Source organism: Triturus cristatus, chromosome 7 (assembly GCF_964204655.1).
Source record: "Triturus cristatus chromosome 7, aTriCri1.1, whole genome shotgun sequence".
NCBI lineage: Eukaryota > Metazoa > Chordata > Amphibia > Caudata > Salamandridae > Triturus > Triturus cristatus.
The window spans coordinates 1570554109-1570676421 of record NC_140590.1 but is presented as its reverse complement, the minus strand read 5'-3'; the positions used below and the strand labels follow the sequence as shown (position 1 = coordinate 1570676421).

The following is a 122313-nucleotide window of genomic DNA, read 5'->3' as shown; positions in this document are numbered from 1 at the left end:
TGAAACGAATGTTCGGGAGACTTCAGATTTATGATGGGTGTCGGATAAGTTCTGTTATTATCTGGACATATCGAATGAATCGGATCAGTAAAACATCTAGTATTATTGCAGGACCTTCCTCTACCTACATAGGCTATGGTATCTGACTGTCTTACGGGATCCCCTGATTCGGGCACCTCGTTTTGTTCAAACTCGTCTGTCTCCAATCTCTCTTCATGTATACGTTCTATTTCTTTCCTTATTTTTCGACACATGGCTACTATACTTCCTTGTTTATCATGTCTTCCGTCTGATATATTCTGACTCCATCTCGTAAGAGTTTGCATTATTTCCGGGTCCACCCCCGGTCGGTCTTGATTTCTGATCACACAATTTACGAGAAAACGTAGCAATTCCCCCTGTATCTCCACTTTCTGATATTCCATAGCTCTGTTAATGCATTCAGGATCTCTCCCTGTTTGGACAAAATGATATATGTTATCCAGGTGCATAGCCATTCCTGGTAACTTCCCTAAAAACCCTGCAGCTCTTCTGATACGTAATGATGCCATGACCATTTCATCCTCTTTGCCGGGCACCGGGTCATATCTACAATCTACTAAAAGGTCCTTAAGCATGCGAGTATTTATAAGTTTGGGCGTACGTGTATGTACTGGTTCTTGAAAAGTAAGTTTACTTATTCGGGGTGGCGTAGAATAAATGCTAGTAGCACCTCCGATAGCCCCATCTGGGGTACTGGGCGCGAAAGGATTCGTTGAACGTGCTACAGCAACTACAGGTGTGGACACAACTGTAGAATCGGCTGCGGAGACAGATGCGGAAACAGATGTGCTTGCCGAAGCTTGTGTCGGAGTTTGTTGTTGCACAGAGACAGATACCTGATCTTGACGTTGAGCCCCCCCAGCAGACGGTCTATGTGGTGCGGGGTTAGCATACTCGGGAGCTGCGTCATCTAAATACGAGGAAAGAAAAACATCTTCTGCGGTTCTGGGATGTCCTTTAGGATGTACTTTTATTGGAAACAATGGGGGTGGCAAGTCTTTTGGTATCTCCGTAGTAGCCTTAGGTAATCCTTCGGCCAGAAGGGGATACATACCTTTCATAAGGGCATTTCTTTGCCTATCGGTTTGCTCTGCTTTTACTCGTGTACCCTCTTCAATCAATAAACTTTCTCGGACTTTATTTGCACTTTCTTTGCTTCTCTCTTCCTGTCTTAACGCCTTTTCGGTACGTCTATGTGATTCTTTACGCCATAACTCAACAGCGTCTTTCTGTGACTGTCTAGCTTTCCTCTTCCACAACTCTTCTTCTACTTTCATAATACATTCTGCATCCCAGGTCCCAGCTACGGGCCATCTCTGACTTTCTGGTAATTCTTTGGTGTAGTTCACCCATAAATCAAGAAATAATATGGCATCTAAGCCATGTTTGTGATACATGAAGTGCCCTGGAGTGTCCCTAGGAGGAATAGGAACTGCTTCTTCAAGTACCCCTTTTTTCGTAGTGATCTGTCTTAACTTCGAAAAGAGCGGCATATTGACAACTGATCTGATACTTGAACTTGAACACACTTAGTACAAAAAGTACAACAATGAACAATCATTCATACCACAATATGCAAGACGTTTAACACTTTAAACCTTAAACTTTAAACACATTTTTTTTTTTTTTTTTTAACCTTAAAAATGACCAACAATGATGATCGTCTGCATAACTAATCACCAAGCAGAATTCTTGACAATAACTAGATACTTCGGAATACTTGATATACTGCTAAACAGTACATATACACTGCTGAAACAGTGCAGACCGGATTTGTGTACCCAAATCCGTCTTGACCGGCACAACCTAAGTGCACGTCAGAACGCCTCCCCAGCAATGGTACTCACCGGGTAGCTCGGAACGGAAGGCCTCGAAATGGGACTGGACTGGACTCGACACTGCGGACATCGAACTCTCTGGACGTCGGGACTTCGAAATCTGGTGGGCCTCTGTATACCTCGGATCTTGCTCTCTCTGCTAGGCTCTGGTCGGGATACTTCGCACTTCTCACCGCCTCGTCTGGGTTGATCGCAGCCTCAGTCGCCCCCGCTTGACCGGAGGGAGCTACAGGAAATCCTGCTGGTACGCGTTATGGTCCGTCCAGCTGTGGCAGGAGACCGGGCCTGCAACGCACCACCGGCGCGTGAGATGAGAAAGTGTCCCTGTTCGGGCGCCAATCATGTGGTAAATATTTTATTACCGGGACTGAATTTAATACGGAATCTAAATAAAACAGCTCAGTGAAATAAGAGGCAGAATCCGTGGTATAAGAGGTTTCTGAATGGGCTTTATTCAAAATGGCCGACTCGAGTCGCGGCCTTCATGTTCCGTCACCACGGGGGTTCAGGAAGTGAAGTACAATATTTTATTGACAGTCAGTCATTTTTATAGAATGTACATTACAATGAAACAAATGCAGAAGGCGTAACAATTGATAAGAAAAGTGACAATTTACATGCGTAACCAAAAATGGGCGTAATGAGGAGTAAAAAGAAACATAATTGGTTATAAGGTCATATGATGTCATATATAGGTGGATCTATAAGATAATACTTGGCATAGATGCGCGCGCAGCTGCATGACGTGTGATTGACGTGCAGCTAGGGGGTGACGGGGACTTGACATTTAGCTCTACATGTGGAGACAAGAAGTCTGGGGGGTCACGTCAACCTAATCCCAAATCATATCTAACATCCTATGTTTAAAGAACTATGTTATCCACAAAGGAAGGACTCTCGGACAGAATCTATTCTATACTGACTGTGTGTGCGTGTACAAGCGTCTAAGTGTCTATATGAGGTGCAAGAGGCAGAAACTTTCCATGGTAACGGGGCTATGAATTACTTGCATGAGGACAGAGAGGCCGGCCCCTTTGCTCGGTAGCTGAAGGAAATGTTTACCTAAACTACTAGACAGGAATGCATCGGCTGAGGAGCGAAGTAGATAATTCGAAGGTGAAATACGGTTTCTTGGCAGGCAGGCGAAACCGGCCGAGGCAGGCACCGTTAGCCGCACAGGGAGTAGGACAAAGTTCATGGATACAGATGCGAGCTCAAGCTGAAGCTGTCAGAGGCAGAGAACAAGGAAAGGCTTGATGGCAGAATCAGGGCCTACTCGCCTGAACTGCAAAATGGAGTAACTGAGCCATATAAAGTCGGTGGCCTTTCATACTTAGGAATCGAATATCCAGCCCATTCATGGCGGATCTGACAGAGGACATGTTGACGGTGGACGCACATGTGTTTGCGTCTTAGAAACTGGAACTGGAGGGAACATACATGTACTTGTAACATGCACATAGAACCGTTGGGGTCCAAGATAGGGGACATAACTGATCATGAAAATCCATATTTCCACAGCACCATAAGTGGCAATAGATCTCGATTTAGCCAGGTGGATTTTAATCATTTCTGGAAGGGGCTTACTGCCCTGTTTTTTTTAAAAACGGATAATAGCGGCTGTGCTCTTGCCCATACAGTCTGCCCTATTCTGTACCATCAGCTTCCAAGACTGTTTTAAATCGAAGACCACCCCTAAGTAGTTAAAAAGCTTTTGACCTGTTCTATATTCCCCAATCGAGATAAAAACTCAGTGGTTTCTTTTTAGCAACCCCATGGCCAAAATAAAGGTCTTAGTTTTATTTACTTGGAGGTCCAAGTCGAACATAAAGGCTGTGTAGTCAGCAATAAGATTTTAAAGTGCTATTGGTGTTCTAGCTAACAATATTCGCTTCACCTTCTTATAATAGAATAAGAAGGGGGATGGTTTGAGCTTTGATGGATGTCTTTCAATGTTTTAACTAGAGCTTTGTTCAGATTATTAGTATAGAGGGCAAATAGAAAAGGGGCCAGAACACATCCCGGTCTGACCCACCTTTCCAATACTCCCAAATGCAAAAATACCGGTCGCAAAGGGGCAGATTCTGCTAATCTGCCCATTTGCGACCGGATTTTCGGATGATGCATGGGGCCCATTATTTCTACTGATTATTACTGCAAAGGTCCCCAGGAAGCAATCTACTGCTAGAGACGCCTTTGATGGTTTCTGTAAGTGTGCAGTATTTTCAAAGTCCTCAGAGAATTATGGGATCAGATCCAGGAAAATTATGAATTTATTCAACTTTGTCAAGAATAAAAAGATGTTTGTATTGCCTTTACTGCACATATTTTTACCTTCATGTTTGGAACAATGGACATTTGTGTATTTGGGGGTTTTGTGGAGCAAATTAGATATCTTCAATAGGATTCCGCATACAATGCAAAGAAATTATGCATGTGACAATGTACAATATTAAAATATTCCACTGAGTATTATAGAAGATTCACTCCTTGTTAACATGACAGTTACTTTTACTTTCAACGGAAATAGTAAGGGTCAAATGCATGCACCGCTTTACTTTATTCAGGATGTTCAAATCTCCTGATTGTTTTTTTAGTGTGACACTGGATGGCCACCAGTCTGGCCCTCAAACTGTTTTACTTGTGTGCAAATCTTTCACATCGCCTGTAAAGACATATTCATCTAAAGGAACTGCAGTTATGTATTACTTTGTAGTCTGATATTCCAATTTCTCTCATGTATTCTGGCCTTGCTTAAGGTTCCAACCATCAACAGTGTCCTACTGTTGTTGTCTTGACCCAGCACACACGCTTTCATTTTCTGAAATGTTTATGATGGTGTTTATATCCAGAGTGGTGTATGTGTCTCATAGTGGAAGAACACCCCTGGCATTTGTGGTGTCAAATGTGGGTTTCCAGATTTTTCCAGTGCAATACGGGATTATGTGAATTTATGTCCTGGCCACAGCGTTGTGTCACCTGACTCCTATATTTCATTCAACCTGAGGAATGAACTAGGCTAAAGCCTGACCGGCCTCACATCTTGATTGCCCAAGATCTGTGGATAGGGAAAAGGGTGCATCAGTGTTTTGAGCAGATCCACAGGTGCCTGTGATCTGAAGCTAAAATAGTAAGGAACATATCGCAAAGAATTATAGAGGTATTCTATTTTGTCACCATGCTGGTACAGGGAGACAGATGAGCTGCAGATAACACTGTCATATATCTATTCCAGTCTATAATGTACAATGCTATTTTCCTGATTTTATCCTATAGGTTACAGTAGAGGATCTATGCTGCTAACATTAACAGACTGGTTATTTAACCTTTGTTTTTTTCCACCTGGTGAATAGGAAAGATAGAGATGGTTGAGGGATCTTCTGCTCCTGAAGAAAGTCCACAGATATACACTATAGGAAGCGCTGAAACATGTACACCTACTTATGATAGCGAGGAAGGTATCCAAATAAGCATCACTTAACTCCCTCTTTTATTTGTGGGGTGGGGTGGGCTGATTTTCATGTGGAGAAGCACACGATGGAGACAGTAACACTGCTTGTGGGATTTGCCAGGGAAAGCCCACTAGGGATCAAGAAACACAGAGCACAGGGGCTGTGATGCTTGCATGGAAAAAGCACTCAACATAGAGTGCAACGCAGACTGTTGAGTATTTTGTGGGGGAGATGCACAAGCGGGAGAGAGCAACATTGGGAGTGAGGAGTACATTAGAGAAAGAGCAACATGTAGCACAGGGGCATTGGTTTTGGCAGGAGGAAAAGCACACAGGAAAACACATGTGCTTCCTTGCAGTGGTTAACCAGAAAGTAAAAAGGGGTTTCCTAAAAGTGAGCAATGGGCCGATAGGAGGCAACCAAGCAAAAGCATTGTAAAGCGTCAATACTATGGGGAAGGGAAAAACACAAGATGGACAAGTAGGGGCCAAGAAAGCCACTAGTTAGATGCAAGCAAATAGAAGTGAAAATAAAACCAACAAATTGCGAGCATTAGGAAGGGTAAAATCCCGCAATAGGTCTTTCACAACCAGACAGCTTGCATTGCATTGCCTTGTAGGCAAGATCTAATGAGAAGTCGTTTTCCACTGACCCCGCTCGATATTAGCATTTTCAGGAAATTGTGTGCTATTGAAAGACATAGGCTTCTTTTGTTGCATCAATGCCTTTGACTGGATGAGGTCTCCCACATTATGATCATAAGAAAAAAATACAAACATCCTTAAGCTTGTAGTGCTGATCAAGCCTATGTTAGGGGCATGTGATCCAGTTACTGCAACAGTCAGATTGATGGAGTCTATCCTGACCTCCAGAAGGTGAGAAGTGGTCTGTCCTAGGAGTCACTGGAAACTAGTGAAGCACTCACCATGTACAGTGAAAGGTTTGATATTTTGTTGCAGCTGTTGCGGGACTCCAGTGAAATTCAAAAACTTCCTCCACCAATTCCTTTGACCGATATTGACATCACAGCACATCCCGCAAACAGCAGGACTCTTCCTCCTGCTTTGTCAGCACAGACCTTGGCAACCAAGGTGAAAATAATCGTCACCACACCAATCCCCATGGGTGCAAAATGGCTAAAGAATCACGCTGGAATCCCACAAAGCTAAATATTGTTGATGCATAGTAGTAAAGGGCTTTGGGTTGGTCTGTTAGCTTCTGAAAGAGGACTAAACCAAGGTCAACCAAACTTATCCTCTTCTTGTTGTCCCTGGAGCAAAGGAGACCAATTGATGAATATTGGCGCTCACAATTGAGTTCATGGTTAGGTTCCTCAGTTTCTTCAGTGTTCTCTAATGGGAAAATTCCCTTATGGGTTTTTTGGTGCTGCGTTTTTTATTTTGGGGGGATGAGATGGGAGGAAAAGAATACTGAACAGCTGAACAGGGTTTGCTACAATAGACAATCCAAGCATATTTCCAGCCCTCCTTTACATCCCATAAAATATAATTTCAAGACGTACGTATAAGATATCACTCGCCAAAATCCCAGTCTCATAAAGTGACCCCAGCATGCCTTGTTGATGAGGACCCACCGTCTCAGAGATAGAGATCAGCATGACTGGCATGAGATGGATATAGTAAACCCCAAGACGACGCGCCCTTCACAAGCCATTCAAATAATCCTAACAGAATTAAAATTAGGCTTCTGACCAAAGGTACCACTTTGCTTGTCAGTATTGAGGTTCTACTAACAGGATAGTGATTAATGATAATTCCTTCCAAACCGCGTGCAAAGAGAATGCCTAATACTAAGCCATGGTTTAAGATCTTTTCTGGGAACAACTGGAGGTAGATATTTATCTAAAGCTGACTCCGGGGTCGTATGTTGATCACAACCCAGCATAAAAAGATGGCCCCAAAGATCAAATACATGACCCTAGACAACAGATAATAAAAGATGATTCTTCCAAAAATACTTCCCAGACAAGATCCAGTTTTCAAAGCGTTTACGAGGATGTTTTTTAGAAACATCCGGTGAGAAGCGTTTATCTGAAGCCAACTCACGGCTAATGCAGCGCACACAGTCAAGATTCCCAGCATGAACCCAACTATAAAATCCACCACAGCGGACAACAGATGATAAAAGATGATTTTTCCAAATAGGCATATCACGACACCTTCAAATGCAAAAGCAGGTCCGAGGATCTCTTCTACGAACCACCGGAAGTAGTAGTTTTTCTGACTGAAGGCGTCTAAAATGATCGTACAGATGAAGACAAGGAACAGATGCTTGACCACGTACAAAAAGCGTCCCACACCTGGCCCTAAAAAACAATTTGAAAAGCAGTGTAGGTTTCAAAATTAATTTTGTAATAGCTTTAAAAATCATCAACTGTCATCAGAATTACAAGCTAATATTTGACATTTGTTCATTTACATTTTTCCATAGTCCCCACATCACTTCTTTTGATTGTTTTTATGAGGAGGAAATGCAGAAAAGATGAGTCGGAGAGCAAATTCATTAAAGGGGCCATCCAATGAAAAGAAAAGAAAGCTTGTCCTCTTACCCATGACACATGAACAATCATCAACATTAGAGCTCTGCAAAATCCCTTTAATAATGCCTGGGTGTTCTGTGGGGACTATTGTGAAATAATACACTAGGTTATGAGTTTAGGGTTAGTAATCTGAGAGGAACAGGTAGGTTTTTATGACCTTCTGAACTTTATAAAGTTGCTTTTGCCATAAGACTACAAGAAGCTACAGGCAGGGTGGTTCAAAAGCTTTAAGCCTGGCTGGGGCAGGGATCTTCCTCCCATCCACATATATCTTATATGAGCTGGGGATAGCAGGTTTTAGGAGGGTGAATCTATTGGTCTGGTCCGTAGAAAGGTTAGGAGCTTCCCAGAGCAGGGGTGTTTAACATAAGCCGAGAAGGTCAGGACCCTTGCCAGAGTTTCTGGAAATCCCTATATATATATATATATATATATAAAAACCGCAACATTCTATTTTGAATAACTTTGGCGCCGGTCGACGAATCCTCGCGAAATTTTCAAAATAGGTGGGGCGCTACGCTACGCTCCTACCCTGAAAGTCTCGGGGGGATTCGTCAAGCGGGGGCTGAGATAAAAGGGGGGTCCCAAAACGCATTTTTCCCATGCATTTTTCCATAGGACCTTTAGACACAGCTACAGCCCGAACGGCTGAACAGAGTTCCTTGAAATTTGGCAGAGAGGTAGTCTACAGGTCAAGGAAGTGCCTTTTGTAGGTTTGGTGTAAATCTGTTCAGTAGATTCTGAGAAAATAGCCTTTAAATCAATATATATATCTGAGCCAGCTTACGGTGCGCTTACGGTGCGCTTACCGTACGCGTACGGTGACGTGCGCGAGCGCGATTCTGATTGGCTGTTAGATCTTAGTAAACATTCGAATCGGTCGAAACCAGGAAGCGGCGGCCGCCATTTTCTCTCTCGGACTCTGAGGGGGGGATGAAAAACAAAGAGAATAAACATGTAAAGGGACTGTTTAGACAGCTCCCAACCACCTCAGCTTGCTAAATGTGTCCCCACAGAACCCCCAAGGCCAAAAATTCATTTTTATTTTTTTACGAAAATTCGCCGATTATGCTTACCGTAGGCGTACGGTCACAAAATTAATAAAAAAAAAAATTATCCACACTCTCCCCACCCCGTGTGCAAATGGTGCAACGAAGCGCATAATATGTCCACCACGTGCGCACGGTGCGCGAAGCGCATCGAGCGTAAATGGCCCATCCACGGCACTAACTGCGTAAAGTGGGCGCGCGGTGCACGCGTGCTCACTGTGCGCGCACGGTGCGCGAAGCGCACCGTTCGCGCACGGAACGAACTGCGTTAAGTGGGCGCGCACGCCACGAATGGCGTAAAGTAACTTAGCATTTAAAAAACCGTACAAATTCACTGAAAAAACCATAGGTTTCACACACGTTATAGTTAGGAATTAGCATTTAAAAAACCTTGCAAATTCACTGAAAAAACCATAGGTTACACACATGTTATAGTTAGCTGGACATTTTACTGATAAAAAACCAATGAAATTCCCCCGTTATAGTTAGTGCAGGCAACTATAACTCACGCGACCGCAATCCTCTGCTGATGACATATGTGTCTTTATGAAAAAAAAATATTTGTAATATATGTATAGCTAAAATTTAATGGAAGAAGACATAGGCAAATAAGTGTCTAAATACAATATTAGCATCAGCAGAGGATTGCGGTCGCGTGAGTTATAGTTGCCTGCACTAACTATAACGGGGGAATTTCATTGGTTTTTTATCAGTAAAATGTCCAGCTAACTATAACATGTGTGAAACCTATGGTTTTTTCAGTGAATTTGCAAGGTTTTTTAAATGCTAATTTCTAACTATAACGTGTGTGAAACCTATGGTTTTTTCAGTGAATATATATATATATATATATATATATATATATATATATGTATATATACATATATTCACTGAAAACACCATAGGTTTCAGGGGCGATATAGTTAGCTGGACTTTTCACTCGTACAAAACCATAGAAATTCCCCCGCTATAGTTAGTTCAGCTAACTATAACTCGCGCGCCCACAATGCACTGCTGATGACGTCACATATTACATCACTCATGACATGGTCAGTGACATCACTCATGACATCACTGATGACATCTCAAATGACATCACTGATGACATCATCCAGTGAATGTGTGTTTTTCTGAAAATTACATATGTTTTATATATGTATATCTCAAGGTCGATGGAAGAATAAATGGGAATATAAATGTCTACATGGATGATTTGTTTTTGAAAAATTGATTGTATTACTGACTGATTAAGTGTATCTTAGTGAGTAATGTTTAAATATGTAAATATCTGTATCAGTCTCTCACTTTTGTATAAGTGGCTGCATGGGTTGGTGAGTAGCTACATGAGTGTCTATATAGGTTATTAGTTGATTTTTTGAGTATCAGTATGAGTGTCTGATGTCTGTATGGTTCGGTGGGGGGTATTACGTAGTGCGGTGGTGTGCGTATAACTGAATATGCAGGTAAACGGATGTTTGATTCTTTATTTGCATGAGTGACTACGTGTGTGAGTAACTTTATGGATGAGTGGCGTTGTGTAACAGAATGTATAGGTGTATGAATACATATGATGAGTGAGTGCATGTATGAGTGACTGTATAGGACTGTTGGTGAATGAGTGGATGTGTATGTGGATCTTACAATTACTGAATAGGTTGTTGTAACTGGTATTGGTATGTCCATTGTTTTGAAAATTTTAATTTCTATTTTTGAATGTGTGTATGAAAGGTTATATTAGGGTGAGAGGAGGTCTGCCACTCTATCACAAGGATGATGTCATCAGTGATGTCATGAGTGATGTCACTGACCATGTCATGAGTGATGTAATATGTGACGTCATCAGCAGTGCATTGCGCGCGCGCGAGTTATAGTTAGCTGAACTAACTATAACGGGGGAATTTCTATGGTTTTGTACGAGTGAAAAGTCCATCTAACTATATCGCCCCTGAAACCTATGGTTTTTTCAGTGAATTTCAAAGGTTTTTTAAATGCTAATTTCTAACTATGCCTACAGAGATAGGACATGTGAAGAAAGAAGGAAAAACGCACAGAAAGAAAAAAAAGAAATGCAGAAAGAAGCAACAGAAGTCCTCAAAGACGAAGAAAAGTGCAGGAAGAAATATAACGTGCAGAAAGAACAAACAGAAGAGCAGAAAGAAGCCTTGTTGCAAAATCATCCTGTACCCTCAACTTTTTCAGACGGATACTGGTGGTAACTGAGTCTGCCTAAGCAGTCCTAGAGCCAGTGCTATGTGCTAGAAAGGAATCCAGGCCGGAGCATGATACATAGGCGGTGTCCTTTCCGCCGAGAGTGCACCACCCCTGAAGGACTGGGGGCCACCGGGGATGACATTCAGCATCTTCGATATGTGGAATGACTGGCAAAGGATGAGGATGCGTTCCCTGACTGAGGCTCATCTGTGAGTTTTAAACATTCAGCAGAATATTGCACGTACCTTACCTGAACTGCAACTCCCAGCATTAAATGCGCAGTCTTATGCAAAGCAGCCCATAGGGGGCGCGCAATAAAAGGAAATGCTGAGCAGCAATGAGGTGGTGTGCGTGGTTCTTCTCTGCACTACAAGCCTTTGATAAAGAGATAAACTTGAAACGCGTCAGGCTAGAGTTTTGTGGAGCTGTGAAAGGTATCAGAAAGGAAACGCTTCCATACCTGTAAGGCGGGCTGTGCTTGGGGCCCGTGTCAGCATTCAAGTGCCTCTTGCTAGAAAGGAATCCAGGCCGGAGCATGATGCATAGGCGGTGTCCTTCCCGCCGAGAGTGCACCACCCCTGAAGGACTGGGGACCACCGGGGATGACATTCAGCATCTTCGATATGTGGAATGACTGGCAAAGGATGAGGATGCGTTCCCTGACTGAGGCTCATCTGTGAGTTTTAAACATTCAGCAGAATATTGCACGTACCTTACCTGAACTGCAACTCCCAGCATTAAATGCGCAGTCTTATGCAAAGCAGCCCATAGGGGGCGCGCAATAACAGGAAATGCTGAGCAGCAATGAGGTGGTGTGCGTGGTTCTTCTCTGCACTACAAGCCTTTGATAAAGAGATAAACTCGAAACGCGTCAGGCTAGAGTTTTGTGGAGCTGTGAAAGGTATCAGAAAGGAAACGCTTCCATACCTGTAAGGCGGGCTGTGCTTGGGGCCCGTGTCAGCATTCGAGTGCCTCTTGCTAGAAAGGAATCCAGGCCGGAGCATGATACATAGGCGGTGTCCTTGCCGCTGAGAGTGCACCACCCCTGAAGGACAGGGGGCCACCGGGGATGATATTCAGCATCTTCGATATGTGGAATGACTGGCAAATGATGAGGATGCGTTCCCTGACTGAGGCTCATCTGTGAGTTTTAAACATTCAGCAGAATATTGCACGTACCTTACCTGAACTGCAACTCCCAGCATTAAATGCGTAGTCTTATGCAAAGCAGCCCATAGGGGGCGCGCAATAAAAGGAAATGCTGAGCAGCAATGAGGTGGTGTGCGTGGTTCTTCTCTGCACTACAAGCCTTTGATAAAGAGATAAACTCGAAACGCGTCAGGCTAGAGTTTTGTGGAGCTGTGAAAGGTATCAGAAAGGAAACACTTCCATACCTGTAAGGCGGGCTGTGCTTGGGGCCCGTGTCAGCATTCGAGTGCCTCTTGCTAGAAAGGAATCCAGGCCGGAGCATGATGCATAGGCGGTGTCCTTCCCGCCGAGAGTGCACCACCCCTGAAGGACTGGGGACCACCGGGGATGACATTCAGCATCTTCGATATGTGGAATGACTGGCAAAGGATGAGGATGCGTTCCCTGACTGAGGCTCATCTGTGAGTTTTAAATATTCAGCAGAATATTGCACGTACCTTACCTGAACTGCAACTCCCAGCATTAAATGCGCAGTCTTATGCAAAGCAGCCCATAGGGGGCGCGCAATAACAGGAAATGCTGAGCAGCAATGAGGTGGTGTGCGTGGTTCTTCTCTGCAATGCAAGCATTTGATAAAGAGATAAACTCGAAACGCGTCAGGCTAGAGTTTTGTGGAGCTGTGAAAGGTATCAGAAAGGAAACGCTTCCATACCTGTAAGGCGGGCTGTGCTTGGGGCCCGTGTCAGCATTCGAGTGCCTCTTGCTAGAAAGGAATCCAGGCCGGAGCATGATACATAGGCGGTGTCCTTGCCGCCAAGAGTGCACTACCCCTGAAGGACTGGGGGCCACCGGGGATGACATTCAGCATCTTCGATATGTGGAATGACTGGCAAAGGATGAGGATGCGTTCCCTGACTGAGGCTCATCTGTGAGTTTTAAACATTTAGCAGAATATTGCACGTACCTTACCTGAACTGCAACTCCCAGTATTAAATGCGCAGTCTTATGCAAAGCAGCCCATAGGGGGCGCGCAATAAAAGGAAATGCTGAGCAGCAATGAGGTGGTGTGAGTGGTTCTTCTCTGCACTACAAGCCTTTGATAAAGAGATAAACTCGAAACACGTCAGGCTAGAGTTTTGTGGAGCTGTGAAAGGTATCAGAAAGGAAACGCTTCCATACCTGTAAGGCGGGCTGTGCTTGGGGCCCGTGTCAGCATTCGAGTGCCTCTTGCTAGAAAGGAATCCAGACCGGAGCATGATACATAGGCGGTGTCCTTGCCGCTGAGAGTGCACCACCCCTGAAGGACAGGGGGCCACTGGGGATGACATTCAGCATCTTCGATATGTGGAATGGCTGGCAAAGGATGAGGATGCGTTCCCTGACTGAGGCTCATTCGTGAGTTTTAAACATTCAGCAGAATATTGCACGTACCTTACCTGAACTGCAACTCCCAGCATTAAATGCGCAGTCTTATGCAAAGCAGCCTATAGGGGGCGCGCAATTAAAGGAAATGCTGAGCAGCTTGAGGTGGTGTGCGTGGTTCTTCTCTGCACTACAAGCCTTTGATAAAGAGATAAACTCGAAACGCGTCAGGCTAGAGTTTTGTGGAGCTGTGAAAGGTATCAGAAAGGAAACGCTTCCATACCTGTAAGGCGGGCTGTGCTTGGGGCCCGTGTCAGCATTCGAGTGCCATTTGCTAGAAAGGAATCCAGGCCGGAGCATGATACATAGGCGGTGTCCTTCCCGCCGAGAGTGCACCACCCCTGAAGGACTGGGGGCCACCGGGGATGACATTCAGCATCTTCGATATGTGAAATGACTGGCAAAGGATGAGGATGCGTTCCCTGACTGAGGCTCATCTGTGAGTTTTAAACATTCAGCAGAATATTGCACGTACCTTACCTGAACTGCAACTCCCAGTATTAAATGCGCAGTCTTATGCAAAGCAGCCCATAGGGGGCGCGCAATAAAAGGAAATGCTGATCAGCAATGAGGTGGTGTGCGTGGTTCTTCTCTGCACTACAAGCCTTTGATAAAGAGTTAAACTCGAAACGCGTCAGGCTAGAGTTTTGTGGAGCTGTGAAAGGTATCAGAAAGGAAACGCTTCCATACCTGTAAGGCGGGCTGTGCTTGGGGCCCGTGTCAGCATTCGAGTGCCTCTTGCTAGAAAGGAATCCAGGCCGGAGCATGATATATATATATATATATATATATATATATATATATATATATATATATAGCACTGAAAGCTTGGGTGGATGCCAGGGAGGCCCCGGCATCCACCCAAGCTTTCAGTGCTTTCTGTAAATCCTCTTTGGTGTTGAGACCGGTGGTAGCGATTTTAAGTTCTTTGCAGAATTGCTTTAGTTCTTTGTGCGTGTATTCTTCTAGTTGTTCCACCTGGAACACCCTGTTGGCGTTGGTTTCTGCGGGGATCATGACGTTTCCTTCTGCCATCTTTGTCGGTAGTGCGTCCGTCGTTCACGGTACGATCTTCAGGTGATGGGCCCGAATCCCGTCGCTTGCCATCAATGTTAGACGGCGACCTCAGAGGAGCCCGGAAAGGGGGTCCTGGCTACCCTGAGATCCACCCTCAAGTATCGTAGCCGGGCACTGGCGGGAGACTCCTCAGGAGGAGGAATCCCGTATCGAGGATCGTACTTCTGGCACCACACCACACAGAAACACCACACCGTGCGTTCTTAGGAATCACTCTTTATCAAACAGGTTAGCACTGCAAATATGTACAGGGGGAGCGCGGGCTCAATGAGTCTCGGACGGGATAGGGGGTAGCGGGACAGTCTCTGGTAAAAGGTTCAAGGCGAGGACGTACCCGGCACACAGCTCACAATCCTCGAGCTGGGGGGTAGGCTTGTTGTTGTTGGGGTCCGGCGGGACCAGTGGAGTCGGTGGAAGCCGCGAGTCACTCAGCGGGCTCAGGTACAGTTCGGAGGTCTTACGATCTTCAGGGAGCCGTGAGTCACTCAGCAGGGCTCAAGTACAAGTTCGGAGGTCTTACGATCTTCGGGGAGCCGCGAGTCACTCAGCAGGGCTCAGGTACAAGTTCGGAGGTCTTACGATCTTCAGGGAGCCGCGAGTCACTCAGCAGGGCTCAGGTGGTTCTAAGTTTCAGGAGCCGCGACCGCGTCAGCAGGCTCTCGTTGTTCCAGCGTCGAATCTGCCGGACAGTCTCAGAGCACCCCTTGTTATAGGTCGACCCCTCTTTGATGTCCGGAGTCTGTGCAGGCAGGGGTCTTGTCACCTGGGGGTCGCTTGTCGGGGTTTCCTGCCATTGTCTTTTGATCCTTTCAGGGCCGGGTCGGGAGGAGTCCCAGACACCCAGCAGGCGTGGAGCCAGCTCTCAGGGAGGCCGGAGGGCCGATCGAAACTCATCGTCCCAGGGGAGTTCAGAGGTGCGATAGAACTGCTCCTCCCTCTCTCATCCCCTGGCAAGCGGGGTGTCCTCCAGCCGGAGTGGCGCCTGAGTGGGCACGCGGGCCCGGGGTGGCCGAAGGGGGAGAGGCCATGGACGAGGATGTCCGGGTCGGGTGCGTGTGTTCTGGTGAAAAGGATCGGCTAGGCCGTGGGCTCGGGGCTGCAGGTACCAGGTTAGGTGGTGCGGGGACAAGTAGAGCCATGCTACGAGGCCGGGTCCAACACGCGTCCCCCCCAGCTGAAAGCCGGAGAGAACTGCCCATCATCTTGGGGGGTTCTCTTCGCTGAGGCGGAAGAACCGGGAGAGGCCGTCAGCGTTGGCGTGGTCCGTACCAGGGCGATGTTCTACGGTGAAATCCATCCCCTGGAGGGAGATTGACCACCGCAGTAGCTTGGGGTTTTCTCCTCGCATCTGCATGAGCCATCGCAAGGGCCGATGGTCGGTTTGGACTCTGAAATGGGTGCCGAACAGGTAGGGGCGTAGTTTCTTGAGTGCCCAGACCACGGCAAAGGCTTCGCGCTCAATGGTGCTCCATCTCTGTTCTCTGGGCAACAGCCGCCGGCTGAGGAAGGCGATGGGCTGGTCTAGGCTTTGGTCATTCACCTGGGACAGGACGGCCCCAATGCCATGCTCGGAGGCATCGGTTTGGACCACAAACTCCTTGGAGTAGTCGGGAGCCTGGAGGACGGGGGCAGTACACATGGCCTTCTTTAGGGCATCGAACGCCTCCTGGCAGGCAGTCGTCCACTGCACCCTCTTTGGCTGTTTTTTGGATGTGAGTTCTGTGAGAGGGCCGACAAGACTGCCATACCCCCGGATTAATCTTCGGTAGTAGCCAGTGAGGCCCAGAAAGGCTCGGACCTCCGTTTGGGTGGTGGGGGGTTCCCAGGCCAAAATGGCGTCGATCTTCGGCTGTAGAGGGGCGACCTGGCCACTCCCGACCTGGTGCCCCAGGTAGACTACTGATCCTTGCCCAATTTGGCACTTGCTGGCTTTTACTGTGAGGCCTGCCTGGCGCAGGGCGGTTAGCACCCTCCGGAGGTGCTGGAGGTGCTCACTCCATTCGGAACTGAAAACGGCGATGTCGTCTAGATAGGCCGCGCTGAACTGTTCCAGCCCGGCCAGGACTCTATTCACCAGTCGCTGGAAGGTGGCCGGGGCATTTTTCATTCCGAAAGGCATTACGCGGAAGCGGTAATGCCCATCTGGGGTAGAGAAGGCGGACCGCTCCTTGGCTCCCTCGGTGAGCGCAATCTGCCAGTATCCGCAGGTGAGGTCGAATGTGCTGAGGAACCGGGCTGCCCCGAGTCGGTCAATGAGCTCGTCGGCCCGTGGAATGGGGTGGGCATCGGCTCGGGTGATGTCATTGAGCCCCCGGTAGTCCACACAGAATCGGAGCTCGGGGGCGACACCGGGGGCCGCTGCCTTCGGGACCAGGACCACGGGGCTGGCCCAGGGACTGTCAGATGGCTCGATTACCCCCATGGTCAACATCTTCGAGACTTCAGCTTGAATGCAGGACCGGACCCGGTCAGGGACCCGGTATGCTCGGTGTCGCACCGGCGGGCTGTCCCCGGTGTCCACGTCATGGACACACCAGTCGGTGACTCGGGGGATCAGGGAGAAGAGGTCGGCAAATTGTCCTAGGAGCTGGCGGCAGTCCTCTTGTTGCTGGGCAGTGAGAGCTGGGGAGAGGTTCACTCCTTCCACGGAGCCACCCTGCTCCTTGACACACAGGAGGTCCGGGAGGGGATCGGACTCATCTTCGGCCCCGTCATCGGTGGCCAGCAGGAGGCTCAGTTCTGTCCGCACGAAGTGAGGCTTGAGGCGGTTCACGTGAAGGACCCGAAGGGGATCCCGAGGCGACTGGACGTCCACCAAGTATGTGACTTGACTCTTCCGCTCAATCACTTTGTAGGGCCCGGTCCACCTGTCCTGGAGGGCGCCTGGCTTCACGGGGGCCATGACCCATACTTGTTGGCCCGGCTGGAACTCGACCAGAGTGGCATTCTGGTCGTACCAGCGCTTCATCTCTTCTTGGCTTGCCTCAAGGTTGGCCTCGGCCAGTGCTCGGAACTTCCTGGTCTGGTTCCGGAGGGTCAGAACATATTGGAACACATCTCGTGGGGTGGTCTGGGGTGCCGCCTCCCACCCTTCCTTAACCAAACTGAGGGGACCTCGGACGGGGTGTCCATAGAGCAACTCAAACGGGCTGAACCCTAGGGACTTCTGGGGGACTTCTCGGTAAGTGAACAAGAGGCAGGGGAGCAGGACGTCCCACTTACGCCGGAGGGGCTCTTCTAGGCCCGTGATCATCCCTTTCAGAGTTCTGTTAAACCTCTCTACTAGGCCGTTCCCTTGGGGATGGTACGGGGTGGTGAACTTATAGGACACTCCACATTGTTGCCACAGGGACGTCATGTACTTCGAGATAAAATTAGTGCCGCGATCGCTCACGACCTCGCGGGGAAAACCTACCCGGGAAAAGATCCCCATCAGGGCCCGGCCCACCACGGGGGCCGTGACGGTGCGTAGAGGGATAGCCTCAGGGTATCGGGTGGTGTGATCCACTAGGACCAGGATGAAACGGTGACCTTGGGAGGTGGGGGGGTCCAGGGGCCCCACGATGTCGATCCCGACTCGTTCGAAGGGGGTACTGACGACCGGGAAGGGTTGGAGGGGAGCCTTGCGCTTCCACCCACTATTCCCACTAGCTTGGCACGTGGGACAGGACTTGCAGTGGGCTTCTACAGCTGCTCTCATTCTAGGCCAGTAAAAATGGGTCACGAGACGGCTGTAGGTCTTGTCTTGACCCAGGTGGCCGGCGAGGGGGACGTCGTGGGCTAAGCCCAGGAGGAAGTCTCGGAAGCGGAGGGGTACCACCAGCACCCGTCCGGATCCCAGCTCCACCGACTTCTGCTCACTGTACAAAATGTTATTTTCCCAATAAATTCGGTGCGTTCCAGTTTGGTCGCCTGCGGCTTGGCCCTCGGCCTGGCGCCGCAGTCTGACCAGGGAGGGACAAGTGGCTTGCTCCCGGCAAAATTCCTCCCGGGTGGGCCCGCCCTCGTGGCGCCATGGGGCCAATTCGGGTAGATCGCCTAACTCGGGTACTGGGGCGGTGTCGGACGGCGAGGGTTCGTCGCTGGCGACTGGCCCTTCCGATGGGGGGACGGGAGGACCCTCGGGGGTCACTGTTCTGACTTCCTTGGTCGGGGCGTCTTCGACTTCTTCCAGGGGGGGAAGTCGAGCTGACATAGATCGGGTGGTGGCGCACACCCACTCGGGGAGCCCCATCATTCCTAGGTGGGCCTTGCGCTCGAGGTGCTTCCAGGGAGAACTCTCCAGGTCGTTCCCTAAGAGGCAGTCGACCGGCTGGGAGGTTCTTACGGCAACCCTCAGTTTACCTGTCACCCCACCCCACTCAAACGGCACCAGGGCTACCTGACACATACTCTCTCTATTATCGGCGGAAATTACCGGGCAAAAGACGTTGGGGAGGATCTGCTCCTCGGGGACTAAGTGCCTGAGGACACCGGTGATGCTGGCCCCGGTGTCCCGCAGGGCCTCTATTTGGTGGCCATTGATCTTGACGAGCTGCCCGTATTTCTTCGTGTTGGAGGGCAGGAGGCTACCAGGGACCATCTCTCTATCTCCCAGGGATACTAGGGCCATAGCTGCGGGTTCCCACTCCCCGGTTTCCTCAACCTCCTCCCCCAGAGCTATGTTGGCTATCTGTCTTGCAGGGGTGATTTGGGTGGCCATGGGGCACTCTGGGTCATTGGCGTAGTGCCCGGGCTTCTGGCAACGAAAGCAAGTGACTGTTACCCGGTGTCCCCGTCTCCCGGGGGTCCCGTTACTGGTGGGGGGGGCGCTGGAAAAGGTGGAGGTTGGGTCTTCGGGGGGCTAGGCTGGGACTCTCGCTGCCCTCCCTGGTTCCCTCCTCCTCTCTGGCGGGGTGGTCCCTGACTGGCTCGGGGGTATTCTCCTACCATGCCCCGGGGGACCCGGGTGTTGGTCCAGCGGTCTGCTTCCACCGCCAGCTTCCTGGGATCGGTGAGTTTGCTGTCAAGCAGATGCTGGCGTAGTTCCACAAAGCAGTTCGCAGCCAGGTGTTCCCACAACATGAGGTGGGTGAGTTCCTCAAGGGTGGTGACTTTGCTGCCCTTGATCCACCCATCGAAGGCCTGACTGAAAAAGTTTACATATTCCACCCAGGTGGTGCCCGGGATTTTCCTGCAGTCCCGGAATCGCTGACGGTACATCTCGGGGGTGAGACCGTACCTTGTGAGTAGAGCCTCTTTCATGTGGCTGTAGGAGGTCTGCAGAGAGAGGGGTAGGTCGAGCAGGGTGTCTCTTCCTTCGCTCAGAAACCGTCCCCAAAACCCCGCCCCCCAGTCCTTCTGCGGGACCCGATGGGAGGTCATGGCGACCTCGTAGGCCCTGAACCATTGTTGAATGTCATCGTTTTTATAATATTCTTTGACCACGTCCTTGGGGATGTGGACCTTGTGCTCCGCTGGGGAGGCCGCCTCTCGGTTTCCCGGGGGCCTCCCTTCCTCGCTTCTGGCCATGAGCTCGATTTCCTTCAAGCTGCGTTCGTGCTCTAGTTGGAGCTTCCTTCCTTCGTGTTCCCGTTGAAGCTTCTTCTCTTCTAGCTCGCCTTGCACGTGCATTTGCTCTACTGCTAGCTTTTTTTCCGCTAACTTTAATTCGCCTTCGATTTTGAGTTTGGCTAACTCGAGTTCGTGATTGCGGCTTCTCTCTCTGTCCGCGAGTTCTTCCGGGGATAGGCCCCCGTCTGGTACGATGCCTCGCACCTGATTGCTGCTGCTTCCGCCTTGGGGGGGTTCGGCTTCGTCGGGGCGCTCCCCCGTGCCTTCCGGGCGGGAGGCCCCGGCATCCACCCAAGCTTTCAGTGCTTTCTGTAAATCCTCTTTGGTGTTGAGACCGGTGGTAGCGATTTTAAGTTCTTTGCAGAATTGCTTTAGTTCTTTGTGCGTGTATTCTTCTAGTTGTTCCACCTGGAACACCCTGTTGGCGTTGGTTTCTGCGGGGATCATGACGTTTCCTTCTGCCATCTTTGTCGGTAGTGCGTCCGTCGTTCACGGTACGATCTTCAGGTGATGGGCCCGAATCCCGTCGCTTGCCATCAATGTTAGACGGCGACCTCAGAGGAGCCCGGAAAGGGGGTCCTGGCTACCCTGAGATCCACCCTCAAGTATCGTAGCCGGGCACTGGCGGGAGACTCCTCAGGAGGAGGAATCCCGTATCGAGGATCGTACTTCTGGCACCACACGACACAGAAACACCACACCGTGCGTTCTTAGGAATCACTCTTTATCAAACAGGTTAGCACTGCAAATATGTACAGGGGGAGCGCGGGCTCAATGAGTCTCGGACGGGATAGGGGGTAGCGGGAGAGTCTCTGGTAAAAGGTTCAAGGCGAGGACGTACCTGGCACACAGCTCACAATCCTCGAGCTGGGGGGTAGGCTTGTTGTTGTTGGGGTCCGGCGGGACCAGTGGAGTCGGTGGAAGCCGCGAGTCACTCAGCGGGCTCAGGTACAGTTCGGAGGTCTTACGATCTTCAGGGAGCCTTGAGTCACTCAGCAGGGCTCAAGTACAAGTTCGGAGGTCTTACGATCTTCAGGGAGCCGCGAGTCACTCAGCAGGGCTCAGGTACAAGTTCGGAGGTCTTACGATCTTCAGGGAGCCGCGAGTAACTCAGCAGGGCTCAGGTGGTTCTAAGTTTCAGGAGCCTCGACCGCGTCAGCAGGCTCTCGTTGTTCCAGCGTCGAATCTGCCGGACAGTCTCAGAGCACCCCTTGTTATAGGTCGACCCCTCTTTGATGTCCGGAGTCTGTGCAGGCAGGGGTCTTGTCACCTGGGGGTCGCTTGTCGGGGTTTCCTGCCATTGTCTTTTGATCCTTTCAGGGCCGGGTCGGGAGGAGTCCCAGACACCCAGCAGGCGTGGAGCCAGCTCTCAGGGAGGCCGGAGGGCCGATCGAAACTCATCGTCCCAGGGGAGTTCAGAGGTGCGATAGAACTGCTCCTCCCTCTCTCATCCCCTGGCAAGCGGGGTGTCCTCCAGCCGGAGTGGCGCCGCTAGGCCCGGGTCGCGCTGGGGCCGGGCGGCCATCTTGGTGCATGAGTGGGCACGCGGGCCCGGGGTGGCCGAAGGGGGAGAGGCCATGGACGAGGATGTCCGGGTCGGGTGCGTGTGTTCTGGTGAAAAGGATCAGCTAGGCCGTGGGCTCGGGGCTGCAGGTACCAGGTTAGGTGGTGCGGGGACAAGTAGAGCCATGCTACGAGGCCGGGTCCAACAATCAGTAACCTTCTCTACATCTGATACAGATCCACGCAACAGAGCACTATTCAACTCATTTAACTTTAGTGCTGGACTTTTAGCAAAATACAATCTTCTCACAAACTTTCTCATTTCAGTATGATGTACTGCCAGCATCCTAAAATGGTGAAAAACACTTTGACAAACTTTCCTAGAAAGACAAGCCAGAGAATGTCCTTGCAAACCAGTATTCTTTCTCACTCTGCATGGATCTAGTCTTTGAAGCACCTTAATCTTCTGTTTAACACTTTTTTTACTATATTCTCTTAGAAAGTCACGTAATTTATCAATAGATTCTTGTCGTACAGTACAAATACTACTACAATTCCAAGTGTACACTGGGGCTTTAGGACGTTTCCCCATAACCTCATCAGCTAAAGCTTCTTCCTCATTTCTTGGACCCATTTTCTCCTTTTCCATTACACAACCATCTTTAACTTCATAACTTCGACCACTGGTGTCAACTGCATGCAGCAAACTATTACTTTGAAGATAACTCTCTTCATTAAAAAATGGTTCAGTACTTGAACTATGATTCCATTCTCCTAAGAACACATTAGAAAAGTTATTTTTTTCACTACTCTTTTCCTTTTGCTTTTCGACTTCATTACATTGACTATTTTATCTAATGTACGGATCCTGTTCAAAATTAAAATGAATAGTTTTCTTTTTAATTCCAAAGCCTTTGCAACAATTGATTCAATATGTTTCTTTTTCTTATAAAATATTGCTTTCTTCCTATATTTTTTCACATCCTTTAGCAAATTGAACACCACTCTTCTCTGAAACATTTTTTTATGAATGTTTTGAAATTCAGTTTTTCTTTTTAAGTCATTCTTTCTTGCTTCTGATTGTACATTAGCATTTACTAGTTTCTTTCTATTGTGTTGTTGTTTTCTTCTCAAAACACTATTTGCAGTGGATATACTTTCTACATTTTTTCTATGTTTGAGGATATTTTTAAAAAAATCCTTAGTCTGCTTACCAGAAGACTTTTTCTTTTTTCCAACATGAGGTTCTTCAACTAATTTCTGTTGTCCAGTTGTCTTCAAATATAGATGTTTTTGCTGTTCTTTTCTCTTTCTTGATTTTATAGGCATGTTTATTTCTGTGTTGTTCAGCAATACCTAAAGGAAACTAAAAAATACCTTTATGTAATTTAAATATATTACTATATTTTTTTTGAGCTTTTCAAATCCTATTATATGAGCTTCCCCTTTCCTACGAGTGCAAGTCTTACAGAACAAGAGCAACAGAAATTAAATCTCTGACAACAATTCCTGTGTGCACACAGACTCATGGTGTGATTCTAGGCAGAAAACGATATTTGATTGGCAATTTCAAAGAACATTTACTACTGTGGTGGAGCAAGTGATAATTACTGTAACAGCCTGACACATTTTCCTTATACTTTAGAGAGGCAGAAAAGAGCATATGTCCTAACAGCTACTTGAGGCAATGAGCATGTGGAACCTGGGTGAGTGATTAGACTAGAGCAAAGGAAATGAGCCTTGGTGATGTTGAATGTGTTAGCGTTACACACTGTTATCTGAAATACCACACAGTGCTGAATAGTAAGCATGGGAGTGCAGGAGAAGCAGCTGCCTGTGTGCTAAGAGTGTGTTTCTGGAGACTGTGTATTGTCAGGTGCAAGAGAGATCTGCATGGACGCTTCCACAACTGCATGAAGACTGCAGAGATGTATGTAAGATCACCTGTGGTAAGGCTAAATTGGAGTTTTGAACATGTAGGAACTACCTCACCCATTGCAGGAGTGGAAGGAAAATCTACCCTGTTGTTTTCAAATGTGTTAGCATTTGCCTGTCATCTGTGAGATGGTGATGTGTGCTGTATGCTAACCATCACAGTTCAAGAAAACAAGCTGCCCCTTTCCTACGAGTGCAAGTCTTACAGAACAAGAGCAACACAAATTAAATCTCTGACAACAACTCCTGTGTGCACACAGACTCATGGTGTGATTCTAGGCAGAAAACGATATTTGATTGGCAATTTCAAAGCACATTTACTACTGTGGTAGAGCAAGTGATAATTACTGTAACAGCCTGACACATTTTCCTTATACTTTAGAGAGGCAGAAAAGAGCCCATGTCCTAACAGCTACTTGAGACCATGAGCATGTGGAACCTGGGTGAGTGATTAGACTAGAGCAAAGGAAATGAGCCTTGGTGATGTTGAATGTGTTAGCGTTACACAGTTATCTGAAATACCACACAGTGCTGAATAGTAAGCATGGGAGTGCAGGAGAAGCAGCTGCCTGTGTGCTAAGAGTGTGTTTCTGGAGACTGTGTATTGTCAGGTGCAAGAGAGATCTGCATGGATGCTTGCACAACTGCATGAAGACTGCAGAGATGTATGTAAGATCACCTGTGGTAAGGGTTAATTGGAGTTTTGAACATGTAGGAACTACTTCACCCATTGCAGGAGTGGAAGGAAAATCTACCCTGTTGTTTTCAAATGTGTTAGCATTTGCCTCTCATCTGTGAGATGGTGATGTGTGCTGTATGCTAACCATCACAGTTCAAGAAAACAAGCTGCCCCTTTCCTATGAGTGCAAGTCTTACAGAACAAGAGCAACACAAATTAAACCTCTGACAATTCTTGTGTGCACACAGACTCATGGTGTGATTCTAGGCAGAAAATGATATTTGATTGGCAATTTCAAAGCACATTTACTACTGTGGTAGAGCAAGTGATAATTACTGTAACAGCCTGACACATTTTCCTTATAGTTTAGAGAGGCAGACAAGACCACATGTCCTAACAGCTACTTGAGACCATGAGCATGTGGAACCTGGATGAGTGATTAGACTAGAGCAAAGGAAATGAGCCTTGGTGATGTTGAATGTGTTAGCGTTACACACTGCTATCTGAAATACCACACAGTGCTGAATAGTAAGCATGGGAGTGCAGGAGAAGCAGCTGCCTGTGTGAGTGTGTTTCTGGAGACTGTGTATTGTCAGGTGCAAGAGAGATCTGCATGGACGCTTACACAACTGCATGAAGACTGCAGAGATGTATGTAAGATCACTTGTGGTAAGGGTTAATTGGAGTTTTGAACATGTAGGAACTACCTCACCCATTGCAGGAGTGGAAGGAAAATCTACCCTGTTGTTTTCAAATGTGTTAGCATTTGTCTCTCATCTGTGAGATAGTGATTTGTGCTGAATGCTAACCATCACAGTTCAAGAAAACAAGCTGCCCCTTTCCTACGAGTGCAAGTCTCACACAGACTCATGGTGGGATTCTAGGCACAAAACAGTATTCCTGGGTGATACCAGTACACCTTAACTTATGGTGAAGACATAATCCATAATATCTTACAAGTTCAAGACAGTTAAATATCTTCCAAAACATAAAATGTAAAACACTACTTTAAAAGAAGAAACAAATTTCTATTATTTATATCAAAATACACCACATACATCCCCTCTCAAATTCATAACTCACCTTTAAAAGTAGTTAGTTGAGAAAGAATTGTGCCACACACACAGCAGATTATCAGAGCCAGAATCTCTGAGCTGTACTCCTCTCACCAAAACCACTCAATGGCAAAATTTCCCTCTCTTTTTTCACACATATACATGTTAACTTCAAATCACATTGCTTCCCACATTTTTTTAAATGGAAACACACATTTCTATTGGTTGCAAATTTCAACCCTTTTCCAAATGATTCCTACCCCCAACATGACTTCTGCCTGCTACCATAGCAACAGATCATGGGACACTGGTGTGAGCAAAGAGGTCAGACGTTCAGCACACAATGTTTCTAATCCAAAGAGCAAGAGTGCTTGACTTTTCAAACCTAACAGCATATCCAAAGTAATCTTCTGTGGGAACACATTTTTCTGAACCAATACAAAACATGCTTTTAAAAATTTAAACATACAGCCTAGTTTTTAGTGTTGAATGGTCTGAAACAGCCAATGAGCTCTTTTTATTAAAAAAAAGTATGTAAGCCTCCATTTTACAACTATCTTTCTTTTCATATTGCCATTCTACTGAAAGACACCTTCTGAGTGCATCCAGATCTCCTTGAAAGATGTTCACAGTGTGGATTGTAGGTCATAGCTATGTCTACTGGAGTGAAAAGTATGCAGAAAAAAGAGGTATTGTGAAAGACCTTGCTTTGCCAAATGTAGACATTAAATGGATTGGTCAGAGAGGGTTAAAGTGGCACCAATTATTGCCTTTGGTGAAATCCTTTCTACATCTCCCACAGCCTGACCTTATAATTGTGCACTGTGGTGGAAATGACCTAGGCACTTTAACTGGGGTAGGTCTGGAAATGCTTGTTAAGGACACCTTTGTGCAATTGATGTCACTTTTTCCACAAACTACCTTTGTATATTCTAATATATGCCAAAGGCAAAAGGGGAACTGGTCCAACCAATATTGTCCGCAGTTTGAGAAAGCAAAAAAGCACGTCAATAAGTCTGTTTCTGCTTTCCTCAGAGACTATGGTATGGGTTCTATATACCAAAACAACTTGCGTTACAACATGCAAGGCATTTATAGAGGAGACGGTGTTCATTTCACAGATGAAGGGAACAGAGTTTTCCTCTTGAACTTTAGACTCTGCATCGGTACTTACTTGTAGGTACAAAAAAACACTCAATGAACACAACAGCTCTTTTTAGAGCCAACCAACATCTAAACACTTAAACTTTTATGGTCCCCCTGAGAAGGCCTAGGGGGTCAGGGACTCTCTAGGGGCGTTATAGTTAGGAATCGGCATTTAGAAAACCTTAGAAATTCACTGAAAAAACCATAGGTTTCAGGGGCGTTATAGTTAGCTGGACTTTTTACTCGTACAAAACCCTAGAAATTCCCCTGTTCTAGTTAGTTCAGCTAACTATAACTCGCTCCCGTGCAATGCACTGCTGATGACATCACATATTACATCACTCATGACATGGTCAGTGACATCACTGATGACATCACTGATGACATCTCAAATGACATCACTGATGACATCACTGATAACATCATCCAGTGAATGTGTGTTTTTCTTAAAAGTTTAAATATGTTTTATACATTTATAGTGAAAGGCCTATGGAAGAATGAGTGGGTGTATAAGTGTGTGAATGGGTGATTTTCTAGGTGCGTAACTGACTCTATAAGTGAGTCATTAAATGTATCTTACTGCAGACTAGTGACTAAACTGTGTGAATGTCTGTATGCGTCTGTGTGTTGTTGTATATGTGGCTGCATGGTTTTGTGAATAGCTATATGAGTGTCTATATGGGTTATTGATTGGTTGTCTAAGTATCTGTACGGGTGCCTGAGTGTTTGTGTGGGTAGGGTGTGTGTGACTCTGTGCATAGATGTGTGAGTGGGTGATTCTATGGTGCATGGTTTTAAGAGTGCAACTGTGATGGACTGTATGGTTGGATGAGTGTATGTATGAGTGTGTTAGTGATTGAATGTATATCTCAGTTGTACATGTGTCAGTAACTACATATGTGAAAGGCAGTATATATGTATGTAAGACTATATAAGTGGGTATATGTGAGAGTGTGTGATTGTGAGACCGCCTGTATTGATGAGTGTGTGCTTGTATTAGTAATTGTATAAGAGTGTCAGAATTTGTTAGTATTTTTATGAGTAAGTGAACTTGAGTGTGTTTAACTGTATAGGTGAGTAAATTGGACTGTGTTTGATTGTTTGCACAACTAACTAGGTGTGTCAGTACCTCAATGGAGGATTGGCGGTGTGTGAGTGTCTATATAGGTGTATAAATGCATATGATAGTCCTGTACGGAGTGACTGTAAGTATGAGTGACTGTACAGGTGAATGAGTGGAGGTGTATGTAGACCTAAGAGTCAATGAGTAGGTATGTAGTTATTGGTATTGGAGTATCAATGGTTTTGAGAATGGCCGTCTGAAATTTTGAGTCGGTGTATTAAAGGTTATATTAGGGTGTGAGAAGATGCACTAATTTATCACATGGATGACGTTATCAGTGATGTCATCAGTGATGTCATTTGAGATGTCATCAGTGATGTCATCAGTGATGTCACTGACCATGTCATGAGTGATGTAATATGTGACGTCATCAGCAGTGCATTGCGGGGTCGCGAGTTATAGTTAGCTGAACTAACTATAACAGGGGAATTTCTAGGGTTTTGTACGAGTGAAAAGTCCAGCTAACTATAACGCCCCTGAAACCTATGTTTTTTTCAGTGAATTTCTAAGGTTTTTTAAATGCCGATTCCTAAGTATAACGCCCCTGAAACCTTTGTTTTTTTCCGTGAATTTTAAAGGTTTTTTAAATGCCAATTCCTAACTATAACGTGCATGAAACCTATGGTTTTTTCAGTGAATTTCAAAGGTTTTTTAAATGCTAATTCCTATCTATAACTTATCTCTGAAGATATCATGTTTAATGATTTTGATTGGATTTCTATATTTTTCAAATTCAGTGTGTCAATTTCATTAATTATCTTTTTTTAAATACTTTTTTATCACCATTTTTTAAACTTATTTTTTCAATTAATTCTTTTAAAAATTTAAAAATATTATTTGAACTTAATGGGTTTTTCAAACATATTTTTTACATTTTACAAAATATTTTTTTTAACTATATGTTCAAAACTGTATTTTATATATTTTCTTCAATGTTTGTGGATCCGCGGACCCTATGCGCACCGTTCTTGATCCCTACGCGATAGCATCCGTGCATGGTATGCATTGGGTACGTGGTTAGTGCGCAATTCCAATGCGACCGGTACGCGACTCCCAGCCTATACGTGACACGTTCGATGTACGTAACGCGACGTTTACACGCTTCCGCGATGCGTCATCTGCGTCTATGATGCAGTGGGTGCACGGATCCCGCGAAGTATTTAACATTTAAAAAACACATATGTATGTATTTCAAGTGAATATTAATTGAAGACAAACTCTTAACTAGTCTTAAAACTAATATATTTTTACATCTAATTCTATAATCTTTTTTTATTCAATTTCGCGGATGGGCGCAGGGTGCGTGCTGCGTACGCGCAGGGTGCACGGATTAGGCCTGGGCGGTAAATTCCATTCCGCTCGCGGAATTTGCGGAATTTGGGTAATTTCGCGTTCCGCGGAGAACGCGAAATTGCCCAAAATTCTGCTTTCCGCAACTTCGCGAAATTTTTTGCTTGTTCGCGTTCTCAAAATGCGTGTTCGCGAGATATTTCTCCCCGAGCACGCAAACAGCGATTGTGAACAGGAAAAAAGCATCGCGAACAAGCAATTCCGCGTGTCCGCGGAATTCTGCATGTTCGCTGAGATTTTTTACCGTTTCACGGAGATTTGCGTAACGCGATTACGCAAATTCCGCCCACCTCTAGCGCGGATCCCATGTGACCTGCAAAAAAAGAGATTTGATTGGTTCATTACACTTCCTCTTCTAACTATTGAAAGACCCCACCCATTTCAATCATTCTTCTTTGACCTTCTTTGGAGCACCATCTCTTTGGAGAGAAGAATATTTTTTAGACTAAGTTCACACTTAGCTCTAACTTTTTTCAACCAAAAATGGCTTCAGGGCAGCGGGCATCACCTGCATCACCTCATACTTCTGAGGATGAATTTTTGCTGAGGCACCACCCAAAGAACGTTTTTCTTCAGTGGTGTGGACATTTTTTACTTTTCCCGAGGGGCAGAATAAGACCAATGCCACCTTGGTCACGTGCAAGATTTGGAAAAGAGTCCTGTCGCGAGGGGATCCTAACAAGAAATACTCTTGCGGCACGGCAAGTATGATGAAGCACATGAGGACCCTTCATCCAAACAATCTTGCACGAGAAGAGTGCCGACGGATGAGAAACACTCCTGCTCCTGCGCCATCCACCTCATCGCAGCCGAGCACATCAAGAGTGCATCCATCAGCCCGAACCTTGGACATTCGTCCTCAAATTCAATTTTTAAAAGTGCTCTGCGACTTTGTGCTATGGTGAGCAGTCGATCGATCTGATCTGCCGCCGCCAAGAAAGTCACATTTGCTCGTTTTTTTAAAAAAATTTTATTGTTCCCTGAAGTTCATTATTTGGTTTCTCCTGTTTTTTTTTTTGTTTTTTTTGCAGAAAAACCAAAAAAAATTAAAAAGTGTTCAGAAAACCCACAAAAAATTAGGAAAGAAGAAAGAAGAAAAAAAAAGTTCTTGTAAGAACTAACTTTCCTGGTTTAAAAAAAGAGCTAAATTTCTTTGTTAGTGTTAGTTTAGATGAATGTATGTGTAGTACGTAATTGACTGAATGAATGCATTAGTAGCGTATGGTGAATGTATAAGTGCAGAAGTATGAGGAAGTGCTGCAGAATCACACAGTAACCTCTTTAACTGCAGTGTGCTGTAGTACTTCCGAAGCACAGGGATGCAACATATGTACATAAATATGTTGCAAATCTATGCTTCTGTCTGCACGGCTGCTTAAACTGCAGCCATGTAGTGAGACAGGCACCCTTGCACCGTAGTGCAAGGATATCTGTGTCATGTGCTGTTTGTTTTTCTGCAGGAAGACACACCTTCCTGCACAAAAACAACGAGAAAATGTATTTTTCTCCTTCAATGTATGCTGAACATTTCAGCATGCATTGAAGATATAAACATGTGGAGAAATGAAAACAATTCTCCTTGTTGTGCTTTCCTACACCAATTTTAGAATGGGGCACCATTCACACACATATCGAGATTTATGATTTCTGGTAAATCTAGACATGTGTCTTGTTCTATGAGTATTCAGTGCAATCATGCACAACAACACTTATAGAACACCCTATCAACGCAAAGTGGTCTGCATGATGAGGTTGTATTTACATGGAGTATAAAAAGTGCACAGAGTGCCTTTTCCTCTCTTTGTAAATATGAAACAGTATCTTACACAATAACTATGTTACAAAAAGTGACATATTTCCGTTTTTAAAATTCCTTGCGAATGATAAAAGTAAGCACAGAGTTTTGTCTGCAAAGATGTTCAAAGAAGAATGATTGAAATAATTGCGGTCTTTCAATAGCTAAAATAGGAAATAATATGAACCCCTCAAATCTCTTTTTTTGCAGGTCACATGATATCTGATTATGGTCAGATTTCAAATCTACATAGGTATAAACAGAGTGTTTTAGAAATATGTTTCCACTTTGTAGCTTCTTGCAGACCTTCTCATTCTGCATATTGAGACTTAGTTAAACTTACCTTCACAATAATAGGAATAAAAAATGGTACACATTTTTTTCACTTTTTCATTCAAATCTAAATTCTTAAAAATTGATTATTTTAAAATTTGGATCTGTGAAAGAACAGAAAAAAAAATTATAACATGTAATAATACATTTTTTACAACACAACATAGGTGCCGATTCCGATCCTGGAAAAACCGGGTACGAACCCTGGGTCGGAGCATTTTCTTCGTCCGACTCGTACCCGGGAAAAAAACCCTACAAACTTGCAAGTACGATTCGTACGGAAACACCATTTCCGTACGAGTCGGAAAAAACACCGACCGACAGAAAAATACATACGAATGAGATCCGGACGTGATGTCCGGACAGAGGAAGGCTTGTTTTTACGTACCAGCAAGTACGATTCGTACCCACAGCAGTCCGGACGGCAATATTTTTACGGCACCCAAAAAGTGCCGGAAAAGCTTAGTACGCCGCGATGCCAGCGGAATAGGGGGCCCGGTACGCACCGTACCCCCCCAGCCCCCGTATGTACGCCCCGAACACCCCCCCAGCCCCGTATGTACGCGCCGAACCCCCAGCCCCCCCGCGGAAGTACGCGCCGAACCCCCACCTGTGTAAGTACGGACCGTACCCCCACCCGTGTAAGTACGGACCGTACCCCCAGCCCCCCCGTGTATGTATGGACCATACCCCCAGCCCCCCGTGTAAGTACGGACTGTACCCCCAGCCCCCCGTGTATGTACGGACCGTACCCCCAGCCCCCTGTGTAAGTACGGACCGTACCCCCCGTGTATGTACGGACCATACCCCTAGCCCCCCGTGTAAGTACAGACCGTACCCCCACCCGTGTATGTACAGACCGTATCCCCACCCTTGTATGCACGGAGCGGACCCCCAGCCCCCCGTGTAAGTACGGACCGTACCCCCACCCGTACATACACGGGTGGGGGTACGGTCCGTACATACACGGATGGGGTGGGGGTACGGTCTGTACATACACTGGTGGGGTGGGGGTACGGTCCGTACATACACGGGGGGCTGGGGGTCTGCTCCGTACATACACGGGTGGGGGTACGGTCCGTACATACACAGCTGGGGTGGGGGTACGGTCCGTACATACACGGGGGACTGGGGGTCCGCTCCGTACATACACGGGTGGGGGTACGGTCCGTACATACACAGGGGGCTGGGGGTATGGTCCGTACATACACGGGTGGGAGTACGGTCCGTACATACACGGGGGGCTGGGGGTACGGTCCGTACATACACGGGTGGGGGTACGGTCCGTACATACACGGGGGGCTGGGGGTACGGTCCGTACTTACACGGGTGGGGGTTCGGCGCATACTTCCGTGGGGGGGAGCGGGGGTTCGGTGCGTACATACGGGGGCTGGGGGGGGGTTCGGCGCGTATGCGGGCACATGTCTCCATGGTTGCTATGGGAGTTCGGTCCGTACGGTGTTTTTTCCATGCAGTTGTAACATCGGACGCCCGGTACGGATCGTACTTGCGCGCTCGGACTTGAGTTTTCACATTTGTACATAAAATCGTCCAGGGACGTGTCGGAAACGTTTTCCGACCCGAGGATGTGTGGGGGAATTTTCCCAATACGATTCGTATGGACCTTTTCCCATACGAATCGTACTTGCCAGTTTGTATGGTACTTGTACGATTCGTACAGAAAAAAATCCAGATACGATTTGTACAGGGAAATTTTTTCCAGGATCGGAATCGGCCCCTTAATGTCCACAAAGTAATTTGTTTGCCTTTTTTGCTGTTCTCAGAATATATTGAATTTCACTAGAAATAGTGATTTCAATCGTACTCATCACTTAACAGCGGGCAAAAAAAGAACAATCAGAAAGATTGTTAAAAAAAAACCAACATACTATTGTCAGTAAAATACCAGAAAATACAAATCATACATATATGAAATGCTTACATATTACAAAATGATATAACTTTAACTTATAAAAAATGTAAATGTTGCCATATTAAAATAATCACCAAATAAATGACCACCAAAAAGTCCATAATTCAAAAATATACCTTTCCTTGAGGCCAAATGGTATTTTTGCACTTATTCTTTATGTAAATTGTCCAATGGTAGTCCTATTAAATTATAATATTAAATTCCTCAGAGAGTGAATTATTTTCCTAAAACTTTGGCTTTAAAAATATTGGAATTTGGTAATTCACTAGGCAAACGTTGTTTGAAAACCAACTGGGCATCATTACAAAGTGTCCAGCCTTTGTCACATTTTAGATAGGCAGTGTAATGTCCAGATGTGATGGAAGGACTATCATGGAAAATTATAGCAATTGCTACAAAAGTCCTTCCTGATATTGATAGTTGTGCTGCTACAAATTGCTTCATTAAAGTATCTAATTTTCTTCCGTCAGCTGTACAATGTTGCATCATTAAAATTATGTATTTTCCATATTTTGTCAAGAATAATGTGGATAAAATTTCTGATTTACATTGGCTACACTCCATGTTTTGATTTGCACCTTTAACTAATTTATTGAAAGACACTGATTTACAGTCTGGTAATGTTAAATACAGAAATCTCTCGGTGTCTACATTGGTGCTACATGTATACATGCAATTTTCACAATCATGTTCCCATTTGTAGAAAGGCCAAAAATATTTTCTATTTCTACACCTTCATTTTCAAAAATGGTAAGCATATACATTAAAAATTCCTGAGCATCTTGTTGGATATTTTGTGTAAATTGTGTAGAACCAGAACACACATCCAAAAGATTACGAACATCTGAAACAGATTGTATTTTACTTCTATCTGTTGTCAATTTTTCATAAACAGAATGCAACAGGGAACAAAATCTTTTTTGCCGATTCTCCATGATTTGTTCTTGCAAACCTTCAAGATAAAAAACAACATTGACCACTACATTAGCATAGCAGTTGACACCAGAACTATTTTCAAACTGATAACCAACAATCTCTCCAACAGTGTCCAATTTCTTTTTACCTGCAATCACAACATTATCTTATTCTTTTATTTTCTTGATACCTTCAGAACAGATATTCTCTAACCTTCTTTTTCGACCAACCATACGCTTTTCAAATACAGGATATTGACCTAAATTTGGAGCATACACCCTTCTTAACCTATTATACTCTTTTAGACAGTTTGCATCTGCAGTAACCTTTGTCTCATCAAAATCAATCAAAAACAAACCAGTTAATGTTCTGACTCACGACAAAGCAACATATGCCATACCCTCTTTAAATACGGTAGATCCAATGTTCACCAATGCACTGTCTACACTTAATCCTTGCGATTTATGAATAGTCACTGCATATGCCAGAGAAAATGGAAATTGTTTCCTACGGACATATAAATCTTTAACAAGCAAAAAACGAACTGAACAACGACCAATTTCTTTAACTTCATCAATCTGATCAAATTAAATTTTTAAAAATTCAATTCCTTCTTTTTTCTGATAATTCACAAAATCCACCACTTTGCCCATTGCACCATTAACTAAACCTTTCTCTACATCCAAATTATGCCTTAAAATTACCCGACAGTTTACACATGCATACAGTGTCAAACCAGCAGTTTTAGATATTTCTTTTTTTCTAAACAATCCAGTTTTGATCTCAACTTGCCCGTCAAAATAATAGTGATTCCTTAATGTAGTATTTTATCAATGGCTTCCATTTTTACAATTTCTTCATTTTCCAATTTTAATAATTCTTCGTTGAATATTGAACACTCACGCAGTGTTGGCATTAAGCAAATCACTGACTTACTTTTAGCAATTTCCACGTACACTTTTGCAGGAACTGCATTTTCATTTGGAAAGACATTGCAAAGTAATCGACTCTCCAAAGCTTCTTTCCCTTGTTTTGAAAGAATTCCAATTCTTATATCTTGAAGAATACTTCCATATTCAGCATCATTTGTCTGTCGCATATTTGTTGTCAGTTCTTTGTATTCAAAATTACTCCAAATGTTCACATTACCAACACTGTCAAGAGACTTTCTTGTATCTTCATGTGCAAGTGTTTTAAATACCGGTTGTCCTTTTACCGGTGTCAGTTGCAGTAGATCTCCTAAAACGATGACGTGTTTTCCTCCAAATAACACATCATACTCTGTTTTAAGAATTTGCTGCATTCTTAAATGCACAAAGGCAAGCATCAAGTTTGAAACCCTTGCTCACCTCATCAATAATGAGAAGTTTCATTTTCTTCAGGACTCTTGAAACTTCACAACAAGCTTCTCCAGATAGCTTGTGGTATTCCAATTTGTTCTCAAGCTCTACTGGCAGCATTAGTAAACGATGTAAAGTAATTCCTTTAATGTTATGTGCTGCCAACCCAGTTGGAGCAGTGACAACACAAGATAAATGCGACTCAGTTGTTTTTTGCAGATAACTTGTATTTACTTTAATTAAGAAACTCTTTCCTGTTCCAGCTTGACCACTCACATACATTCAGATAGGTTGAAATGATGTACATGAGCACACTCTTTTTTCATGAAGTAATCCATGGTCAATCTGCTCTTTCACTTGCTGATATATTTGTTTCTGTTCAACATTTAGTTGCTCTTCCAAGTTTCCTAACTGTATTGCATCTTCTTGTGCTTGTTACATTGCTGTTTCCACCTCATTCATTGCAATCGCTGCTTCATGTTCAACAATTGGTTGTCCTAGTGGATCTTGACTCAGTGCAGCAGAACTTTGACTGTCTTGAGAACTGTCTCTAGCAATCTCATCTGCAATTGTAGCTTCTTGATCAATTTCATCATTCAACATTTTGACATAATTTGCGAAGGCACTGCATTGTATGCTATCTTTACAAGCATTAAATGAATCTTCATAGCTGGGAAAATCTCCAAGTAATTCCAGTTCAGAACGCCATGGTTTGAACATTTGCAAAAGGGCTAAATAGTAAAATTCCCTTTTTTGTCACCAGTGTCGCAACTCAGTTTTCTGTGATTAATTAAATTTCCTTTCCTTTGTTTCACCAGACATCCTTCAGAACCAATCACTCCATATTTTCCATTGTTGATGTTCTCTGCAATATTCCGTTTAAAAGTGTAGTTTTGCAGCACTTCATAGAGACACATGTTCTCAAGATGATGACTTCTATTTGGATAGTATGTGTCCAACATATTGGTTTTCAAAATATCTGTACTTTCAGGGTCATTTTCTACTAAATATTCAATTTCTTGAACAGATTTCAGTACCCGATTTCGCATTCCTGCAAGACCTAGACTCACCCAAATGATTCTTCTACTTTTGGAATATAGACTTGCAGATGATAACACATCTGAACATTCATATGCTCCAATTTCACGATGCGATAACATCTTCAAACTGAAACTGTATAATTTCTTACTTAGACTCTTCTCGTGAGAAATCTCTTCCCACATTTCTTTCAATTCAGTCTTTTCTGATTTAGTAATGTAAGACGTTACATATCGAGCAACAGCAATGGAATTGTCCGCAATATACTGAATATCCATGTTAGTGTTCCACATGGATAAAATAACTGGATTGTAGTCATTTATGTATTTTGATTCTTCGCTTCTTCTTAAGTTGTAGGTGTTTCTCAGAGACTTTCTTGTGATGGTATGTCGTACAGCTGACATAAAACTGTTCACTCTTCCTTTGGATAATACAGGACGTGGAAATCCAAAACGACATTTGGTATAGAATTTATCCTTTGACTTGTACTTTCGTCGACAGTATTTTCCACACCTGTGGCTTTGAAATCGTAAGACTTGTTGTTTTAAGTTTTTCTCTTCTCTGCTATTTGGAAGAGCACATGAAAGACAAAACAGTTTCATCTGAATCTGTTCCAAATTTGGGGGCGTCCTTGACCCATAACAACATATGTATGTGAGGAGCACCTCTTGCTTGATACTCCTTTCTCCAAAAGAAATCCACAACTTCTCCAAGAGGAGGATTTGTTTTATTGCAGATGAAAGACATCATAGCTTCAAATCTATGATTGAAATATCTGCATACATTGACAGGATCCAATGAGCACAATTCTCCAGGTGTCTTGTATTCAATATTTTTTATATTGGAATTTGCCTCTCGAAGAAATTCAAGTAAATCATCCCAAGCATACTCAGCACAGCTTAGTGTAACGAACCATGTAGGAGTTCCCAAGTTCCGTAGCATACATTTCAGTTCTCCATGTCGACGGTACCAATATTCATTAGTCCCACGCTGACATGCCATCAGATTAATCAACAGAGATTCTAAATGATCATCTCTCTGATGCACTTTATCCATAAAATCCTTTGCAGTTACATTTTGAAGATGCATTCCAGTTTTTAAAATGTGTTTTACTGCATATGAAAGTCCAGACAAGTCACTTTCAAACAGAAGATGAAACATATAAGGGCTACATTGTCGAAATCATGGATCTTCTGCATATAATCTTGTTGTCCGATATTCAGATGCAAGAATCTGCACAGGACGTTCATCATATCGTCCACCTTTTCCTGTTGGAAACAACTGCGGGAAACAACGAGCTTCCAGGCTCTCTTCCTGTACACTCATGGGACTTCCTGTTGCTTTTTTCATTTGAAACAACTCAATCGTATTCCCCATCACCTCTTTGAAATGAAGTGGATGTACACTGTAATGTTCATATCTGGACATGTCCACTTTTTCAATTTGTCCACTTAATGTTTCACTATCTTCTGCTAAATCTATTTCTTCTTCTCCAACAAACACATTTCTATAGTACTCATTATTTTTTAACAGATACAATGATGCCTTTTGCACTTTTCTAACATCCACTAACTCTTGCCAGATTTTCTTATTCTTAGTAGGAACACCATTAACTAGAATGACTTGTGGCTCATTTTCTGCATGATCTACACCAATAGTTTCAATATTTTTCCTTAAATCTAATGGTAAATACACAACTCTTCCTTTCAATCCTCTTTGCAACTCTGATGGAGGTAATTTACTTGTTTTGGGCTCCATACGAACAATAGCCTGAAATGGGTGAACACATTGTATCAATATAGACTCATACGTATTTAAATCTATCCGCTCTGGAGGAATAGCAACCAAATCTAGATTATTATGAACAGCTCTAGCAGGCATTTTATTCTCATCTAATTTGTTATAACAATATGTGCAAATACGCTGCTCACATCCCAAATCAAAACAATCCTCTACCAACAAATAAGTTGCAAATTCCATCCACTTATCATTATCTTCTATTTCACTTTTTAAATACAGATTGACACCCCTAGTCTGATTTTTATAGTGACTTCGCCGACAACAAATACAAGAAACATTTGGTCTTTCATCTGAAATTACCTTAAACTTTGTGATGTCATCCTCAAATTTTTCTGTAATTACAGGTTCTACATTGTCTTCAACATTTTGTTCTACTACTGTGTCAATTTCTTCACTCTCTTGGTGAGGCCCAAAGTAACAAAACTCAATATCCTCACAGACCTGCTTCACATCTCAAACTGACCCACGTAAAAGAGCATTGTTCAACTCACTTAACTTTAGTGCTGGACTTTTTGCATAATACAACCTTCTCACTAACTTCCGCATTTGAGTATGATGTACTGCCAGCATTCTGAAATGGTGAAAAACACTTTCACAAAATTCCTAGAAAGACAAGCCAGAGAATGACCTTGCAAACCAGTATGTTTTCTCACTCTGCAAGGGTCTAGTCCATGCAACAGCTTAATCTTTTGTTTTACACTTTTTTTAGTATAGGCTCGTAAAAAACGACATAATTTTCAATAGATTCCTGTCGTACACTACAAACACTACTGCAATCCCAAGTGTACACAGGGGGCCTCATTTATGAAAAGTGACGCATCACTGCATGAAAACAGTGATGCATCACTTTTCACTGCGCCCTCCCTGCGACTCCAATGATGCATCATATTTACAGTATGACGCATCATGTCGCAAGGAGTCACAGATACGTCAGTATTTCGGACGTATCTGTAGGCGCAAAAGTGACGCATTGCTGGAGTGTGTCACAAAAGTGACGCAACTCCAGCAATGTGTCCTTTCACATGGGGCAAGCCCCATGTGAAAGGGCCTGCGTCAGTCTTACGCCTGCTGTGAGGCAGGCGCAAGATATTGACGCATTTGCACCCTAGAAGTGGCGCAGTGAAATCTCGTAGATTTCACTGCGTCACTTCTACGATGCTTACTTACGTGGGAACGCCCACCCTGCATACATTATACCTGACGCAGGTATAATGTAGCGCAGGGGTTTACAAAGTGACGCATCTAGGTAGATGCGTCAGTTTGTAAATATGGCGCATCATAGCGCATGTTTTCGCCACTGGTGCGTCACAAAAAGTGACGCACCAGTGGCGCAAAAGTGACGCAGGGGCTCATAAATGAGCCCCTCGGTTTTTAGCACGTCCCCCTAAAACTTCATCAGCTATCACTTCTTCTGCATTTCTTTCAACCATTTTCTCTTTCTCCATTGGACAACCATCACTAACCTCATAACCTCTACCACTGGTGTCAACTGCATACAATAATTTTTCACTCAGTGGATAACTATCTTCATTAAAAAAAGGCTCTGAACTAGAACTGTGTTTCCGTTCTCCCAAAAAAAATCACAAAATTTGTTTTTATTAATAACTCTTTTCCTCCTACTTTTGGCCTTCATTACATATATTGGTTTATCTAGTGATCGAATTCTGTTTAACACTAAAATAAACAGTTTCCTTTTTACTTCAAAAGCCTTTTCCACAATGCTTTCAATATGCTTCTTCTTTTTATAAAATAAAGCTCTCTTTTTATATTTCTTCACATCTTTCAGCAAATTATGCACTACTCTCTTGTAAAATATTTTTTTGCGTAATTCCTTATACTGATTTTGTCTTCTTTTACCATACTTTATCTCCTTTGACTGAACATTTGCTATTTTACTTTTCCTCTTATTTTGAATTTTTTTCTTACTTGAAAAATTCTCTGAAGTTGCAGCATTGTCTACATTCTGTTTGCTCTTACAAACATTTTTAATAAATTGCTTCGTGATCTTACCAGAAGATTTTTTCCTTTTAGCCACATTATCTTGTTCATTCAATACTTGTGGTTGATGTTTCTTCAAATAATCCTCCTGTCTCTGTTCTTTTCTTTTTCTTGTTTTTTCTGGCATAATTTCTCTATTTTAACGTTGAAAAACAGTATCTGCAAAAAAGAATCACAAATAAATGTATATTAATAACTTTCAAATTTACAGTATTCCATTACTGTACAAACACATTTTATATAAAAACTGACTAAGAAACTATAGCCCTGAACCACAAGTGTGACGATGGTTATACACTACATACATAGTGCACACTACTTTGAAGCAGTTCATGCCCTAAAGCCTACCTCACTAAAAGACTACATGCTAACTGACTGAATGATTACAGTACTATAAGGAGACACACTGGGTGAGTAACAAGGTGTTTGCTAGAAGTGTATGAATACTAACTGGAGAATTGAAGGTGTGAAAGACAACTGTGTACCTGATTAGAAGACTGAATGCATACTGGATAAGCATTTAAAGCAGTCCATGTGCTAAGGCCTGGCTCACTGCATGAGTACTTGGGTACTGACTGAATGATTAGACTACAGCAAGGAGAGTGCCTGGGTGAATTTATAAGTGGTAGGCTTTTGGCGCAGGGAATGGATTAGTACTTGGTACTGAATGGGTCACTAGAAGAGTGCAAAGGGAGTGACAGGATGTTTGCTGGACTATATGGATACTGACTAGGGAATTGAAGTGTCTAGGTGGTTAGAAGACTGCATGCATAGTGCATAGGGGTTTGAAGCAGTCCATGTGCTAAGGCCTGGCTCAGTGCATGAATACTTACGCAGTGACTGAATCATTAGAGTACTGGAAAGAGAGTGTCTTGGTGAATTTCTAAGTGTTTGGGTTTTGGCACAGTGAATGAATGGATTAGTACATGGTGCTGAATGGGTCACTAGAGGACTGCAAAGGGAGTGACAGGGTGTTTCCTGGAAGTGTATGGATACTGACTAGGGAATTGAAGGTGTGAAAAACAACTGTGTAGGTGGTTAGAGAACTACATGAATACTGCATAGACATTTGAAGCAGTTTATTTGGTAATGAATGGTTCACAACATTAGTACTTAGAAACTGACTAAATCATCAGACTACTTCTAGGAGAGTGCCTGGGTAAAACTTTTAAATTTTCAGTTCTGGTGCAGTGAAGACAATACTACATGGTACTGCACTTTAGTGTCAAAGCATGACTCATTTTATCAATGCATAAGCAAACACTGGCTTCTAATGCTACTAAAACTTGACAACATGACAGGTTTTAAAACACTTATCTGCCACCAACTACACAATGTTACCAAATGCTTCTCTCACAGTGGTTCCCAAATGCACACAGACTCACAGTGTGATTCTAGACAACAACCACTATCCCTAGGAGTTTACCAAAACTCATTCACTTCAGTGGAAGTGGTAAGGGAACTGCACACAATCTACATATTTCACGACTACACTTTAGTGTCAATACCTGACTCATTTAATGAAAGCATAAGCCATAACTGTCTTCTAATGCTACTAAAACCTGACAACATGACATGTTTTAAAACAGTTATCTGTCAGCAAATACACGATGTTACCAAACACTTCTCTCACAGTGGTTCCCAAATGCACACAGACTCACAGTGTGAATCTAGATGAGCACCACTATCCCTAGGAGTTTACCAAATCTCATTCACTCCAGTGGAAGTGGTAAGGGAACTGCACACAATCTACATATTTCACGACTGCACTGTACTGTCAATGCCTGACTCATTTAATCAACGCATAAGCAAAGACTGGCTTCTAATGCTACTAAAACTTGACAACATGACAGGTTTTAAAACAGTTATCTGTCAGCAAATACACAATGTTACCAAACGCTTCTCTCACAGAGGTTCCCAAATGCACACAGACTCACAGTGTGATTCTAGACAAGCACCACTATCCCTAGGAGTTTACCAAAACTCATTCACTACAGTGGAAGTGGTAAGGGAACTGCACACAATCTACATATTTCACGACTGCACTTTACTGTCAATGCCGGACTCATTTAATCAACGCATAAGCAAAAACTGGCTTCTAATGCTACTAAAACTTGACAACTAGACAGGTTTTAAAACAGTTATCTGTCAGCAAATACACAATGTTACCAAACGCTTCTCTCACAGTGGTTCCCAAATGCACACAGACTCACAGTGTGATTCTAGACAAGCACCACTATCTCTAGGAGTTTACCAAAACTCATTCACTACAGTGGAAGTGGTAAGGGAACTGCACACAATCTACATATTTCACGACTGCACTTTACTGTCAATGCCTGACTCATTTAATCAACGCATAAGCAATGACTGGCTTCTAATGCTACTAAAACTTGACAACATGACATGTTTTAAAACAGTTATCTGTCAGCAAATACACGATGTTACCAAACACTTCTTTCACATTGGTTCCCAAATGCACACAGACTCACAGTGTGATTCTAGACAAGCACCACTATCCCTAGGAGTTTACCAAAACTCATTCACTACTATGGAAGTGGTAAGGGAACTGCACACAATGTACATATTTCAAAAGTGCACTTTTGTGTCAAAGCCTGACTCATTTAATCAATGCATAAGCAAAGACTGGCTTCTAATGCTACTAAAACTTGACAACATGACAGGTTTTAAAAGAGTTATCTGTCAGCAAATACAAGATGTTACTAAATGCTTCTCTCACAGTGGTTCCCAAATGCACACAGGCTCTCTGTGTGATTCTAGACAAACAACACCATCCCTTGCACTATACCAAAACACATTTCTTCATCTACAAGGTGTACTACATTTTAGTGCAGAAACATAACTCATTTCACAAATTCATAAACAATGACTGGTTTCTAATTCTACCAAAATATAAAAACTGCATAGTTATCTGTCTACAAACACATGAAAAAAACAAATCCTTATCACAAAATGGTTTCTACATGCACACACACTGTCAATAAGATTGTAGAGAAAAAAAAGTACTCCCTACACTTTAGCAGAAGAAATACATTAGTCTGATTAAAATAAAAATACATACATCCCCTCACAATTAACTAACTCACCTTTCAAGATGTTTTGTAGATTAAGAAGTATATCAGTCACACACCAGATATCAGTCACACACCAGATTTTCTTATACAGAATCTCTGCACTGTGCACCTGTCAGCAGAACCAAAGAATGGCAACGTTTCCCTCCCATTTTCCACACATATACATGTAAACATCAAATCACATTCCTTCCTACATAAATTCAAAAGCAAACACACATTTTTATTGGTTAAACATTTCAACCCTTTCCAAATGACATAAACTTCAACCCTTTCCCCAATCTGCCTTCTGCCCGTTACCATTGAAACAGGTCATGGAACACTGTACTGAGCACACAGGTCACAAGTTCAGCACACACAATGTTGCTAATCAAGACAGCAAGTTTGCTTGACTTCTCAACATATCAGCTTATCATATATAATGTTCCTTACAATCAGTTTTTGTTAACCAATAAGAATCATGCGCTTAAAAAAACAGAAATATGCACCCTACCTTTCAGTGTAGAAGGTTGTCAAACAACCAATGATTTCTTGCCTTTTTTCAAAATTGCATCTTAGCCACCATTTTAGAAACATCTTACTTTCCAAACTGCCATTTCATTTACAGAGACCATCTGAGTGCATCCAGACCTCCTTACAAGATGCTTAGAGTGTGGATTGTGGGACACAGCTACATTTTCTGGAGCCAAAGGTAAGCAGAAAACAACGGCATTCACAAAGACCTAGGTTTGCCAAGGATAAATGGATTGGACAGAGAGGGTCAAAGTGGCACCAATTGATTCCATTGGTGAAATCCTTCATGCAAATCCAACACCCTGACCTCATAATAGTGCACTGTGGTGGCAATGACCTAGGCACTTTGACTGGGATAGGTCTGGAAATGCTGATGAAGGACACCTTTGCAGAACTGATTTTACTTTTCCCTAAAACTGCCTTTGTGTATTCTAACATACGCCAAAGGCAGAAATGGAACTGGTCCGATCATTTTTGTCCACAGATTGAGAAAGCTAGGAAACATGTGAATAAATCTGTTTCTGTTTTTCTCCGAGACTACAGAATGGGGTCCATTTACAATAACAATCTGCGCTTTCATATGCAAGAGATGTATAGGAGAGATGGAGTACACTTTACTGATGAAGGAAACAGAGTCTTCCTCAACAACTTTAGACTCTGTATAGGTACTTATAAGTACCAAAAACTCTCAATGAACACTCAAGAACAAAACACTTAAGCTTAATCTTTATCTCCCAACAATTTAATTTTTTTTCCCTTGGATCCGCGAACCCACCGCTAGAGAATCTGTGCATCCAACGCGATAGGATGCGCGCACCGTGTGCACATTTTGCTGTTTTTTTTTTTAAAAAGGGGGGCCCCAGGGGGTCCTTCTGGGATCCCCTAAGCACCTCTAGAGGGTCAGAGTATTTCCACTCTGCCCCCTTTATATTTTTTACACACTTTTTCCCCTTGCTTCTTCAGCCTCGCTTCTACCGAGGCAGAAAAAGGCCGCCAACAGTTCCTGGTTTCAAATGTAGAGAGACACTCGACAGCCAGTTAGCATTCAGCGTGCGATCGGGAGGGTGCGTGCTTGGTTTGGGGAGGGTGCGCGTACGGTGCGGGTAGGGTCCGCGGATCCTCCCCGGCCATAGATATTTATGTACATTTAACTCTAATTTTCTCAGGAACTACTGAACGGATTCACACCATTTATGCAAAAGGCACGAGTCTGAACTGAGGACTACCTCTTTGCCTAGTTTGCTGTCATTCCCTTCAGCGGTTCGGGCTGTAGCTGCGACAACAGATCCTATGGGAAATTGCATGGGGAAAACGCATTTTGGGACCCCCCTTTTTTCTCGGCCCCCGCTTGACGAATCACCACAAAACTTTCTGGGTAGAAGTAGAGCGGAGCTGGCCAAAAGGTTGGAAAATTTCGCGAGGATTCGTCAACCGGCGCCAGACTTATTGGGAATAGAATGTTGCGGATTTCCTATGGAAAATAGGTCCTAACTATAACTACCTACTGGCGACCGCCAGTAGGTAATATATATATATATATAGATATAGATATAGATATATATATATATAATAGATATATATATATATATATGAACAGCACTCCGCCCACCACTTGCAGATCCTCCACAAGGACTGGGGGACGGACCATCAGATATGTCCAAATTTCTTTATTGCTCCGTTCTACAGTTGTCAGCCATTACGAGTTCCAGCCCCGGAGGGCCTTAATCACACATATATATATATAAATATAAAAATATATATATATATATATTCTTTGACGAATCACACCAACTTGTGCCGAACTCACAACGGGTGCACCTGCTCATGATGGTAGGCACACTAAATGCATGCCTTGCAGAAAAAAGATTGCAGTGCACTCACAGGATCACTTCAAATAGATTTAATCACAGCATACGGATTTCAGCTACATTACCTTCCTCAGTGCATCGATTAAAAATACTTGGCACGAACAGTCTCAGTCTTTAAAACTGCCCCATCCTTACTTCCATTCGAGGATTACATTTCATGGACATTGGCAAAGTACTACATTGTTGTTATCCACAGGGGGCATGACAGCACAATGTTTTTAACCATAGACACAATGGCAGTCACCGTGTTTTTCTCCATTGACATTATTTTCACAAATGCCACAATACTTAGGGCCCGATTCACAGAATTAACTTAAGACAAAATCCTAAACTTGCTACTTTTGGTATTCACAGAAGTTAGGATTTTGTCTTAAGACAAACTTAAGACAGACTTAAGACAGTCTTAAGACAGACTTAAGACAGTCTTAAGACAGACTTAAGACAAACTTAAGACAGACTTAAGACAGACTTAAGACAGACTTAAGTTAGGATTTTGTCTTAAGTTTGTCTTAAGTCTGTCTTAAGTCTGTCTTAAGTCTTTCTTAAGTCTGTCTTAAGTTTGTCTTAAGTTTATCTTAAGTCTGTCTTAAGTTTGTCTTAAGACAAACTTAAGACAAAATCCTAACTTCTGTGAATACCAAAAGTAGTAAGTTTAGGATTTTGTCTTAAGTTAGTTCTGTGAATCGGCCCCTTAGTCTTTCCTCTGTGGGTTGAAAACACTGTTAGACTGAAGTTTGACTTTTTTGCTCCTCATTGCTCATTTATTTTAGTCATGCCATCAGGCTGCATGCCAGTTACGCCTCCTTTGCCACAATACGAAAGTTATTCACAGGTACCAGTTTGTATAACTATATACTCTCGAGTTAAATAACTCACCATCTTGGAGGATAAAAAATCTTTCAATCGGCGGTTCAGGCACTCTAAATGAACACTCTAAGAAAGGTCCCTCCAACTCGAGCCGAACTCACAACGGGTGCAGTTGCTCATGATGGTAGGCTCACGAAATACATGCCTTGCAGAAAAAAAATTGCAGTGCACTCACGGGGTCACTTCAAATAGATTTAATCACAGCATACGCATTTTAGCTACATTGCCTTCCTCAGTGCATCGATTAAAAATACTTGGCACACACAGTCCCAGTCTTTAAAACTGTCCAATCCTCACTCCCATTGGAGGATTACATTTCATTGACATTTGCAAAGGACTTCATTGTTGTTATCCACAGGGGCCATGACAGAGCAATGTTTATATCCATAATCACAGAGGCAGTCACCGTGTTTTTCTCCATTGACATTCATTTTCACGAATGCCACAATACTTGGTCTTTCCTCTGTGGGTCAAAAACACTGTTAGACTAAAGTTTGACTTTTTTGCTCGTCATGGCACATTTCTTTTAGTCATGCCGTCATGCTGCATGGTAGTTACGCCTCGTTTGCCACAATACAAAAGTTATCCACAGGTACCAGTTTGTATAACTAGATATCCTTGAGTTAAATAACTCACCATCTTCCAGGACAGAAAATCTTCCGATCAGCGGTTCTGGCACATACACTCGGAGTGGATTCCACCAGGTCGTGCCAAACTCAAAACGAGTGCAGCTTCTCATGATGGTAGGCTCACGAAATACATGCCTTGCAGGAAAACGATTGCATAGCACTCACGGGGTAACTTCAAATAGATTTAAGCACAGCATACGCGTTTCAGCTACATTGCCTTCCTTATTACTTTGATTAAAAATTCTTGGCACGAACAGTCTCAGTCTTTAAAACTGTCCAATCCGCACTCCCATTGGAGGATTACATTTCATGGACATTGGCAAAGGACTACATTGTTTTTATCCACAAGGGCCATGACAGCACCATGTTTTTATCCATACTCACAATGGCAGTCACCGTGTTTTTCTCCATTGAGATTGATTTTCATGAATGCACAATACTTAGTCCTTCCTCTGTGAGTCAAAAACACTGTTAGACTGAAGTTTGACTTTTTTGCTCCTTATGGCTAATTTCTTTTACTCTTGCCGTCATGCTGCATGCCTGTTACTAGGGGTGGGCGGAATTTGCGAAATTAACTTTCGCAAATTATCGCGAAAATGTTTAAAATTATCGCAAACAAGCGGAAATATCGCGAAAATGCGGAAGTTTTTTTCCCGCATGTTCGCGAGATTTTCTGCATGGTTGCGGGTCGCCAACTTTCCCATGTGGTTGCTTGCGGGCGCGGCCATCTTGTTTTGAGTTGTCTCACGGTGCATGATCGCGAGAAGAAAGACATGATCGCGCGACGCATGACCTCACTGCGGGCGCGAACTGTCGCGAGACAGCGCAAATGGCTAAAAACAATACAACATCTCATGGAGAACGCGACCGGATCAAGAAAACTTGTCGGCGAACGCAGGGATTCAGGTAAGGCAATCGCGCACGCGCGAGAATGTATTATTTTACAGCGCGAGCAAGAAACAAATTATCGCCAAGCTGCGGAAACCGGAAATTTTGACATTTTCGCGCTCTCCGCGGAACGTGAAAATGTCAAATTATCGCAATTTCCGCAAACGGAACGAAATTTTCGCCCAGGCCTACCTGTTACACCTCGCTTGCCGCAATATGAAAGTTCTCCACAGGTACCAGTTTGTATAACTAGATATTCTCGAGTTAAATAACTCACCATCTTGGAGGATAAAAATCTTTCAATCGGCGGTTAAGGCACTCTAAATAAACACTCTGAGAAAGATCCCACCAACTCGAGCCGAACTCACAACGGGTGCAGTTGCTCATGATGGTAGGCTCCCGAAATACATGCCTTGCAGAAAAAAAATTGCAGTGCACTCACGGGGTCACTTCAAATAGATTTAATCACAGCATACGCATTTTAGCTACATTGCCTTTCTCAGTGCATCGATTAAAAATACTTGGCACAAACAGTCCCAGTCTTTAAAACGGTCCAATCCTCACTCCCATGAGAGGATACAATTTCATGGACATTGGCAAAGGACTACATTGTTGTTTTTCACAGGGGCCATGACAGCACGATGTTTTTATCCATACTCACAATTGCAGTCACCGATTTTTTCTCTATTGGCATTAATTTTCACAAATGCCACAATACTTAGTCTTTGCTCTGTGGGTCAAAAACGCTGTTAGACTTAAGTTTGAGTTTTTTGCTCCTCATGGCTCATTTCTTTTAGTCATGCCATCAGGCTGCATGCCAGTTACACCTCGTTTGCCGCAATATGAAAGTTATCCCCAGGTACCAGTTTGTATAACTAGATATCCTTGAGTTAAATAACTCACCATCTTCCAGGATGGAAAATCTTCCAATTGACGGTTGAGGCACTCTAAATAAACACTCGGAGATGGATCCCACCTACTTGTGCCGAACTCACAACAGGTGCAGCTTCTCGTGATGGTAGGCTCACAAAATACAGGCCTTGCAGAAAAAAAATTGCAGTGCACTCACGGGGTCACTTCAAATAGATGTAATCACAGCATACGCATTTCAGCTACATTGCCTTCCTCAGTGCGTCGATTAAAAATACTTGGCACGAACAGTCACAGTCTTTAAAACTGTCCAATCCTCACTCCCATTGGAGGATTACATTTCATGGACATTGGCAAAGGACTACATTGTTGTTATCCACTGGGACCATGACAGCACAATGTTTTTATCCATACTCACAATAGCAGTCACTGTTTTTTACTACATTGACATTATTTTCACGAATGCCACAATACTTAGGGGCAGATTTATGAGGCCCGTTGCGCCATCGGAACGTCACTTTTTGTGACGTTCCGTGGCGCAGAAGCCTCCGTGATATTTATCAGGCAGCACTGAGCCACTTTTTTTGGCTTAATGCTGCCTCATAAATATCAGTCCCTTTAACGCAGTGTTCTGCGTTAAAGGGGCGTGCAATGGGTGTTGCTGGGGGCGTTCCCAGCAACACCCATGGCCTTTTGACACTGCCCCAGATTTACGAGAAATCGTAAATCTGAGGCAGCGCCAAAAGCTTCCGCCTCCCCAGGGGAGGCGGAAGGGAGGCGCAACGGGGAGAAATATCTTTATTTCTCCTTGTTTTTCCTTTTTCTATGTGTGCTGCATTCTGCAGCACCCATACAAAGAGGAAAAACCTCTTGTGATTATTTTTGTACAGAAAGGTTTCCCTTCCTGTACAAAAATATTCATCTCCGCAACCCAGGCACCCTTGCACCATGGTGCAGAGGTGCCTGCATTGGCGCAGGCAGCCCATTGTGCGCCAGCGCAGGGGAAAAGGACAGGAATGCGCCGCATTTTATAGATACGGCGCATCCCTGCCCTTTTCTTTTGCCGTAGGGAAGTGCAGCAGGAAGGCCTGCTGCGCTTCCCTGCGGCAAAACCTCATAAATCTGCCCCTCTGTCTTTTCTCTGTGGGTCATAAACACTGTTAGACTGAAGTTTGACTTTTTTTCTCCTCATGGCTCATTTCTTTAACTCATGCCATCAGGCTGCATGCCAGTTACGCCTCGTTTGCCGCAATACGAAAGTTATCCCCAGGTACCAATTTGCATAACTAGATATCCTTGAGCTATATAACTCACCATCTTGGAGGATTCAAAATCTTTTAATCTGCCGTTGAGGCACTCTAAATAAACACTCTGAGACGGATCCCACCAACTCGTGCAAAACTCACAATGGGTGCAGCTGCTCATGATGGTAGGCATACGAAATACAAGCATTGCAGAAAAAAGATTACAGTGCACTCACGGGGTCACTTCAAATAGATTTAATCACAGCATATTCGTTTCAGCTACATTGCCTTCCTCAGTGCATCGATTAAAAATACTTGGCACAAAAAGTCTCAGTCTTTAAAACTGCCCAGTCCTACTCCCATTGGAGGATTACATTTCATGGACAGTGGCAAAGGACTACATTGTTGTTATCCACGGGGGCCAAGACAGCATAATGTTTTTATCCATACTCACAATGGCAGTCACCGTGTTTTTCTCTATTGACATTAATTTTCACGAATGCCACAATACTTAGTCTTTACTCTGTGGGTGAAAAATGCTGATAGACTGAAGTTTGACTTTTTGCTCCTCATGGCTCATTTCTTTTAGTCATGCCGTCATGTTGCATGCCAGTTACACCTCGTTCGCTGCAATACGAAAGTTATCCACAGGTACCGGATTGTATAATTAGATATCCTTGAGTTAAATAACTCACCATCTTGGAGGATGGAGAATCTTTCAATCTGCAGTTGAGGCACTCTAAATAAACACTCTGAGATGGATCTCACCAACTTGTGCCGAACTCACAACGGGTGCAGTTGCTCGTGATGGTAGTATCACAAAATACATGCCTTGCCGAAAAGAGATTGCAGTGCACTCGCAGGGTCACTTCAAATAGATTTAATCACAGCATACTTGCTACATTGCCTTTGTCAGTGCATCACTTAAAGATATTTGGCACGAACAGTCTCAGTCTTTAAAACTGTCCAATCCTCACTCCCATTGGAGGATTATATTTCATGGACACTGGCAAAGGCCAACTTTTTTATTTTTTTGTATTTTTTTTTATTAGTATTTTGTTAAGATACAAAACATTACAACAGCAGAACAAGCCAGTTTGTTGTTACATCGATTGTGAGATTTGGTGCAAACAGAAGACATACATTAGTACAATTATTCAATAGTTGGTCACGTCACGCTTACTACAAAAGGTATACATAGTCATTAAGTATATAGCTTCGAGATTCTTTCGACAGCAGAATATTTATATGCGAGAATTTCGAAATTAAAACATCATGGCGCTATGACAGAAGACAAACAATCCTATATATACATATCCATTTGTCCCCGCCATTCACAAAGTATTAGAGATAAAGGTCTGCCTCTGAATATGTAGCATCCATTTATCCTCCCCATCTACTCCAAGGGTTGCACGTGTGCAGTATTTTCAGCCTCAGCAACTTCTTTCTGCATCTGTACCCATTGCAGGAAAGGCTCCCAGATGTCGCGAGGTCGGGAAGTGGGTGGCATGAGCTCCCAGAATGTATTCAATTGTGTGTGACCATAGGTAACATCGGCAAGCCAGCCTTTGATTGATGGCGCCCTTCTCCTACCCCAATGTACCGCCACCCGCCTTTTGACAAATAGTAAAAGCAATGCATGCAATTTACGTGATTTGGGCGAAGTTTCTTTGACATATCTCAATAAGCCTAGCATGGGGGATGGAATATCTGACCGTCCAACAATTTGGTTTACTGAATTAAAAATCTTAGACCAATAATCTGTGAGTAACAGACAGGACCATGCCACGTGTAGAAACGAGGCCGGGAAGAACCCACATCTCCAGCAGCCATCGTCCTCTCTGAGCCCCATCCTATGTAGACTAATGGGTGTTCTATAGAATCTGTCTAAGTATTTAAAGTGAATCAGGCGTAGTCTGTAGTTAGGAGAGAGCCCTGTAAGCTGTCCGCAACATAATTCCCATTGTGCTTCGGTTAATGGGGAAGGAAGTTCATTGTTCCAGTATTGTAAGGATTTGGGCTTGACCACTGGGGCTGCGTTCTGCATGTGTTTATAGAGTCTGGTAACCAATTTGCAGGGAGGGAGATCCTACCAGGTTTTCCAAGGTGGATAGAACCTGGGGTGCCGACGGGAAGTCGCTGTTAAGGGAACGACACGCCGCACGTAGTCTGTGATATAAGAATAATTCTGAGAAGGGTACGGCCTGATCCCCATCCGCTGTCGGGGGAGGCCTAAATTTGTTGTCGGGGAACAGATCAGCGAATGTGTGAAGGTGTAGTTTCTGTTCCAAGGTTTTGCTAATCCCATCTTCAATACAGGGCAACAGTGGATTTTGTGTCAGCGAGAGCGAGGGAGCATACAGTATTGGGACTCCTGTCCTTTTACGCAGCTCCTCCCATACCCATTGCACTGTTCCAGCGGTATCTATATCCCCCCTAGGATGTCTCGCCGGTTTACAAATGGCTACTTTCAACTGGACAGGCGCAACAGCATCTTGCTCTACCCCTACGTGGGGTTGAAAGGGGGTCGGGTGAACCCGAAATGTAAGCATTTTGCCAGGGCGCAGAGCGCATAAAGGTGAATGTCTGGGGTGCCCATGCCTCCCTGCCGCAAAGGAAGTGTCAGCATATCCCAGGAGACTCTAGCCTGTCCGCCCACCCATGCCAAGGAGACAAGATGTGATTTGAGAGTATTAAAAAATTGCGATGTGAGTGGGATCGGAATATTTGCAAATAAATACAGGAATTTGGGCAATCCTCCCGGTAAGGGACAGAGGCAGCTTCGCCCATATCTTGACCTTCTCCTCTAGCCACACGACCACTCTCCCATAGTTTAGATTCCAGATTTTCTGAACATCCCGGCTTATCCATAAACCCAGGTATGTGACCGTTTCTGCTTCCCACCTTAGGGGATATTCGGAAGTAACCCGTGGCGTATTATCCGTCAGGGGGAATATCACCGATTTTGACCAGTTCACAAGGATCCCAGCCAGGCCACCAAATCGAATACATTCCCGCAAAACTGGGTCTAGATTGTCTTCCGGGTTGACAAGATAGAGGGTGACATCGTCGGTGTATAACGATATAAGGATGCTCCTGGAGCTGAATCCTATGCCTCGTGCTGTGTGATGTTGTCAGATTCGAGCAGCCAGGAGTTCCATAGCTATTGCGAACAATAACGGGGAAAGGGGGCATCCCTGCCTTGTGTCTCGTGATATGGGAAAGGAATCAGATAATAATCCGTTCACCATGATCCTGGTGCTGGGCAGTGTGTACAATAACCGTATGCTGTTAATGAAAAGCGGACTGAAACCCATGCGGCCCAATATGGCAAACAAATATGGCCACTCGAGGGTATCAAAGGCTTTAGTGGCGTCCAAGAACACCGCTGCAGCATGAACTTATGGGTGTAAATAGTGTAAAGTTGAAAAGATGGTTTGTATGTTATGTGAAGTTGATCTCCCCGGGATAAACCCTGATTGGTCAGGGAGCGCTATCATAGGCAGCATTGGCTGTAACCGGTTAGCAATCAGCTTGGCCAAAATTTTAACATCCACATTTATCAAGGAGAGTGGTCTGTAGGAGTCCATCTCCGTTTCTGCCTTTCCGGGTTTCAACAAAGTGATAATTATGGCTTCTTTCATAGTTTTGGGCAGTATTCCCTCCTCCAAGGCCTCCTCATACACTGCCAACAGTCTGGTCGCCAGCTCTTCAACATAAGTTTTATAAAAAGTTGTGGTTAGGCCATCTGGGCCTGGGACCTTATCGAGAGGTAGGCTCTTTATAACCTGGGCGACATCCTCCGTGGTGAACGGGAGATTCATATATTTCCTATGATTGTTATTGAACCAGACTAATGCAATCGAGTCCATAAAGGACTGCAGTCCCTTGGGGGTGGCAGTGTAAAGATGGGAATAGAAACCAGAGAATGCATTTAAAATTTCTACCTGGCCCCTGACTGTGGTGTCTGGTGCAGTGTGTATTTCGTGAATGAATGTTGTGGATCTGGGTGACCTGATCATACCAGCAAGCGTACGACCCGGCCTGTCCCCCTCTCCGTATCTCCTAGCCTCCGCATATTTACCTAGGAACTTAACCTCGCGCTGTGCTTCTTCAGAATAGTCTAATAACTTGGCTTTCAGCAGGCCAGTGGTTTCCGGATTGCCGGTGACCTAAAACTGCTCTTCCAGGTCTTTTATACTAGCCTCTAAGGAAGTAAGTGTGCCTCTTATGGCCTTCAACACTCCCGCCTGTCTGGCTATGCATTGACCTCTAATGACAACTTTAAATGCTTCCCAAAGTGAAGCTTCAGTGTCTACTGAGCCTATGTTCAGCTTGAAATAGTCAGTGATATCCGTCCGAATTTTCTCTTTAAAGGCTTCATCAAGGAGAGCGTGTGGTGGGAGACGCCAGGTGAAGGCACGCCTGGGCAAGTTAGGGATCAGCAATTTTAATAAACATGGAGAGTGGTCAGATAGGGATCGCAGCATGTGCTCTACTCCTGTGGTCCAAGTGGCCACATCTCAAGATACTAACCAATAATCTAAGCGGGACCATGCACTGTGATGATCAGAGGTGCAGGTACCTTCCCTGAGCGAGGTGTGCCTACTGCGCCATATGTCAATCAGACCTCCGTCATTCATTATTGCCTTCAGGGCGGTGCTAGCTGCCGGGTGTAGAGTCCAGGCAGCTCCTCGCCTGTCTAGGTCGTCATCTAGGATGGCATTAAAGTCTTCCCCCCATAGAATCGTACTACAGCCCGTCGTCCTGATTTTCGTCCAGACAGTGTTAAAGAATTCTGGGGAGTCGACATTTGGGCCATATATAGCCACAATAGCTATGGAGACACCACAAAGAAACCCCTGTACCAAGGCGTACCTACGGTCAGGATCCCCATGTACCAAACCTTCCTTCCAGTCCAGCCCACGTTTTATCAGCACAGCTACCCCACAAGCGTAATTGGAGTATACAGAGGAGTAAATATGTTCCCAACTTCCTTGTCGGAGTCTCTGTGATGGCGTAATGTTGAGATGTGTCTCCTGCAATAAGCATATATCTACATTATGTCGGGACAAGTAGGCATGAACCAGTCTAGATTTTCTACCATCATTAAGCCCTTGAACATTCCAAGTGAGGCAGTTTAGTGTATTAGCAGGCATATGCATGGCGCTCACTTACAGAGTACTTATGTGTAGCAATGACGTGATTCGCTCCAACCAAGGATGGCATAGTTGAGCCACCAATTTACAATTACACTGGCAATGAACAGTGAAACAAACCCTCCCCTCCACCCTCTACCCACTCCAACCCCCCAATCAGGTTGTAGAATACCCACCCTAAATAGAGAAAACCACAAATGTGTATTCAACAAAACAGGCATTCTTCCTATGGGGGCGTAGCGGCACCGGCAAACTACCTTGCTTTGTACAAGGTGGCCGGGAGTTCTGCGGATGGCGCTATATGCCCAAGGCCGCAACAGTACAGAACAGAGGAAATCAGCATAGCGAGGGGCATCAAAACATGCGTTAATATCCAAATCAAAAATGCGTAAGGCCCATATCTTAGCTGTGTAAAATGGTCAGTGTGCAAATAATACAATACCCAGTTTAGTCATTATCACTGAGGTGGTCTCCTGCTGCCCCTGCAACTTCACGACCTCCTTTATTCTTCTTCCCTCCTACATGTTTAGCAAATTTCAGTGCAGACTTTGCGTCTGTAAAAAAGAGGGCAGTTCCATTGACCGAAACTTTCAATTTGGCTGGATATAGCAGGGAGTATGGGATCTGTGCCTGCAAAAGGATGCGTTTTGCCAGGAGGAACTCCCGTTGCGCCGCCTGCACCGCAGTCTGGGTAGAATGAGATAGTGTTCCCCTTATGTGTGAGCTGGCCTTTCTCCCTAGCCATCCGGAGAACGAGGTCTCTGTCTTGATAATTTAAGAGCTTTGATATGATAGGCCTGGGTGGTGCACCAACAGGGGGTTTCTGCCCTAGCGATCTATGAGCTCGCTCCACCGCAAAAACCGAGGAGAGATGGGGTTCAAACAGTTCATGCAGCAGATCTGTGATGTAGGTCTCTATTTTAGATATAGAGGTCGTCTCCGGAATTCCAGTGATGCGGAGGTTATTGCGTCGCAATCTCACCTCTAAATCATCATTTTTTGCCCTGATGACCCCTAGTAGCTTGTCCATGTGGAGCAACTGTTACTTTGTCTCCACCTGGAACTCTGTGTGGCGGTTTTCTAGTACATCAAGACGCGTCTCATGCGCCGACACCTGCGATTTGACGTTAAAGTGTCCAGTTTTGCGTCTATGTTGCGGAAACTGGACCTTATCTCCAGCATGATGGTTCTCAAATCCTCTCCCTGATCTTCCGCTTATGAGTCTTGTTGGCCATCCGCCTGTGTCTCATGTTCCGACTCTGCATGTCGGGTGGAGCGCTTATTTTCAAAAGTCAGCTACGGTTGTTTAGCGTCCTGCTTGCCCATGATTACAAAGGTGCCGGATCTGTGATAGGGAAGCTTAGATCCAGGTTGTCCTGGCAGTTCAGCGGGAGATCACGGTGTCACGATCCCCTATGTCACCAATGCACAATGCTTCCCCTATGTGGCTTCTCCACTACACGTGGCTTCTCCTTCGTAACCTGCAGCGCATACAGCTAACGAGCTGGCCAAGCTTGGATTTTGCCTCCTGTGCCTGAGATTACAGTGCGGCAAATTCACAAGCGCACAGTCTGGCCTCTACGGCAACACTTGTGTTGGAGAGTGAAGCCAATCCACCCTTGGGGTACAGTAGTGGCAGCAGCACGCTCAGGCCCACAATCCGCAGCGGTCTGGACAGCAGTCCACACAACGTCTGCAATTAAACATGAAGCCGCGGGGATATCATGTGGTGAGTATCGGAGATTAGCGCGCCGCTACCAGGTACAATAAAAATATGGCCAGGCTCACTCCATCCTGAAAATGGCACTTACACAGCTCCTCAGTGGGCAAGCATTCATGCATCCACCCCCCCGCAGAGAGGGTATCAGCGGTGTCAGCGGGGAGAGGCGACTCCGCGGCATCGCCCGTGGTTGTTGTGTGCCGGTCACCTATTAAGGGGCTGCCCCGCAGGGCCCGCAGTTCAATCAGTGATGACCAACACTCACTGAAGTCGCCCCGTTCCCAAAACAGACCGGGCAGTAGGCACAACGCTCTGCAGAGTGGGCAGTGTCCATGAGCAGTGTCAATGTGCGCCACAAAATGGCGGCCAGGGGCCCACCTACAGGGTGCCTCTGAGCACCGGGCCTCACACAGAGCAGGTACTCATGGATCAGGGGTGTGTGGGCATCTTCCAGCCTCCTCAGCTTGTCTTCGAGGCACCGCTCCCAAAGTCCGGGCGCTATCAGCTAGAATGCACTCAACCTCCGCCAGTGCCCTACGGCCCACCGGCAGCCACGGACTCAATTTTCAGTGCTCCCCGCCGGCAGCACAGCTCAAGACCGCATGGTTCTCCGGCTCCCGCACTCTCACTTGGCTATCTCGGCTCCAGAGCGCAGGCGCATCTTCGGAACTCCCCCCACAGAGTCCCCTCACATTCAGCTTTGCTTTAATGGACAGTACAGCACCGATCCAAAGTGCAGGATTAATTCAGGATTTAATCCTGGCTGGCGGAGCGCACTCAAAGAGCGGCCATTCCTCTGCGCAGCAGGCCACGCCCCCCAGCAAAGGACTACTTTGTTGTTATCCACGGAGGCCATGACAGCACAATGTTTTGATCCATACTCACAGTGGCAGTCACCGTGTTTTTCTCCATTGACATTAATTTTCACGAATGCCACAATTCTTAGTCTTCTCTTCGTGGGTCAAAAACACTGTTAGACTGAAGTTTGCCTTTTTTGCCTCTCATGGCTCATTTCTTTTAGCCATGCCGTCATGCTGCATGCCAGTTACGCCTTGTTTGCCGCAATACAAAACTTATCCACATGTACCACTTTGTATAAATAGATATCCTTGAGTTAAATACCTAACCATCTTCCAGGATGGAAAATCTTTCAATTGGTGGTTCAGGCACTCTAAATAAACACTCTGAGACGGATCCCACCAACTCATGCCAAACTCACAACGGGTGCAGCAGCTCGTGATGGTAGGCTCACAAAATACATGCCTTGCAGAAAAAAGATTGCAGTGCACTCACAGGGTCACTTCAGATAGATTTAATCACAGCATACGCATTTCTGCTACATTGCCTTCCTCAGTGCATCGATTAAAAATACTTGGTACAAACAGTCCCAGTCTCTAAAACTGTCCAATCCTCACTCCCATTGGAGGATTACATTTCATGGACATTGGCAAAGGACTATATTGTTGTTATCAACGGGGGCCATGACAGCACGATGTTTTTATCGAAACTCACAACGACAGTCACCTTATTTTTCTCCATTGACATTAATTTTCACAAATGCCACAATACTTAGTCTTTGCTCCATGGGTCAAAAACACTGTTAGACTGAAGTTTGACTTTTTTGCTCCTCATGGCTCATTTCTTTTAGTCCTTCCATCATGCTGCATGTCAGTTACCCCTTGTATTCCGCAATACGAAAGTTATCCATAGGTACCAGTCTGTAAAACTAGTTATCCTTGAGTTAAATATCTCACCATCTTCCAGTATGGAAAATCTTTCAATCGGCGGTTCAGGCACTCAAAATAAGCACTCGGAGACAGAACTCACCAACTTGTGCTGAACTCACATCGGGTTCAGCTGCTCGTGATGGTAGGCTCACGAAATACATGCCTTGCAGAAAAAAGAATGCAGTGCACTCACGGGGTCACTTCAAATAAATGTAATCACAGCATACGCGTTTCAGCTACATTGCCTTCCTCAGTGCATCGATTAAAAATATTTGGCACGAACAGTCTCAGTCTTTAAAACTATCCAATCCTCACTCCCATAGGAGGATTACATTTCATGGACATTAGCAAAGTACTACATTGTTGTTATAAACGGGGTCCATGATAGCACGATGTTTTTATCCATACTCACAATGGCAGTCACCGTGTTTTTCTCCATTGACATTAATTTTCATGAATGCCACAATACTTAGGGCCTCATGTAGGTAGCGTACCAGTTACCACTTCTTAAATACCGAGCCGTACCGACTCGGTATTTAAGAAGTGGTAACTCGTATGTAGGTAATGAGTCGGTAATTTTTACCGATTCGTTACTAGTCGGTGATTACCGAATCGGTATTTACCGATTCGGTAATGAGGCATACCTTCCCATTGATGGGAAGGTATGCCTCATTACCGAATCGGTAAATACCGATTCGGTAATGGGGGGAACACATACAAGGGTGGCAGGGTGTCACATTGACACCCTGTTGCACCCCTGTTTCGGCCATGTGTGCACATGTGGCACACATACATGCCCTAAGGGCATGTATGTATGCCACATTGCACACTGCTACGCGGGTAAAAATGCATGAATACATACATGAATTATTTACCACCAACTAAAAGTTGGTGGTAAATACCGACTCTAAAACACACCCACACACTCCCCCTACATCTCGATTTTGCTTTCGGAATTTAACGAATCGGTAAAATTACCGATTCGGAAAAGTTACCGATTCGGTAACATTACCGATTCGGTATTATTACCGATTCGGTAATTTTACCGATTCGGTAAATTCCGAAAGCAAAAATTGTCCCCCTACATACCATTAGCCAAAATACCGGTCGGTAACGGTAAAATTACCGAAAATCGGCCGTTACCGACCGGTATTTGGCTACCTACATGAGGCCCTTAGTCTTTGCTCCATGGGTCAAAAACACTGTTAGACTGATGTTTGACTTTTTTGCTCCTCATGGCTCTGTTAAGACTGAGCAAATGTATCCGCCTGCGAGCTGTTTTCCTTTTCATCCTATGATTGGGCAGAATTTGCAGGCACATGCATCAAAGGAAAAACCGGTCTCAAACGGGCAGATTCTCAGAATCTGCCCCTTTGCGACCGGTATTTTTGCATTTGGGATGCATCATCCCAAATGCAAAAATCGCAATTTAAGGAATCTCTAAATTGAGATTACTTAAATTGCGATTGCATTTAAGGAATCCCAAATTGAGATTCCTTAAATGCAATGCATTAAAGTTAAAAAATTAAGGATTTCGCTAATAGGGGGAGCAAATTACCATGAACTTGAACTTCATGGTAATTTACAAAAACTTTGAAAAATGCACTTTTGTGCATTTTTCAAAGTTTCATGTTGCGCACACACATGCCCTTAGAGCATGTGTGTGTGCAACATATGTGCACAGATCAATTTCAGGGGTGCAATAGGGTGTCATTTTGACACCCTTGCACCCTTGAAATTGCATGAGCAATTTGCGAGTACCTACTGGTACTCGCAAATTGCTCATGCAATCTCCAATTCATTCCTATGTGCCTCGAGGCCCATAGGAATGAATGGGACGGCATTTCTTAATTGCGACTCGCAATTTTCGAGTCGCAATTAAGGAATGTGTAGGAATCGCTATTTTTATAGCGATTCCTACATGCATAGGCTTTTGCAATTCCTTAATTGCGATTCCTTAAAATTCGCAATTAAGGAATCGCAAAAGTCATTGTTGATGCATGTGCCTGGTAATGTGCAGAAAATCTCCTCTCTGCTGGACTCAACTGGTGGCTAAGCGATTACAGTTAATGATTTAGAAGATATAATTCCAGCCATTTTTGGTGGAGTTCTAAGATGGCGGCCACATGGTAGGGTAGGTTAGCATTCTAGTTCTGTAGCTGTTTTCAACAGCGTTACGGTTTCGCGCTCGCGCACCTGATGTGCGGTGCACTTCAACCGTCATCTTTGTGGAAGAAGCAGCGTCTACTCCGAGAAGCGCTCCGAATAGAAAACAAAGATTCAGCAAGGATGCTTATTGCTTGCTTCCAAGTTCGTGTCCAGTATTTGGTTGCTTCCATAAGGTCTGTAATTAAGCAACAATTTACAGTGGGGCTTCGCTGAAGATATCAGGTATTGCCTCACTGGGTACTGAGAGTCTCTGCGTTTTCTGTCGCTCTCAGCACCCGTTTTCTGCCTTTTGTCGCTGCAGTTCAGAAATCGCTTCATACTGGTTAAACCCTGGTGACAGAGTTATTTGCATAAGACTATTCTACCACTTTTTTCAGCGCAATAGTTGTCATATCTTCAGAGAGCACCAGTTTTGTTTGAGAAAAAAGACTTTCAGCAGAGGTGGCACTTTGGCATAGCGTCCTTCTAAGGCAGTGTCATTCTACATATGTTCAGAGACCATTCAATGACTACTAATAGCTTGCAGCATGTTTACTCACTCACTGCTGCGTACTAATTCTAAATCCTCAACTAACAGAGCGTAACTTACTATTTCATCAAGTAGCTATAAATGTATATATATATATATTTCTACTTACCACCTCTAACATATTCATAGTCTACATAGTCCGCAGCTACTGTAAGAGAAAATAACAAGCACAAATGACTGTTAAATGGTTTCATAAATATTAACAAGAAACGCGAACCTTCAAGACATGAAATTTCTAATAAATGTAGAGAGAAGCTAATTCCAATGAGTATACAGGTAAAAAATATATTTAGTAAGCTTTATAATTGTAAGAAAGTTAAGTGTAAGTGTTGGGGGACGGAGTAATATTTTGCTTTGTGGTTTTAGGTGCAGGAAGTCCAGTGCTGGAATATTCTGTTAGAACAAACACCGCAGTGGCAATCTCTCTTTCTTCCCATTCCCCTTTCCCCCTCAGTACTGTGGGCAGATTAACATCTAGCTCTCATTGGTGTTTGGGAATTGAGAAATTACATCTGAGCAGAGAAGTTCAGTGGTTCAGCTCCGGTGGAAGATCAATCTTGGTACGTGGGTCTGAAGGTTAAAGTGCCTACCAAAACCTTCCACTTGGGTAGAATGGCTGAGGGTATAGATATAAAGGCCTTAGCATCATTGTTGGAAGGTTTGCAGAAACAATTAAGTGAGACAAGGGAAGAGGTTTGGAAATCTCGCTAGGAAGTTACTTTTCTTTGTCAAAGGTTTGATGAGTTTGTTTCTAGTTCCTCCTCTACCTCTAAGGAGCAAAGGCCCGCAACTTTTTCCTCTCCTTCAACAGTTGAGTTAACCACTCAAGTGATTCATGCTATGTCCCCTACTATCCCTTTAGCCCCTCCAGATTTTTGGGTGACCCACACAAGGCTCTGATTTTCTTCACATAGTGTTCCCTACATTTCTTTTGTAAGCCCATGATTTTCATGGAAGACCAGTCTAAGGTAGCCTTCATACTATCTTACCTGAGTGGAGATGCAGCTGCCTGGTCCATGCCCTTGGTGAATTTCAATGATCGAATACTGGAGGAGTTTAAGTTGAAGTTTCTACGAATGTTTGACCGACGAACCATCACGCAGACTACTGATAACGAATTCTTAGATTTAAAGCAAGGGAGTCACGAGTTGGTCGCTCATCTGGCGCAGTTTAACAAATTAATTGAGGAAACAAACTGGCCGGTGGCCGAGAGGGCAGCAATTATTTATAGAGCCTTGAAGGAAGAATTAAAAGATGGCTTAGTGCGAATTCCGAAGAGGCCTACTGAGTTATCAGAATTGATCGACCTGGTTCTGCAAATTGATCAACGTCAATTTGAAAGAAGAAATGAACATCGAAAAGAAATCAGACATTTAGCACCTCGATTCAATAGGATCAAATCTGAAACAGCCAAGATCAGTGAAGAAGGGGCCAGTGAAGAACCTGTGCAAATAGGCACATTTTGTGGTCCATTGACCAGGGAAGAGAGAGAGAAGAGAAGGAGTGGCAAGTTGTGCATGTATTATGGAAGTCCAGGTGTAGGAGAGTAGGATCTGCACTTATGTTGCCCCCACTTTTTTTCTGATGTTAACACTGATTTCTGGCTATAGTCTGGCTGGGTACCTGCTAATCAGGGCCCCAGTCTCTCTGTTCTCTCTAAACAACTTGGAGTGCATACTAGATGCTCTAGTGATTGGATACTGTGGTACCTTATGAGCCACTAGTATATGGTACCCTAGGTACCAAGGGCATAGGTACTTCACAGGCCTACCAGGGGCTGAAGCATGTATTATGCCACCCCTGGGAAGCAGACTAAATCTGACACCACAGGCTTGCTACTGCAGCCTGGGTGAGGTAGTGTTAGCACTCCTCACTGAGGTATAGGTTCCTATATCTCACCTTACACACACATATAAGCATATCAGTCACCCCTAAGGCAGGCCCTATCAATCCTGAGGGCAGGGTGCTTGGTTTACAATGTGAGGTGGTGCCTCTGCATGAGCAGGACCCCTCTGCAGCTGGCAGAGTCTATTCTCTGTGGCTGTTTGTGGATGCGGTTAAACCATATACTCTTAAGTGCATTATAACCTACAGGTAAATGCTAACTTTGGAATGACTGCATCAAAACATGTCGTGTTTGGTGTCAAACAACTTGGAATCATACCCTCACACCAGTACCTGGTGGGGGAATATGATCCCACCCTTCTAGAGGGGATGACATGTACCCACTGTGGAAACACGGTAGAAATCTGAAAGAGCCCTGGCATCACAAAATGGATGCCACCAGCACAGACACTGGGCTGCCCTCCTGCTGCAGACGGAAACTCGCTGTGGAGGAGGCCCAACAATAGGCATCCTGTCACAGGGAGGTGTCACCACCTTCCAGACAGGATGTAGTGTATTGGGGCTGGGTGGGTGCACTCTTAGAGTGCTTTGAAGTCCTGCACTGGGGGAGCAGTAGGCTCCTCTGTGCATATGCCATCTCAAACTGGTTCAGGGATTACCTGTCCCTTGCCTGTTGGCTTGTGGGTCCCCCAAAGACTTTCTTCTCAAACCAAAGTGCTCCCCTGGTTGCCCCAGGCCTGCCCTCACTCACCCTTGCTGGGTGAGTCTCTCAGACCTTGCTGGTCTGTACCGCTGACTTTATTCACTTTCCATAAGACTTGCTGTTGCCAAGGCTTGTTGGCTCCAATCTGGTTGAGGTAACTTATGCACTCCGGTGCCCTAGTGTGTGTTGGCCCTCGAATTACTTACCTTGTAAGAGGCTTGCTTGTAGACTTCCTCGGAGTACCCTTAAACTTTAAAAATCCAACTGCGACTTGCTCTATTGAAATCAATAGGGAACCCACGGCTGTGTTCTCACACTGCACACATCTCCCGTGGGTCTTTTACTTACCTGCCTTGGGTGGATTAGTGAAGCCCCAGGGATTCTACAGGCCCTAGGCCTTGTACCCTTGCAAGTCGACTTTCCTAAACCTCTTTTTTAGTATATGGTCTGGTACGCCCCTAGGGTCCCAGCCATATTTGTGCTTAACTTATTGTGAAACGTTGATATTTGAATGTGTTCCTGACTTCTAATCTCATAAAGAGATTAGTAGAGTGTGTCTAGAAATAAATACATATATATTTGATATATATACCTGTGTGGTGTCCTTTCATTTGATAATTCAAGAGATTATAAGGTAAAACAAGCTGCTTTACATTCCTCTGAGACTTAGCCTGAAGGCTGCTCTGCACAGCTACCACTAGGATAGCTTTCTTTAAAAGATTGTCTTAAACCTATCTACTCATGGCTCATTTCTTTTAGTCCTTCCATCATGCTGCATGTCAGTTACCCCTTGTATTCCGCAATACGAAAGTTATCCATAGGTACCAGTCTGTAAAACTAGTTATCCTTGAGTTAAATATCTCACCATCTTCCAGTATGGAAAATCTTTCAATCGGCGGTTCAGGCACTCAAAATAAGCACTCGGAGACAGAACTCACCAACTTGTGCTGAACTCACATCGGGTTCAGCTGCTCGTGATGGTAGGCTCACGAAATACATGCCTTGCAGAAAAAAGATTGCAGTGCACTCACGGGGTCACTTCAAATAAATGTAATCACAGCATACGCGTTTCAGCTACATTGCCTTCCTCAGTGCATCGATTAAAAATATTTGGCACGAACAGTCTCAGTCTTTAAAACTATCCAATCCTCACTCCCATAGGAGGATTACATTTCATGGACATTAGCAAAGTACTACATTGTTGTTATAAACGGGGTCCATGATAGCACAATGTTTTTATCCATACTCACAATGGCAGTCACCGTGTTTTTCTCCATTGACATTAATTTTCATGAATGCCACAATACTTAGTCTTTGCTCCATGGGTCAAAAACACTGTTAGACTGATGTTTGACTTTTTTGCTCCTCATGGCTCTGTTAAGACTGAGCAAATGTATCCGCCTGCGAGCTGTTTTCCTTTTCATCCTATGATTGGGCAGAATTTGCAGGCACATGCATCAAAGGAAAAACCGGTCTCAAACGGGCAGATTCTCAGAATCTGCCCCTTTGCGACCGGTATTTTTGCATTTGGGATGCATCATCCCAAATGCAAAAATCGCAATTTAAGGAATCTCTAAATTGAGATTACTTAAATTGCGATTGCATTTAAGGAATCCCAAATTGAGATTCCTTAAATGCAATGCATTAAAGTTAAAAAATTAAGGATTTCGCTAATAGGGGGAGCAAATTACCATGAACTTGAACTTCATGGTAATTTACAAAAACTTTGAAAAATGCACTTTTGTGCATTTTTCAAAGTTTCATGTTGCGCACACACATGCCCTTAGAGCATGTGTGTGTGCAACATATGTGCACAGATCAATTTCAGGGGTGCAATAGGGTGTCATTTTGACACCCTTGCACCCTTGAAATTGCATGAGCAATTTGCGAGTACCTACTGGTACTCGCAAATTGCTCATGCAATCTCCAATTCATTCCTATGTGCCTCGAGGCCCATAGGAATGAATGGGACGGCATTTCTTAATTGCGACTCGCAATTTTCGAGTCGCAATTAAGGAATGTGTAGGAATCGCTATTTTTATAGCGATTCCTACATGCATAGGCTTTTGCAATTCCTTAATTGCGATTCCTTAAAAATCGCAATTAAGGAATCGCAAAAGTCATTGTTGATGCATGTGCCTGGTAATGTGCAGAAAATCTCCTCTCTGCTGGACTCAACTGGTGGCTAAGCGATTACAGTTAATGATTTAGAAGATATAATTCCAGCCATTTTTGGTGGAGTTCTAAGATGGCGGCCACATGGTAGGGTAGGTTAGCATTCTAGTTCTTTAGCTGTTTTCAACAGCGTTACGGTTTCGCGCTCGCGCACCTGATGTGCGGTGCACTTCAACCGTCATCTTTGTGGAAGAAGCAGCGTCTACTCCGAGAAGCGCTCCGAATAGAAAACAAAGATTCAGCAAGGATGCTTATTGCTTGCTTCCAAGTTCGTGTCCAGTATTTGGTTGCTTCCATAAGGTCTGTAATTAAGCAACAATTTACAGTGGGGCTTCGCTGAAGATATCAGGTATTGCCTCTCTGGGTACTGAGAGTCTCTGCGTTTTCTGTCGCTCTCAGCACCCGTTTTCTGCCTTTTGTCGCTGCAGTTCAGAAATCGCTTCATACTGGTTAAACCCTGGTGACAGAGTTATTTGCATAAGACTATTCTACCACTTTTTTCAGCGCAATAGTTGTCATATCTTCAGAGAGCACCAGTTTTGTTTGAGAAAAAAGACTTTCAGCAGAGGTGGCACTTTGGCATAGCGTCCTTCTAAGGCAGTGTCATTCTACATATGTTCAGAGACCATTCAATGACTACTAATAGCTTGCAGCATGTTTACTCACTCACTGCTGCGTACTAATTCTAAATCCTCAACTAACAGAGCGTAACTTACTATTTCATCAAGTAGCTATAAATGTATATATATATATATTTGTACTTACCACCTCTAACATATTCATAGTCTACATAGTCCGCAGCTACTGTAAGAGAAAATAACAAGCACAAATGACTGTTAAATGGTTTCATAAATATTAACAAGAAACGCGAACCTTCAAGACATGAAATTTCTAATAAATGTAGAGAGAAGCTAAATCCACTGAGTATACAGGTAAAAAATATATTTAGTAAGCTTTATAATTGTAAGAAAGTTAAGTGTAAGTGTTGGGGGACGGAGTAATATTTTGCTTTGTGGTTTTAGGTGCAGGAAGTCCAGTGCTGGAATATTCTGTTAGAACAAACACCGCAGTGGCAATCTCTCTTTCTTCCCATTCCCCTTTCCCCCTCAGTACTGTGGGCAGATTAACATCTAGCTCTCATTGGTGTTTGGGAATTGAGAAATTACATCTGAGCAGAGAAGTTCAGTGGTTCAGCTCCGGTGGAAGATCAATCTTGGTACGTGGGTCTGAAGGTTAAAGTGCCTACCAAAACCTTCCACTTGGGTAGAATGGCTGAGGGTATAGATATAAAGGCCTTAGCATCATTGTTGGAAGGTTTGCAGAAACAATTAAGTGAGACAAGGGAAGAGGTTTGGAAATCTCGCTAGGAAGTTACTTTTCTTTGTCAAAGGTTTGATGAGTTTGTTTCTAGTTCCTCCTCTACCTCTAAGGAGCAAAGGCCCGCAACTTTTTCCTCTCCTTCAACAGTTGAGTTAACCACTCAAGTGATTCATGCTATGTCCCCTACTATCCCTTTAGCCCCTCCAGATTTTTGGGTGACCCACACAAGGCTCTGATTTTCTTCACATAGTGTTCCCTACATTTCTTTTGTAAGCCCATGATTTTCATGGAAGACCAGTCTAAGGTAGCCTTCATACTATCTTACCTGAGTGGAGATGCAGCTGCCTGGTCCATGCCCTTGGTGAATTTCAATGATCGAATACTGGAGGAGTTTAAGTTGAAGTTTCTACGAATTTTTGACCGACGAACCATCACGCAGACTACTGATAACGAACTCTTAGATTTAAAGCAAGGGAGTCACGAGTTGGTCGCTCATCTGGCGCAGTTTAACAAATTAATTGAGGAAACAAACTGGCCGGTGGCCGAGAGGGCAGCAATTATTTATAGAGGCTTGAAGGAAGAATTAAAAGATGGCTTAGTGCGAATTCCGAAGAGGCCTACTGAGTTATCAGAATTGATCGACCTGGTTCTGCAAATTGATCAACGTCAATTTGAAAGAAGAAATGAACATCGAAAAGAAATCAGACATTTAGCACCTCGATTCAATAGGATCAAATCTGAAACAGCCAAGATCAGTGAAGAAGGGGCCAGTGAAGAACCTGTGCAAATAGGCACATTTTGTGGTCCATTGACCAGGGAAGAGAGAGAGAAGAGAAGGAGTGGCAAGTTGTGCATGTATTATGGAAGTCCAGGTGTAGGAGAGTAGGATCTGCACTTATGTTGCCCCCACTTTTTTTCTGATGTTAACACTGATTTCTGGCTATAGTCTGGCTGGGTACCTGCTAATCAGGGCCCCAGTCTCTCTGTTCTCTCTAAACAACTTGGAGTGCATACTAGATGCACTAGTGATTGGATACTGTGGTACCTTATGAGCCACTAGTATATGGTACCCTAGGTACCAAGGGCATAGGTACTTCACAGGCCTACCAGGGGCTGAAGCATGTATTATGCCACCCCTGGGAAGCAGACTAAATCTGACACCACAGGCTTGCTACTGCAGCCTGGGTGAGGTAGTGTTAGCACTCCTCACTGAGGTATAGGTTCCTATATCTCACCTTACACACACATATAAGCATATCAGTCACCCCTAAGGCAGGCCCTATCAATCCTGAGGGCAGGGTGCTTGGTTTACAATGTGAGGTGGTGCCTCTGCATGAGCAGTACCCCTCTGCAGCTGGCAGAGTCTATTCTCTGTGGCTGTTTGTGGATGCGGTTAAACCATATACTCTTAAGTGCATTATAACCTACAGGTAAATGCTAACTTTGGAATGACTGCATCAAAACATGTCGTGTTTGGTGTCAAACAACTTGGAATCATACCCTCACACCAGTACCTGGTGGGGGAATATGATCCCACCCTTCTAGAGGGGATGACATGTACCCACTGTGGAAACACGGTAGAAATCTGAAAGAGCCCTGGCATCACAAAATGGATGCCACCAGCACAGACACTGGGCTGCCCTCCTGCTGCAGACGGAAACTCGCTGTGGAGGAGGCCCAACAATAGGCATCCTGTCACAGGGAGGTGTCACCACCTTCCAGACAGGATGTAGTGTATTGGGGCTGGGTGGGTGCACTCTTAGAGTGCTTTGAAGTCCTGCACTGGGGGAGCAGTAGGCTCCTCTGTGCATATGCCATCTCAAACTGGTTCAGGGATTACCTGTCCCTTGCCTGTTGGCTTGTGGGTCCCCCAAAGACTTTCTTCTCAAACCAAAGTGCTCCCCTGGTTGCCCCAGGCCTGCCCTCACTCACCCTTGCTGGGTGAGTCTCTCAGACCTTGCTGGTCTGTACCGCTGACTTTATTCACTTTCCATAAGACTTGCTGTTGCCAAGGCTTGTTGGCTCCAATCTGGTTGAGGTAACTTATGCACTCCGGTGCCCTAGTGTGTGTTGGCCCTCGAATTACTTACCTTGTAAGAGGCTTGCTTGTAGACTTCCTCGGAGTACCCTTAAACTTTAAAAATCCAACTGCGACTTGCTCTATTGAAATCAATAGGGAACCCACGGCTGTGTTCTCACACTGCACACATCTCCCGTGGGTCTTTTACTTACCTGCCTTGGGTGGATTAGTGAAGCCCCAGGGATTCTACAGGCCCTAGGCCTTGTACCCTTGCAAGTCGACTTTCCTAAACCTCTTTTTTAGTATATGGTCTGGTACGCCCCTAGGGTCCCAGCCATATTTGTGCTTAACTTATTGTGAAACGTTGATATTTGAATGTGTTCCTGACTTCTAATCTCATAAAGAGATTAGTAGAGTGTGTCTAGAAATAAATACATATATATTTGATATATATACCTGTGTGGTGTCCTTTCATTTGATAATTCAAGAGATTATAAGGTAAAACAAGCTGCTTTACATTCCTCTGAGACTTAGCCTGAAGGCTGCTCTGCACAGCTACCACTAGGATAGCTTTCTTTAAAAGATTGTCTTAAACCTATCTACCATAAGAGTCAAATTGGAATGGTGCAAGGTGGCCACAATAACTAGTGACCAGCATATGTCAGGCCAACTTCTCACACCAGGTCATTTCATCAAAGAGTGTCCAAAGAAACCAAAGAACAATAATTGGGTAAAAGACAGGCTCCACCAGTAGAAGGGGTTACCCTTTTGGGAGCAGCCGAGGAGACAGCTCCAAATACTCAACAATTAGTGAATACGTTGCAGTCTTTGGCCCCTCATTTGATAATTTCCTGTGTGATTAAATTTTGAGAAATTGAAGTGTAAAGAGTTTCTGTGATGATTGACTCTGGGGCCACGGGGAATTTCTGTGACATAAAATTTGCTGAATCTTTAGGGGCTCGTTTTGTCAAGATAGAAAAGCCTTGAACCTGTTTGAGCGGTTGATGGCACCAACTTATCTTCTGGCCCCAAAACTTTTGATACTGAAGAGGTCATATTGATCGGACCTGATAAACATCGAAGTGTCTTGAGTATTAGTTTTATTGATGCCCCCCAGTTTCAATTAATTTTGGGATTACTATGGCTTACCGAACACAATCCTAAAATCGACTGAGCCAACAGAACAATTTAAATTAATTCACATTATTGTTTGGGTCATTGCTTCAACTTTAGTACTTCTGATCCTCAGCCATCTCCATCGTCCTTTTTGGCAGAACAGACACGTATGATTTGTGTCGTGGAAGTTCTAGACGTGCCAGAGGAATATTGTGACTTGATATCCGTATTTGATGAGAAAGAGGCAACGAAATTACCCCCACATCGGGAGTACGATTGTAATATTGTACTGGAACCAGGTGGTTCCTTGCCTTGTAGTCGCATCTACGCGCTGACTGAAGCAGAGAATTTATACTTGAAAGAATACTTAGACAAATATCTAACCAATGGATTCATCCGATCTACGCAGTCTCTGGTCGTGTCTCCTCTGTTCTTTATTCCAAAGAAAGATGAAAAACGTAGGGATTGTATTGATTATCATGCCCTGACTCAAGTCAATAAAAAGAATTCTTACCCTTTGCCTTTAATTTCTGAACATTTGGATCAGGTTAAGAAAGCCCAAATCTACACCAAATTGGATTTGCGAGGGGCATATCATTTGGTACGCACGGCTGAGGGTGACAAAAGGAAGACTGCTTTTACAACTCGTTTTGGTTTGTTTGAGTACCAGGTCATGCCATTTGGCCTGGGTAATGCACTAGCTGCGTTTCAACACTTCGTCAGCGATGTACTACGAGTTTACTTGGATCATTTTGCAGTCGTCTATATTGATGACGTTCTCATTTTTTCCACAAACATGGAAGAGCATGTCAGACATGTTCGTAATATTTTGCAAAGATTGCTTGAAAACCAGCTATTTGTGAAATTGGAGAAGTGTGTATTTCACACTACTCATGTGGAGTTTTTAGGTTTTGTCCTATCTGCTATCTGCTGAAGGTGTGTCCATGGATGATTCCAAAGTAAGAGCAATAAGAGACTGGCCTTCTCCACGAACAGTCAAAGAAGTACAAAGTTTTCTTGGTTTTGCCAATTTTTTCCGGCGATTTATTCATAACTTTTCGGAAAAGGTTAGTCCCATCACTCGTTTGCTCAAAAAGAAAGAAAAATTTGTTTGGAATACTGAAACTGAAGAAGCGTTCCAGTTATTAAAAGAAACCTTCACTTTCTTTGTAGAAGCGGATACTTCAAATTTGGCCATGGGTAGAATCCTTTAACAAAGGCATAAAGAGACTGCTCAGCTCCATCCGGTCGCCTATCGATCTCGTAAATTAACTGACACAGAAGTTAATTACCCATTTGTGGACAAAGAATTGTTAGCTGTAACACATGCCTTTCAAGAATGGAGGCATTATTTATTGGGAGTGAGACATGTAATAACTGTTTTTACGAATCATCGAAATTTACAATTCCTTAAATCAGTGAGAGCTCTTACCCCTCGGCAATTGAGATGGTCCCTCTTCTTTGTATATTACAACTTTGTCTTGACCTACAAGCCGGGGTCTGCAAATGGTAAGGCCGATGCTTCATCCCGTTTGAATACTGGAGAAATAAGAGAAATCTCAAAGGAAGGTCATATAATTCCAGAAGAAAAGATTGTCAGAACAGTTTCGTATTCAGAATTGGAAAACAAGATAAAAGATCATCTTTCTGAAATTGAAATGTTGGATTGGGTCAAGAAAGGACCCAATAGAGAAATAAAGGATGGAAAACTCTACATTTAAGGAAGGCTATATGTACCCAATGAAGACCTCCAATGTGAAGTCTTTCAGTTGTTCCATGATAAACTCATGGCGGGGCATAAAGGAGTTAAAAAGACTGTAGATCTTGCGAAACGATCATTTTGGTGGCCAAGCATGGAAACTCAGGTGAGACGGTACATTGCATCTTGTGAACAGTGTGCTAAGGCAAAGGTCATTAGACAGGCACCACAAGGCCTCCTCATGCCTTTATCTGTAGTCCCTTGTTCCTGGCATACAGTTTCCATGGATTTTATTGTAGACTTGCCCTCTAGTCAGGGTTTCTCCATAATTTGGGTAGTAGTGGATCATTTTTCCAAGATGAGCCATGTGAGAAGTTGGCCTGGCATATGCTGTTCCTAGTTATAGGGACACCTTGCACCAGTCCAATTCGACTCCTATTGATGGTAGGTTTAAGACAACCTTTAAAGAAAGCTATCCTAGTGGTAGCTGTGGAGAGCAGCCTTCAGGCTAAGTCTTGAAGGAGTGTTAAGCTTATTGTTTTACCATAATAACCTCTTGAATAACCAAATGAAAGAGTAGCCCACACAGGTATATATATAAAATATATGTATTTATTCTAGACAGAATCCCACAGTCACTTTATGTGGCTAGTGGCAAAGTTACAATTCAAACAAGCATTTCTAAACACAATAAATAGCACAGAAATCAATGGGCCCCAGGGGGGGACCAAACCATATACTAAAATAGTGGTATAAGAACCACGACAATTCTACAGGCAATGCCTAGGGCATTCAGGATCGCTGGCCCCTTAAGAATCCACCCACAGTTAAGAGGAAGGGGACCCACGGGAGGCGTGTGCAGTGCGAGAAGTTGCTGTCGGGATCGCAATGTTAGCCTATGGAGAATGTCGCGGTTGAATAATTAAGGTTTAAGGACACTTCTTAACAACAGTACAAAGTTAAGGCTTGAGACTTAAGGCTTTGGAGAGCCCACCACCACGGAAGTACCGAAGTACCACTGTTACCTGCCCCAGGAAAGCCGGGTGCATAGGTCGATTCTGGTGTCGGGTCGCGGGCTGATTTTCTATGGAAAAGGAGTCCAAACTGCTGCTAGCTGGAAGTGTCGCTGAAGTCGTGAAGATTAAAGTTGAAGAAAAGACAAAGATGAACCTGAAAGCAGAGGGGACAGAGTCTGGGTCACAGCACAGTGACCAGGGAGCTCACAGGAAGGAGCTCGTGGATGTCGGGTGCTTCAGGTGTGGAAGGTACAGCTGGGCTCTGCAGTCACGGGCTCCGGGAGGCTTCAAGGAAGGCCAGCTTCTGGAGGGCGACTGTCCCACGTCGGCTGAGGGTCGCTGCGGTGTTAGTGTCCCGATTGGATCCACTAAGCATTGGCAACCGCAACCCACGCAAGATGAACAAAGCAGCTGCTGGTGCAGACCCACGTGGTCTGAGGGTGCTCTCCTTTGCAGGGAGCGTAGAGCAGGCCTGGAGCAACCAGGGGAACTCTTAGAAAAGAAGATTGTCCTCCGTCAGGGCCCGCAAGTCGAGGGACAAGGGACCGTGGAAGGCAGCAAAATGGAGTGCGTAAAAGGGCTCCCACGGGCCACCGGAGCGGGCCAGGGAGCTGAGGGTCGGCACAAATGCTGCTTGAAGGTTGGCTCAAGAATGGGCCAAAGCACAACTTCCCCACTGGTCGGGGTCGTGTGCTGGACAAGAGGTGGCCGGTGTCTCGGGGTATGCGGGGATCTCGACACCCACGTGGTCCAGGGTGCTCAGACTTGCTGGGCACACTCACAGGACGCTGGGATGCACTGGAGACCCACCTCGAGGTTGCTGGAAGGCGTCGAAGGTCGTGAGAGCAACGAAGTTCCAACCGGGTAACTTGTCGTCTTTTAGGTGCCTGCCAAGCAGGGGGATAACTCCTTTATCCCAAGGGAGATTTCTTCAGTCAGCTGGGCAGCAGCTCGTCGAAGGTCAGTTCTGTGAAGTCCTGTACGAATCTGAGGCTCTAGGGCAAAGTTATTCCCATATATCCCCAAGATTAGGGGATGGTCCAAAATAGAGCCTACCAATCAGAGTAGAGGCGGGAAAGGGTGGCTACACCCACTCCCCTTTGTGTGTTTCCCGCCTGGGCGAGGGGCAGGATGCCCCTGAACCGGTTCCAGGCGGTGTATGCAGAATTGGGGCTCTGCAGCTGCCTACGTGCAACTCTGAATGGACTTTTGGTGCACCCACCCTGTTCCAATCCACATATCCTGTCTGGGGAGGTGCTGGCACCTCCCTGCCACAGGAGCCCTATTGTCCAGATGGCGAGGCTGGGGTTTTCCCCAGCAACAGCCAGCCAGAGTCGTGTAGGTGGCGAACAGTAGCCATTTTGTGGTACATGTGCACTTTTAAATTGGTTTCCAAATTCTACCGCTTTTCCCATATCACCCTCCTAGCAAGGGGGAATCGTGCCCCCATGCCCATGGCTGGACTGGGGGTATGATTCCTTCATGTTTGACACCAAACACGATATGGTTCGGTGTAGCCATTCCAAAGTTACAGCGATGACGCAATAACTTATAATGCGGTTAAGAGTATATGGTATGGCTACACTACAAACAACCCAGTAACATTTTACGAAGGTTGCAGAGAGGTCCTACTCACGTAGGGGTCCCCCCTCACACATACCTCAGCACCCAGCCCTGTAGGATTACCAGGGCCTGCCATAGGGGTGACCTATGAGAGTATATGTGTTGTATGGTATGGGACATAGGGTACCTACATCCCTGTAAGGGGTGCTAGCACCACCTTACCCAGGCTACAGTAGTGGCCTGGTGGTGTCAGTTTGGGTGGCTGTCCCAGGGTGGCACAACAAGTGCTGCCGCCCTGGTAGGCCTACTGGGGGCCCCATGCCCTGGGTACCTAGGGTACCATCTACAAGGGACTGGTAGGGCATGCCCAGCATCCAATTATGTTTGTACCTAGAGTACTCACAACAGTTTTAGGGAGAAAGCAGATAGGCTGGGGTCCTGGATAGCAGGATCCCAGCCAGACTAGTCAAAAACCACTTAAATACCAGGCAAAAAGTTGGGGGCAACCATTAGTCAGATTCCACTCTCCTACATAACCCCCCCCAAACGAAAGGAGATAAGGCTAACCTTGTCCAGATAAGCCTTTATTTCCTGAGTGGCCATATAAGGAAGAACCTGTACTAACATGGTTGCTCCCTGTGTCATGGTCCACTTGGGAAATCCTACCCCAAGGGGTTCTAGAGTTTCTCCAAAGTCTAGGGAAATTACCTGTATTGGTTTTTGGGTCAGAGGTGGGCTGGTGGGGTGTCTGAGTCTGGAAGTGAGACCCTACTTGGGTTGGCCTCAGCCTCCTCAGATCACTGGCCACTATGGAAGCCTTTCTGCCCAGGACGGTGTCATATCTGGCCCTAAGGGTCAACCTCTGGCTGCCTACAGCTGGGGGTTGGATCCCTTTGGCTGGAATAGTGGAGGGCACTGGAAGGTTTGGGGCAGCTAGGCCCCAGGTTTCCCTGTGCTCAACAACATCCATTTGAGGGGTGCCTATACCTAGGGGTAAGGGGGATCCCTCAGTTTGTAGAGGAATATTCACCTGGCTGAAACTACTCTGCTGGGTGTCCCTAATCTGTTGATGAGGGGGTTCCTCTGGGCAGGGGCCCAATAAGGGTCCACTGACCTCCCTGACCTCTGCAGCCCTGGGCTGACTGAGGCAGGGTAGAGAGGGGCAGGATGCCTGCTCCAGACTGGGTACCACCTTGGAAGGATCCCCTGCCATCAGAGAGGTGGGCAGGCCAAGCCTGTCCACTTCTGGGGCAGTTACTTCACAAGGGGCAGGGTCAGTTCCCTGAGAAACTGGACCTTTACCTGTAGTCTGGTGGGGGGAAGACTGCTCTTCCTCCCCTATGCTCTCTGTTTGTGTAGAGTGATCCATAGTTTCAGGCTTCACTCTTTCTATTTCCTCCTGGGGTGGAGGTGAGGCCCTCAGGGTCTCATCCACTCTCTCAGGAATTCCTACCATTTTCAAATGGGCCTTGTGGTCAACCTCAGCCCAGGCTGAGATTTCTAGATCATTCCCCAGTAGACAATCTACAGGCAAGTTTGGGGACACTGCCACTCTCTTTGGGCCAGTGACCCCTCCCCAGCTGAGATTTATCACTGCCATGGGATGATCTGTCCTGATTCCATCAATATTGGTCACCTGATAGCTAAACCCAGGTAAAAGCTGATCTAGGGGCACTAGCCTCTTGGTCACCATGGTGACACTGGCCCCTGTGTCCTTATAGGCCACAGCCTTCTGACCATTGATCATTGGTTCTTGTCTGTACCTGCCCAGAATACTGGGGCTCATGGTAAAGTTGGCAAACCCCATGCCACCATCACAGACCATAGTTGCTAATGCAGGGGACCTGGCTAGGCCAGAGTCCACTGGTGTCCCCAAAGAGAACCCAACTAAGTTTTTGGGTGCACTCCCACCACCTGGGGGATTACTACTAGTAGTAACAGGAGGTGTTGGAGCTGGTTTTGGAGGAACACTTTCTTTATTGCCATTCTTAGGACAGCTGGAGTCAGTTTTCCAGTGGCCAGGTTTTTTACACACATGGCAATATGGTTTCTTGGTATTAGAGGAAGTATTTTGGGACCCACCCCCAGCACTGGTTTGTTGGGGCCCTTCAGAGGACTTTTCTTGTTTATCATCCCCACCTTTCTCTTTGGGCTTAGTGGAATCCTTCTTCTGGTCACCAACTTGGTTCTTAGGCCTGATCCTGGTTCTGACCCATTTGTCTGCCTTCTTTCCCAATTCTTGGGGAGAGGTCAGATCAGAGTCCACCAGGTGCTGGTGTAAAAGTTGGTTCTGACAATTATTAAGAATCTGCTCCCTCATAATGAGATTATACAATCCTTGATAATCATTAACTTTACTGCCATTTAACCAACCTTCCAGTGCCTTGGTTGCACAATCCACAAAGTCTACCCAATCTTGATTCTGTGCTTCCTGGGTGTCTCTGAACTTAAGTCTGTATTGATCAGTGGTTAAGCCAAACCCATCTATTAAAGCAGCTTTCAAGATATAATAATCATCAGCATCCTCTTCTCTTACAGAGAGGAGCTTGTCTCTCCCTTTATCTGAAAAGGAGAGCCACAGGATTGCTGCCCACTGCTCTACAGGGACCCTCTGTACTCTACAGGCCCTTTCAAGAGCAGATATCCATTTGTGGATATCATCCCCATTCTGATAGGGGGGCACAATCTTGTGGAGGTTCCTATTGTCAGGGACTCTCTCTCTAACTCTAGGGGTTTCATTACTGCCACCAGGGATCTCTAGACCCCACTTTCTTGAAGCTTTCTGAAGCTCCAGGGTTTCCCTGTCCAATGCTAACTGTTCTCTTTTAAGCTCAAGCTTAGCCTGCTCAAATTTGATCAGTCTGCATTTCCTCTCATGAGAGGTTTCTCTTCTCTGAGAAGAGGCAGAGGACCCTTTGGATCCCCTAGAATGGTTGGATCCCACTGAGGGGGATCTGTTCCTTCTGGGGTCCACCACTCTCCTTTTAAGGGTGGAGGGAGTGCCTCTTGGGCCATCACCTCCATGCTGTGAGTGGTTTGTGTCTTCCAGGTCAGGATTTTCATCCTCTTCCTGTTCCTCTTCAGATTCCACTCTGGGAGTGTCCTCTTCTGAGGGGTGCCCACCCACGTTGTCCGTCCCTCTGGATCCTATGGACTCCATAAAGTCTGCTATGAGCAGGATCTCTTTGAGACGTTTTGTGTTGGCACCTCTTTCTGTCTTCAGTCTCCTAAGGGTGCACATTTCCCTGAGCTCAGCAAAGGTGAAATTATCATACTTATCTACTGGGACCCTCTGGGGTCCTTCCATAGCCTTAGTGCCACTTGAAGACATGTTTAGTGTAGTGATGTATCTACCTACACTAGGTGTGGCCTACTGAACCCTCTCTTGAGTTGTAGTCAAGGTGTGCTAAACCCTCTACACACAACTCCAAGTTCAGTAGAACTTATTGTATTCTAGCTTGAATTTATATGTACCTTTGGTACCTTGTGGCTTTCACTTTAGAAATTCAATTTGTTATCTGGTAAAACAATGGCAAGCTTGAATCCCACCGCTGCCACCAATGTGAGAAGTTGGCCTGGCATATGCTGTTCCTAGTTATAGGGACACCTTGCACCAGTCCAATTCGACTCCTATTGATGGTAGGTTTAAGACAACCTTTAAAGAAAGCTATCCTAGTGGTAGCTGTGGAGAGCAGCCTTCAGGCTAAGTCTTGAAGGAGTGTTAAGCTTATTGTTTTACCATAATAACCTCTTGAATAACCAAATGAAAGAGTAGCCCACACAGGTATATATATAAAATATATGTATTTATTCTAGACAGAATCCCACAGTCACTTTATGTGGCTAGTGGCAAAGTTACAATTCAAACAAGCATTTCTAAACACAATAAATAGCACAGAAATCAATGGGCCCCAGGGGGGGACCAAACCATATACTAAAATAGTGGTATAAGAACCACGACAATTCTACAGGCAATGCCTAGGGCATTCAGGATCGCTGGCCCCTTAAGAATCCACCCACACTTAAGAGGAAGGGGACCCACGGGAGGCGTGTGCAGTGCGAGAAGTTGCTGTCGGGATCGCAATGTTAGCCTATGGAGAATGTCGCGGTTGAATAATTAAAGTTTAAGGACACTTCTTAACAACAGTACAAAGTTAAGGCTTGAGACTTAAGGCTTTGGAGAGCCCACCACCACGGAAGTACCGAAGTACCACTGTTACCTGCCCCAGGGAAGCCGGGTGCATAGGTCGATTCTGGTGTCGGGTCGCGGGCTGATTTTCTATGGAAAAGGAGTCCAAACTGCTGCTAGCTGGAAGTGTCGCTGAAGTCGTGAAGATTAAAGTTGAAGAAAAGACAAAGATGAACCTGAAAGCAGAGGGGACAGAGTCTGGGTCACAGCACAGTGACCAGGGAGCTCACAGGAAGGAGCTCGTGGATGTCGGGTGCTTCAGGTGTGGAAGGTACAGCTGGGCTCTGCAGTCACGGGCTCCGGGAGGCTTCAAGGAAGGCCAGCTTCTGGAGGGCGACTGTCCCACGTCGGCTGAGGGTCGCTGCGGTGTTAGTGTCCCGATTGGATCCACTAAGCATTGGCAACCGCAACCCACGCAAGATGAACAAAGCAGCTGCTGGTGCAGACCCACGTGGTCTGAGGGTGCTCTCCTTTGCAGGGAGCGTAGAGCAGGCCTGGAGCAACCAGGGGAACTCTTAGAAAAGAAGATTGTCCTCCGTCAGGGCCCGCAAGTTGAGGGACAAGGGACCGTGGAAGGCAGCAAAATGGAGTGCGTAAAAGGGCTCCCACGGGCCACCGGAGCGGGCCAGGGAGCTGAGGGTCGGCACAAATGCTGCTTGAAGGTTGGCTCAAGAATGGGCCAAAGCACAACTTCCCCACTGGTCGGGGTCGTGTGCTGGACAAGAGGTGGCCGGTGTCTCGGGGTATGCGGGGATCTCGACACCCACGTGGTCCAGGGTGCTCAGACTTGCTGGGCACACTCACAGGACGCTGGGATGCACTGGAGACCCACCTCGAGGTTGCTGGAAGGCGTCGAAGGTCGTGAGAGCAACGAAGTTCCAACCGGGTATCTTGTCGTCTTTTAGGTGCCTGCCAAGCAGGGGGATAACTCCTTTATCCCAAGGGAGATTTCTTCAGTCAGCTGGGCAGCAGCTCGTCGAAGGTCAGTTCTGTGAAGTCCTGTACGAATCTGAGGCTCTAGGGCAAAGTTATTCCCATATATCCCCAAGATTAGGGGATGGTCCAAAATAGAGCCTACCAATCAGAGTAGAGGCGGGAAAGGGTGGCTACACCCACTCCCCTTTGTGTGTTTCCCGCCTGGGCGAGGGGCAGGATGCCCCTGAACCGGTTCCAGGCGGTGTATGCAGAATTGGGGCTCTGCAGCTGCCTACGTGCAACTCTGAATGGACTTTTGGTGCACCCACCCTGTTCCAATCCACATATCCTGTCTGGGGAGGTGCTGGCACCTCCCTGCCACAGGAGCCCTATTGTCCAGATGGCGAGGCTGGGGTTTTCCCCAGCAACAGCCAGCCAGAGTTGTGTAGGTGGCGAACAGTAGCCATTTTGTGGTACATGTGCACTTTTAAATTGGTTTCCAAATTCTACCGCTTTTCCCATATCACCCTCCTAGCAAGGGGGAATCGTGCCCCCATGCCCATGGCTGGACTGGGGGTATGATTCCTTCATGTTTGACACCAAACACGATATGGTTCGGTGTAGCCATTCCAAAGTTACAGCGATGACGCAATAACTTATAATGCGGTTAAGAGTATATGGTATGGCTACACTACAAACAACCCAGTAACATTTTACGAAGGTTGCAGAGAGGTCCTACTCACGTAGGGGTCCCCCCTCACACATACCTCAGCACCCAGCCCTGTAGGATTACCAGGGCCTGCCATAGGGGTGACCTATGAGAGTATATGTGTTGTATGGTATGGGACATAGGGTACCTACATCCCTGTAAGGGGTGCTAGCACCACCTTACCCAGGCTACAGTAGTGGCCTGGTGGTGTCAGTTTGGGTGGCTGTCCCAGGGTGGCACAACAAGTGCTGCCGCCCTAGTAGGCCTACTGGGGGCCCCATGCCCTGGGTACCTAGGGTACCATCTACAAGGGACTGGTAGGGCATGCCCAGCATCCAATTATGTTTGTACCTAGAGTACTCACAACAGTTTTAGGGAGAAAGCAGATAGGCTGGGGTCCTGGATAGCAGGATCCCAGCCAGACTAGTCAAAAACCACTTAAATACCAGGCAAAAAGTTGGGGGCAACCATTAGTCAGATTCCACTCTCCTACAAGCCACTTCATTCCATTAAAATCCATTCCAAATGCCACCCCGTTAGCTACCTTGTTCACACAACATGTAGTAAGGAATCACAACATTCTAAAGGTAGTGATTTCAGATAGTGGCCCACAATGTGTCTCTCATTTTTGGAGATCTTTGTTAAAGAGCTTAGGAGTTGATTCTCGTTTGTCTACCAGTTTCCACCCTGAGACAAATGGGCAGACTGAGAGAGTGAATCAAGATCTTAAGCAATATTTGTGCTTGTACTTGATGGATCAGGAAGGAGATTGGCCAACCTGGATCTGGGCAGCAGAAATTGCATATAATAATTCAGTGCACTCTTCCACTGGTTATTCTCCATTCTTTTTTAACTCAGGTAGACATCCTAACATGTTAGTTGGCAAGGTGAAAGTGATGTACCTGCAGTTGATTTGATAGTGCAAGATTTGCAGAAGGACTATTAGATAGCCACTGAAAATATAGTAAAAGCAAAAGATTCCTACAAGAAGCAGGCAGACAAAAGTAGAAGAAAAAATCCAGTTTTCGAGCCTGGAGATAAAGTTTGGATTTCCACTCAAAACATGCGATTGAAAGGGAACAGAACATTTCAGCCTCGATTTGTAGGTCCTTATGCAGTGGACAAGATGGTAAACCCAGTCAGTGTAAAGGTCAAACTTCCTAGTAAATTAAAGATACACCCGGTATTTCATGTCTCCCTGCTCAAGGGAAATCTACCGGACTTAAGAAAAGATTTGCCTCCAGTCCCAGTTCAAGTGCAGTCAGAAGAGGAATTTGAGGTGAAAAGAATAATTGGTTCAAGGTTCAAGAATGGAAAAGTATTTTATCTGATTGACTGGAAGGGTTTTGGTTCAGAGGAGAAATCATGGGAACCCAGCTCTAATGTTCATGCCCCCAGATTGATTAAGTAATTTCATAAGACTTAACCTCAGAAACCTAGAAAGAGAGGGAAAGGTTTCTTGGTGCGGGGTACTGTCAGGACTGAGCAAATCTATCCACCTGCGAGCCATTTTCCTTTTCATCCTATGGTTGGGCAGAATGGAATGTGCAGAAAATCTCCTCTCTGTTGGACTCAACTGGTGGCTAAGCGATTTCAATTAGTGATTTACAAGATATTACTCCAGCCTTTTTCGGCGGAATTCTAAGATGGCGGCCGCATGGTAGGGTAGGTTAGCATTCTAGTTCTTTAGCTGTTTTCAACAGCGTTACGGTTTCGTGCTTGCACACCTGATGTGCGGTGCACTTCAACCGTCGTCTTTGTGGAAGAAGCAGCGTCTACTCCGAGAAGCGCTCCTGACAGAAAACAAAGATTCAGCAAGGGTTCTTCTCTCTTGCTTCTAAGTTTGTTTCCAGTATTTAGTTGCTATTGGAAGGTCTGCAATTAAGCTACAATTTACAGTGGGGCTTCGCTGGAGTTTTCAGGTATTGCCTCTCTGGGTACTGAGAGTCTCTGTGTTTCCTGTCACTCTCAGCACCCATTTTCTGCCTTTATCGCTGAAGTTCAGAACTCGCTTCATACTGGTTAAACCCTGGTGACAGAGTTATTTGCACAAGACTATTCTACTGCATTTTTGAGCGCAATAGTTGCCATATCTTCAGATAGCACCAGGTTTGTTTGAGAAACGAGACTTTCAGCAGAGGTGGCGCTTTGACATAGCATCCTTCTAAGGCAGTGTCATTCTACATATGTAGAGAGACCATTCAATGACGACTAATAGCGCCCAGCATGTTTACTCACTCACTGCTGCGTACTAATTCTAAATCCTCAACTAACAGAGCGTGACTTACTATTTCATCAAGTAGCTATAAATATATTTATATTTGTACTTACCACCTATAACATCTTCATAGTCTACATATTCCGCAGCATCTGTAAGAGAAAAAAACAAGCACAAATGACTGTTTAATGGTTTGATAAATATTAACAAGAAACATGAACCTTCAAGACATTGAACTTCTAATTAATGTAGAGAGAAGCTAAATCCACTGAGTATACAGGTAAAGAATATATTTAGTAAGCTTTATAGTTGTAAGAAAGTTAAGTGTAAGAGTTGGGGGATGGAGTAATATTTTGCTTTGTGGTTTCAAGTGCAGGAAGTCCAGTGCTGGAATATTCTGTTAGAAGAAACACCGCAGTGGTAGTCTCTCTTTCTTCCCATTCCCCGTTCCCCCTCAGTACTGTGGGCAGATTAACATCTAGCTCGCAGTGGTGTTTGGGAATTGAGAAATTACATCTGAGCAGAGAAGTTCAGCGGTTCGGCTCCGGTGGAAGATCAATCTTGGTACGTCCTTCTGACAGATTGAAGTGCCCACCAAAACCTTCCTCTTGGGCAGAATGGCTGAAGCTATGGATGTAAAGGCCTTAGCAACAGTGTTGGAAGGTGTGCAGAAACAATTAAGTGAGATAAGGGAAGAGGTTTGAAATCTAGCCAGGAAGCTAGTTTTTTTCGTCAAAGGTTTGATGAGTTAGTTTCTAATTCCTCCTCTACCTCTAAGTAGGAAAGGCACGCAACCTGTTCCTCTCCTTCAACAGTTGAGTTAACCACTCAAGTGATTCATGCTATGTCCCCTACTATCCCTTTAGCCCCTCCACAGAGATTTTTGGGTGACCCACACAAGGCTCAGATTTTCTTCACACAGTGTTCTCTACATTTCTTATGTAAGCCCATGATTTTCAAGGAAGACCAGTCTAAGGTAGCCTTCATACTATCTTAACTAAGTGGAGATGTAGCTGCCTGGTCCATGCCCTTGGTGAATTCCAATGATCGAATACTTTACAATTTGGAGGACTTGAAGTTGGAGTTCCTTCGAATTGTTGACCGAAGAACGATCTTGCAGACTACTGATAACGAACTCTTACATTTAAAGCAAGGGAATCGCGAGTTGGTCACTTATCTGGCACAGTTTAACAAATTAATTGTGAAAGCAAACTGGCGGGAGGCCAAGAGGGCAGTAAGTTTTTATAGAGTCTTGAAGGAAGAATTAAACGATGGCTTAGCGCAAATTCCGAAGAGGCCTACAGTGTTATCAGAATTGATCGACCTGGTTCTGCAAATTGATCAGCATCAATTTGAAAGAAGAAATGAACGTCGAAATGAAATCAGACATTTGCCACCTCGATTCGATAGGATCAAATCTGAAACAGCCAAGATCAGTGGAGCAGGGGCAAGTGAAGAACCCATGCATATAGGCACAATTTGTGGTCCATTGGCGAAGAAAGAGAGAGAGAAGAGAAGGAGTGACAAGTTGTGCATGTATTGTGGAAGTCCAGGTCATTTCGTCAAAGAGTGTCCAAAGAAACCAAAGAACAATAATTGGGTAAAAGACAGGCTCCACCAGTAGAAGGGGTTGCCCTGGTGGGAGCAAACGAGGAGACAGCTCCAAATACTCAACAATTAGTGAATACCTTGCAGTCTTTGGCCCCTCATTTGATAATTTTCTGTGTCCTTAAATTTCAAGAAATTGAAGTGTGAAGAGTTTCTGTGATGATTGACTCTGGGGCCACAGGAAATTTGAGTGACATAAAATTTGCTGAATCTTTAGGGATTCGTTTTGTCAAGAAAGAAAAGCCGAAACCTGCTTGATTGGTTGCTGGCACCAACTTATATTCTGGCCCCATAACTTATGATACTGAAGAGGTCATATTGATCGGACATGATAAACATCGAAGTGTCTTGAGTTTTAGTCTTATCGATGCCCCCCAGTTTCAATTCATTTTGGGATTACCATGGCTTACCGAACATAATCCTCAGATCAACTGGGCCAAGAGAACAATTTAAATGAATTCACATTATTGTTTGGGGCATTGCTTCGACTGTAGTACTTCTGATCCTCAGCCATCTCCATCGTCCTTTTTAGTAGAACAGACACGTATGATTTGTGCCGTGGAAGTTAAAGACGTGCCAGAGGAATATTGTGACTTGATATCCGTATTTGATGAGAAAGAGGCAATGAAATTACCCCCAAATCGGGAGTACGATAGTAAAATCGTACTGGAACCAGGTGGTTCCTTGCATTGTAGTCGCATCTACGTGCTGACTGATGCAGAGAATTCATACTTGAAAGAAAACTTAGACAAATATCTAGCCAATGGATTAATTCAACTTTCGCAGTCTCCGATCTCGTCTCCTGTGTTCTTTATTCCAAAAAAAGATGAAAAACGAAGGCTTTCTATTGATTATTGTGCTTTGAATCAAGTCACTAAAAAGAATCGTTACCCTTTGCCTTTAATTTCTGAACTTTGGATCAGGTTAAGGAATCCCAAATGTACACTAAATTGGATTTGAGTGGGGCATATCATTTGGTACGCATGGCTGAGGGTGACAAATGGAAGACTGCTTTTAGAACTAATTTTGGTCTGTTTGAGTACCAGGTCATGCCATTTGGCCTGTGTAATGCACCAGCTGTGTTTCAGCACTTCGTCATAGATATACTATGAGATTACTTGGATCGTTTTGCGGTTGTCTATATTGATGACATTCTCATTGTTTCCACAAACATGGAGGACCATGTCAGACATGCTCGTACTATTTTGCAAAGATTGCTTGAAAACCAGCTATTTGGGAAATTGGAGAAGTGTGTATTTCACACTAGTCATGTGGAGTTTTTAGGTTTTGTCCTATCTGCTGAAGGTGTGTCCATGGATGATTCCAAAGTAAGGGCAATAAGAGACTGGCCTTCTCCACGAACAGTCAAAGAAGTACAATGTTTTCTTGGTTTTGCCAATTTTTACTGGCGATTTACTCATAACTTTTCAGAAAAGGTTAGTCCCATCACTCGTTTGCTCAAAAAGAAAGAAAAATGTGTTTGTAATACTGAAACTGAAGAAGCATTCCAGTTATTAAAAGAAACCTTCACCACAGCACCAGTCCTGTTGCACCCGAACCCAGAAGAACCTTTCCTTGTAGAAGCGGATGCTTCAAATTTGGCCATAGGTAGAATCCTTTCGCAAAGGCATAAAGAGACTGGTCAGTTCCATCCGGTCACCTATCGATCTCGTAAATTAACTGACACAGAAGTTAATTCCACAATTGTCGGCAAAGAATTGCTAGCTGTAAAAGATGCCTTTCAAGAAAGGAGGCATCATTTATTGGTAGCGAGACATGTAATAACTGTTTTTACGGATCATCGAAATGTACAATTCCTTAAGTCAGTGAGAACTCTTACCCCTCGGATATTGAGATGGTCCCTCTTCTTTGCAGATTACAACTTTGTGTTGACCTATAAGCCGGGGTCTGCAAATGGTAAAGCCGAGGCTTTATCCCGTTTGAATCCTGGAGCAGTAAGAGAAAAATCAAAGGAAGGTCATATAATTCTAGAAGAAAAGATTGTCGGAACAGTTTTGTATTCAGAATTGGAAAACAAGATAAAAGATCATCTTTCTGAAATTGAAATGTTGGATTGGGTCCAGGAAGGACCGGATAGAGAAATTAAGGATGGAAAACTCTACTTTCAAGGAAGGCTCTCTGTACCCAATCAAGAACTACAATGTGAAGTCATTCAGATGTTCCATGATAACCCCATGGGGGGGATAAAGGAGTTAAAAAAACTTTAGATCTTGTGAAACGATCATTTTGGTGGCCAAGCACGGAAACTCAGGTGAGACAGTACATTGCATCTTGTGAAAAATGTGTTAAGGGAAAGGTCATTAGAGAGGCACCACAAGGCCTCCTCATGCCGTTATCTGTAGCACCTTATCCCTGGCATACAGTTTCCATGGATTTTATAGTAGACTTGCCCTCTAGTCAGGGTTTCTCCATAATTTGGGTAGTAGTGGATCATTTTTCCAAGATAAGCCACTTCATTCCATTAAAATCCATTCCGAATGCCACCAAGTAAGAGCAATAAGAGACTGGCCCTCTCCACGAACAGTGAAAGATGTACAAAGTTTTCTTGGTTTTGCCAATTTTTACCGGCGATTTATTCATAGCTTTTTGGAAAAGGTTAGTCCCATCACTCATTTGCTCAAAAAGAAAGAAAAATTTGTTAGGAATACTGAAACTAAAGAAACCTTCTCCAGAACAACAGTCTTGTTACACCCGAACCCAGAAGAACCTTTCTTTGTAGAAGCGGATGCTTCAGATTTGGCAATAGGTAGAATCCTTTCGCAAATGCATAAAGAGACTGTTCAGCTCCATCTGGTCGCCTATCGATCTCGTAAATTAACTGACACAGAAGTTAATTACCCAATTGTGGACAAATAATTTTTAGCTGTAAAAGATGCCTTTCAAGAATGGAGGCATTATATATTGGGAGCGAGACATGTAATAACTGTTTTTACGGATCATCGAAATTTACAGTTCCTTAAGTCAGCGAGAACTCTTACCCCTCGGATATTGAGATGGTCCCTCTTCTTTGCAGATTACAACTTTGTCTTGACCTACAAGACGGGGTCTGCAAATGGTAAGGCCGATGCTTTGTCCCGTTTGAATACTGGAGAAGTAAGAGAAATCTCAAAGGAAGGTCATATAGTTTAAGAAGAAAAGATTGTCGGAACAGTTTTGTATTCAGAATTGGAAAACGAGATAAAAGATCATCTTTCTGAAATTGAAATGTTGGATTGGGTCCAGGAAGGACCCGATAGAGAAATTAAGGATGGAAAACTCTACTTTCAAGGAAAGCTCTATGTACCCAATCAAGAACTACATGATAACCCCATGGAGGGGCATAAAGGAGTTAAAAAGACTTTAGATCTTGTGAAACGATCATTTTGGTGGCCCAGTATGGAAACTCAAGTGAGACAGTACATTGCATCTTGTGAACAGTGTGTTAAGGAAAAGGTCATTAGACAGGCACCACAAGGCCTCCTCATGCCTTTATCTGTAGCCCCTTATCCTTGGCATACAGTTTCCATGGATTTTATTGTAGACTTGCCCTCTAGTCAGGGTTTCTCCATAATTTGGGTAGTAGTTGACCATTTTTCTAAGCTGAACCACTTCATTCCATTAAAATCCATTCCAAATGCCACCCAGTTAGCTACCTTGTTCACACAACATGTAGTAAAGAATCACGGCATTCCAAAGGTAATGATTTCAGACAGGGACTCACAATTTGTCTATCATTTTTGGAGACCTTTTTTAAAGAGCTTAGGAGTTGATTCTCGTTTGTCTACCAGTTTCTACCCTGAGACAGATGGGCAGACTGAGAGAGTGACACAAGATCTTGAGCAACATTTGCGCTTGTACTTGATGGATCACGAAGGAGATTGGCCAACCTTGATCTGGGCAGCAGAATTTTCCTATAATAATTCAGTGCACTCTTCCACTGGGTATTCTCCATTCTTTTTTAACTCAGATAGGCATCCTAACATGTTAGTTGGCAAGGTTGAAAGTGATGTACCTGCAGTTGATTTGGTAGTACAAGATTTGCAGAAGGCCTATCAGATAACCACTGAAAATCTAGTAAAAGCAAAAGATTCCTACAAGAAGCCGGCAGACAAAAGTAGAAGAAAAATTCCAGTTTTTGAGCCTGGAGATAAAGTTTGGATTTCCACTCGAAACATGTGATTGAAAGGGAACAGAACATTTCAGCCTCTATTTGTAGTTCCTTATGCTGTGGATAAGATGGTAAACCTAGTCAATGTAAAGGTAAAACTTCCTAGTAAATTAAAGATACACCCGGTTTTTCATGTCTCCCTGCTCAAAGGAAATCCACCGGACTTAAGAATAGATTTGCCTCCATTCCCAGTTCAAGTGCAGTCAGAAGAGGAATTTGAGGTGTAAAGAATAATTGATTCAAAGTTCAAGAATGGAAAATTATTTTATCTGATTGACTGGAAGGGTTTTGGTCCAGAGGAGAGATCATGGGTACCCAGCTCTAATGTTCATGCCCCCAGATTGATTAAGGAATTTCACAAGACTTACCCTTGGAAGCCTAGAGAGAGGGGGGAAGGTTTCTTGGTGGGGGGTACTGTGCAAATCTATCCACCTGAGAGCCATTTTCCTTTTCATCCTATGGTTGGGCAGAATGTGATGTGCAGAAAATCTCCTCTCTGCTGGACTCAACTGGTAGCTAAGCGATTTCAGTTAATGATTTACAAAGTATTATTCCAGCCATTTTCGGCGGAATTCTAAGATTGCGGCTGCATGGTAGGATAGGTTAGCATTTTAGTTGCTTAGATGTTTTCAACAGCGTTACGGTTTCGTGCTTGCACACCTGATGTGCGGTGCACTTCGACAGTCGTCTTTGTGGAAGAAGCAGCGTCTACTCCAAGAAGCGCTCCTGACAGAAAACAAAGATTCAGCAAGGGTTCTTATCGCTTGCTTCCAAGTTCGTTTCCAGTATTTGGTTGCTACCGGAAGGTCTGTAATTAAGCTACAACTTACAGTGGGGCTTCGCTGGAGATTTCAGGTATTGACTCTCTGGGTACTGAGAGTCTCTGCGTTTCCTGTCACTCTCAGAAACTGTTGTCTGCCTTTGTCGCTGCAGTTCAGAACTCGCTTCATACTGGTTAAACCCTGGTGACAGAGTTATTTGCATAAGACTATTCTACCGCATTTTTTAGCTCAATGGTTGCCATATCTTCGGAGAGCACCAGTTTTGCTTGAGAGAAAAGACTTTCAGCAGAGGAGGCGCTTTCGCATAGCATCCTTCTGAAGCAGTGTAATTCTACATATGTACAGAGACCATTCAATGACTACTAATAGCGCGCAGCATGTTTACTCACTCACTGCTGCGTACTGATTATAAATCCTCAACTAACAGAGCATGACTTACTATTTCATCAAGTAGCTATAAATATATATATTCAATGAAAAAACCAAAGGTTTCACACATGCTATAGTTAGCTGGACATTTCACTCATAAAAAACCAATGAAATTCCCCCGTTATAGTTAGTTCAGCTAACTATAACTCGCGCGCCCGCAATGCATTACTGATGACGTCACATATTACATCACTCATGACATGGTCAGTGACATCACTCATGACATCACTGATGACATCTCAAATGACATCACTGATGACATCATCCAGTGAATGTGTGTTTTTCTGAAAATTAAATATGTTTTATATATGTATATATGAGAAGCACCCCCAATAATATGGGGTGTGTCCCCCAGGCACTGGTTAGAGGCCGCAGATGCGGTTTTTAGCTTTTTAGTAGAAATAGTTCATCACAAGTTGAGTTGTTTCCAAAATAAAGTTTTTTATTGTTTTCTATTCATTCATAGAAAAACACGTGGCAGTTTTTAATCCTTGGATGACGGTAATTTCGTTGTAATTTATAACTACATAATCATTCCCATAGTCGTTCCCAATGCATTTCGGCAAAATTTGCCTTCATCAGGGGAGATCTGTAAACAATTATATACACCATGAATTTACGATATTTATACTGAACGAAGATATAATACATCATATACATTTAAGAGAAATGGTGAAACGCGAATTGTTAGTAAAGCGTGTGGTGACGATAGATCCATGACGTGGTAAGATAGTGCAGGTGAAAGCTGGGTAATTGTCTCGGTAACAGTGGAAAAGTAAGCAGTGGAAGGTAACGGAGTGTAACTGGTTACTGAACCGAATAACGGGTTGCGGAGTGAAAAAATAAATGACAGTGGGATGTTATTAACGCGTTAGTGGTGCTAACGGATAGTGAAAAGTGAGAGGTAACTAAGATTGTTAATCGAAAGTTTATAGCGTTGTTATGGATTGTGCCGATACTGGTCGTGAGGGATCATGCGGTTAATGTGATGTTTTTAGAATTAACGTATAGAAACAATGTAACTAAACGTACAAGAAAGTAAGTTGCATAATGCATCGAAGAGTGTGTTAGTTTTCTCTTACCGAGTATGCGAGATTCAGGTGCGTAGGATCAGCGGTGAAGTGGTAATCGGGATTGGTGCGTGAATTTTAAATAACGAAGGTGTAATCACGTGATGTTGATAATATATCAGAGAGTGAAAACAGACTATGTGTTGATGGTGAATAGTCGTGTAAATTAGAAAAAGGACTAAAAATGTAACAAGATGATTGAAATATGTAAAAATATGAGCGTGGTGATAAAATTAAAAGGTAACAGGTTGAAGCAAGGAGACATGTAGAAAACAATAAGAAAATAATAAAGATCAAAGCGAGTTTCTAACTAGAATTAGCAATTATAAAGAAGTTTAAAGGATGAAAGGGTGTAGAAAGAAAAAAAGACTAAAATACAAAGGAAGTAGCATGTTAAAAGACAGTGACAACATTTTTTGAACAGAAAATGATTTGAGTAATGCTTCTCTGAGTCATTGGAGGTAATGTATTAAAGGTAACAAGAAAATTCTATACGATCATTCATTCCTTTCGGCTTCATAGAGTTCAATAGGTAAATCCAATGATTTTCTCGTTGTAGAAGAAAGTTGTGATTATCTCTCCCTTCTTTTTTCTCAATGGTTTCCAAAATGCAGAACTTTAATTGGCTTACTGAGTGTTTTGCTTCCGTGAAATGTTGGGCAACTGAGGATTTCAATTGTTTGTTTCTTATGTTGGACTTGTGTTCGTTTAGTCTGATTTTGATCTTTCGTTCGGTTTGACCAACATAAACCATGCCACAGGGGCATTTGAGCATGTAGATGACGTTGGAAGTGTCACATGTAGCTGTTGTTCTAATTTTGATTTTATGGCCTTTCAAAGGGTGTGTTATGTACGTGCCTTTAATGATGTTATGACAGTTATTACAGTTTAGGCATGGGATTGTGCCTTTTGCTGTTTGTTGGATGGTTGGTGGCGTTTGTTGTAGAATTTCCCCTATGTTTTTGTTCCTGGTGAAAGCAAAAATGGGTGTTTCATCGAATATATGGTTGAAGTCTTCTTCCAGTGTAAGAAGTTGCCAATGTTTGCGAATAATCCGTTTGAACGAATTACTCAAAGTTGAATATTTGGAAACTATGGTGATTTGGTTTTTGGAATCTTTGATTTGAGGCTTCAAGAGTTCATTACGAGTCTTCATGGATGATCGTTTCCGTGCTTCTTGCAATACCTGAACAGGGTATCCTCGAGATCTGAATCTGTGTATTAGAGTGTCCGTTTGTATGTTGGATCTGATTGGGTTGGAAACTATTTTTTTGATCCTCAACATTTGTGAGTATGGAAGGTGTTGTTTAAGAGGTAAAGGGTGGAAGCTGTGGTAATGAAGGGTGTTGTTCCTGTCCGTAGGTTTACGGTAAAGATCTGTTTCAAAGCTGGTGGAAGATCTGGTAATGTTAACGTCCAAAAAGGTGATAGAGTGGGTACTGATGTTAAAAGTAAATTGTATGCGCTGGTCGATATGATTAAGCTGGTTCAGTTGGTTTTCAAGGATGTCATTAGGACCGTTCCATATTAAGAATATATCATCTATGAATCTTAGGTAGAGTTTTAGATGATCCGTCCATGTTTTTATGCTTAGAATGTTGTCTTCTTCGAACCGATTCATAAAGATATTGGCATACGCCGGGGCTGCACAGTTTCCCATGGAAGTGCCCGATAGTTGCTGAAACCACTCATTGTTATGTTGGAAATAACTATGATGAAGAGTAAATTGCATCAATTCCATTAAAAAAACTTGTAAATCTTGTGGATAGTTGGTTTGTAATAGTACATGTTCTACGGCTTCCAAACCGGATGAATGGGGGATAGATGTGTACAGGGAATTCACGTCCACTGTACATAAGATGATGTTCTCTTCATCGTTGATGGTTGTTTGGTGTAATTTAGTCAGAAAGTCGGTTGTGTCCTTGATGAAGGATCTCATGTTGTAGACACTGGGTTGCAAGTGTCGGTCGAGATACTTGCCTACTGGTTCATGGATGCTTCCTCGTGTGCTGACAATCGGTCGGCAAGGTGGCTGAGTTGGATGTTTGTGAATTTTTGGTGCCAGAAATATAGTTGGACTCTTTGGGTTTGATTGTATGAGGTACTTTTTAACTTTCTCGTTAATGGTACCCATTTCAAAGGCTTTTTGGATCAAGGATTGTAGAATTCCCATGAAAGATGTTGTAGGGTTGAATGCAAGTTTCATATATGTATTCGCGTCATGTAGATGTAATGTTATCTGGGAATTGTAGTACTGGGTGTTGAGGATAACAAGGGCTCCTCCTTTGTCGGCTTTGGTACAGATAATATCTTGGTTTTGTGCAATCGCTTTGATGATGCCTAGTTCCTTGTTGGTGAGATTTTGTAATTTAGATGTCTTCTTTGGATTAAGTTTCGCTATGTCTTTCCTGACTATTGATTCAAACAGGTCAAGACTTTTATGGCTTATAGGAGCCATGAAGGTGCTTTTAACTTGTAAGCCCATGAGGGGATCATGTTCCTGTTCCTGTGTGTTCTTTAAGATGTTATCAAAGAAATGACGCAGTCTGAGTTTCCTCATCAACTTGAAAAAACTGATGTCTAGTTCAAGTGTGTTGCTAGATGCTGTTGGTACGAAGGACGTGCCTTTCTGTAGGATCCTAAGTTGGATGTCACTGAAATGGTGATCAGAGATGTTGATGACTAGGTTTTCTGTTGGTTCGCCCGTTTCTGTCGGTCCTTCTTGGTTGAAGTTTTCCGTGTTTGAGGTTGGTCCTTCTCTTTTTCTTTGTCTCCGTTTTTTTCTATTACTCCTCCTGGGTTGTCTTGGTCTGAGTGACCTACCCCTAAAAAAGGAGCAGGTGAAGAAACCGTTTCTTCAGAAGTTGTGGAGGTTAAAGACGTGGTAGATGTTGAAGGTACATTGGTTGGTGCCATGGGTTCCAGTGTACTCTCTCTTGGAGTGAATTTCTTAGGTTGTTGAGTGCGATCGCTCTCCGATGATGACGTATCCGTGTTGGCTGAGTATGGTTTGTTCTGTCGGCGTTTGGCATATATTTCTGCCCATGAATATACTTCCCCCATCTTATAATCCGTTGTATCCCTGCGAAATTTGCGAACTTTGCGTTCGTTCACTTCCGCAGTGTGTTTAGCTAGTTGGGAGTTAATGTTTTCTAGCATGTTGGTTAGTTCCTCTGGTGTTAATAAGTTCTGTAGTTCGTTTTTAATGTCGTTGATGTCTCTCGTAAGTTCTTCCAGTATACATGACAGTTCTTCGATGATCAAAAGGATTAGAACTACAGAACTTATTAACACCAGAGGAACTAACCAACATGCTAGAAAACATTAACTCCCAACTAGCTAAACACACTGCGGAAGTGAACGAACGCAAAGTTCGCAAATTTCGCAGGGATACAACGGATTATAAGATGGGGGAAGTATATTCATGGGCATAAATATATGCCAAACGCCGACAGAACAAACCATACTCAGCCAACACGGATACGTCATCATCGGAGAGCGATCGCACTCAACAACCTAAGAAATTCACTCCAAGAGAGAGTACACTGGAACCCATGGCACCAACCAATGTACCTTCAACATCTACCACGTCTTTAACCTCCACAACTTCTGAAGAAACGGTTTCTTCACCTGCTCCTTTTTTAGGGGTAGGTCACTCAGACCAAGACGACCCAGGAGGAGTAATAGAAAAAACCGGAGACAAAGAAAAAGAGAAGGACCAACCTCAAACACGGACAACTTCAACCAAGAAGGACCGACAGAAACGGGCGAACCAACAGAAAACCTAGTCATCAACATCTCTGATCACCATTTCAGTGACATCCAACTTAGGATCCTACAGAAAGGCACGTCCTTCGTACCAACAGCATCTAGCAACACACTTGAACTAGACATCAGTTTTTTCAAGTTGATGAGGAAACTCAGACTGCGTCATTTCTTTGATAACATCTTAAAGAACACACAGGAACAGGAACATGATCCCCTCATGGGCTTACAAGTTAAAAGCACCTTCATGGCTCCTATAAGCCATAAAAGTCTTGACCTGTTTGAATCAATAGTCAGGAAAGACATAGCGAAACTTAATCCAAAGAAGACATCTAAATTACAAAATCTCACCAACAAGGAACTAGGCATCATCAAAGCGATTGCACAAAACCAAGATATTATCTGTACCAAAGCCGACAAAGGAGGAGCCCTTGTTATCCTCAACACCCAGTACTACAATTCCCAGATAACATTACATCTACATGACGCGAATACATATATGAAACTTGCATTCAACCCTACAACATCTTTCATGGGAATTCTACAATCCTTGATCCAAAAAGCCTTTGAAATGGGTACCATTAACGAGAAAGTTAAAAAGTACCTCATACAATCAAACCCAAAGAGTCCAACTATATTTCTGGCACCAAAAATTCACAAACATCCAACTCAGCCACTTTGCCGACCGATTGTCAGCACACGAGGAAGCATCCATGAACCAGTAGGCAAGTATCTCGACCGACACTTGCAACCCAGTGTCTACAACATGAGATCCTTCATCAAGGACACAACCGACTTTCTGACTAAATTACACCAAACAACCATCAACGATGAAGAGAACATCATCTTATGTACAGTGGACGTGAATTCCCTGTACACATCTATCCCCCATTCATCTGGTTTGGAAGCCGTAGAACATGTACTATTACAAACCAACTATCCACAAGATTTACAAGTTTTTTTAATGGAATTGATGCAATTTACTCTTCATCATAGTTATTTCCAACATAACAATGAGTGGTTTGAGCAACTATCGGGCACTTCCATGGGAAACTGTGCAGCCCCGACGTATGCCAATATCTTTATGAATCGGTTCGAAGAAGACAACATTCTAAGCATAAAAACATGGACGGATCATCTAAAACTCTACCTAAGATTCATAGATGATATATTCTTAATATGGAACGGTCCTAATGACATCCTTGAAAACCAACTGAACCAGCTTAATCATATCGACCAGCGCATACAATTTACTTTTAACATCAGTACCCACTCTATCACCTTTTTGGACGTTAACATTACCAGATCTTCCACCAGCTTTGAAACAGATCTTTACCGTAAACCTACGGACAGGAACAACACCCTTCATTACCACAGCTTCCACCCTTTACCTCTTAAACAACACCTTCCATACTCACAAATGTTGAGGATCAAAAAAATAGTTTCCAACCCAATCAGATCCAACATACAAACGGACACTCTAATACACAGATTCAGATCTCGAGGATACCCTGTTCAGGTATTGCAAGAAGCACGGAAACGATCATCCATGAAGACTCGTAATGAACTCTTGAAGCCTCAAATCAAAGATTCCAAAAACCAAATCACCATAGTTTCCAAATATTCAACTTTGAGTAATTCGTTCGAACGGATTATTCGCAAACATTGGCAACTTCTTACACTGGAAGAAGACTTCAACCATATATTCGATGAAACACCCATTTTTGCTTTCACCAGGAACAAAAACATAGGGGGAATTCTACAACAAACGCCACCAACCATCCAACAAACAGCAAAAGGCACAATCCCATGCCTAAACTGTAATAACTGTCATAACATCATTAAAGGCACGTACATAACACACCCTTTGAAAGGCCATAAAATCAAAATTAGAACAACAGCTACATGTGACACTTCCAACGTCATCTACATGCTCAAATGCCCCTGTGGCATGGTTTATGTTGGTCAAACCGAACGAAAGATCAAAATCAGACTAAACGAACACAAGTCCAACAAAAGAAACAAACAATTGAAATCCTCAGTTGCCCAACATTTCACGGAAGCAAAACACTCAGTAAGCCAATTAAAGTTCTGCATTTTGGAAACCATTGAGAAAAAAGAAGGGAGAGATAATCACAACTTTCTTCTACAACGAGAAAATCATTGGATTTACCTATTGAACTCTATGAAGCCGAAAGGAATGAATGATCGTATAGAATTTTCTTGTTACCTTTAATACATTACCTCCAATGACTCAGAGAAGCATTACTCAAATCATGTTCTGTTCAAAAAATGCTGTCACTGTCTTTTAACATGCTACTTCCTTTGTATTTTAGTCTTTTTTTCTTTCTACACCCTTTCATCCTTTAAACTTCTTTATAATTGCTAATTCTAGTTAGAAACTCGCTTTGATCTTTATTATTTTCTTATTGTTTTCTACATGTCTCCTTGCTTCAACCTGTTACCTTTTAATTTTATCACCACGCTCATATTTTTACATATTTCAATCATCTTGTTACATTTTTAGTCCTTTTTCTAATTTACACGACTATTCACCATCAACACATAGTCTGTTTTCACTCTCTGATATATTATCAACATCACGTGATTACACCTTCGTTATTTAAAATTCACGCACCAATCCCGATTACCACTTCACCGCTGATCCTACGCACCTGAATCTCGCATACTCGGTAAGAGAAAACTAACACACTCTTCGATGCATTATGCAACTTACTTTCTTGTACGTTTAGTTACATTGTTTCTATACGTTAATTCTAAAAACATCACATTAACCGCATGATCCCTCACGACCAGGACGGGACAATCCATAACAACGCTATAAACTTTCGATTAACAATCTTAGTTACCTCTCACTTTTCACTATCCGTTAGCACCACTAACGCGTTAATAACATCCCACTGTCATTTATTTTTTCACTCCGCAACCCGTTATTCGGTTCAGTAACCAGTTACACTCCGTTACCTTCCACTGCTTACTTTTCCACTGTTACCGAGACAATTACCCAGCTTTCACCTGCACTATCTTACCACGTCATGGATCTATCGTCACCACACGCTTTACTAACAATTCGCGTTTCACCATTTCTCTTAAATGTATATGATGTATTATATCTTCGTTCAGTATAAATATCGTAAATTCATGGTGTATATAATTGTTTACAGATCTCCCCTGATGAAGGCAAATTTTGCCGAAATGCATTGGGAACGACTATGGGAATGATTATGTAGTTATAAATTACAACGAAATTACCGTCATCCAAGGATTAAAAACTGCCACGTGTTTTTCTATGAATGAATAGAAAACGATAAAAAACTTTATTTTGGAAACAACTCAACTTGTGATGAACTATTTCTACTAAAAAGCTAAAAACCGCATCTGCGGCCTCTAACCAGTGCCTGGGGGACACACCCCATATTATTGGGGGTGCTTCTCATATGTTTCTATTTTCACTCCATCTCGGAGAGTGATACCCCGTGAGCACGGTGCAACCTCCAAAACTTTGGAAAAATTCAGGAAGTGCGCGTACTACTCTCTTTTTTATATATGTATATCTCAAGGTCGATGGAAGAATAAATGAGTATATAAGTGTCTAAATTGATGATTTGTTTCTGAAAAATTGATTGTATAACTGACTGATTAAGTGTATCTTTTTGAATACATGGCTTAGTGAGTAATGTTTAAATGTGTAAATACCTGTATCAGTCTCTCACTTTGTATATAAGTGGCTGCATGGGTTGGTGAGTAGCTACATGAGTGTCTATATAGGTTAATAGTTGGTTTTTTGAGTATCAGTATGAGTGTCTGAGTGTCTTCATGGTGCGGTGGGGGGTATTACGTAGTGCATAGATGCATGAATGAGTGACTCACTGTTTGTATGTGTTGAAGACAGCATGTGTGCAGGACTGTATGGGTGGATGAGTGTGTGCATGGGTGTGTTAGTGAGTGAATGACTGTCTCAATAGTGTCTTCATAAGTAACTACATATGTTTTAAACTAGTATATGTGAGTATTGGTGTTTATAAGTGAGTATATGTGAGAGTGAGAGATTGGTAGACTTCCTGTATGAATAAGTATGTGTTTCTATAAGTGATTGTTTAAAAGACTAAGTATGTGTAAGTTTCTGTAAAAGTAAGTGTGGTGGTGTGTATATAACTGTATATGCAAGTAAATGGATGTTTGATTCTTTATTAGCATGAGTGACTATGTGTGAGTAACTCTATGGATGAGTGGCATTGTGTAACAGGATGTATAGGTGTATGAGTACATATGATGTGTGAGTACATGTATGAGTGACTGTATAGGATTGTTGGTGGATGAGTGGATGTGTATGTGGATCTTAGAATTACTGAATAGGTTGTTGTAACTGTTATTGGTATGTCCATTTTTTTGAAAATTTTAGTCTCTATTTTTGAATGTTTGTATCAAAGGTTATATTAGGGTGAGAGGAGGTCTACCACTCTGTCACAAGGATAATGTCATCAGTGATGTCATTTGAGATGTCATCAGTGATGTCATGAGCGATGTCACTGACCATGTCATGAGTGATGTAATATGTGACGTCATCAGTAGTGCATTGCGGGCGCGCGAGTTATAGTTAGCTGAACTAACTATAACGGGGGAATTTCATTGGTTTTTTACGAGTGAAATGTCCAGCTAACTATAACATGTGTGAAACCTTTGGTTTTTTCATTGAATTTCTAAGGTTTTTTAAATGCTAATTCCTAACTATAACGTGTGTGAAACCCATGGTTTTTTCAGTAAATTTCAAAGGTTTTTTAAATGCTAATTCCTAACTATAACGTGTGTGAAACCCATGGTTTTTTCAGTGAATTTGCAAGGTTTGTTAAATGCTAATTTTTTTTTTTTCTTATTTTTTTTTTTTACATATTTTTATTTTAATTTTCTATCCTTTTTTAAAGACTATGGTTAAATTTTTAAAATTCTACAATATGTTTTTTTTTACATTTTTTATAAAATAAACAGGTAAAATTTATTAGCAATACATTTTTTCCTTTTTTTTAAATTTTTTTTTAGTGCGCGTACGGTAAGCTTACGGTAAGCGTACGGTTTACGCAATGTCCGTAATTTATCTACGCTGTTTGCGTATAGTTACGCAATTTGCGTAGTCATGCGTACTCCGCGTGGGGCGCTTTCGCGTGTACGCTACACGCGCACGTTACGGGGAAGTGTCGGGGAGTGACTGTTATGCGCATGCGCGCGAGCGCGTGTCTTTTTTACGCGCATGCGTACTTTTGCCGTAAGCGTACCGTAAGCGTACGGTAGGTCATGTGATCATGAAACACAACTTTTGAGTGGTTGAAACTACTTTCAGTTCTAGAACTCTCCTACACCACACCCATTCCCCTCATTTCTGCTTGTGATCCCTTAGGAGAAGGAGCTGGGTTGTCTTTGTGATACGATGGCAGAACAGCAGAGCTCTTCTGAGAGTGAGGCTAGCAGCACTACCTTGAGGCAGAGAGCGAGGAAACAAAAGACCTCTTACGTATGGGAGTATTTTACTTTTCCAGAAGGCCAGCAAAAGGTAAATGCACCCTTAGTGACTTGCAAGCTGTGTAAGCGTGTACTTTCAAGAGGTAATCCTGACAGGAAGTATTCCTTTGGGAATCACACCATGATGAGACACCTTAAGGATGTACACAGAAGGACACATGCTCGACTTACTGAAGGTAACCCTTCAGTAAGTCAACCAAGCACATCCACAGCAGCTCAGCCTGGACCATCATCTGCAGGGCCGAGTCCTTCTTCTGCAGGTCAGGTGAGCCCTTCATCTGTGGGGAGAGCATCTCCTTTTTCTGGTCCTCTGGAAATTAACCCTCGGTTTGCGAGGATTGAAGTACGGTGCGCCACTTGTCACGATCTAATTACTTATAGGCAGACCAGTATTTCCCTAGTGAACAGTAAAATAGATCAGCACACTTGTCGTACCGTCTAATATTCCCAATCTTTCTTTCCTCTGTCCCTGCACGAACACAACGGCTCTTTTAAGAGCCAACCTTACCTTTCATCTATTTTTTATATATTTTTTAAAAAACGTTTTTTTTTTTTTTTACCGTACGCGTAATGTTTTTTTTTTTTTAAAAAAAAACACTAAAAATCAATTATCATTTTACAAGGTCCTTGAGAGACTACAATTAAAAACTGAAAATGTGATTGTAGAGAAGTGGAAAAAAGGGACCATGACATTATTGACTTACCATACCCACTCAAAAAAAGATTTATTCATTTAATTTTTTTTTTAATTGCTTTAAAAATGGTTCTAGTTTTCGAAAATTTTCTATCTCAATCTGAAAAAAAAGAAAAAAGTATTAATATTTAATAAAACATTTTATAATACAGTACACATATTTACATATTTTTCAAAAAATATTTTTGCCTTATTTTTGCTGTTTTCAGAAAATATTGCATTTCACTATAAATTGTGAAAGCAATTGCATTCATCATTTAACAGCAGGCAAAAAAAAATTAACAATCTCAAAGATTGTTTTAAAAAAGCCCACAATCTCTTTTTGCATAAACATAACTTTTTAGAAATGCATAATATTCTTAAAAAATATCATCTTATATCAATACTTATTTCTTTAAAATACCATCTGATATTTTTGTTTCAGAAGTATAATCACAATAATATATCTCAAATAACTCCACAATACATCTGGTTCCATTTCCTTTAGACCAAATAGTAATTTTAAAATTCTTTTTTTGTTTAATTTCCAATGGTAATCCAATAAAAATCTAAAGTTTAAATTGTACAGATGTCACCGATTCTCTGTAACATTTTGGTTTCCGAAAGATTCATTAATAATTAAATAAGTCCACAATAGAATTGTTTACTTTTCCGCATGGCCAAATAGAAATTTTAAAAATCTTTTTTGAAAAAATTTCCAATGGCAATCCAATAACATTCCAAAATTTACATTGTGCAGATGTTACCGATTTTTTCTAAATTTTTGGTTTTCCAAAGTTTCCTTAAAAAATGGAAAAATTCCACATTACAATTGGTTACCTTTCCATTAGGCCAAATGATAATTTGTTAAATCTTTTTATTTGTAAATTCCAAATGGTAATCCAATAAAATGGTAAAATTGTTTTGTCCAGATGTTGTCAAATCTCTCTAAAATTTAGGTTTCAGGAAGATTAGATAGGAATTTGCTAAATCAAAAGGCAAACGTTGCTTAAAAATCAATTGGGAATCATTACACAGTGTCCAGCCTTTTTCACATTTAAGATAAACTGTGTAATGACCAGAAGTTACAGTAGGTCCATCATGGAAAATGATTGCAACTGTTACAAAAGTTTTTCCTGAAATTGATAATTGCTGTACTGTAAACTTCTTTATTAAAATATCCAATTTTGAACCATCAGCTCTACATCGTTGCATCATTAAAATTACATACTGTCTGTATTCCTTTAAAATTAATGTTGAAAACATGTCAGATTTACACTCACCGCATTGCATGCTATGATTAGCATCTTTAACTAATTTTGCAAAAGTGACTGTTTTACTCTCTGGCAATGTTAAATAAATAAACCTTTCAGAATCAACATTAGAGCCACATATATTATAACAGTTTTCACAACTATGTTCCCATTTATAAGAGAGACCAAACATATTGTCAATGGGAACCCCTTCTTCTTCCAGTACCTGAAGAAAATAAATCAAGAATTCCTGTGCGTCTTGCTGTACATTTTGAGAAAACTGTGTTCGTCCTGAACATACATCTAAAACTTTTCTAATTTCAGTAGCACTTTCTATTTGAGTTTTATCATTACTCAGCTTTTCAAAAAGGAGACTCAGCACAGAACAGAATCTTTTTCCCTGATTTACTATTATCTGCTCTTGCAAACTTTCCAGATAAAATGCAACATTCAGCACTACATTAGCGTAGCAGTTGACACCAGAGCTATTTTCAAAATAACATCCTACAACCTGTTCTTCATTTTCCTTATTCTTTTTGCTTGCAATTACATCACTCCTCTTTTTTTTCCTCCTCTCTACATCTTCTTTACAGATATTCTAATTTCTCCTTTTACGAGAAACTACACGTTTCTCCAACACAGGATACTGACCTAAATGAGGAGCATAGCTTCTTCTTAATCTATTATACTCCTTTACACAATTTGTATCAGCACTAACTTTTGAATCATCAAAGTCTATCATGAATAAACCTGATAATGTTTTCACTCGTGACAAAGCAACATATGCCATACCTTCTTTGAACACAGTTGAACCAATGTTCACAAATGCACAATCTACAGTCAATCCTTGAGACTTGTGAATAGTTACAGCATATGCTAGCGAAAACGGAAACTGCTTCCTACGTACATATAAGTCTTTCACAAGCATGAAACGAACTGAACAACGACAAATGTCTTTAACTTCTTCTATCTGATCAAATTTTATTTTTAAACATTCAATTCCATCTTTTTTCTGATAATTAATAAAACCCACAACTCTTCCCATAGCTCCATTAACTAAACCTTTTTCAACATCCAAATTTCTCCTTAAAAATACTCTACAGTTCATGCAAACATATAGATTTTTTTCTAATCCAGCTGTTTTGGAAATGTTCTTCTCTAGTGAATCCAATTTTTTTTGCAGTGTGCCTATTAATGTGACAGTAATTCTTCCATCCTCAATTTTGTCCACTGCTTCCAATTTCCTGATATCTTCCTTTTCCAATTTCAAAAGCTCCTCATTGAATATTGAGCATTCACGTAGAGTTGGCATTAAGCAGATGACACTTTTGTTTTCTGCAATGTTCTTGTATATCTCCTCTGCAACTATTTCTTCCTTTGGAAATAAATTATGTAGCAGCCGACTCTGTAATGCTTTTTTGCCAGCTTCTGTGAGTAGTCCAATCCTGATATCTTTCAGAATACTTCCATATTCTTCATCGTTTGCTTGCCTCATATTAGTTGTAAGTTCCTTGTACTCAAAGAAGGACCAAATATTTGTATTACCGATGCTTCCCAATGACTTCTTCGTGTCTTCATGTGTCACAGTATTAAACACTGGTTGTCCTTTAACTGGAGTAAGTTGCAAAAGATCTCCAAAAACTATGACGTGTTTTCCTCCAAATAACACGTCATAGTCTGTCTTCAGAATTTGCTGCATTCTTAAATGCACAAAGGCAAGCATTAAGTTTGATACCATGCTCACCTCATCAATAATGAGAACTTGCATCTTCTTCAATACTCTTGAAACTTCCAAGCATGCTTCTCCAGTTAGCTTGTTGTATTGTATTTTGTTCTCATGCTCCACTGGTAACATTAGCAAACGATGTAAAGTGATTCCTTTTATGTTATATGCTGCTAACCCAGTTGGAGCAGTAACCACACAAGACAAAGTAGAATCCGTTTTTTGCTGTAGGTAGCTTCTGATGACTTTTATTAGGAAACTTTTTCCAGTTCCAGCTTGTCTGCTTACATACATCCTGATTGGATGAAATGATGTGCATGAGCACTCTTTTTTTTCATGTAGAAATCCGTGATCAATTTTTTTTCTGATCTCTTCATAAATTTGTTGCTGCTCTTCGTTCAGTTGTCTTTCCAAATTTTGTAAGTCTATAAATTCTCCTTGAGCTTGATTCATAGCCGTTTCCACTTCATTCATGGCTATTGATGCTTCATTTTCAACGATTGGTTGTCCTAGGGGATCTTGACTGAGTGTTCCTGAACTTTGGCTGTCCTGAGAACTGTCTCTAGCTATTTCTGCTGCAATTGTAGTTTCCTGTTCAATTTCTTCATTTAACATTTGCAGATAAGTTGTGAATGTATTGCATTGTATGCTGTCTTTGCAAGCATTAAAAGAATCTTCATAGCTTTGAAATTCTCCCAGTAGTTCATCCTCTGTACGCCATGGTTTAAACAGCTGTAAAAGAGCCAAGTAGTAAAATTCCTTTTTGTCAGTAGTGTCGCAACTCAGCTTCCGGTGATTTATCAAACTTCCTTTTGTTTGCTTCACCAAACATCCTTCCTCACCAATGACTTTATATTTTCCATTGTTGATGTCTTCTGCGGCTTTCCGTGAATAAATGTAGTTCTGCAGCACTTCATAGAGACACATGTTCTCCAGATGTTGACTTCTCTTGGGATAATATGTGTCCAACATGTTTGATTTCAAAATATCTGTACTTTCTGGGTCATTCTCGGCCAAATATTCAATTTCTCCAACAGATTTCAGTACCCGATTTCTCATTGCTGCAAGGCCTAAACTTGCCCAAATTATTCTTCTTGATTTCGAGTAGAGACTTGCAGAAGATAACCTATCTGAACATTCGTAGGATCCAATTTCTCGATGCGATAACATCTTCAAACTGAAACTGTACAGCTTCTTACTGACAGTTTTCTCGTGAGAAATCTCTTCCCACATTTCCTTCAATTCTGTTTTTTCTGATTTCGTAATGTAAGACGTTACATATCGAGCAACAGCAATGGAATTGTCAGCTACATACTGTTTATCCATGTTAGCGTTCCACATGGATAAAATCACTGGGTTGTAGTCATTTATATTTTTTGATTCTTCTTTTCTTTTAAGGTTGTAGGTATTCTTAGGTGATTTTCTTGTGATAGTATGTCTCACAGATGACATAAAACTGTTAACTCTTCCATTTGAAAGAACAGGTCTAGGAAATCCAAATCGACATTTAGTGTAGTATTTATCTTTGCTCTTGTATTTCCGTCGACAGTATTTTCCACACCGATGACTTTGGAAACGTAAAACTTGCTCCTTTAACTTTTTCTCTTCTGTGCTTTTTGGTATAGCACATGTTGCATATTCTTCAATGTAAGATAACACTGCTTCATCAGCATCTGTTCCAAACTTTGGGGCATCCTTAATCCACAACAGCATATGAATATGAGGAGCACCTCTTGCCTGGTACTCTTTTCTCCAAAAGAAGTCCACTACTTCTCCTAGAGGTGGATTTTTTTTATTGCAGATGAAGGACATCATAGCCTCAAATCTATGATTGAAATATCTGCAAACATTAACCGGATCCAATGAGCACAGTTCTCCTGCTGTCTTGTATTCGATGTTTTTAATGTTTGAATTTGCCTCTCGTAGAAAATCCAGTAAATCATCCCAAGCGTACTCCGCACAGCTTAGGGTAAGGAACCATGTTGGTGTTCCTGAATTCCGTAACATGCATTTTAATTCACCATGGCGTCGGTACCAATATTCATTTGTCCCACGCTGACAAGCCATCAGATTGATCAGTTGTGTTTCCAAATGATCATCTCGGTGCTGCACTTTCTCCATAAAATCCTTAGCAGACACATTTTGTAAATGTACTCCACTTTTTAAAATGTGATTTACTGCATAAGACAGTGCAGACAAGTCGCTTTCAAATAAAAGATGGAACAAATAAGGAATACTTTGTCGAAATCTGGGATCTTCAGCATATAGTCTTGTAGTCCGATACTCAGAAGCTGGAATCTGTTCCGGACGTTCATCGTATCGTCCTCCTTTTCCTTTAGGAAACAGCTGGGGAAAACATCGAGCTTCCAAGCTCTCCTCCCATACACTCACGGGAGTTCCTTTTGCTTTCTTCATCTGAAACAGATCAATATTGTCTCCCATAACTTCTTTTGAATGAAGAGGATGTATACTAAAATGTTCATAAATTTCTTCTTCCTTTGACTTGTCCACTTTTTCAATTTGTCCAGTTGGTGTTTCTGTGTCTTCTTGTAAATCTTCTTCTTCTTCTTCTTCTATATAAATTTATTCATACCATTTGTTATTCCTTTTCAAATACAAATTTGCTCTTTGTACTTTCCGTACATCTACCAGCTCCTGCCAAATCTTCTTATTCTTTGTAGGTACACCATTAACCAGAATAATTAATGGTTCAGTTTCCAAAGTATCCGCATCAATAGTTTCCATACTTTTTTTCAAATCCAAGGGCAAATACACCACTCTACCTTTTAAACCTCTCAGTAAATCTGAAGGAGGTAAATTACCAGTTTTGGGCTCCATACGTACTATGGTCTGGAACCGATGAACACATTGAATGAGTATAGACTCATATGTATTTAATTCAGAAAGTTCAGCAGGAATAGCATCCAATTCTAAATTATTATGTACAGCTCTGGTCGGCATTCTATTTTCCTCTAACTTGTTGTAACAGTATTTACAAATACGCTGAACTTCACCCAATTCAAAACAATTTTCAAGAAATATATATGTGGCAAAATCCTTCCACTTATAATTATCTTCATTTTCACTCTTTCTGTAGAGATCAACATACCTGGTTTGTTTTCTATAATGAGTTCTGCGGCAACAAATACAAGTAACATTTGGTCTTTCATTAGAGATTATTGCAAATTTTGTTATGTGATCATTAAATGTCCTACTTACAGAGGGTTCTACATTCTCTTCCACTTCTTCCTCATTTACTGTGTCCTTCTCTGCACTGTTTTGTTCAGGACCAAAGTAACAAAACTGAATTTCATCAACAACCTTCTCTACATCTGATACCGTTCCACGGAACAGAGCCCTATTCAATTCATCTAACTTTATTGCTGGACTTTTAGCAAAATACAACCGTCTCACAAACTTTCTCATTTCAGTATGATGAACAGCCAGCATCCTAAAATGATGGAAAACACTATTACACACTTTTCTAGATAGACAAGCCAGAGAATGACCCTGCAAACCAGTATTCTCTCTCACTCTGCATGGATCCAAACTTTGAAGCACCTTAATCTTCTGTTTTACACTTTTTTTGCTATATTCTCTTAGAAACTCACGAAATTTATCAATAGATTCCTGACGCACAGTGCAAATACTACTACAATTCCAAGAGTACACTGGGGCTTTAGGACGTCTCCCCATAGCCTCATCCGCCATCACTTGTACCTCATCTCTTGGAACCATTATCTCCTTCTCCATTATGCAACCATTTTTCACTTCATAAGCACGACCTCTGGTGTCAACTACATGCAGCAAACTATTACTTTGAAAATAACTCTCTTCATTAAAAAAAGGTTCACTACTTGAACTATGCATCCATTTTCCTAAAAACACTTTACAAAAGTTTGTTCTGTTCACTACTCTTTTCCTTTTGCTATGTGATTTCAGTACATTAACCATTTTGTCTAATGTACGCATCCTATTCAAAATTAAAATGAATAGTTTCCTTTTTAATTCTAATGCCTTTGCTGCAATGGCTTCAATTTCTTTTTTTCTCTTATAAAACTTTGCCTTTTGCTTATATTTCTTCACATCCTTTATCCAATTGGACATAACTCTTCTCTGAAACATTTTTCTACGTATCTCTTTAAACGCTGTTTTTCTGTTTAATTTTATCTTTTTAGTTGCAGAAGGTATATTTGCATTAACTAAATTCTCAATTTTTTCCTGTGCTTTTCGATTGAAATCATTCTTTCCGGTACAGACATTTTGTACATTTTTCCTTTTTTTGAATATGTTCCTTAGAAAATTTTTTGTCTGCTTACCAGAAGATTTTTTCTTCTTCCCAACATGAGCATCTTCAACTAACTTAGGTCCTCCAGTTGTCTTCAAATATAGGTTTTTTTTGTGGTCTTTTTTTACTCTGGATTTTGTAGGCATCTTAAATTATTACTACATTTGTTTTCACATTAGTCACAAAACAAAATTTCTTTGCCAATTTGAAAGCACACTTACTGCTCTTTTTTTTTGCAAGTGATAATCACTTTTACAGACTGACACATTATGAATCCACTTTTCAGATTTTTTAAAAAGCACATGTCCAAACTGCTTTTTCAGACCAGCACCATTTGTAACCTGGGTGACTGCCTACACTCCAGCAAGGGCAACCAGCCTTAGTGATGCTGAATGTATTTGCATTACTGAGTCCAACCTCAAACCCTTAAACTATTCTTTTATTATACCAGTACACCTTAATTTATTGTGAAAACATAGTCCATATTATTTTACTTGTTCCTCACATTTAAATTTCCCCCAAAACAGAAAATAATAAACACAACTTCAACAAAAAGAATTGCATTTCTATTATTCATTTCTTAATTTACCATATACATCCCCTCTCAAACTCTAAACTCACCTTTAAAATTAGTTAGTTGTGAAAGAAATGTGGCACTCAAACAGCAGATTATCAGAGCCAGGATCTCTGTTCTTTACACCTCTCTCCTCTCAGCATAACCAGATAATGGCAAACTTTCCCTCTCTTTTTCCACACATACATGTTAGTTTCAAATCTCAGTGCTTGCCCCTTTTTTTCAAATGTAATCACACATTTCTTTTGGTTGAAAACCAACCCTTTTCCAAAAGTACCCTTCCCCCAACTTGACTTCTGCCTAGTACCCTTCCCCCAACTTGACTTCTGCCTGCTACCATAGCAACAGTTCATGGAACACTGCTGTGTGGAGTTAGGTCAGAAGTTCACCAAACAATGTTTCAATTCCACAGAGCAAGAGTGCTTGACTTTTCAAACCTAACAGCAAATCCATAGTACTGTTCTTTGGTAACACATTTTTCTGTACCAATACAAAACATGCTTCTATTAATTTACACATACAGCCTAGTTTTTATTCTAGAATGGTATGAAACAGCCAATCAGTTCTTTTTAAAAAAAAAAAAATATGTATGCCTCCATTTCCAAACTGTCTTTCTTTTCATATTGCCATTCTACTGAAAGACACCTCCTGAGTGCATCCAGTTCTCCTTTGAAGATGTTCACAGTGTGGATTGTAGGGCACAGCTATGTCTTCTGGAGTGAAAAGTATGCAGAGAAAACAGATATGGTGAGAGACCTTGCTTTGCCAAATGTAGACATTAAATGGATTGGTCAGAGAGGGCTAAAGTGGCACCAATTGATGCCATTGGTGAAATCCTTCATGCACATCCAACACCCTGACCTCATAATAGTGCACTGTGGTGGCAATGACCTAGGCACTTTGACTGGGGTAGGTCTGGAAATGCTTATGAAGGACACCTTTGCACAACTGTTTTCACTTTTCCCTAAAACTGCCTTTGTGTTTTCTAACATATGCCAAAGGCAAAAAAGGAACTGGTCCAATCATTTCTGCCCGCAGATTGACAAAGCAAGAAAGCACGTCATCAAATCTGTTTCTGCTTTCCTCCGTGACTATGGTATGGGTTCCATTTACCACAACAACTTGCGTTACGACATGCAAGACATTTATAGAGGAGATGGTGTGCACTTCAATGATGAAGGGAACAGAGTCTTCCTCTTGAACCTTAGACTCTGCATCGGTACTTACTTGTAGGTACCACTAAAAAATCACTTCATAAACACAACGGCTCTTTTTAGAGCCCCCTAATATCTAAACACTTAAATCTGATTTTCATTTTTTTTTTTTTTTTTTTTTTACCGTACGCTTACCGTACGCATACCCCGCGATTTTTTTTTAAATCAATAAATGTTTTCTTTGTACTTTTCTGTCCTTCTTTGACCCCCTTACAAATGTTAGGGGGTCTGTAACTCTCCTCCTTGCCCCCTTTTCAAGATATCACTCTTTTTTTTCTGAGTGAAACACACGAAATGGCGGCCGCCGCTTCCTGGTTTCGACCGATTCGAATGTTTACTAAGATCTAAGAGCCAATCAGAATCGCGCTCGCGCACGCCACCGTACGCGTACGGTAAGCGTACCGTAAGCGCACCGTAAGCTGGCTCAGATATATATATTGATTTAAAGGCTATTTTCTCAGAATCTACTGAACAGATTTACACCAAACCTACAAAAGGCACTTCCTTGACCTGAGGACTACCTCTCTGCCAAATTTCTAGTAATTCTGTTCAGACGTTCGGGCTGTAGCCCTGTCTAAAGGTCCTATGGAAAAATGCATGGGAAAAACGCGTTTTGGGACCCCCCTTTTATCTCAGCCCCCGCTTGACGAATCCCCCCGAGACTTTCAGGGAAGGAGCGGAGCATAGCACCCCACCTATTTTGAAAAATTCGCGAGGATTCGTCGACCGGCGCCAAAGTTATTCAAAATAGAATGTTGCGGATTTCCTATGGAAACGTGGTCCTAACTATAACTACCTACTGGCGACCGCCAGTAGGTAATATATATATATATATATATTTGTACTTACCACCTCTAACATCTTCATAGTCTACATAGTCCGCAGCATCTGTAAGAGACAATAACAAGCACAAATGACTGTTTAATGGTTTGATAAATATTAACAAGCAACGTGAGCCTTCAAGACATTACATTTTTAATAAATGTAGAGAGAAGCTAAATTCACAGAGTATACAGTTAAAGAATATATTTAGTAAGCTTCATAGTTGTAAGAAAGTTAAGTGTGTGAGTTGGGGAATGGAGTAATATTTTGCTTTGTGGTTTCAGGTGCAGGAAGTCCAGTGCTGGAATATTCTGTTAGAAGAAACACCGCAGTGGCAGTCTCTCTTTCTTCCCATTCCCCTTTCCCCATCAGTACTGTGGGCAGATTAACATCTAGCTCGCAGTGGTGTTTGGGAATTGAGAAATTACATCGCAGTAGAGCAGTTCAGCGGTTCGGCTCCAGTGGAAGATCAATCTTGGTACGTGCTTCTGACAGGCTCATTTCTTTTACTCCTGACATCATGCTGCATGCCAGTTACCCCTCGTTTTCCGTAATACGAAAAATATCCACAGGTACCAGTTTGTATAACTAGCCATCCTTGTGTTAAATAACTCACCATCTTCAGGACGGAAAATCTTTCAATCAGCAGTTCAGGCTGATTGAAAGATTCAGATTCAGAAAGTTCAGACTCCGTGGGTCAAAAACACTGTTAGACTGAAGTTTGACTTTTTTGCTCATCATGGCTCATTTCTTTTAGTCCTGCCATCATGCTGCATGCTAGTTACCGCTGGTTTTCTGCAAGACGAAAGTTATCCACAAGTGCCAGTTTGTATAACTAGATATCCTTGAGTTAAATAACTCACCATCTTTCGGGACGGAAAATCTTTCAATCAGCAGTTCAGGCACTGTAAATAAACACTCTGAGATGAGTCCCACTAACTCATGCCAAACTCACAACGGGTGCAGCTGCTCGTGCTGGTAGCCTCATGAAATACATGCCTTGCAGAAAAAAGATTGCAGTGCACTCACTGGGTCACTTCAAATAGATTTAATCACAGCATACGCTATGTTATATCGGTAGCAGCCCAAGAAAACGTAAAGTGAAGCGATAATTGGGGTCAATCCGCCACTGGAAATGTGAGGCTCAAAGCCAAGGTATTTTTCGAGTCAATTTTGAATCCCGACGCCGTGCTAAAAGTCTCGACTTCTTCCAGCAGAGGGGGAAGGGAGAGCAACAGGTGCATTAAGAAAAGGAGCACGTCATCCGCGTATAGGGAGATCTTATGTTCCAGGTCACCCATGCTGATCCCAGTGACCGTAGGGAGTTGGCAGACCCTTTCAGCGAATGGCTCCATATAGAGTGCGAAGAGGAGGGGGGAAAGAGAACACTCCTGCTGCATGCCGCGTCCGACCTGGAAGGGACTAGAGAGCACCCCATCGACCCGGATGTGGGCTTGTGGAACGTGGTATATGCAATTCACCCATCTCCGGAATCTGACCCGATCAAATGCCTTTTCGCCATCCACCGAGAGAAGTATCGCCAGGATCTAAATTTGATGCATCTTGTCCAGTAAATGGGAGAGTCTTCGAGTCCCTTATCTGAAATTATGGTCCGGGATAAAGCCCGATTGGTTGGGGTCCACCTGGCCCTGCATATGGGGAGCGCGTCTGGATGCCAAAATTCTGGTGAAGATCTCAGGTCCACGTTGAGCAGGGAGATGGGGCGGTATGAGGCACACTCACACGGTTCCTTTCCCGGCTTGGAAATGACCACTACCTCCGCCATGAACATCGACAGGGTGAGTTTCTCAGCGGTGCTAAAGGTGTTGAACAACCGCACCAGGAGGGGGGGAGAGGTCAGATGCAAAAGTTTTATAAAAGTCGACCGGCATGCAGTCCTCTCCCGGTGCTTTACCAACCGAAAGTCCCTGGATGGCCTGCAAAACTTCATCAGGGCTAATGTCCGCATTCAAACTGGCCACAACCGAGTCCACAAGCGGGGTCACCGGTGCCTTTTGCGCATATTCCTTGGCCACAGTAGGGTCCAGACTATCGGCCGAGTAGAGAGCCTTATAGAAGGCCTCAAATTCGGACGCTATGTCTCCATCTGAATTCAGGATCTCACCCCGCTCAGTCATGAGTTCCGCGACTCGACGCGTTGGCGTCTCGGCCCGCAGAGCGCGTGCAAGGAGTCTTCCCGCCTTGCTCCCTCCTTTGTAATAGCGCTGTTTGGTGCGGAGCAGGGCGTATTCGGCGCGGTCAAGATCTAATGCCTGCAGTTGCTTCCTCGCCTGTGTGAGTAGGCGCTGAGTTTGGACCGCCTCCGTACGGTGATGCACCCCTTCCAGCTCCCGAATTTGATCCTGCAGTTCCCCCCTCTTGACCTTGCGGTCCTTGTTCAGGCCCGCCGCGATAGCGATGCAGCGTCCTCAGAGGACAGCCTTCAGGGCGTCCCAAAGCATATCGACCCCCACCGAGCCTACAACATTTACTTTCAGGTATGTTTGGTAGAGCCTTGTAGCTCAGTAATGTTAGCAGCATACGTAAGTAGTTTGCGATTTCAGCGCCACAAACTCTGCCACGAGGTGCCGCCAGGGCGAAGCAATGTCAAGACGACAGGTGAGTGGTCCGAGAGCGTCGCCACCCCAATAGATACATCATCAGTGGACGCCTTGACCCTAGGTGAAGTCCAAAAAAGGTCAATGTGGGCATATGTTTGATGGGCCGTGGAAAAAAAGGTGTACTCCCGTGCTGTCGGGAAGCGATGGCGCCAGGTGTCTGGGAGACCTGCCTCCCCCAGTCTCTGAAGCATCGTGTCAGATATCGAGCCCATGTGCCCCATCGGTACATCAACCTATCCTCCTCCGCAACAGGGACCAGGTTAAAATCCCCCCCGATTACGAGGTCCTCATGAGGAGACTCCAGAATCAAACTCATAATGTATTTTAAGAAGGCCGCTTGTTGTTCGTTGGGGCTATAGACCGAGGCTATCGTGTGTACCTCTCTCCCAGTAGGACCCTCAAGGCCAGAAGGCGGCCCATGACCTCTGTGTAAGTTCCCACCACTTTCCCCTAAAAATGCGTAGCCAAAAGAATCGCCACTGCAGCCTTTTTTTCTGACCCCTATGAGAAATATCGCCTATCAAACCACTGGAATCAAAGCCACTTCCAGTCCGCCCGCATGAGGTGGGTCTCCTGTAGGAGGCAAATATCGCACCTAGCTTCCTTCAACAAGGCAAGAAGCGCACACCATTTTGCTGGCGAATTAAGACCTCGGACATTGAAGCTCATGATAAATACTTTAAGACGTGTCATCTGGGAGTAAGAGGGGGCTCAATCGTGCACTGATCTAACCTGTCATGGAGGAAACCAGCGGTAGCGGAGCTCCCGCTTCCCCCTCACACTCCCTGCCGTGAGGTCCCAGCGCGACAACCCCCCCACCCACAGCGGCGCTACGTATTGTCTCAATAATTTAACAGGGCGGTCATGCAGGACAGTATCGGGATACAAGCGGCAGGGGAGAGTCACCGGCAGCAAGGATTCCCAAGGCTTTCACCCCCCTCCACGCTCCCTGGCTGCTGCGCGGGCCCCACATGTCTAAGGTCGTCATGAGCGTTAGGCTGGCACCCAGGATCCAAGTTCCTCCAAGGGCTACAGGATCACCGCTTCACGCCACTCACCGCGGCTGTGTTGGTTGCCCAGCGTTCACTTCACACGTGGCTAGCCGCACCCAGTCCCTGAAGTCCTTCCGGGCTGTACTTTCCCAGGTCCTGCACCTCAGCTCCCGAGGCTCTACCGCAAATTTACCTGTGGGGGCTGCGCCTCACCTCCGCTCTACTCCGGGTCACTCCTGGGTGGCTGATACCCCTGATCTGGAGGCCAAAGGTCACACGCACCGCAGAGGCCGCTCCTCACGTTTCGGCACCGTCACCAGGCCTCACTGCCGTTTCTCCACTGGCTCGTGTGTTCGGAATCCGGTGCGGATCCTCGAGAAGCCTGGGCTCGGTGGGCCGTGCGCCCTTCCGCAGCGCTGCTCTTTACTTGGGGCTCACAACAGCTCCGCAGATGGGGGATCGCAGCTCAGTGAGTGGGCCCAGTGCCCCTCCTCCAAATGCCTGCCTCTCATTGTGGCCTCCTCCACAGGCCCAGCTCCACAGAAATCGCAATAAGAAAGTTATCCCCAGGTAAAAGTTTGTATAACTAGATATACTTGAGTTAAATAACTCACCATCTTCCAGGACAGAAAATCTTTCAATCAGCGGTTCAGGCACTCTAAATAAACACTCTGAGATGGATCCCACCAACTCACGTAGAACTCACAATGGGTGCAGCTGCTCGTGGTGGTAGCCTCATGATATACATGCCTTGCAGAAAAAAGATTGCAGTGCACTCACAGGGTCACTTCAAATAGATTTAATCACAGCATACGCGTTTCAGCTATATAGCCTTCCTCAGTGCATCGATTAAAAATATTTGGCATGAACAGTCTCAGTCTTTAAATCTGTCCAATCCTCAATCCCATTGTAGGATTACATTTCATGGACATTGGCAAAGGACTACATTGTTGTTTTCCACAGAGGTCAAGACAGCACGATGTTTTTATCCACTCTCACAATGGCAGTCACTGTGTTTTTCTCCATTGACATTAATTTTTACGAATGCCACCATACTTAGGGGCCTATTGGGATGGCGGCCGGACAACCACCCCGACCGCCATGGAAGCGGAAAACAACCGCCTGCCGGCACCGTGGGAAAACCGGCGGCCCAATTAGGATCATCCGCCAAAAAACACCGACCGCGGCGGAACGGGGCCAAGAAAAACCGCCCATAGCGGGCCGAGATGGCCAAAATCCGTCATCGGCGGTCGGAGTCTCGGCGGAAAAACACCAACCCACCGCAAGCATAGCGGAGACACCACACGGGAAATTAGGATATCCCCAACGGTCCCGCGGTACGTACCGCTGTCTCCGACCGCCGCAGTCTCACAATGGGATGAATGGGAGAGCCAGCGGAAGAGCTGAAGCACAGCCACCGCTGCGGACGAGCCATAAAAAATATGGCAGACAAAGCAAAAAACCCACAAGAAGGCCAAAAAGTGCACACAGAAAACTAACCATGCCCCCCAAATACACAAAACACACCCCAATGAAACAACCACATGGCAAAAGGAAACATACAAATCCCAGGACAACACACCTGACAGTAATACCCCAAGTGGACACACCCATATAGCTGAGTATAAAACCAGACCCTTCCCTGACCACAATCCTTTGCAATACTCCATGAGAGAAGGGACACATACCCCAGCTGACAGTAGAGGCAAAGGACACAACATCACTAGCCACACCACACACAGCACAACCCTCACTTCCACACCTGCACAACTAATCCCCTGCACAACCCACACCATACACATCACAACCACAACCACCACTCACACTCCTGCACCCACAACGACTTTGCACACCACACACCATGGCCACACAGAAAATGCCCAAATTCACAGAGAGTGAGTTGACAGTCATGGTAGATGAGATAGTCAGAGTGGAACCACAGCTTTTTGGTAGCTGGTCCAACAGACACCATCAGCCACAAGAACACAAATGTGGGCAAGGATAGTCCAAAGGGTCAATGCAGTAGGGACCACCCCAAGATCAAAAAAGGAGATCATGAAGCGGTGGCATGATCTGAAGAGAATGGTCAAGGAGAGGAGGAGCAAGAACCATGAGCTGCCTCAGAGGATTGGCGGTGGCCCTCCCATTCCACAAAAACCATTCATACCATGGGAGGAGAAGGTGCTTGCCATACTGCATCCAGAGAGTCTCACAGGAGTAGCCGGGGGAGTGGAGGCTGGTAAGTACAAACAAATGACTACCACCACTCTGCTATGTACTGTCTTGCACAACTACAAAGCTACACCACCTAGGACAAATTCCATCCATCTGCACCACACACTCACAATAACATGGCTCACAGATCCAACATTCACCCACTCCCATTCACCCCAAACGTAGCTAACAACATTACCATGGGGGTATGTGTACAGGCAGAGGGCACTACAACTCCCACCATGCCCCCTTGTCCCACAGCATCAGCAAGATGGAGCCCTCCAGCCACCCCACCCAGAAGCATGTGTCAACCATTACATTACCCTTATCAAACTTACAGGTAGGTAGCCATCTTCCCTGGGAGGGTGTTTGTGGGTGGAAGGCCTGCACTACTACTCCCATCATTCCCTCTGTCCCACACCTGAGCAGGATGGTGCACTCCCACACCCAGAAGCAGTTGGAAGTCATTGCAGTACACCAAACAAACTTACAGGTAGGTAGCCATCTTCACAGTGAGGGTGATTGTGGGTGGGAAGCCTGTACCACTACTCCCACCATGCACCCTGCCCCCCCTCAGCAGGATGGAGCCCTCCCCCCACCCCACCCAGAAGCAGTTGGAAGCCATTACATCACCCTCATCAAACTAACAAGTAGGTAGCCATCTTCACAGTGACAGCGTCTGGGAATGGGAGGCCTGCACTACTACTCCCAACATTCCCTCTGTCCCATACCTAAGTAGGATGGAGCACTCCCCCACCCAGAAGCAGTTGGAAGCTATCACAATACACCAAACAAACTTACAGGTCGGTAGCCATCTCCCCTGGGAGGGTGTCTGGGGGTGGGAGGCCTGCACCACTACTCCCACCATGCCCCCTGTCTGACAGCTTAGCAAGATGGATCCCTCCCCCCACCCCACCCAGAAGCATTTGTCAGCCATTACAAAACCCACATCAAACTTACAGGTAGGTAGCCATCTTCACTGGGAGGGTGTTTGTGGGTGAGAGGCCTGTACCACTACTCCCACCATGCACCCTGTCCAACAGCCTAGCAAGATGGAGCACTCACTCCCACCCAGGACCATATGGCATCCATCACATGATTGGAGTCAATCAGATGGGTCAGGCTCCAGTGACTCTGAAACTCCCCAATTTACAGGACAGACAAATGGACGGGGTAGTTTCCAATATAGGCCTCCTACTAATCCTTGGTGGCCACCACAACCATGGCAATTTCAACCCCCGCCATTTCAACCATTCAGCTATCATGGGCCAGTTTACCAAGGGCCTTTTTTAGGCCAGGACAGAGGACGAAGAGGAAGACGAAGGAACAACAGAGGCCGTCGACCAGAATCACGTCCAGAACAAAAGAGACCCCAGGTCCAATGGGACCCCTCCCTGGAACAACGAATCACCAGGAGCATGTCGGGATCATCGACGAGTGCCATGACGACCTAGTTGTAAATTTAAGTCAAAAAGTTCTCAGCCCCATTGAAACTACAATTCTCAGCAAAGGCCTAGGGTTTGTCCCGACTTACATGGGAGATGATTTTAAAACCCACCAAGAACTTTTTGCCTTTTTTCGTAAAATTTGCTTGGCCTTCTTTTTTGAGACACCAGAACTGAAAACTTAAACAATGCTGGTCTTCGAACAAAATCCACTTTTTTAGCCACATTACAACAACTACCGGCTGAAGTGGCGACTTTTGAAAAAGCTGTTTTACAGTCCTTCAATATGGAGAAAAGTCATGCTACTCATCCTTTTTTTAATATGACGAAAGCTGAAGAACGATGTGCATTTGAATTAGGCTCTGATCCACAGATTGTTATTAAACAAGCAGATAAAGATGGAGCGGCGGTAATCATGGATACATTTGCCTATCGAACAGAATGTTTACGCCAACTACAGAATACCAAATATTACAAACCTCTCAAACGTGATCCTACTCCTAGATTGCAGAATATCATTACCAATCTAGTTAGAAAGGGACTAGAGGCCGGATGGATTACTAAAAATGAGGCTCCTCTTGAGTCTATCTTATTCCATAGAGAACAAAGATGGGTTTTCCGACTCCGGAGCAATACTCATGGCTTGAACAATGATATACTGTGGTGTACATTATAAAGTTTAACAAACTGCCATCTGGTCCATTGCTTTTTAAAGGCCGCTTTAACCAGTACTGGATTTGTATTTGATGTAGGCATGATACAAGAGAATCTATATTCACCTGGTTCTCTTTATTATCGGACTGTATGGGCCTTATATCAAATATACAAAAAGAATTTTGTTCAAAGATTTTTTTCAGAATCATATCCAATCAACTGATTAAACTCATTAGAACATCGGTTCAGTTTTGAGTTGATGTATAATGCAAAGTTGATCAAAAAGACATGACCGAATATGTATTGCAATATACATTTTAAATATGCATCTCAATTTGGGTGCGATGGTTACTGCTAAACTCTCTCTGGTAGAGATTGTTATTCAGATGAGGCATTTAGGTACATTACACGTTGTACCTATGAATTCACAACATGCCTCGCAATTATCGAGGCTTTTTAACAATATATGATGACCACACTATTGCCATGGTGACGCTGTCAACAACTTTTCTGATGGACGTCATCACGTCTAACACGTGACTGACGGGACGCTGTTACGTCAAGCCGCACTCCCCTTCGCTTCTGGGTATGTAACTTTACGCGGAGATGATGCTGGGACTCCCACCAGAGTCAGATAGGCGGACCCGGTCGGTACCATAGGTAAGCACCATTGCTCTGCAACTAACAAGTCTCAGTTTACACTTCGGTTTTGATCGTTGAGGCAGGAGACAAACACGGGGCGGGTGGCCTACGAGTGTCGGTCAGTGTACATTTTAAGAGTTAATACATTGCCAATATTTCAAGAAATTAATGCTTAATTATATACATCGAGTTATCCTGTATATAGGTAACAAGTGACCAAAATAGGCACCCCTTTCGATATAGATCGGGTAACATAGAAAGTCGAGCCTGATGTACTTGTTTTTTAACAATAAGATTGGGAGACAATTGTGGATAGTTTCCCCTATGAATAATAACATCACACATGAAAATGACCATTACACCCATTTCTTTATTTCTTTCTTTATCAATGATTAGTACATTTTAATTGGTATGGTGTTTCAACTGTACAAGACATGAGAATACACCCCTGTTGTCAGCCTTCTACATGATTTTACACGTTTTTTACACACTTTTGTGGTGTTTGTAATATAAGCTGGACCATAGAAACTTTACTCATACCTATTTACTTTAAATTCCAACTACAGAAACCGACAGAGGTGAGTGACTCTGTGGACGGTTGAGTGGAATACTAACATTGATGTTTAGGTAAGAGTAATCATTTTTTATTCTGATTGGGCACATAAGAAGATTGTTGTCATTACAATAGGTCACTTACAACAAGGAAATGTATGTTTTTATTCTACAGAGCCTTCTGACCTACAACTAAGATGATTTACACTTCTGGTCAAGTATAGAGGCTTGAGTACTTTAAATATTTTTACTTATTATAATTTTAGGACCTTCGCTAGCAGAGTGACTGAGGTCTACAGGTCCTGACGAATGCCCAGAACTTAATTGTCACTATGGCAGAAACATGTTGACCTAATAATAGTTAGGGTATATACATTTAACCCTTCTTCACTTTCTTTTTAATCACTACCACTGATGGAAGGAAGAATAAAGTTGTTGCCCCGAATGAGGTAGTTTTTAATCACTTGTCACTATTGCACCCTGCCCCTCCTTACCATTCTGAGTTGGTAGATCCAACATGTGCTTTGCACTACTGCTCCTTCCCCCTGGGGTCAAGTCGTAGCCCACATGGGGTACCTTGTGGTCCCCATGTGTTGGAGGAACCCAATGATGAAGCATGTCCCCCTCGGGTGAGTGAGGATTTTCGTCCACAACCTTGTTGTGCCCAAAGCTTTTTTGTCTTTCACTTATCAGTTCTTGCTACCCTATACATAGTGTGAGTCGAGATTATATAGTAGTGGTATAGGATAAGAAGTTTATTTCGTAGCATTGTTTTACTTTAGACCCTCTTGTGTGTGATACAAATAAAATATCCTTACACACATGTTGTCGTATCTGCTCCGTCTTTATTGCAGGATGTACAGCATTCAACATGATCACAATGTACCAGGGGCATGAGCTGCTTGTAGGCAAGGAGAAGTTGAAGGCCCCTAGGGAAACACAACATATCTACTTTCACTGGTTTAGGTGTGGCATCACAGACATCACACAACCCCTACCATCAGGATAACCCAACATGCACATGTGACAATGTGCAACAAGTGTCAACATACACGTCCTGTAGATGTTCCCAAATGACCTGTCGCAGAAACATTGCCAAACACCGCTGGGTCTACAACTGACTGCTGTTACAATTCTCACATGCCCCTTCACGACAACAGGAATATCAGCAGACAATGGATATGTTGCATATTGTCACCCACCTTCAAGTGAAGTAGCGTGTGATGAGCTGTTGATGCAGGTCACCGCCTTCCTCCTCTCCACTGTCCTCATCACTGGACACAGGCTGGTTTGCAGGCTGGGGCCTTGGGTCCTCACCATCATCCAGAAGCAGGGGAATCTCCTTGCGAATGGCTAGGTTGTGGAGCAGTGCGTGATTAACTGGGACCCCCGAATATGAGAAAATAAAATTCCTAGGACAGGGTAATACACAATGGAACAGTAACTTCCTAGGCAATTCGTTTATCAAGCATTATTGTATTGTAGGAGTGTCCAATTAGTGTAGCCACAACAAATTAAAAAATTGCACAATAATATTTATTATTGATATAGATATCACAAAAATAAAAGGAATCACAGTTAGAGAATACAATTATACAATATATAGTCATTCAATACAATGATTCCATTAAAATTACAATAGTTATACAGAAAATGGGAGCACTTCTGTGGCCATGTAATAGTCTTCATAGAAGTTTCTGTATAACTATTGCAATTTTAATGGAATCATTGTATTGAATGACTATATATTGTATAATTGTATTCTCTAACTGTGATTTCTTTTATTTTTGTGATATCTATATCAATAATAAATATTATTGTGCAATTTTTTAATTTGTTGTGGCTACACTAATTGGACACTCCCACAATACAATAATGCTTGATAAACTAATTGCCTAGGAAGTTACTGTTCCATTAGGTTGTGGAGCATGCAGCATGCCACTACAATCTGACACACCTTTCCGGGCGAGTATGCCAGTGCACCTCCGGTCTTGTCCAGGCAGCGGAAACGTGACTTGAGCAGACCAAAAGTACGCTACACCACACGACGTGTCCTCCCATGTGCCTCATTGTAGCAAACGTCAGCTGGGGTCCTGAGATTCCTCAGTGGGCTCAGCAACCAGGGATGTTGGGATATGCAGAGTCACCTAGGTATGACAAACACAAATAGACATTGCAATGTCGTTGAGGCTGAGGGCATGAGCCCACACACCCAGCACGCAATACGACTAGG

General features: G+C 43.6%; 1 pseudogene; it reads right to left on the bottom strand.

Annotated features, from left to right (window-relative positions):
* Positions 1-5958: 5958 nt before the first annotated feature.
* On the bottom strand, positions 5959-61094 carry LOC146812410 (solute carrier family 2, facilitated glucose transporter member 10-like; annotated as a pseudogene).
* Positions 61095-122313: the final 61219 nt, after the last annotated feature.